At 34.9% G+C, this 144,179-nt stretch overlaps 8 protein-coding genes across 9 annotated transcripts; 6 read left to right on the top strand and 2 right to left on the bottom strand.

Moving 5' to 3' along the window:
• The first annotated feature begins 16,046 nt into the window (after positions 1–16,046).
• Positions 16,047–16,995, top strand: LOC132629270 (protein NDR1-like). The gene has a single exon (XM_060344974.1). The coding sequence runs from the start codon at positions 16,354–16,356 to the stop codon at positions 16,960–16,962; it is 609 nt and encodes a 202-aa protein (XP_060200957.1). The 5' UTR covers positions 16,047–16,353; the 3' UTR covers positions 16,963–16,995.
• Positions 16,996–52,698: 35,703 nt separating this feature from the next.
• Positions 52,699–53,617, top strand: LOC132629269 (protein NDR1-like). The gene has a single exon (XM_060344973.1). It carries the CDS (start codon positions 52,964–52,966, stop codon positions 53,582–53,584), a length of 621 nt encoding a protein of 206 aa, XP_060200956.1. The 5' UTR covers positions 52,699–52,963; the 3' UTR covers positions 53,585–53,617.
• Positions 53,618–55,320: 1,703 nt separating this feature from the next.
• LOC132629267 (uncharacterized) lies at positions 55,321–58,096 on the top strand. The gene is made up of 2 exons (XM_060344972.1): positions 55,321–57,572; positions 57,653–58,096. The coding sequence occupies exon 1, from the start codon at positions 55,331–55,333 to the stop codon at positions 56,576–56,578; it is 1,248 nt and encodes a 415-aa protein (XP_060200955.1). The 5' UTR covers positions 55,321–55,330; the 3' UTR covers positions 56,579–57,572; positions 57,653–58,096.
• A 10,003-nt stretch (positions 58,097–68,099) lies between these two features.
• Positions 68,100–68,948, top strand: LOC132629266 (protein NDR1-like). The gene has a single exon (XM_060344971.1). It carries the CDS (start codon positions 68,235–68,237, stop codon positions 68,850–68,852), a length of 618 nt encoding a protein of 205 aa, XP_060200954.1. The 5' UTR covers positions 68,100–68,234; the 3' UTR covers positions 68,853–68,948.
• A 4,053-nt stretch (positions 68,949–73,001) lies between these two features.
• Positions 73,002–79,313, top strand: LOC132626012 (probable plastid-lipid-associated protein 12, chloroplastic). Its single transcript, XM_060340714.1, has 11 exons — positions 73,002–73,336; positions 74,511–74,564; positions 74,788–74,862; positions 75,341–75,460; positions 76,435–76,626; positions 76,801–76,884; positions 76,981–77,073; positions 77,865–77,918; positions 78,233–78,312; positions 78,740–78,847; positions 78,961–79,313. Exons 1-11 carry the CDS (start codon positions 73,082–73,084, stop codon positions 79,046–79,048), a joined length of 1,203 nt encoding a protein of 400 aa, XP_060196697.1. The 5' UTR covers positions 73,002–73,081; the 3' UTR covers positions 79,049–79,313.
• A 1,922-nt stretch (positions 79,314–81,235) lies between these two features.
• Positions 81,236–85,597, top strand: LOC132626009 (DEAD-box ATP-dependent RNA helicase 41). 2 transcript variants are annotated; one of them, XM_060340711.1, is made up of 4 exons: positions 81,236–81,385; positions 81,500–81,589; positions 83,161–84,646; positions 85,263–85,597. In XM_060340711.1, exons 2-4 carry the CDS (start codon positions 81,547–81,549, stop codon positions 85,330–85,332), a joined length of 1,599 nt encoding a protein of 532 aa, XP_060196694.1. In that variant the 5' UTR covers positions 81,236–81,385; positions 81,500–81,546; the 3' UTR covers positions 85,333–85,597. The 2 variants fall into 2 exon arrangements, with proteins under 2 accessions (XP_060196694.1, XP_060196695.1); XM_060340712.1 differs by lacking the exons at positions 81,236–81,385; positions 81,500–81,589 and adding an exon at positions 81,785–82,844 and having other exon boundaries at positions 83,161–83,295; positions 83,390–84,646.
• Positions 85,598–87,580: 1,983 nt separating this feature from the next.
• Positions 87,581–90,582, bottom strand: LOC132626010 (uncharacterized). Its single transcript, XM_060340713.1, has 3 exons — positions 90,374–90,582; positions 90,161–90,263; positions 87,581–89,255 (listed from the first exon to the last, which is right to left on the bottom strand). Exons 2-3 carry the CDS (start codon positions 90,245–90,247, stop codon positions 87,975–87,977), a joined length of 1,368 nt encoding a protein of 455 aa, XP_060196696.1. The 5' UTR covers positions 90,248–90,263; positions 90,374–90,582; the 3' UTR covers positions 87,581–87,974.
• A 2,723-nt stretch (positions 90,583–93,305) lies between these two features.
• Positions 93,306–134,058, bottom strand: LOC132626008 (callose synthase 9). Its single transcript, XM_060340710.1, has 52 exons — positions 133,870–134,058; positions 132,887–133,082; positions 130,880–130,977; positions 130,311–130,474; positions 127,699–127,822; positions 123,494–123,601; positions 123,294–123,419; positions 121,953–122,042; positions 121,126–121,223; positions 120,825–120,942; positions 120,323–120,448; positions 118,175–118,251; positions 118,023–118,101; positions 116,283–116,405; positions 115,830–115,932; positions 115,614–115,737; positions 115,286–115,475; positions 115,125–115,177; positions 114,334–114,394; positions 114,171–114,252; positions 113,938–113,987; positions 110,986–111,072; positions 110,641–110,726; positions 110,514–110,538; positions 109,561–109,655; positions 109,380–109,461; positions 109,084–109,256; positions 108,850–108,970; positions 108,073–108,170; positions 107,902–107,992; positions 107,629–107,789; positions 107,444–107,553; positions 105,945–106,079; positions 104,276–104,344; positions 104,010–104,187; positions 103,731–103,845; positions 102,315–102,434; positions 100,486–100,601; positions 100,326–100,409; positions 100,138–100,250; positions 99,255–99,307; positions 99,010–99,186; positions 98,786–98,833; positions 98,202–98,360; positions 97,377–97,490; positions 97,209–97,297; positions 96,905–97,063; positions 96,724–96,826; positions 95,889–96,008; positions 95,192–95,242; positions 94,919–95,101; positions 93,306–93,850 (listed from the first exon to the last, which is right to left on the bottom strand). The coding sequence occupies exons 2-52, from the start codon at positions 133,077–133,079 to the stop codon at positions 93,614–93,616; spliced, it is 5,739 nt and encodes a 1,912-aa protein (XP_060196693.1). The 5' UTR covers positions 133,080–133,082; positions 133,870–134,058; the 3' UTR covers positions 93,306–93,613.
• Positions 134,059–144,179: the final 10,121 nt, after the last annotated feature.

The following is a 144,179-nucleotide window of genomic DNA, read 5'->3' as shown; positions in this document are numbered from 1 at the left end:
AAATGGACATTGTATAAGGACGGTGGTTATAGGTGAGGGGCTATGACGACAAATGTCTCTGAGTCTTACAACGGTTTATTGAAGAAAGCCCGTGGATTGCCTGTTACTGCCATGGTTCGCTTGACCTTTAAAAATCTTGTTGACCATTTTGTTAAAAGAAGCGCCTTTGCTGCTTTGCTAATGGTAAATAAGAAGACTTGTCCGCCCGGTGTTGATAAGAAGTTCCATGAATATTGGGATAGGGCCGCCATGCACACTGATATGATGAACTACAACATTGTGATTGGGTCTTCGAGATTCTGACATTTGCACACGAAGGTAAGGGTGGAAATGTCCATAAAGTGTCTGACAATGGCAAAAAATGTTCGTGTGGGAAATGAAAAAACTACCACATGGCATGTTCCCATGCAATTAAATTCTGTCGAATCCGTAAAATTCAGCCTAAGGACTATGTTAGCAAGTACTACAGTTGTAGGTATTATAAGCAAACATACAGTGGAAAGTTTTCTCCCTTGGGTGATGAGGCATATTGGCCTGCAAGTCCCTTCTGTTTAATTGCAAACACTGCATACGAGCGAACATCTGGAGCCCAGAGAACAACTAGAAGGAGGTATGAAATGGATATTGCTCCGGCTCGCATGGCTAGGAGGTGGGGAACTTGCAGGCAAACCGGTCATAACAAAAATCGTTGCCCCAATCGTACTCAGTAGTTGTTGTTGCTTGTTTACTGTTAAGTTTTTTCATGAGTTCTATGTTATTGTTATTTTATGTAATCTTTGTTATCTTATGTAATCTTCAATAATATGTTGTCGTCCTTCAATAATATGTTGTCGTCCTTACTTTAAAATATAAACGATTCGTATTGTAGAGTTTAATTTTGTCTTTAATTTAACAGTTATTGTTGGATAGAACTTACACAACACTTTATTAAATGAACATAAAATTACATTATAATTGAAAATTAAAACACATAACACATAGTTGGTATAAGGGCGTTCGTTAGGCATGTCATCATCCGACTTATAAAGTTCGTGTGCTAAAACACTTGCTCTTTCATGTTCTGTTAGCGTGTGATTTGTTGCTGCAGCTTGTTCTTCAGCGAGCTTATGGATATAGTACCTACAACGTCTCACCAACATCCTCTTATTCTCCTTTCGAATTTGTTTCACAGCTACCTCATATTCTACCATATCCCTGCGTTCCATCCACACAGAGACTCGACGTGGCTTGGGTGCCCCCAGTTGCTCAAGCTCATTCATGAGCATATTTGACTCATGGTACCTATGCTCCCATTCACGGCGTAATCCGCAGTAGTACTCACATGGATCTGATTTTTTCAGCATCCGAAAATCATCCTCTCGTTTGTCAAGCATGTGCGGGTTGTACATGTTCATCTCAAAATCATATGGATGCCATGTTCCCCAGTCGCTGTTGGGTGACTATGAACTTGAGCTATCATTTCTGTTTTTCGGGAATGCCCAAGCAAAAGGTGAGGAAGAGCTTCGAGGAGTGTTCTCTTTTTTGTTCGACATTTTTTGGATAGTAAATGGATTGTTAAGTCTCAGTCGAAGATTTTGGATAATTTGCGAAATGCAAAATAGAAAAAATGGCTCTTGCTTGTAAACGCTCACCCGAAGATAACAATGACCGGTTAGAGTTCTTTATAATGTAAATTTTGTTGCATTTCGTTGCATATGCACCGAAAATGTAAAATAAAAAATTGGAGTAATCCAAGTTTATAAATAACTTTTCGTCATGGACTTGTCAAATTTAAGTTTTTAATATTTTGTTGCTGACCTTGCGAAATGCAAGGATAAAAAATTGTCAATAGCTTCAATTTTTATTTTTTTTTACTTGGAAATGTATTCCTTTTCTTTTTACATGGACAAGTCAAATCCAATTTTTTTTAAGAATCCTGTCAGAAGCATTGTTGCAGTTATCTTTTCCAAGCTTTTATATTTCGTTGCATACTTTGCGAAATGCAAAGCTAAAAAATTGGACAAGTCAGAAGCTAAAAAAGAAGCTCGTCAGCTTTCAATTTTTTTTCACGTGGAAATGGATTCCTTTTCTTTTTACATGCATAAGTCAGAAGCTAAAAAGAATCTAATCAATAGCTTTCAATTTATTTTTAACTTGGAAACGAATTTCTTTGCTTTTTACATGGACAATTGATAAGCTAAAAAAGAAGCTAGTCAATAGCTTTCAATTTTCTTAAAGAATCTTGTTAGAAGCATTATTGCACTTATCTTCTCCAAGCATTGTTGCATACTTTAAGAACCTTGTCAGCGGATTCTTAAATTTTTTACATGGACAAGTCAGAAGCTAAAAAAGAAGCTAGTCAATAACTTTCAATTTTTTTTTTACTTGGAAACGGATTCCTTTTCTTTTTACATGGACAAGTCAGAAGCTAAAAAAGAAGCTAGTCGATAGCTTTCAATTTATTTTTGACTTGGAAACGAATTTCTTTGCTTTTTACATGGACAATTCATAAGCTAAAAAAGAAGCTAGTCAATAGCTTTCAATTTTTTTCACTTGGAAATGGATTCCTTTTCTTTTTACATGGACAAGTCAGAAGCTAAAAAGAAGCTAGTCAATAGCTTTCAATTTATTTTTGACTTGGAAACGGATTTCTTTGCTTTTTACATGAACAATTCATAAGCTAAAAAAGAATCTAGTCAATACCTTTCAATTTTTTTAAAGAATCTTGTCAGAAGCATTGTTGCACTTATCTTTTCCAAGCATTGTTGCATACGTTAAGAAGAAGTTAAAAAAAAAGAAGCTAGTCAATAGCTTTCAATTCATTTTAAGAATCTTGGCAGAAGCATTGTTGCACTTATCTTTTCCAAGCATTGTTGCATACTTTAAGAATCTTGTCAGCGGATTGTTAAACTTTTTACATGTACAAGTCAAAAGCTAAAAAAGAAGCTAGTCAATAGCTTTCAATTCATTTTAAGAATCTTGGCAGAAGCATTGTTGCACTTATCTTTTCCAAGCATTCCAAGCATTCCAAGCATTGTTGCATACGTTAAGAAGAAGCTAAAAAAGAAGCTAGTCAATAGCTTTCAATTCATTTTAAGAATCTTGGCAGAAGCATTGTTGCACTTATCTTTTCCAAGCTTTTATATTTCGTTGCATACTTTGCAAAATGCAGGGACAATTTTTTAGCATGAACAAGTCAAATCCCAATTTTTGTTTTACACGGATTCCTTGGTCTTGGCTGTTGAAAGAGCTAACATTTTCTTACAATTGCATTCATCCAATTTATAAATAATCGGACTACTTCAACCAAAAAAATATAAACTTTCAACCAATATTCATCGTATTCGATTATCTATATCTCAATCTAACTAACTTCATTAATGTCTAAAAAACTTTTTTTGAGCGGATGGTTTTAAAAAAAAAACATAAAGGAGAGGGGAGTTGGATTACGACGCTGTGAACTGTGGGGTTTGGACTACGACGCTCTCGGATGGGAGGGGGGAAATCGCTCACTCGATAATGAAGATGGACGAGATGGAGAGGAAGATGAATGCGATAGCATTTCGCATAAAATACAAATTGAAATAACATTGAAAAATGAAACAGGTACAAATACAATACTTAAATAGCCGACATAACAACAGAAAATGCTTATGGAAAATCATCTTCATCAGACATTTCGCAGTCTGAGTTCCAATCAGGGGTAACATATAACCCCAATTTGTCTCCCTCCAAACGCAACCATCGCAAACGCATCCTATTATTTTCTTCGCGAATGCGGTTCAATGCAACATTCAGTTCTTGGGGTGATGTGAGCGGCATGCCTATTGCACGGCGTTTTGGACGATGCAGGCCACGACTTCTTAAATCGGTCTCAATATTATGAGCTACATCCAGGCGGTAGTTCCATTCTCTCCTCATTTTGCAAATGTATTGTCTATTATAGCGCTCGCTCGGAATAAGCGAGTACTCAAATTCACGTTCCAAAACCCATTTCCTACCCATTGACTCAAAAATGTCACCTGGGTGATATGTCATTGGGCCGCGTTGCCAGAAGAATGGATTCCACGATGACATTTTAAAAGAGTTTGTTTTAGCGTGGAGAGATGAATAAGGTATTATGGAAGACTATTTATAGAAAAATACATGGTGCAGAAAGGTCTAAACCCCACATGCAATTTTCGTATTTATTAAAAAAATAATTCATATAAAAGTCTAATTAGTCATAAATACACCATAATTCATATTGACGGAATATATGTCGCTATAATAAGTCATATATAAGTCTAAATAGTCATAGATACACAATAGATTTTCAAAATAAGTTGTTAAAGCTCCTCATGCATCCCTACGTGTGCATCTTTTCCTCCCACCAGTGCCACATTGTGTTGGCCGGCGATCCCTACGAGATCTGCGCGGAGGAACCCCCTCATGCATCCCTTCCGCACCCTATAAATATCATACAAAATAAAAGTTACTTTTTAATGCGACACTTAAATTATATATATAAAAATGTAAATTCAAAACGAACCTGTGCCTCTAAGTCCTGAACATCTGGCGTAGGTGCATATGCATCATTAAAACTGAGCCTCCTTCCATCACAGGGAAAATTAGCTGGAGGTCGAGATGAGGTACTAGTCTGAGGAACCTGAAAAAGGAGGTTGTCCAAAGCCTGTTGGCTCCAAGGTTGTGAGGAAGGTCTAAATGGGGTGAAACCTTTTAATTTTGATGATGCTTGTGGAGTGACCATATTAGATGAGTTATATGGAGCCTCCGACCGAATCATAGATGGGCCAGATATATCCATGGTCGGATAGTGGGAGCTATGTATATCCAGAGATGAGTGACATGGAGCTTCTGGGGCAGTCATAGATGGGTCGGAAAATTCCATCGATGAATAATATGGGCAAGGTAAATTCGTATGTGGGTCATGTGGACTGGATGGGTGATATGGGGTGGGTAAATTCGTAGGTGAATGATAGGAAGCAGTCATAGATGGGAAGACATTATAACAGAATGAATGAGCCAGGTCTGGGTGTGGCTCTAGATCGTCAACTTGATCGTCATCAATAAGCTGGTGCTCCACCTGACCTCGACCCCGTGGGTTACCAGCACGACGTACATTTGCACGATCCCGACGACCAGTTGGAAACTTAGGCAGTGCCACATAAACTGCTGGTGGTATATAATCGGGATCAAATGTCAACTTCGTCCCCATTGCAGCAGCATTCAGAGACTCAGTCGACATGTTAATAAACCTTTGCATCAATGCATTCATACCCTGAGAATCTGAAGGCCACTCTGATGGATTTTCCTGAACACTGTAAGCCAAATGTCTAACTCCATGAATTCCACGAGCCTACAAAAAAATATATGACAAACAGTGACGTAAGAAAGCCACTGATTGGCAAAAAGAAATTAATGTGTATCATATACGATATAGTTATTAATATTACTATAATATTTAATACATATGATACACATGTATTTGCATGTAAATCGGTTCCAAATCCTTTATATGATGATTTAGTTAGAAAATATAATTAAATTACTTTCATAATCATGGTCAATTTATTATTATACAGTCTTTTTGCTAAATAACGAAAGAGATAAAGTATAAAAATCGAAGCACCTAGGTTAAGATTTTCATGGTAAATTTGCCTGAATACTGGCATTTGATGAGTGTAGTAAGTCAAATTCTTAGACTATTTTCAAGATATATTAATTAGTACTACCAGTAATTTTGTTTCTACTCAAATGTTAGAAAACTCTATAGTACATCATTAACTTTCTATTTAACTTGACATGCACCAAAAGTTACGTACCAGTGCTTCGTGCCTTCCTGCCAGGTGTTGGTATCCCCTATCCACGGTATGTTCTGGATTTCCTATCAAGGTGTGAGAGTACCTCCGGTACCATTTAAAATATTCAGAATCCAGTCTGGGAGCTACAGTAGTATATGGAGCTTCAACTATTAGTTCCCGACGGCGTTCCCACAAATATTCAGCTTCCTCAAATTTTTCCCCCATCTCCTGACTTATCTTAAATCGCTTGTCCAGTGAAAAATGAATGGTCTATATGGGGGGATTGGTCCCGGAACAGACTGCTCCTTACCAAATTGTCTGTTGACCCGACCCGCCATGTGCCACTCTCGGTAGATCCCACAAATGAGTGGCAACTGCACCATCCAAATGTCTTGACCATGTCAGCACCACTCTGGAAGTCCATCATTGATGGCCTCTGTATAAGGCTCCCACACAAACTATGATAGCAAAAATATTATACAGTCATTTATAATTTATAATACAAATTATAAATTTTCTCATTACAACAAACATCCATTATGCATTTTCAGTTAAGTAAAGGTTAGAACATTCAAGAAATTTCCTTTCTTCTAAATACACAAAATTTCATCATTTCCAAACCGTGCAAATGAAGAATAAAAAATACTCAATAGTAGAAAGCGTATCATGACCAAATCCTTGCAAGGAGCACTTTCTTTTTTATTTAGTTCCAAAGCATAACAAGAACAGGCTAACTTGAAAATTCTATAATGAATTTTGATGGAAATAAAAACAAAATAAAATACTTTAGTAACCTTCTAGCCATTAAAAAAAACCTAGACAAAATACTAATTATGCCAAAAGAAGAAATGGGATCTAAAAAATATCACAACCAGTAGCAAGTTGTAGCAAATTAGCTATAACAAATTAAAACAAAATCAACCCATTATCATAGTACGAGTTAGCAAAAAATGAACAAATCTATAAAAACTCTATTGTTGTTATATTTTTCACATTTCTTATCAAAAAAATTTAAAAGAAAAAATACCTGATCATCACTTAGGTTGTCTAAAACATCCCTACAAACTACTAGCACAGCTCGTGCCTCGCTTTCACGAACTCCACGATGAGTCCACTTCTGCGCAAATACAATATCTCGTTCGTTTACTCTTGGGGGACGAAGTAATGGCTGCATCGGGATTATTCACTCCCAAGCCCAAACCTGTATAAGTAAATTTAAATATATAAATATTTTTGGAATTAAATAAAATAACCCGAAAATACACATGAAAATTGTGTTCTTATGATTGGGTTCCGATAATGCGCTAATATTGTTGTGCAAGCTATTCGACAATATTATAATTTTTAATGATTTATTATACAAATTATAACACTAGGAAATCTAAAATATTATTTAAAAGATAGCAGAGAAGTTGACTATTTAAACGTGTATCAAGCAATACTTTTACATTGTTAGCGTGACAACTCAAGGAAATATGGTTAGCTGACATTTAGAATTATACACAAATATTAATAATCCAGATTGCATTATATATAGTGGTACATTTAGTGTTTATAATAAAGCTCAACTTTCGATTCCTAATTTCATTTTTCAAAATTTGGGTAATTGTGGTTATAAGAATGCTGCTTGATCTCTTATTTCTACTGAAGTAGAGCAATATATTATTGAAATTCACGTACTTGTAACAAAGCAATAAATCCACAAACATCACGGCTATTGGCCATCGAAGCACGGCATAAACAATTGTACAAGTATGATAATGCTGCTGCTCCCCAAGCTTTCCCGCCTATTGCATCAAGGTCTATTATGTCAAGCAAAAAGTGTAAACTAAGCTTTGAACCAGTATTATCAGGGAATATATTGCCACCAATCAACCAAAGCAGGTACAACCTGACCCTCTTTTGTACCTCAACCTCATCAGTGTGTTCTTCAATAATATCATTATTGACAATCAAGGTTTCCAAATGATTAGATAATTGTGTTATTACCAACAAGCTATTACCTATAATTGCTTCTTCTCCGGGCAACCAACCAGTAAGGTCGTACATCAATTCCTGCCACCTTGATTTAGTTATATTTTTAACATTTCTCTGCACCAATGGGTGGCCATCCACGGGAATGCCATATAACACCTCGACATCCTGCAGTGTGATGGTACATTCGCCAGTCCGCATATGAAATGTATGCGTCTCTGGACGCCATCTCTCAATAAGTGCAGTGATGATTCCTTCATCATACTGCACATTACCTACTGCTAAAACTCCCCCAAATCCACACCTCTCAAAGTAATTAAGGATGCGATTATGTAAAGGGTATTGCCTCACGTGATTCCAGAATTCATGATCCGCACGACGTATAGTTAAACAAGCGTTCTTTCCAGTCAATTTTCCATCCCACACAGCCTGGGATCGATGCTCATGCTGGAGTATTAATAAATCATAGTTTTCTAGACCTGGATGTACAGTGACTTTGGGGCGATCCATATCTATAACATTGCAACACCAAGCCACTGTTGTTAGAATAATGGACAACACATTACAGAATTGTTTACTATATATTCAATAGGAAAGTCAATAAAGGTCAAACTATAAGATATATTATCACGTGAGAAAATAAAAAAAAAATTAATAAGAGTACAGCTGTCAAAAAATAATTGCAGTTCCCTATGTGGTGAACGAAATGTAATTAAACTTTTGGTTAAGCTCATAATTAATTGCCATAATAATATTCATCTTACATATAACTACTTCTTTTCTATTTAAAACAAAGCATATGACTGGAGAGGGGATGCAAGGAAAATATATATATATATATATATATATATATATTTTTAACAGATCGGAATAGTATTTAGTCAGTTATCCAACGAAATATCCATTTTGGTATTAAAAAAAAAGGACAGGCTATTTTTTTCTATTAGCTTCAAAAACAACTCTAACTTCCTCACAGTTTCTTGATCTTATACTTTTAATTTGAAAATTAAAAATTCTTCATGCTTATTAACAGAAAATAATCTCCAACTACTAGTCACAATTTGAACATAGAAAATGACCCAACAAATGATACAAATATCTTTATGCTATATTTAACAATCTTACTTTCCTCACAATTTCTTCATCTTTTTTTTAACTGTTGTTCTATGAAAATGACTAACTAAAAGAACATTTTATAATGTAAATTTATACCTTTTTAATCAGTAGCTTCAACGATTTTTTTAGTATTTTAATTGTAGTTCGTTGACCAATAAACTCTACTAACATTTTTTAAAAGCTTTTTTTAATTGAAGCAATGACTGAAATTACCAACTATTGATTAATTAAACTTATAACTTTTGTTTTCTTTATTATAGTCTACTACACTAAGTATAAGATATAAATAAATCAAAAAAATAAATGTAAACTAATATATAATGACTAAATCAAAAAATATATGTAAAAACTTATAAAATTAATAAATAACCTCAATTTGAAGAAGATTATGGAGCAAAAATTGAGGAATCCTTCTGATAGGATTAGTAGAAAAAGAAGAAAAGAATGAAGAACGGAAGAAGAGAAAGAATGGAGGTAGAGGAAGAACGGAAAATGGAGAAGGGAGAAGGGAGAATGGAGAGGATAAGGTAAAATAATATAGGGTAAAAGTGGGGAGCAGAAAAAGGGTATATGAACGAAATAAAAAAAAAATCCTATTTCGTTGGAATATAAACGAAATGCAAAAAAAAAAAAAAAATCCTATTTCGTTTTTATATAAACGAAATACCAAAAAAAAATTATATTTTCCTATTTCGTTTTTATATAAATGAAATATAAAAAATAAAAAAAATTATCCTATTTCATTCATGTATCAACGAAATACAATATATATATATATATATATATATATATATATATATATATATATATATATATATATATATATATTCCAATTTCGTTTTTATATGAATGAAATAAAAAAATATTTTCATATTTCGTTTTTTAATAAACGAAATACAAAAATAATTACTATTTCGTTGATATACCAACGAAATGCAAAAAAAAATATATATATATATTTTCCAGTTTTGTTTTTATATGAACGAAATTAAAAAAAAATTATCCTATTTCGTTTTTTAGTACACTAAATGCAAAAATATATATATATATAATTTCCTATTTTGTTTTTTTTTATTCACGAAATACAAAAAAAAAAACAACCTATTTCGTGAATTAAATCATGAAATGCAAAAAAAAAAAAACCTATTTCGTGAATTAAATCATGAAATGCAAAAAAAAATCAGTTTCGTTAATATTCACGAAATACAAAAAAAAAAAAAAAACACCTATTTCGTTGATTAATTCACGAAATGCAAAAAAAAAAAAAAAAAAAAAAACAAATTAGTTTCATTAATATTCACGAAATAAAGAAAACTGTAATAATCGATCTATTTTTAAAGAAAACTGTAATAATGAATATATATAATAGACCAGGACGTAGAAAGAGTAAATTCCCTAAAAAGGTCACTCATGTATTGAGAATTTGTTTTCTAATATCACTTTTGTTTCTTATAGGATTAGAATATCACCTAATTATCACTATTTTCGTCAAAATATACTACAACAACAACAACAACAACCCAGTGAAATCCCACATCGTAGGGTCTGGGGAGGGTAGAGTGTACGCAGACCTGACTCCTACCAAGGTAGGACGGCTGTTTCCGAAAGACCCCCGGTTTCGTCAAAATATACTAAACACACAAAACCCTCATATCCTCCTAGTTAGCATGTCATGTCACATAAAATTCTATTTTCATAATAATAAATTTATTTAATTCGTCCAATCTATTTAACTTAACTCAACCTAAACTCATTTAACCAACCAATCCATATCTTATATGCATATAACCCAACTAGAAAATATCAAACAAGCGTAACATGGTCCCAATTGCTATATGATGTTAAGGGGTTAGCGGAAGCCAAAAACTTCATAGATGCCAGTTTTTCCTATAGTTCTCATTGTTGTCACAGACATAAAAAGATATGGTAGAAGAACTTAGATTTGAGTTGGGATCTGGGAAGCAGTTGATAAACAAGTGAACTAGCTAGCCCACAAGTACGTAGTACCCAATTCAAGCTCAATCCCTAAGGAATTAGAGGTGTTAAATTGACGGATTAGATAGATCTAAACGGATTAAAATGAGTTGACTTAATAAATAAACAGATTAGTAATTTATTCAAAAGTTACTTGGATTGAGATAAAATTGGTCAAAGATGAGCTAAACAATGGTCATAATCATCCAACCCCCCCACATCCCGCACAGTTTTGATTTCTTTGTTTGTTTTTTAATAAGTTATTTAATCAACTAATATTTTTTTTAATGGTTTCTAACAAGGTCAAATGGATATAAGACATTGGTTGGGTGGGTGGTTAAATGAGTTTGGATCGGGTTGAGTTAAATGGATTGGATGAAATAAATAATTTTATTATTAAAAAAATAGAATTTTATGTGTCATGGCCTGCCAACTAGGAGAGAACAAAGGTTGTGTGTTTAATATATTTTGAGCAAAATAGTGATAGTTGGGTGATATACTAGTCCTAAAAGAAACGAAAGTGATATTAGAAGGCAATTCTCAATACATGAGTGATCTTTTAAGAATTTACTTGGCGAAGCTACAGCCTTGGCCTATTAGGTATACAAGTTAGAATTATGCTATTAGCTTTTGTTTAGACTCTGTTTCCGTATTAGTAAATGTATCAAATATATATAAATATTTAATTACGAATACAGTAACTAAAATGAGCTATAAATTTGATAAAACATTCAAAACCTATCAGCTTTAGATTCTGACTCTGATTCTGAACAGTGCCGACTTTATAGCTAGGCCAGGAAAGGCTTTGCCTTAGGCCTCCATTTTTGGGGGGCCCCAATTTTTACCAGAATAGGTTAATAGGTTTAAAAAAATATTTGGATTTTCTAGTAAAAATAACAATTTTTTTGTAAAAATGAAAAGTGGGAATGGGAAAATTAACATGGGCCCTTATTTTTACAAAGAATAGGTTTTTGTTGATCGTGAATGTTGTTTATAATATCCTCAGACACTCTAGTATTGATGATTTAGACTTACTTTATGAATTAATACGGAAAATATAACAAGTCGAAAATAATATTCTAATTGATATACTTAGGCCCCGTTTGTCCATAGAAACTAAAAAAAAAAATCGTTTTTTTTTGGAATTTTGGAGTTGGAGTTGTGTTTGGCCATAGTTTTTGAAATTGTGGTTTTTGGTAAAATGTAGTTGTAAAAAAGTGAAAAAAGTGAAATTTTTTAAAAAATAAGTTTTTTGAGTTTTTGGTATTCCGGAATACAACTTCAAGTTGTATTCGGAATTCTTATGGCCAAACGCTGAAAAGTGAAAAAAGTGAAAAAAAATTCTGGAATAAAGTGAATAATTCTATGCCAAACGCCTACATAGTTGGATAAAAAGAATTGATTCTTTTTCAAGTGCATGTACTGCTTTTATACAAAATTATGTTAAAAGTTGCTTCAATGGAAAGAACTTTTTCAAAATTAAAATTTATAAAATATCACCTAAGATCAATAATGTCTCAAGAGATATTAAATAAATTAGCTATATTATCAATTGAAAAAATATTATTATAAGGAATCATTATAAAAAAGCTAGAAAGATAGAGTAAATTATATTTTTAAGTTTGGGCCTCTGACTAATTTTTGTCTTTGCCCTCCAACTATGTTGAGCCACCCTTGATTTTGAATATAGGTGCTATTTCTCAAGAAGCCAAAATGAAAAAATCAGATTAAGAAGAGATCCAACTAAAAGCGCGCGGGGGGGGGGGGGGGGGGGGGGGGAGTTACCGATTAAATGAGGTGGCCAAATTAGGGCGCCCCGTGATTTTTTTTACAAATCAATAGCTTGATCTAGTCTTGAACTGGAGCTTTGTTAGAACTGGGCTAGAGATGAACGTTATAAAGAATTGGACTCAACCCAATACTGGAATTATTCTTGGATGTTATTAAAGATAACCTCCAAATATTATATCAGTTCTTCAAATAACAAGAGCTGCGACACCTTAATTCGCTATGAATTTGAGACAATGTTGCTAGGTGCATGTATTTTTTGAGGAAGTGATGTAATCATGGTCCAACAAGTTGAGGTAGTTGGATGCGGGGAGAAGTAACTACAAGCGAATTTAGAATCTAGAGTATCGATGGATTCAGAATGCATAATAACTTGAATTCATAACTCATCCTTGATCAGTTTTTTTTTTTTTAAAAAAAAAAAAAATTAGTGTGAATGTATATCATAGACTAGGGCGAAGCTATAGTATTATTAGAATGATGCTATTAGCTTTTGCTTAGACTCTATATCTGTATTATTAAGTTTATTAAATATTTATAATATTTAGTTACAAATACCGTAACTGAAATGAGCTATAAATTTGATAACGATTTTCAAAATCTATAAATTTCATATTCTAGGTGGCCAAATTAGGGCGACCCATGAATTTTTTACAAATCAATAGCCTGATCTAGTCTCGAACTAGAGCTCTGTTAGAACTGGGCTAGAGATGAACATTATCAATAATTGGACTCAACCCAATACTTGAATTATTCTTGGATCTTATTAAAGATAACCTCCAAATATTATATCAGATCTTCAGATAACAAGAGCTGCGACGCCTTAATTCGCTATGAATTTGAGGCAATGTTACTAGGTGCATGTATTTTTGGAGGAAGTGATGTAATCATGGTCCAACAAGTTGAAATAGTTGGATGTGGGGAGAAGTAACTGCAAGCGAATTTAGAATCTAGAGTATCGATGGATTCAGAATGAACAATAACTTGAATTCATAACCCATCATTTATCTGTTTTTTCAAAAAAAAAAAAATGTAGTGTGAATGTATATCATAGACTAGGGCGAAGCTATAGTATAATTAGAATAATGTTATTAGTTTTTGCTTAGACTCTGTATCCGTATTAGTAAGCTTATTAAATATTTATAATATTTAGTTACAAATACAGTAACTGAAATGAGCTATAAATTTGATAACAATTTTCAAAATTTATATAAATTTCATATTCCGACTCCGATTCTAAATATAGATGCTACTGCTCATAATAGAAAACAGATTTAGAAGAGACCAAAATTAAACAACAGTGAAAGCGAGTAAACAAATATTAATTGTATTCTTGATAAGTGCATTAATTCTTAGGTTTATTATTTGATATTTTTAAAGACCAGGAGTCTCAAAAAGTATTGGTCAACTCGTCTTGTCCAATATACTTTCTTTAATTAAACAGCAAGTGCTATGCTAGGAGTGTGGGACTGATTTTCAAATTTCGTGGAACCATTCAATAATTTTGTTTTATTCTCTTTCTCACAACAACATTTTTGAAGAATAATAAGACGTTTACACCTGGTAAATGTATATATAGCATGGATTTTTATAAATATATTTGTTATTTAATTATAATTAGGTAATACATAAATTTATTTTAATATTTAATTATTAAATTGAATAATTTGATGTTAACAAATAAATGTTTACTATTTCTAGATCTCTTGCCTTTTCTCTTCAATTATTTCTTCGATTCATCTAATCTACTACTCATCTTTTAAGGTTATTGTACACATTTTATAAAATATAGGAATATTTAACAACATCAATCGTACTAATGTTTATTTGAATTATTATTTTATCTTTCGTTAAACGTCTCACTTAGCTCCTGTTTGACCATAGATTTTGGGAGCATATTTTGAAGATTTGTTTTCAATTTTTTGTTTGGCCATATAAATTTTAACAGATTTTGAAAACAAAATTTCAAATCTCAAATTCTGCTCAAACCTGTTTTTGGGCCAAGATCTATGCTTTGGCTTTTTTAAAAACTATCTCAAACTTTTGTATTCTATACAAAAGCACCATCTATTTATGACTCTAATAATTCTATCTACCATGTTCCTCCATTAAAGCCGTATTTATCATGTTTCCACAATTAACGCAATATCTTCTATAAAGTGAACGAGCTAAGTTGTGCTCAAACAGTAGAAGAATAAATCCTAGGAAAAATTGCTCTGCCAATTGTAGAAATCCGTTGCAAAAATAAAAATGAATCTTTGTATTGTAATTTGAATTGTAGTAATTAGTAAATGAGTTATTAGCAGTTGTTATTAAAATATCACGTTCTGCATAATTTGAAATTAGCAAGTATGTATGTTTTGTACAATTGAGTATTCTTGATAATTTTTAAAACTTATGGGTATAAGTAATGTATCATGCTTCCCAAAACAAAAAGTGAAATATGTTTTGAAAAACTATGACCAAACACATTTCAAATCTTTAGTTAGTAAATATGTTATTAGCAGTTGTTATTAAAGTATCATGTTCTGCATAATTTGAGATTAGCAGGTATGTATGTTTTGTACAATTGGGTATTCTTGATAATTTTTAAAACTTATGGGTATAAGTAATGTATCATGTTTCCCAAAACAAAAAGTGAAATATGTTTGAAAAATTATGGCCAAATACATTTTCAAAACTTAAAAAACTCCACCCAAATCAATTTTTTCTAAACTTTTTTGGGAATCTATGACCAAATGCTAGCTTAATTGATAGTCCACTCGTTGAAACAACAAATATAGATTTGAAAAAATGCAGTAAATGACTTTTTGATTTTCTATAACGCCAAATATTTCGAACTAAATTTAGTACTAAAATAATTGAGATATCTTTATTTAATTGAAGAAGTGTCAGATTTGATAACTGATACACATATTTTATTTATATTTCAATTATATGTCTTTAAAATATAAAAAATTAGAACCAGCTAAAGAAAGGATATCTAAAATCATTAGGTGCAAGTAATGAATTTTATTTTAGTTTCTCGAGAAGCCGTGTGTAAGCTTTTCTTTTTTATGAAAACTGACTTTTGGATTGTCCTTCTTTTTTTTTCCCCTTTGTTCCCATTTGTGTTACACTTTCATTTTAGTTAGTTTCAAATAAATGATGCATTTATAATTTAAAATAATTAATTTTCCATTTTATCTTTAAGAGAAGTTTTTATAATCATATAAATGTTATGACATATTTAAGATCATAAATTTCAAAATGTTTTATAACTATACAAATGATATGACATATGTTAGTCTATAAATTTCAAAACTATTTACTATTATTTTTTTAACCCCATGTTGTCTCAAACTATATATGTTACACAAATTGAAACGGAGACTCGGAGAGTAAGTTTTACTAGATTCTTGGAAACTACTCCAACATTGTTGAATTGTTCCATGAAATTTCACTGGCAAGAAGCAACCACTATCTAAGGGCAAGGAAGAAAATAGCAAACAAAATAGAAGAGTCATTGACCCAAGTCTTCTTTTAAAAGTTAAATAAGCAGAAAACACATGACTTGTTGAGAATCATGTCTTTAAAAACCACAGAAGTTATCTCAACAATGTGCTTCTCAAGAAAATTGTTCCACCACTCCTCTCTACTCTCATCTCAATTTCTTCTTCATCTGTTTTTCTCTCTTTGATAACATCTCAAATCTTGAACTTGTCTTCGACTTTTCAATATGCCTTATAACGGTTCTTCCTCCAAAAAGTCATGTGCTTGTCACAGCATAGTGAGTCTAGGCGTCACAGCTCTGATCCTCTGGCTAAGTCTACGTACCACGAAGCCTAAATGTTCCATCGGAGATGTTTATGTGCGAGGCCTTGACAAATCGGTAAACTCCAACAACAATGCAACGATGCGGGACAACAATCTGTCGTTTCAGCTCAATCTGAAGAACGAAATGAAGGACAAGGGGGTCCGCTACTTCGATATTAACCTCAAATTCTACTATGGTACAAACACTAGTTACCCTATTGGTAATCATACATTTGATGGATTTAAACAAGGCAAAGATAAAGAAGCTTTTAAAAGTGGCATGATTGAGACTCATAATATGCCATGGGATGATGCAATTAAGGCTGTTTCAAACGGATCTAAGGCAATTTTTAGAGTTGATGTGAGTAGTAGAATTAAGTACAAAATTACATTTTGGTATACTAAGAAACATCATTATTTTGTGGAGAATAAGGTTGAAGTTGATGATACTGGTAAATCTAGTGCACAACAACTTCATTGTTGTTTTGGGGTTTTTGGACTTACATTATTTGTTTTATCATTTTTACTTTAATATATTAGTTTTGGGGTTCATGAAGGAGAAGAATCTTTTGACTACTTAATTTAGAGTACTTTTTTGTCATTCTGTCTTTCCAGGTTGTAAAGGACTTGTTCCTGGAAATTGCATTGGTTAAGGTTCATATTTTCCTTTCTTTTTTAACAATTATTATTGTTGGGGATTAGGTTCTCCATGACCGGCAAATATGAGTCAGTCCGTGCTATATAACATCACTTGTAGTCTCCATCCAAAGCAATTCAAGCAATCCTTTTGAAATAACGTAGGAATTCCCTACACACATCTAGTAGCACCCTTTCCTGCATATCCAAATAGGACCCGAGTAGGCAGGTCGACATCCTATGAGTCTGTGTCCTTTGTATTCAGCTACCAATATATGGTTACTTGAGATTTTTTGAGTACTTAAGTACTTCAAATGATTGTCCTCTTAATTGAGGTCTCGTCCGATATGTTTCCGAGTTGCTTTCGCCTGATAATATTAGCTAACGCCAGAAAGCCGATGTAAAAGTAGTCTTTTAAATGAGGAAACACCAGATAGACGGACCTCTACTAAAATACACGATGGTACCAATTAAATGAGGCGACCAAAAATAGTACGCCCCGTGAAATTTTTACAAGTCAACTAGATTGATCTAGTAACTGGAGCTTTATTAGAATTCGGCTAGAGATAAACATTATCAAGAGTTGGACTCACCCAATTACTTGAATTATTCATGGCCTATCCAAAGCCCACTTACCACAAGAGTCAGATGCGTTTGGATTTTGGAGCAGATGAGTTAAGATTCTTCACTTTGGAAAGGAGAACATATTCCCCAATTTTATTTCGTTTTCTTTTGAAGAATTTAACTTATATATTGATACGTAAAGGATATTTACATTATGACTATGTTAATTTTCACATGGTGCAGGTAATCTAGCTTTATTTTTAGGTTACTAAATTCACTTTTTATGAACAATTATGTATTTATTTTTAGGCGATTTGATAATTTAAAAATTACTTTTAACATTATATAAGTGTAAATACAAAAGTTACAAATTTTTGTGCAACTCCAGTATATCACTCTTGTGAGATTCTTTGCCTTAATATGCGAGTGCGGAACCAAAATAGCTTATTTTTGCAGCCATTAGCCCAAAATGGACTGCCTTTTTTTTTTTATACCACAATGGGTATTTCGTTGGTTATCAAACGAAATACCCACACAACACTATTCATAGCCGGAAAATTTGGTTGCATTTCGCTACAAGTGTAGCGAAATGCAACAATTTTTTTTTCTTGCATTTCGTGAACTAATCAACGGAATAGGTAAAACCTAATTTTTTTTTTGTATTTCGTGAATTAATATGAACGAAACTGATTTTTTTTTTTTTTTTTGCATTTCGTTCATTAATTCACAAAATAGTTTTTTTTTTTTTTTTTGTTTTTGCATTTCGTGATTTAATTCACGAAATAGGTTTACTTTTTTTGCATTTCGTGAATAAAAAAACAAAATAGGATTTTTTTTTTTGCATTTAGTGTATTAAAAAACGAAATAGGATAAAAAAAAATTCGTTCATATAAAAACGAAATTGGAAAATATATATATATTTTTTGCATTTCGTTGGTATATCTACGAAATAGTAAAAAAAAAAAATTTGCATTTCGTTTATTAAAAAATGAAATATGAAAATAATTATTTTTTTATTTTTGTATTTCGTTTATATAAAAAAATAGGAAAATAATTTTATTTTCATTTCGTTTATATAAAAACGAAATAGGAATATATATATATATATATATATATATATATATATATATATATATATATATATATTTTATTTCATTTATATAAAAACGAAATAGGAAAATAATTTATTTTTATCGTTTTTCTGCTCTCCATATCGCTATGGTTTTAATTTTATTTTTTTGTTCATTTCTGTTGGTTCAATCAGTTTCAGACGAGCATTGAATAATTTTCAAAATAATATCTTTTACATTTCGTGACTTAATTTGCGAAATTTTTTACTTTTCTTCATTTATAAATATTGTCCTATCTTTACTTATGGTATATCCTTAGTCTTTCAATTTTCTTTTATCCATCTCATATCTTTCATCTATTGTTTTTCTCTTATCTGTTTCATATCCTTCAACTTTTATTTTTTCTCTCATATATATCTCATAAAAGATGACGGAAACTCATGTTAAAGTGTATTTATTTTGGGGTGGTGAAGTTGTGGATGAAGCAGGTTCGGTTAGATACAACTGTGGTCCTGAAATAGGGCAAAGGTTTCCAATTTCCCTAAAATATGATCGTCTGCAACGCGTCTTAAGGAGTAAAATGTTCGTAAATGATCCTGAACTATCGGTGGTTATAACCGAACGATGTCCAAGTTCATTTACAGTCGATGGTTCACCAATTTATGGTGAGATGCCAATTACGGACGATGAATCTTTATCGTCATTTCTTCGTTGTCCTGAGACTTTTAAAAATCACATATGCATAGCGGCGCTTGACATGTATGCTACAGTTCAACGCTCTACCCAGGTCGAAGTACCGACCGACAATGAGTTCAATTTTGGAGGTACTACCTATCTCCCAAGTTTGAATATTGGTTTTTCAAGGGGTGTAGTTCAACAACAAACAATTGTAGGATTTGGTAGTCAGTCAAATGATACAACTAATTATGGTACACGGTATGATGGTATGGCTTCAACACACGATCATAACTTCGATTGGAGTGGACAGAATCGTGAGGCGGGTGGACCAAATAATGCTACTACGCAGTTGCATAATTTGAATTGTAATGTACGACACCCTTCACATCCTGGTCCAAGTGAATTGGACAGTGATAGGTAAATGTAATCATATTTTATTCACTTTATTTATGGATTGTATAATTGTATTTGACTTGTAAATTCTATGAATTTTTCTTATTTATAGGCATAACGATTTTGAAGATAACCCCACGTTGACTCAGCTCACACAAATTGTGAGCAATAACGATTTAGCTAATGATATAATAAATGTGTCGGATAGCGATAGTCCATTAGATCATGAAGGGACGGACGATGATCAATCGTCTGTTGATGGTGACGATTCTGATGAAGATGTTGCGGCCCCCAGTAATGTTAGTGTTAATTATCATTCAAATGTGATCCCATATTTGGATAATACAGAAGAAGTAGAACCGGAAGATTTTGCATACATGACAGATAACGGGTCTGTTCGGGCTGCACTTTGGAATTCCAGTAATCCTAAAGTTATCAAATCAGGTTAGTTTGTTGCGACTAATTTTTTTAATAATATATTATTTTTGAATTTTGTGATTTTAATTGGTGTAATTAGGAGTTGATATTTTTCTTGTACATGCAAATAGGTATGTTATTTCACAGCAAGAAGTAAATGAAAAGTGTAGTGAGACTCTATAATATAGCCCACAAAAAAGAATATAAAACAGATCAAGCCAAAGGTACATTTTGGAAGGTTATTTGCAAGCGGCATGAGGAAGGTTGTAGTTGGATGATCCATTTTTCGTTGATCGGAAGTGGTATGTGGAAAGCAGGAAAAATGATTGAGCCACATAATTGTGATACGGATGATTATACAGAGGATCATTTCAATTTGAATAGCAACATGATTGCTACTTCGTTGATACCATATGTTATGATCAATGCACAAATCAGTATTAAGTTTGTTCAGGAAACTATAAAAGGCATCCATCACTATACTCCTAGTTATAGAAAAGCGTAAAAGGGGCGTAAGAAAGCTTTTGCGATGGTGTATGGTGATTTCGAAGGTTCTTTTAGGGCATTGCCTCGATACATGGCTGCCCTAGAACATTTCAATCCGGGCACTATTGTTGAGTGGACACACGAGTCAACTACAATGCAAGGCGAACACATCTTCAAGTATCTTTTCTGGGCCTTTAAACCAAGTATCGATGGATTCAAAAGTTGTAGGCCAGTCATCTCAATAGATGGCACCCATGTCTAGGGTAAGTATGAGATGAAATTGTTGATTGTTGTTGGCATTGATGCAAACGGAAATATTTTTCCACTTGCATATGCTATAGTTGCACGTGAGAGCTATGAGTCATGGACTTGGTTTCTCAGTTTATTATGGAGACATGTTGTTTGTGATAGAAAAGACATTGGACTAATTTCTGACCGTCACCAAGGGATCTTGCAATGTGTAATGACACATGAATGGTTACAGCCACCCACCACACATCATAGATTTTGTGTTCGACATTTAAAAAGCAACTTTAACAAAAAGTTTCTTTACTCTGATCTTGAGAAGCTAATGTGGTTGGCTGCTACAGAGCACCAGAAGAAGAAATACCAAATGAGGATGCAACAAATCAAAACTTTGTCACCTGCAGCGCATATGTGGTTAAGCGAGCTTCCGAAGGAAAAATGGACATTGGATAAGGACGGTGGTTATAGGTGGGGGGCTATGACGACAAATGTCTCTGAGTCTTACAACGGTTTATTGAAGAAAGCCCGTGGATTGCCTGTTGCTGTCATGGTTCGCTTGACCTTTAAAAATCTTGTTGACCATTTTGTTAAAAGAAATGTCTTTTCTGCTCTGCTAATAGTAAATAAGAAGACTTGGCCGCCCGGTGTTGATAAGAAGTTCCATGAATATTGCGATAGGGCCGCCATGCACACTGATATGATGAACTACAACATTGTGACTGGGGTCTTCGAGATTCTGACATTTGCACACGAAGGTAAGGGTGAAAATGTCCATAAAGTCTCTGACAATGGAAAAAAATGTTCGTGTGGGAAATGAAAAAACTACCACACGCCATGTTCCCATGCAATTAAATTCTATCGAATCCGTAAAATTCAGCCTAAGGACTATGTTAGCAAGTACTACAGTTGTAGGTATTATAAGCAAACATACAGTGGAAAGTTTTCTCCCTTGGGTGATGAGGCATATTGGCCTGCAAGTCCCTTCTGTTTAATTGCAAACACTGCATACGAGCGAACATCTGGAGCCCAGAGAACAACTAGAAGGAGGAATGAAATGGATATTGCTCCTGCTCGCATGGCTAGGAGGTGTGGAACTTGCAGGCAAACCAGTCATAACAAAAATTGTTGCTTGTTTACTGTTAAGTTTTTTCATGAGTTCTATGTTATTGTTATTGTTATTTTATGTAATCTTTGTTATCTTATGTAATCTTCAATAATATGTTGTCGTCCTTCAATAATATGTTGTCGTCCTTACTTTAAAATATAAACGGTTCGTATTGTAGAGTTTAATTTTATCTTTAATTTAACAGTTATTGTTGGATAGAACTTACACAACACTTTATTGAATGAACATAAAATTACATTATAATTGAAAATTAAAACACATAACACATAGTTGGTCTAAGGGCGCTCGTTAGGCATGTCATCATCCGATTTATAAAGTTCGTGTGCTAAAACACTTGCTCTTTCATGTTCTGTTAGCGTGCGATTTGTTGCTGCAACTTGTTCTTCAGCAAGCTTAAGGATATAGTACCTACAACGTCTCACCAACATCCTATTATTCTCCTTTCGAATTTGTTTCACAGCTACCTCATATTCTACCATATCCCTGCGTTCCATCCACACAGAGAATCGACGTGGCTTGGGTGCCCCCAGTTGCTCAAGCTCATTCATGAGCATATTTGACTCATGGTACCTATGCTCCCATTCACGGCGTAATCCGCAGTAGTACTCACATGGATCTGATTTTTTCAGCATCCGAAAATCATCCTCTTGTTCGTCAAGCATGTGGGGGTTGTACATATTCATCTCAAAATCATATGGATCCTATGTTCCCCAGTCGCTGTTGGGTGACTCTGAACTTGAGCTATCATTTCTGTTTTCCGGGAATGTCCAAGCAAAAGGTGAGGAAGAGCTTCCAGGAGTGTTCTTTTTTTGTTCGACATTTTTTGGATAGTAAATGGATTGTTAAGTCTCAGTCGAAGATTTTGGATAATTTGCGAAATGCAAAATAAAAAAAAATGGCTCTTGCTTGTAAACGCTCACCCGAAGATAACAATGACCGGTTAGAGTTCTTTATAAGGTAAATTTTGTTGCATTTTATTGCATATGCACCGAAAATGTAAAATACAAAATTGGAGTAATCCAAGTTTATAAATAACTTTTCGTCATGGACTTGTCAAATTTAAGTTTTTAATATTTTGTTGCTGACCTTGCGAAATGCAAGGATAAAAAATTGTCAGAAGCTTGTCAATAGCTTCAATTTTTTTTTTTTTACTTGGAAATGTATTCCTTTTCTTTTTACATGGATAAGTCAAATCCAATTTTTTTAAGAATCTTGTCAAAAGCATTGTTGCAGTTATCTTTTCCAAACTTTTATATTTCGTTGCATACTTTGCGAAATGCAAAGCTAAAAAATTGGACAAGTCAGAAGCTAAAAAAGAAGCTCGTCAGCTTTTAATTTTTTTTCACTTGGAAATGGATTCCTTTTCTTTTTACATGCATAAGTCAGAAGCTAAAAAGAAGCTAATCAATAGCTTTCAATTTATTTTTAACTTGGAAACGAATTTCTTTGCTTTTTACATGGACAATTGATAAGCTAAAAAAAACGCTAGTCAATGGCTTTCAATTTTTTTAAAGAATCTTGTCAGAAGCATTATTGCACTTATCTTTTCCAAGCATTGTTGCATACTTTAAGAACCTTGTCAGCGGATTCTTAAATTTTTTACATGGACAAGTCAGAAGCCAAAAAAGAAGTTAGTCAATAACTTTCAATTTTTTTTTACTTGGAAACGGATTCCTTTTCTTTTTACATAGACAAGTCAGAAGCTAAAAAAGAAGCTAGTCGATAGCTTTCAATTTATTTTTGACTTGGAAACGAATTTCTTTGCTTTTTACATGGACAATTCATAAGCTAAAAAAGAAGCTAGTCAATAGCTTTCAATTTTTTTCACTTGGAAATGGATTCCTTTTCTTTTTACATGGACAAGTCAGAAGCTAAAAAGAAGCTAGTCAATAGCTTTCAATTTATTTTTGACTTGGAAACGGATTTCTTTGCTTTTTACATGAACAATTCATAAGTTAAAAAAAAAGTTAGTCAATACCTTTCAATTTTTTTAAAGAATCTTGTCAGAAGCATTGTTGCACTTATCTTTTCCAAGCATTGTTGCATACGTTAAGAAGAAGCTAAAAAAGAAGCTAGTCAATAGCTTTCAATTCATTTTAAGAATCTTGGCAGAAGCATTGTTGCACTTATCTTTTCGAAGCATTGTTGCATACTTTAAGAATCTTGTCAGCGGATTGTTAAACTTTTTACACGTACAAGTCAAAAGCTAAAAAAGAAGCTAGTCAATAGCTTTCAATTCATTTTAAGAATCTTGGCAGAAGCATTGTTGCACTTATCTTTTCCAAGCATTCCAAGCATTGTTGCATACGTTAAGAAGAAGCTAAAAAAGAAGCTAGTCAATAGCTTTCAATTCATTTTAAGAATCTTGACAGAAGCATTGTTGCACTTATCTTTTCCAAGCTTTTATATTTCGTTGCATATTTTGCGAAATGCAGGGACAATTTTTTTAGCATGGACAAGTCAAATCCCAATTTTTTTTTACACGGATTCCTTGGTCTTGGCTGTTGAAAGAGCTAACATTTTCTTACAATTGCATTAATCCAATTTATAAATAATCAGACTACTTCAACCAAAACAATATAAACTTTCAACCAATATTCATCGTATTCGATTATCTATATCTCAATCTAATTAACTTCATTAATGTCTAAAAAACCTTTTTTGAGCGGATGGTTTTAAAAAAAAAACATAAAGGAGAGGGGAGTTGGATTACGGCGCTGTGAACTGTGGGGCTTGGACTACGACGCTCTCGGATGGGGGGGGGGGGGGGGAACTCGCTCACTCGATAATGAAGATGGACGATATGGAGAGGAAGATGAAGATGAAGATGAATACGATAGCATTTCGCATAAAATACAAATTGAAATAACATTGAAAAATGAAAGAGGTACAAGTACAATACTTAAATAGCCGACATAACAACAGAAACTGCTTATGGAAAATCATCTTCATCAGACATTTCGCAGTCTGAGTTCCAATCAGGAGTAACATATAACCCCAATCTGTGTCCCTCCAAACGCAACCATCGCAAACGCATCCTATTATTTTCTTCGCGAATGCGGTTCAATGCAACATTCAGTTCTTGGGGTGATGTGAGCGGCATGCCTATTGCACGGCGTTTTGGACGATGCAGGCCACGACTTCTTAAATCGGTCACAATATTATGAGCTTCATCCAGGCGGTAGTTCCATTCTCTCCTCATTTTGCAAATGTATTGTCTATTGTAGCGCTCGCTCGGAATAAGCGAGTACTCTAATTCACGTTCCAAAACCCATTTCCTACCCATTGACTTAAAAATGTCACCTGGGCGATATGTCATTGGGCCGCGTTGCCAGAAGAATGGATTCCACGATGACATTTTGAAAGAGTTTGTTTTTGCGTGGTGAGATGAATAAGGTATTATGGAAGACTATTTATAGAAAAATACATGGTGCAGAAAGGTCTAAACCCCACATGCAATTTTCGTATTTATTAAAAAAATAATTCATATAGAAGTCTAATTAGTCATAAATACACCATAATTCATATTGACGGAATATATGTCGCTATAATAAGTCATATATAAGTCTAAATAGTCATAGATACACAATAAATTTTCAAAATAATTTGTTAAAGCTCCTCATGCATCCCTACGTGTGCATCTTTTCCTCCCACCAGTGCCACATTGTGTTGGCCGGCGATCCCTACGAGATCTGCGCGGAGGAACCCCCTCATGCATCCCTTCCGCACCCTATAAATATCATACAAAATAAAAGTTACTTTTTAATGCGACACTTAAATTATATATATAAAAATGTAAATTCAAAACGAACCTGTGCCTCTAAGTCCTGAACATCTGGCGTAGGTGCATATGTATCATTAAAACTGAGCCTCCTTCCATCACAGGGAAAATTAGCTGGAGGTCGAGATGAGGTACTAGTCTGAGGAACCTGGAAAAGGAGGTTGTCCAAAGCCTGTTGGCTCCAAGGTTGTGAGGAAGGTCTAAATGGGGTGAAACCTTTTAATTTTGATGATGCTTGTGGAGTGACCATATTAGATGAGTTATATGGAGCCTCCGACCGAATCATAGATGGGCCAGATATATACATGGTCGGATAGTGGGAGCTATGTATATATAGAGATGAGTGACATGGAGCTTCTGGGGCAGTCATAGATGGGTCGAAAAATTCCATCAACGAATAATATGGGCTAGGTAAATTCGTGTGTGGGTCATGTGGACTGGATGGGTGATATGGGGTGGGTAAATTCGTAGGTGGATGATAGGAAGCAGTCATAGATGGGCCGACATTACAACAGAATGAATGAGTCGGGTCTGGGTGTGGCTTTAGATCGTCAACTTGCGCCACCTGACTTCGACCCCGTGGGTTACCAGCACGACGTACATTTGCACGATCCCGACAACCAGTTGGCAACTTAGGCAGTGCCACATAAACTGCTGGTGGTATATAATCGGGATCAAATGTCAACCTCGTCCCCATTGCAGCAGCATTCAGAGACTCAGTCGACATGTAAATAAACCTTTGCATCAATGCATTCATACCCTGAGAATCTGAAGGCCACTCTGACGGACTTTTCTGAACACTGTAAGCCAAATGTCTAACTCCATGAATTTCACGAGCCTACAAAAAAATATATAACAAACAGTGACGTAAGAAAGCCACTGATTGACAAAAAGAAATTAATGTGTATCATATACGATATAGTTATTAATATTACTATAATATTTAATACATATGATACACATGTATTTGCATGTAAATCGGTTCCAAATCCTTTATATGATGATTTAGTTAGAAAATATAATTAAATTACTTTCATAATCATGGTCAATTTATTATTACACAGTCTTTTTGCTAAATAACGAAAGAGATAAAGTATAAAAATCGAAGCACCTAGGTTAAGATTTTCATGGTAAAATTGCCTGAATACTGGCATTTGATGAGTGTAGTAAGTCAAATTCTTAGACTATTTTCAAGATATATTAATTAGTACTAGCAGTAATTTTGTTTCTACTCAAATGTTAGAAAACTATATAGTACATCATTAACTGTCTATTTAACTAGACATGCACCAAAAGTTACGTACCAGTGCTTCGTGCCTTCCTGCCAGGTGTTGGTATCCCCTATCCACGATACGTTCTGGATTTCCTATCAAGGTGTAGGAGTACCTTCGGTACCATTTAAAATATTCAGAATCCGGTCCGGGAGCTACAGTAGTATATGGAGCCTCAACTATTAGTTCCCGACGGCGTTCCCACAAATATTCAGCTTCCTCAAATTTTTCCCCCATCTCCTGACTTATTTTAAATCGCTTGTCCAGTGAAAAATGAAATGGTCTATGTGGGGGGATTGGTCCCAAAACATACTGCTCCTTACCAAATTGTTTGTTGACCCGACCCGCCATGTCCCACTCTCGGTAGATCCCACAAATGAGTGGCAACTGCACCATCCAAATGTCTTGACCACTTCGGCACCACTCCGGAAGTCCATCATTGATGGCCTCTGTATAAGGCTCCCACACAAACTATGTGTTACACCCCATTTTAACCGGATTGAAGCGGAGTACAACATATTGGTGATTCCTGTATTGTTTATTTAAGGAGTCGCCACCTAATTGATTTTAAGGTGAATTAGGGCACCTAATTATTAACTAAGGTAAAGCTAACTAAACCTCCGCTAATAGTCTGCTTAATCAGTATGATTCTAGGTAAGGGTTCTATATTATCCTAAAGGGAAGGGATTAGGCATCCTCTAGAATCCGTTAACTACGGTTGTCCGACCAAACTTAGGTTAACTAATTAAAGTAAAAAATGCAAATATAGTGCTTGAACTTTAAGAAAAACGGCTTGTAAATGCTGTTGGGGTTTTAAAAGAAAATATACTAATACTTTGAAATAAGACTTATAAATGTTATTGAGCTTTAAATGAAAATATAATAATGCTATTTAGAAAATATAATGATTTACATAAGAGGAAATTTTAAATGCCATTTAAAATAGAACTTATAAAAAGTTGATAAGGCTTTAAATAAAAATGCTATTTAGAATGAGATTTATAGAAAACATAATAATTTGCATAAAAGGAAAACTTCAAATGCATGTAAAATAAACTTATAAATGTTGCAAAGATTTTAATGCTATTTAAAATAAGATTTGCACAAAATATATATAAATAGAAGAAAATGCGGATTTGTGCAGTGTTTTAATAAATATTTGAAACAACTCGAATGGTGAAATATTAATTGATTCTTTTGCAGTTCGCAAGTGTAAAAAAACGAAATAGCTAATGTGGATTTTCGTATCCTTTTGTTATTTCAACTAATCATGATTCAAATTTGAAGAGTTATTTATAAAATATACTTGAATTCATATTTGCGTATTAATGACGTGTTGAAATGTATATGATAGTAAGAATAAAATATTACTCCCTTTATTTAAAATATAAATAGTCATGCCGTCAATTGTCCCAAATAAAATAAATATTAGGCGTTATAAATAACTTTAACATGAAAAAGAAGAGAATAAGCTTATGGAATTAATTGTTAGTTTTCCTTAAACTAACTACCCATTACTAAAGCTAAACCTACTAATTCATTAGGATTGATCTAAACTGAGAAAACAAACAAGCAAAAGTTAGCTGCATAATACAAATTAAATGCACAAAATAAATAGAGGAGTAGATCATTCTAAATGGGCTCAGCCCATTTTTAAAAGAGCTGCTGCAATCGGGCTGCTGTTGGGCTTTGGCCCAATAATAATTTTACATGCCACTGCGGACTGTTGCTGCTGTTATGGGCCTTGGCCCAGAATTTTTGTACAGCTGATGGGGCTGACTCGGTAAGAATGTTTCGTTGGGCTTTAGCCCAACATTGAATGCGGAAGGAGACGAATCCCTCGGACTCGCACGCGGTGGTCATACATAAAAATAAAAGGAAAAAGGAAAAAGGATTAGTATCTAATCGATAAATATATGAAAATACACATTCAACAGGTCGGTGGGTTATGTATATTCCATGTATATTTTAGATATATCTCATATATACACACTTATTATATTTTAGATATATCTCATTATAAGCAGTAAAACGTCTACTGCTTATAATGCCACATGCTGGTTACATTCTTACTCCTCCTATTCATTCTAACAATTAAAAAAATAAAGAAGGTAGAATATATGAATACAGAACAAAGAAGAAAACAAACGCTTACATAGAGCAGGCCAAACCAAGCCATACGTATTCAAGTCAGGGGAATACAATTCAACATTAGAAAATAGGCAAACTTGCACCACCATATTTACTAGCATCAAAACAGATTAACAAGTCTTTGCTAACCACAAACCAGAATAGTCAAAACCAGATAAAGTGATGACCAAAATGCGTATTGAATTTTCTTCAGGTAAATTGCCAAACAACTAATTTAGCTTCTTACTAATAAAGAAAGGGCCATACTAATAGAGAAAAAGAGCCATGATCTATTTTCAAATTATGAATTGCTCTTGGCCAAACTTCAGCAAATGGGTTCATTTTCCAATTGAAAAATCAGTAAAGAAATAGCACAGATCACAGAATATTTTTTGTCTGAGAAGGTCTACATATTAGATCACTGAACATTCTTAGCAGAATTGATTGAACAAATGTTACAACAAAACGTTACTCCTCATGAATGGGTATTGATAGACAAGTTGACTTAATGTGAAACATTCTTGACGTGAGCTAAACGGGCATTATGCGCACTTGAAAACCCGGAAAGGAAACATAAGAAGATATCTTTTAATATATTGCAAACTGAAGAAAAGTGATTCTTTAGAGACTTCCTCGCATTTTACTGCTTTGGTCCGTATTTTATTAGCCTTGCATTTAACTTTCCAAGTTCCATTTTTTACAGCCAAACACACAGCTTTCCCTTTATGTTTACCAGGGCTAAGCAGACACTTCAGCTTCCAAAACTCCTGAATTGTTAAGAACAATGACGTCCCCCTCAGACAAACAGGTCAATACTCAACCATGAACCATTTTAACCAATCTTTTATCATAAACAAATCAGCAATGTGTCACTATCAGAGATACTCATCTGATGTAAGCTTTATGCCCTTTTAATCTGGTTAACTAGTTATAGTTCAACCATGTGGTTATTCATCCGACAGTCTCCAAAAAACAGATTCGCGATTCTATTTTTGTAAGATAAGGAGACTGTCAAACACTTTGAACACTTACTGACAGTAAAGCTATATTTTTTCCATGTTGAAGTAAATTTCAGGAAATCAAAGTTATATGTTCCCCACAGTTGACTGAAACAGACTGAATGCTAACGCGTTTAAACCTTTTATGCCTTTACTAATTTAAACAAGATGTGGTTTGGAAACAACAAGGTCTAGATAATTTAATCATACTTCCAAGCATGTATGTATGGACCAGTATCCTAACCTTAAAACATATCACACCATTCTCAAATTGAACAAACAAGTTAGGCCACCTTGAGTGTATTTTATACTAATTACAATTCTAGGCAGAACAACCTCAATGACTAAACATGGCTTCATGCCCACTACAACACTAGGCGAATAAACTGACTGGCTAAACACAGTTCCCTATCAACTGCCACACAAAGCGAAGCAAACTAAACAACTAAACACAGTTCATACTAACTACCATACTAGGCAAACACAAACTAAATAACTAAACACATAACAAATTGCTCATGATTGCATAAAAACTAACAATAAATAAGAGGATGGACCAGATCTGGTCAACTTTAGCGAACTTAAGGGATGATATGCATGCGGATATATATTAGGATGACAACAGACTTATTCGAAATATAAAGGACAATTTGGATTAAGAGCACATTGAACCATAATAAACATCAACCTCTAAACTTCATCAGACCAAACGGATGCTTGATCTTGCTAGACATGCTTTCAAGTGCGCACAACAATTAACAGAGCACATTATAACGTATAAATAACTACTAACGCATTAAGAACCTAAACCAGCGTGGAAACAAGGAAGGTAATGGTCACACACAGCCTTAAAAAAATACTAACCACATGCTGGTATTGTTCAAACGACATAACGAGGACCAAATTATCCACTAAAGAGTAAAACATACTAAACTTAAACTAAACAAGAACTGAACCAAATCAATCTAAGCAGAACGGGAATTACATCTATCAGCATTATCGCACTGCCTAACTAACAAGCGTGTAAAGCATATAAAAAACACATAATACAAAGCAGAGAGTACTCAATTCATGGATAAATAAATAAAAGGGTGTTAACTGACCTTCTTCGGGCGCAGCGAAGTGGGGCAGGCGTCTCCGATTCACGCTCGAACACTTCAAATCTCCGAGTTTGCGGAGACTCGGATGCGAAACAATAACAAGGCAAAAATGCGAAAATAAAAATGACTCGACACTTTGAATATTAAGAAAACAGTGGGTCAATATTTTAGGGGGAAAACAAAGGCGGTGGGCAAACTCAATATTTTCAGGGGATTTCCACCACCGAAAAAAATGTTATTTTCCGGCGACTTCGAGTGTTCAAGATTGGTTTTGTAAGGGGATTCTTTTTTATTCCAGCTTTGATTCTTAGGGGGGTTTCTGCGATTCCAAAAAAGGCTTTCTCTCCTATGGTTCCTCCGTTCTGATGATCCCCCTCTGATGAAATTTGAAACCAATATTTATAGGAAATAAACTAGGGTTTGCTAAAGAGAAAGGGTGTGAGGAGAGAGAGGAGCGGGAGAGAGAGACAAGTGGGGGACAGGGGTGAATGGGGAGCGGAGAAGAAGGAGGGAAAGAGGGTGAGTGGGAGCGGCGTGAGAGGCGGGAAAGAGGGATAGCGGCTAGGGTTTGAGAGGAGGAAAGAGATGGAGAGAAAAGGAAGGAGAAGAGGCGGAAGCGGAAGAAAAAAAAATGAGGGGAACCCTTTTTAGGGTTTCCCTTATTTTGATGAAAATATCGGACCCGGTCCATTTGTGGACCGGGTCAATTTTAGACTGGGTTCTAAAAGGATGGACTAGTGAATTAAAACATGTACTGGTCTAAAAATTGAGATAAAAAACATGGTCTAGTCCAAAATATTAGGAGTTAATCGGACTTTGATTTGGGGTCCGGTAAGTCAAAAAATATGGACTGAGTGCAAGAAATAGTTTGGTTTCTAAATTTGAATAAAAGTCCTATTTTGATTAACGATGTACCAAGGGTGCCAGAATATCACCTGGTACGAAAAAATGTGTCATTGTAAAAGACCCGGATAATAAAGTTATATGATGTTGCAATGACCGTGCAATAATGTTTTAAACAATAAATAAATTTATCATTTTAAATGTGCGAAACAAATGCGATGTGTACGCGAAAGTTGATAAAATGCCGGGAAATGCAAGTTTCAATAATACTAAATAATAGCAGTAAATAAATAGCGGTAGTAATACTGCTAATAATGATAACAATAATGATAATGGTGAAAATAATAATAGATATAATAATAATAGTAGATAACAAATATTGATAATTAATAACAAGATAACAATAGGAATAATGACAATAATTAATAATAAAAATACTAACAATAATAATAATAATAATAATAACAATGACGATAATGATAATAAATAACAATTGTTGATAAAAGCAATGATAATAATTAATAATAAAATAACGATGGTAATGATGAATAATAATTAATAACAAAAAAATAACGCTGATAATAGTGATTAGTAATTAACAATAATAATAATAATAATGATAATGGAAATAACAAGAATAATAATAATTAATGACAAATTAGTAATAATAATAATAATAATAATAGTTATTATTATTAATAATAATAATAATAATGATAATAATAATAATAATAGTTGTAACAGAATAATGAAACGCCGTTATTGATAGGGACTAATAACTATAGTAAGCATAATATATATATTATTATTATTATTTATTTATTTATTGATTTATTTATTTATTTTAAATATTAGAAGCGCAAATATGTATTTCGGAGGAGAGGCGGGACAAAATTGGGTGTCAACACTATGATAGCAAAAATATTATACAGTCATTTATAATTTATAATACAAATTATAAATTTTCTCATTACAACAAACATCCATTATGCATTTTCAATTAAGTAAAGGTTAGAACATCCAAGCAATTTCCTTTCTTCTAAATACACAAAATTTCATCATTTCCAAACCGTGCAAATGAAGAATCAAAAATACTCAATAGTAGAAAGCGTATCATGACCAAATCCTTGCAAGGAGCACTTTCGTTTTTATTCAGTTCCAAAGCATAACAAGAACATGCTAACTTGAAAATTCCATAATGAATTTTGATGGTAATAAAAACAAAATAAAATACTTTAGTAACCTTCTAGCCATTAAAACAAACCTAGACAAAATACAAATTATGCCAAAAGAAGAAATGGGATCTAAAAAATATCACAACCAGTAGCAAGTTGTAGCAAATTAGCTATAACAAATTAAAACAAAATCAACCCATTATCATAGTACGAGTTAGCAAAAAAAGAACAAATCTATAAAAACTCTATTGTTGTTATATTTTTCACATTTCTTATCAAAAAAATTTAAAAGGAAAAATACCCGATCATCAGTTAGGTTGTCTAAAACATCCCTACAAACTACTAGCACAGCTCGTGCCTTGCTTTCACGAACTCCACGACGAGTCCACTTCTGCGCAAATACAATATCTCGTTCGTTTACTCTTGGGGGACGAAGTAATGGCTGCATCGGGATTATTCGCTCCCAAGCCCAAACCTGTATAAGTAAATTTAAATATATAAATATTTTTTGAATTAAATAAAATAACCCGAAAATACACATGAAAATTGTGTTCTTATGATTGGGTTCCGATATTGCGCTAATATTGTTGTGCAAGCTATTCGACAATATTATAATTTTTAATGATTTATTATACAAATTATAACACTAGGAAATCTAAAATATTATTTAAAAGATAGAAGAGAAGTTGACTATTTAAACGTGTATCAAGCAATACTTTTACATTGTTAGCGTGACAACTCAAGGAAATATGGTTAGCTGACATTTAGAATTATAAATAAATATTAATAATCCAGATTTCATTATATATAGTGGTACATTTATAATAAAGCTTAACTTTCGATTCCTAATTTTGTTTTTCAAAATTTGGGTAATTGTGGTTATAAGAATGCTGCTTGATCTCTTATTTCTACTGAAGTAGAGCAATATATTAGTGAAATTCACGTACCTGTAACAAAGCAATAAATCCACAAACATCACGGCTATTGGCCATCGAAGCACGGCATAAACAATTGTACAAGTATGATAATGCTGCTGCTCCCCAAGCTTTCCCGTCTATTGCATCAAGGTCTATTATGTCAAGCAAAAAGTGTAAACTAAGCTTTGAACCAGTATTATCAGGGAATATATTGCCACCAATCAACCAAAGCAGGTACAACTTGACCCTCTTTTGTACCTCAGCCTCATCAGTGTGTTCATCAATAATATCATTATTGGCAATCAAGGTTTCCTAATGATTAGATATCTATCCAAATGATTACTGAATACTGGATATTAGCTAGGTTGGTATGACTTCTGATTTTGTGGGCTTGTCTCCATTACTTTATGTACTGAATATTTAATTATCAAATTGCATAATTTGATGTAAACAAATAAATGTTTACTATTTCTAGATCTCTTGTCTTTTCTCTTCAATTATTTCTTCGGTTCATCTAATATACTACTCATCTTTTAAGGTTATTGTACACATTTTATAAAATATAGGAATATTTAACAACATCAATCGTACTAATGTTTATTTGAATTGTTATTTATCTCTCGTTAAACGTCTCACTTAGCTCCCATTTGGCCATAGATTTTGGGAGCATATTTTGAAGATCTTTTTTTGAAATCTTTGTTTGGCCATATAAATTTTAACAGATTTTGAAAACAAAATTTCAAATCCCAAATTCTGGCTCAAATCTGTTTTTGGGAGAAGATTTTGTAACGACCCGTTTAGTCGTTATAGTGATTTGACCCGTTGACTTTTCCACAAGTCCCGTTAGTATGATCTATGACTTAATGAAATCATTGGGTTGGTCTCTGCAAGGTTCGAGTGTAATTGAGTCATTGATGGAGAAACTAGTTAAGTTGACGAGTTAGCGTTGACCACGGTCAATTCCGGGTTAGGATGACCCCGTGTCAATGATTTGGAAGTTCCAACATGTTATTATGATGATTTTGAACTTGTCCACAAGTTTTGGTGAGGTTCCGAAGAGTTTTAGATGGGTTTGGGTTTTGTCGCGCTCGTATTCGGTGTTTCCGCCGGAGGTCTGTGGATAGAAACGGCTACAGATTGATCATCTGAATTTTATTTTGAGTGACGTCTGAACCATTAGATCCGTATCGAAATTACGAAGCTATCGGAAAAAGATCGACGCATTTGGCCTCCGGATGAGGGAGTTATGTCCGTTTTTGTTCGGGTTGTTCTAGCTGGCCGCTGGCAGCGACCAGAGGACCGCTATAGAGGCCTGGTGGCCACCACAACGGCCTGGTGAGCGCCACAGCAGCCCAACTGGGCAGTAGGCTCGTTTTTAATTGCTTTTTTTTTCAAGTCTTTCCCCTCATAAACCCGAAAACACATCCTTAGAATGTGAGAGGCTATTTTCCTAGGGTTAGGGTGAAGTTCTTCCTTGAAGGAAAGTGCAAACCCTTATGTGATTCCTTATCATTCCTTCTTCAAATCCCATGCCAAGTTTAAGCTCCATTAATGGTGGGTGCAAGATTAGAACCTAAGAATTTATGAAACCTTCAATAGTTGAAGGGTTGGGAGATAACAATGGAAAATCGTTCACAAGCACTTTGGGGTAAGATTCTAACCTAGTATTCATTATTTATGGGTCGATTATCATCATCTCATAGTCATTCCTATGCATTAATTGTGAAGAACTAATGGGTTAAGAACCCTAGGGCTAAAAATAGAAAAGATGAATTGGAATATCTTGTGATGAATAGATTTTCATGAAATTAAGATTGAAGGTTAACTAGATGATGGGTAACATAATTATGCACTAAATTTCCCGTTTTACCCTCATGAACCCGGATTCACATTGTAGGGGTATTTTGGGTATTTTTCTAAAAGTATAGCAATATGGATATCGTTGGACTCGTTTAGACTCGTAGAGTACTGTTTTGACTATATTGTATCTGAATTTTTAATAAAATTACAGTTTTTCCCTTGTGGCTCGGGTTTGGCTATTTTGGATCCATTTTTGAGTTTTGGGTAAAACTATGGCAATATGGGTACCCTTAGATTCATATTCTGACGTAGAATTCATATTTGATAGACGCTAATCATTTTGAGGTTCTCCAAAAGAGGAAGGCAAGGCTAAGGCTTGGAGATTCGAGATTGTTACTCGGCATTCTACGTAGGTTATGACTTACTTTAGTTAGACTTTGATTAGAAAAATGTATGTATTGTGTAGAATTGATGGGAGAAAGCATGATTAGGTCTTCGTACATGGTGTTTGGGTTGGATATTAGCTAGGTTGGTATGACTTTTGATTTTGTGGGCTTGTCGCCATTACTTTATGTACTGAATATGAGGTGTAGTTGTATTCATACTGTGGCGATTCGGGATGGATTTCTATTAGGTTGATTTATTGTTGATAGTGGCTCGTGGCCTCATTATTGTGATTAGACTTATTACCTGAATTTTCGTGTTGTACTCAATTCTCTCTTATTGTGACATATATCATCGAAGAAAGGAAGGAATACTGAGTTTAGACCTGAATTGTGATTATATATATATATGATAATACGTAGATGACTAGTTGATGTATGATTTACTGTTGATGATAATATATAGAAAAGTGGAGCTTCTTAGTGATGCAAGACTTAGCTGTGAGGCGTACTTGCTACATGTGGAAGTAAAGAGGGACATAGACTATTATGTTGGTTGAGACGATTGTATGATTCATTTCATGGCTGAGTTGATCCAAGACTTGATATGACTTATGGCTTTGTGACATGTACCTCCACTGTTTCTTTCTTGGCAAGCATTGATTTACCACGCTTACACTCATTTCTGCATTCATACACTCATGCATGATGGAAATGGTTTGGAAGACTGCTGGCATGATGCCTTGTGTTTGACATTGATATTGCTAATTGTTCATAGTCCATACATACTAATGAACTGGAATACGTTGAGACATACATTGTGATGTGAAATTTGTGAAGAAGTTAATATAATCTTCTTGTTGAACTTGTGATACTATTTGATACATGGTACTTGATGATTTGAGCATGGATAATAAGAGGATAGGAAATACCGTTACGTACAGATATATGGAAAGGCAAATATGTGACCTAGATTATGGCTCATGGTCCGAGGTTTGTTTCGGAAACGAGGGATACATTGATGTGGCCCGTGTCCGAGGTTCGTTCCGGAGCGGAGGTTTATACTCGGGTCCGAGGAGTGAATCTGGAACGAGTGGTACATGGACACCGTAGGTCCCCTATGACATCACTTAGCATGTGTGTATAGTTTGAGTGATTGGCCAGTGCATTGCATTGCATTGCACATTATCATATTTTGCATTGCATATCATTACATTTTATTCTGCATTATTATATATCTCGTTTAGTTCTGCTTTTGGTGTGTTTGCTGAAACGGTTGTTGTGGTATTGATATGATCATTGACTGAGTTAAATTGTGGATTAGTGACTCTACCTAGGGAAGGAACTTGGACTTGTGATTATCAAGTGAGATTATTGAAACTTGATAGACTGGTGGGTTAGAAGCTTCATCTTAGGTTGTGACTCTGTTATGGGATATTCTGTGACTTGGATTTGCGTATTAAGTGTCTATGTGTTTATCTTGTTGATTTTATACCTATATGCGTGAACTAATCTTAGTCGGCTTATGATGCTTACCAGTACATAGTGTTTGTACTGATATTATCTTGCTGCACCCTTTTGAGTGCAGATTGTGTTCCAGGGATTTCATCCAGACTACATGTCACGACCCAGCTAGGGCCATGACGGGTACCCGGGGCTAACCACCGAGCACCACTTGATCTATTACTTATTCTGCGTACAATCGTATTTCTTACGCTCATAATCGTAGGAAAACCATTTTTCATTTGAAACATAATTTCTTTTATATACAAAAGCCCTTCGGCTATCAAAATAATATACATACAATGAGGTCATCGTGAGACCATGCTACCCACACATACGTATCTACGAGCCTCTACTAGAGTACTAGACATATGGACGGGACAGGATCCCGTTGTGCCCAAAACATATATGTACATAAAATAGTAAATCAATGGCACCTCCAGAATAATGGAGTGCTCTCGAAAATCTGCTTATCGGCTTCTATAAATCAGGGTCGCTTCCCTATCTACCTGTGGGCATGAACACAGCGTCCAAAGAAAACGGACGTCAGTACGAATATTGTACTGAGTATGTAAGGCATGAATGAAATGAACATAATAGAGAATCATAATACATAAGACGAAGATATGACCTGCGTAACTCTTAAGGGTGGATACCTTTCATGCCTATATCATATATAATCGTAGTACATGTATCATCATAGCGCATACATCATCGTATCATATATATAGTACCGTATCTGCTCATACACATTAAACATTATCCGTATTCGGCCACATAGTGGCTCGACAATATCACATACATGTCTTCCGGGCTTTTCATACATTTGAATACATAGTAGTATCATACCCGACCATATAGGTTCGGTGTCTTACGTACCCAGCTATAATAAAGCTTGGTGTTATGCGTACCTGGCCCTACCAAGGCTCAGTATTGTCCGTACCTGGCCCTACCAAGGCTCAGTGGTATCCGTACCTGGCCCTACCAAGGCTCAGGGTTGTTCGTACCCAACTGCAGTGGTGCGCGCGCATTATATATATATATATATATATATATATATATATATATATATATATATTTTACCCGGCCATATAAGCTCGGGGTTTCATAATAGCCATACATAGACACATATACATAAAAGCCCATAAACATCTTTAGTGTCATCACTATTATCATCGTCATCATTATCATCATCACTATTAACATCGTCATCGTTATCATTATCACTATGGAAATCTTTTATCATCACACACATCTCATAAGCTTGTCATAACTTTTCATAGAGCATGCATTTGAATTTAAAGACAATCTATGAAAATCATATCATATTCGTAGCATGAACTTCATAAAAATATCGTATGATAGGCTTTATAATTTCTAAACTTAAGCTCATCATTACCTTTATCGTATCTAAGGCATATCTCTTACCTTTATCTCATATGAAATCCTCTATGAACATAGACTCGTAATTTTTCGGGACATTGGTCATAGGACAAGCATTAGAGGTTATAGACAATCTATAACAATGTCGGGGTGACATAAGGTCGAGAACCCCCGATTACATTATGGAATAATCATAATCATTATATCTCACCTTGAAGGAACTAACATTTTAAGGTGAGTGTACACCATAAACAATATTAAGGGATCGTAAATAAGATCATTAACTTCATAGACATCATATCTTACTTCAGAATCTCTAGGCTTAAACTTATCATCATTTTTAACGTATTCATGATATATTTCTCATCTTTATCTCATAAGAAGCTCTCTATCAACGTTGACTCATCGTTCCCGGAATGTAAGAAGGTCATGGAAAGGTAGGGAAAATAATATCATAGGAATCATATAAGGATCATTAGCTTCGTAGGAATGTCATATCATGAGCTTTAGGACTTCTAGACTTAGATTCATCATCAGTATTGTCATGCCCGTAACGTATCTCTTTTCTTTATCATGTATGAAGCTCTTTATAATCGTAGACTCATAATTTACGATATGTAGGAAAATCATGGAAAGATAGAAGGATTCATGCCGTAGAAGTCATGCCTTAGAAAGAAGGGACTAGCCTTACGTACCTCTTTCGTTTAACAATTCCATCGCTAGATTGTTCTCCTTCAATGCTCACGTGTCTGCCTTCAAGAGAATTCGCATTAACATTAGCTAATCGATTATATGAATGTGCTTACTAAAGCGAGAGAAAATTGGGTGGCATTTCCTTTGTTTCTACTACTTTCTCCATGTCATATATCAACTCCCAAACGTCAATAATAACATTCATAATATCATCATCAATAACTTTCATCAAGTTCATCATTATCCAATCTCAAGGTCATCCCTAATCATGATTATAATACAACATTACACTCATTATCATCTAACGTTTCTCTCATGCTCTTAACATCATTCATAACATAATTACAATCACAACATATCAAGAATCATGATTCACATTAACCTACTACTCAAAAGTGTCACTCTTCTCATATTTGTAACCCATTTTCTATATCCCTCCACAATCCAAGTGTTTCAACTTCTCAATACCTTAAACAACATAGAAATACCATAAAACTTATCTTAGATGGTGTAGGAATAAGCCTTGGGTGGGAATACTTATTTTGAGCCAAAACCCTAGTTCTACTTCCAATGAGATTTCTTGTCTTGGATGAACCCTAGTAAGTTTCTTACACTTGATTCTCTGGGATATATGCTATGAACCTTTGATTTGTCTTGAATTTGTGTTGATGAAATATTTAGAACCCTCTAGAACTCTTGAGAGAGATGAAGAAGTGGAAAGAATGAGAAAATAAAAGTGGGAACCTGTATTTCAACTTGCAACTTAATCAGTCCGTCGGGCATTATACGGACCACTTATACGGTCTGTATAACATTGTACGGTCCGTATAAGTGTCTGTGGTTCATTGCCATGGAAAACATTCTTTCTGTTGGGTTATACGGACCCTTATACGGTTCGTACAAAATTCTAGGGTCCGTGTAACGTGGTCGTGTAACTCATAGCTTTTCCGAAGTTGTCCTCATCGCTTCGTTTGATCTCCAATCCTTATACAATCTTCTTAACACTTGTTTAATACTTCATTAACAATCTAAGGGACATTATAACTCTTCTCCAAAATATCATTAAGCCATCATTAATTTGATACTCGTAAATCTTTCCAAAACACAACATATGCTTTGTCTTCCTTAACATCTTCCGTCTCCTACCTCACATGTCTTTTAAATCTCATAGAATCATCAAATGTTATTTCTTACTCATCAAAACATCGTATACGTCGTGCCCTTCGTCAGTCTATTCACTGTGCATGAACGGAAATTTTTTCGAGGTGTAACACTACATCTCTAGCTTGAAGCTAGTTTGCTCGATCAGATCCGAGGGTAAGCTTCTACCCATGCCATGCCACCTGAAGATCTCTCTTTCCAGATGTCTACTTTCATTCTAGACATTAATTGTTAGTATAATTGAGATATACTTCATTCTTTAAACGTTGTTAGTTAGAGTCCTTGTACGATGACTTTCAGATCTTGGGGGTGTAATATTAGACTTCCGCACTTATATTATCTATTAATTATAAATTGTTTAGTTATTTATTTATTCACGTGATCATTGATTGTTTAAGTATAAATGATTACAGAAGTTAAAATTGGCTAATGATTAATGGGTTAACGGGTAAGGGTTCGCCTACTAGTGATAATAAGGTCGGTGCCCGCACGATCAGTAATTAGGGTCGTGACAGATTTATGTTTTAGCTTTTTCAAAAGTTTTAAATACTAATTGTAAACACCTAATTTTTGACCAAACATAAATTTTTACATCATTTTTAGCGTTTAAATACTTCTTGTAGGTCTAGATCAAATATTTTAATTTTTATGTCATTTTTAGTAAGTCTTACTTTTAAAATTTGAAAACTACAAAAAATAGTCACATTTTAGGATAAGTTTCGTCATTTATTTTTCAGGAAAAAAAGATAATTTACAAAAATATTTTTTTTAAATAAGCTAGTGATTTTTAGTAGTTTTCTTAGTTTAGATTTCATTTTGGACTGCCTATTAAATTTTTCTACATTGTATTAATCTAAAAATAGTTCATTAGTAGTTTTTATCTTACGTTATATTTTAAAGCACAAAAGGAACTAAATAAAAAATAAGGTGAAATAACAAAACTAGCCTAAAACTACCTTGCCACTAAAATCAAGACCCCTATAATACCATACCTCTTACGTCTATCCCTACAAAAACTAACCAAGAATTCTGCAACAAAAATATATCCCTGCACTCACAGCCGCCTAAACTGCCCCAACCAAACCCAATCCTAATCCCTATCCCTTAAACCCCTCAACCATAACTAATTCCCCCTTATCCCAACTCCCTATCCCTCACGTTCCTTTTAATTAGGCAGCAAATATACACGACACTACTTCCATTCACCTATATAAATTAACCATACACACAGGGAGAAAAGGAGAACACACAACAAAAACACAGAGGAAAACGTAAAACACAGAAACAAACACAGGATATAGAGAGGAAAAGAATTTCAGGAAAAGAAAAAAAAAAGAGTGGTTTTAGCAAAAGAGTTTTGCAAGTTTGCGAGCTTGAGTTGTGGTTCCTGTCGAGTTCCGGTAACAACGTTCTTGCTGCTATTTTCAGTTAACCTACTACACAGGTTCTTACTCACTGTATTTATTTTTAGCAACTTTATTATGAATAAAAACTTGCAGCATATAAGTTTGGATTATTTATGTTGGATCTTCAGTTGAATTTGTGTGTTCAATATCATGGTTAAATGATACATATCGTGTTTTAATTGTCGCTCCCCGTTTATTAAGCCCGAAGGTTTGAAACTCATATTATGGTTTATTTTCGCCTCGTTCTCGTTTAATCAGTCTGAGAGATTGCCCATATTTTAATTCATTGTTTAACGTTTGTTATTTTTCATATTCGACATTTTCTTGCATATGGCTTATCAAAAATGAAATCTGAATATGGCTTTCCGATCATTAAAATTAGGTTGTATTAACGTCATTTGTTGATAGTTTTGATGTATTAGTTTATAAAGTCAAAGGTTAAATAAAGAGATGTTCTTCAAACTCGTGATGATTTTAAATGTTTAAAAAAGGGATTAATGGTGCAAGCTTAGTTGTGTTTGCTTAATTATGGTGACTTAGCGAGAGTTTAGCTTTAATTGTCAAAAATCTTGGAATAACCTTTTAACCTTGCTTTATGATTGAATATAGGTGATGGATTGATTCCAGTTAACTAATAGTTGTTTACGTTGAGATTAGAGGTTTCAAATAGTATTTTGGGGTGTAAAGTTATTTGCCAAAATTGACGTAAAAGGAAATTTATTTTAATATTTTATGTCATGATTAATTGTACTTATTCTGTTATCTGTTTATTTCTTTCAAATAATGAGTGAATCTGGCCTAAACTAATGTGGAATTGAAAGCATTAATTAAGTTCTAATGTTTTTTATCCTTTTCCGTCAAAGAGAGCTATGGTTTGGATCAATTAAAAAATGAAAGCATGTATAGTGTGCACTATGTATATTCTGTTTGAAATTCCCCCCCCCCCCCCCCCCCTACATGTAATTTGCTCCATGAAATAAACTGAAGTATTTTACGTAAGTGGGTAGTTTGTTTTGTTATTAGACTTAATAGATTGTTTTCTCAAGAGATCGAAAAATTATAATGGTTTTAACGAGAAGTTTCATGTCATTTAACAATACTTCAAATAGCTAGTTTAATTTAATTGTCTTGACTTCTTCGAATATATTATTTCATCTCTCCGTTGATTTGGTCAGGAATATATATTTTAAGTAAGACAATCACGTTTTCTTCAAGATTAATTTAAGCTGAATATTAGTCAATAAAGCGACCGTGCTAGAATCACGGGACTCGAGGGGTGCCTCACACCTTCCCCTCGGTCAACAGAATTCCTTATCCGGAATTTTGTTTTCGTAGACCAATAAAGATAGAGTCATTTCCTTTTGATTAGGGATTCATAAGGTGACTTGGAACACCAAAAACTCAATTCCAAGTGGCGACTCTGAATAAATTAAATAATCCCTTCTCAAAACGTCACTTTAATTGGAAAAACCCTTTTAAAGTGACAGATGGCGACTCTGCTGGGGATAACCAGAATTCGAGCTTTGTGTATTGACTTATGTTTGGCTTGTGTTATTTTTTTTTTCTTGGATATTTTGTATATATGGGACTAATATACTTTATGCCTACTTATTTACTACTTTGGTATTTTTGAACTGCAATATAATTGTCTTCTCTCACGCACCCCCTCTGAGTCTTCAATAATACACTTTGCTACAAAAACGGGAATTGCGAATACGCACCCCGTTTTTGTTGAGATAAAGCCAGTGGGCCCTTGGTCCCTGGTGAATGATTTATAATCACACATGTTTAGGATGGGGAGGACCCATAACAAAGCTGGAAAGCGCTGCTACCGGTATGTTTTCCCTCGCCCGACTCGAGTTGTCTGCTCGTTTTACAGCCAGTCTAGATACCTTTCTCCATCGAGATGTTAAACTTAGTAGAACAAGTCACTTGTAATGATTATCCTTAGTAGGTTACGCTTTGTTTACATCATGTTCATTTGACTTAGCGGGGCTCGGCATAGGGGTCGAGTCCGTCTTTAGACAGGTACCCGTTTCTTTTGACCAACATGTGCATCATATGTGCTATTTGCAATATTATTCGGAATGACTTGTTCATTGTTGACCAATCTTTAGGGTAATTAGTAAAACAAAAGAAAGAGATTTATTAAATACCCATTTTCATTTTTTCACAATAATTTCCCGAAACAAACGAGTCTTTTTTTTAAAAAAAAATTCCCTGCTTGTAGTAGTTTACAAGAACTACGGAAACCTGATTCTCATCCCGGTGAGATATGTAGGCAGCCTTTCTTGGGTTCGGTATTCCTATTAAAAAAAACAATATGAAAAAAAAAAAGAGTTGTTATTCTTTCACAAAAAGAAACAAAAAAGAGCTTTTATTTCATTATCCCAAAATTTAATAAAAATGTTTGTATACTTTTTTTCCTGAACTACGTCTGACCTAATTCTTGTTTCGACAAGATACGTAGGCAACCCTTCTTTGGGGTTCGGTCCACCTAAAAAAAAAAGGAATAAGAAAATCTCTTGACTTGGTTGGTACTACCATATTTAGGAGTGTGCATGGGAAAGAAGCAAGTGTTAAAAGAATGAGGATGATAGGGAGGACCAACTTTGTTGTGAACCATAGATTCTTTTGCTACCTCTTGATTATACCTAAATGACACTTGAGAAATTCTTTTGCTAAAATTTATGGTCAAAATTAATCCGACCTCATCGTTTCATGTGCATTGTGTGGTGAGCTTTAGATTGAAAATATAATGACATTGCTTTGTTGATCTAGAACTTGGCCCGAATGTTTGTTGAGGCGAAATATTGAGCAACACTTGGTTTGAGAAAGGATTGTAGGCTTTCTTTGACCCGATTGTATCTTTCAAGCCTACCAAATGACATATGATCCCTAGTGTTACCCTTTTGAGTCTAAAAAAAAGAAGCAGCAAAGCAAATAAAGATCGAGTGCGAACATCAAAAAAATATATAGAATTATAGTGTTATGCTCAAGGAGGGAATAGTCACTTTATCACAAATATATATCCTACCCATCTGTAAGCCTACGTTACAAGCCAATAACAAGTCCTACTTGATCCCATTCTGAGTTTCCTCACATTAGTGGATACTTACATGAAGGTCAAGCATATGGTATCCCAATTGCACGCATTGAACATCCTTCTGAGTGTGAGTTTACTTCTTGAACGTCCTAAGATCTAAATGCTTAAATTGAGTGTGAATTAGGACTTTACTTGTGGTAAGGGCACTTGAAACATGAGGATAGGAATAATTCAAAACCTCTAATTGATGCAAAATGAATAGATCATGTCAATACTTAGGTATGTTTGACGTACCATTTGAAACTATAGGAGTCACTTCTAATTTGACCTCCGGTTCGTCCGAGAGTCATTGATGGTAATTTTCGATGCATAATACTAATAGTTGGTGCCAACTAAAGTCAAGATATACTAAACCAATGAATTGATTTCTTTGTCTTCATCCTCTGATTCTCCTTATAAGAGACACCCTTTTGAAAAGAAAAAAAACTTAGTTTTTTATGAACTACGTTTGACCTGATTCTTGTTACGGCAGGATACGTAGGCAGTCCTACACTGGGGCTCGGTCTCACTCAATAATAAGTCTCATATCCCCAAAAGATCAAAACTGGGACATTTTTTTTTTTTTTGAAAAAAAAATCATTTCAAAAAAAAAAAAAAACAAACACAAAAAGAAAATATAAAAAACAAAAAAAAAATCAAAGTTCCTCAGTTTCAAAACTGGGACAATGTAATTAGAAATTTCAATTAAGAAAAAAAAAAGAGTTCCAAAGTTCCTCAGTTTCAAAAACTTGAGCGTTTAAAAAATAAAAAAAAAACTGTTTTATTCATGCTTCACAGGGTACGACATTCCCTGGTTGCATTTTAGGGAACAAAAATCCCTGCTTTTCTCATATTTTCATAGGTTGACTACCTCAGAATAAAGTCACATTTTCATAGGTTGACTACCTCCGAATAAAGTCATGTTTTTAAATTTCAGGTTGACTGCCTCAGAATAAAGTCACATTTTTCCTAGGTTGACTAGCTCAGAATAAAGTCATGTTTTTAAATTTCAGGTTGACTGCCTCCAAATAAAGTCATATTTTTAGGTGGACTACCTCATAATAAAGTCACATTTTCATTGGTTGACTACCTCAGAATAAAGTCATGTTTTTAAATTTCAGGTTGACTGCCTCCGAATAAAATCATATTTTTAAATTTCAAGTTGACTGCCTCCGAATAAAGTCATATTTTTAAATTTCAGGTTGACTACCTCAGAATACAGTCGCGTATTTAAATTTCAGGTTGACTACCTCAGAACACAGTCACGTATTTAAATTTCAGGTTGACTACCTCAGAATACAGTCACGTATTTAAATTTCAGGTTGACTACCTCAAAATACAGTCACGTTTTTAAATTTCAGGTTGACTACCTCAGAATGCAGTCACTTTTTTAAATTTTAGGTTGACTACCTCCAAATAAAGTCATATTTTTAGGTTAACTACCTCCAAATAAAGTCATATTTTCAGGTTGACTACCTCAGAATACAGTCATATTTTTAAATTTCAGGTTGACTACCTCAGAATACAGTCGCGTATTTAAATTTCAGGTTGACTACCTCAGAATACAGTCACGTATTTAAATTTCAGGTTGACTAATTCAGAATACAGTCACGTTTTTAAATTTCAGGTTGACTACCTCAGAATACAGTCACGTATTTAAATTTCAGGTTGACTACCTCAGAATACAGTCACGTATTTAAATTTCTGGTTGACTACCTCAGAATACAGTCACGTATTTAAATTTCAGGTTGACTACCTCAGAACACCGTCACGTATTTAAATTTCAGGTTGACTACCTCAGAATACACTCACGTATTCAAATTTCAGGTTGACTACCTCAGAATACAGTCACGTTTTTAAATTTCAGGTTGACTACCTCAGAATGCAGTCACATTTTTAAATTTTAGGTTGACTACCTCCAAATAAAGTCATATTTTTAGGTTAACTACCTCCAAATAAAGTCATATTTTCAGGTTGACTACCTCAGAATACAGTCATATTTTTAAATTTCAGGTTGACTACCTCAGAATACAGTCGCGTATTTAAATTTCAGGTTGACTATCTCAGAATACAGTCACGTTTTTAAATTTCAGGTTGACTACCTCAGAATACAGTCACGTATTTAAATTTCAGGTTGACTACCTCAGAATACACTCGCGTATTTAAATTTTTGGTTGACTACCTCAGAATACAGTCACGTATTTAAATTTCAGGTTGACTGCCTCAGAATATAGTCACGTATTTAAATTTCAGGTTGACTACCTCATAACACAGTCACGTATTTAAATTTCAGGTGGACTACCTCAGAATATAGTCACGTATTTAAATTTCAGGTTGACTACCTGAGAATACAGTCACGTTTTTAAATTTCAGGTTGACTACCTTAGAATGCAGTCACGTTTTTAAATTTCAGGTTGACTACCTCAAAATACAGTCATATTTTCAGGTTGACTACCTCATAATACAGTCACGTTTTTAAATTTCAGGTTGACTACCTCAGAATACAGTCACGTATTTAAATTTCAAGTTGACTACCTCCGAATAAAGTCATATTTTCATAGGTTGACTACCTTAGAATAAAGTCGTGTTTTTAAATTTCAGGGTGACTACCTCCAAATAAAGTCATATTTTTAGGCTGACTCCCTCACAATAAAGTCATATTTTTAAATTTCAGGTTGACTACCTCCAAACATAGTCATGTTTTAAATTTCAGGTTGACTACCTCCAAATACAGTCATATTTTTAAATTTTATGATGGCTGCTTCCAAATACGCTCATATTTTTAAATTTTAGGTTGACTACCCTCAGAATATAGTTATGCTTTCAGGTCGACTACCTCCAAAGAAAGTCATGTTTTTAAACTTCGGGTTGACTACCTCCGGATATAGTCCCAAGTGGTTTATGATTTTGTTAACACTCACAAAATTTTCCTTGTACAAACTAGGGCAGAAAAAATTTGTTCATTTTTGTTTGTCTTTGATGGCATGCAGGTTCGCCCGCAAGCACAAAATTGATATTCAAGAATGAAGTTCCATCATTGGTCAGAGAAAAGAATAATGTTCAATCTCGAAGACAGTTAGAGTCAGCTTTGACACATAAGGCGGCCCAGCATCTCAAGATACATCTTCTCAGCTTTTAATCAAGAAACAAGCATCCAAGAATATTCTACGGACTGTCATTCGGAATAGCATCAACAACTCATTCCAAGTTACCAGTTCAAGCCCCAAATTCTAACTTCGAGATCATACTTTGAGATCAAGGTACCCACCGAAAGAAGGTGGAGTGATAACTGAAGATCCAAGTGAAGGTTTAAAGGAAGACTGAAGAAAAGTAGAATAGATAGGATCTTGTATTTCCTTTCCTCGTTTGTTGTATTTTTCATTTTTTTTTATTTTGTAATAACAGGAGCCACGGACCGAAACCTCGAAGGAACCTCACTCGATTCTCCAACTCATCATTCCATCCTTTTACCCACTTGAACTACACGTGACCTGATTCCCTTATAACCCGGGATATGTAGGATGCCCAAAACCAGGACTCGGTCACATCCTTTTCTTTTATATCTTTTCGCCTTTCAAATAATGGTCAGGTCAAAAATTAGTCACAGTGTTCACTTCTTTGCTTGAAAACTCTTCATGTTTCCAAGCAAAGAGGGACATTCTGTAAACACCTAATTTTTGACCAAACAAAAATTTTTACATCATTTTTAGCGTTTAAATACTTCTTGTAGGTCTAGATCAAATATTTTAATTTTTATGTCATTTTTAGTAAGTCTTACTTTTAAAATTTTGAAAACTACAAAAAATTGTCACATTTTAGGATAAAGTTTCGTCATTTATTTTTCAGGAAAAAAAGATAATTTACAAAAATATTTTTTTTAAAATAAGCTAGTGATTTTTAGTAGTTTTCTTAGTTTAGATTTCATTTTGGACTGCCTATTAAATTTTTCTACATTGTATTAATCTAAAAATAGTTCATTAGTAGTTTTTATCTTACGTTATATTTTAAAGCACAAAAGGAACTAAATAAAAAATAAGGTGAAATAACAAAACTAGCCTAAAACTACCTTGCCACTAAAATCAAGACCCCTATAATACCATACCTCTTACGTCTATCCCTACAAAAACTAACCAAGAATTCTGCAACAAAAATATATCCCTGCACTCACAGCCGCCTAAACTGCCCCAACCAAACCCAATCCTAATCCCTATCCCTTAAACCCCTCAACCATAACTAATTCCCCCTTATCCCAACTCCCTATCCCTCACGTTCCTTTTAATTAGGCAGCAAATATACACGACACTACTTCCATTCACCTATATAAATTAACCATACACACAGGGAGAAAAGGAGAACACACAACAAAAACACAGAGGAAAACGTAAAACACAGAAACAAACACAGGATATAGAGAGGAAAAGAATTTCAGGAAAAGAAAAAAAAAAGAGTGGTTTTAGCAAAAGAGTTTTGCAAGTTTGCGAGCTTGAGTTGTGGTTCCTGTCGAGTTCCGGTAACAACGTTCTTGCTGCTATTTTCAGTTAACCTACTACACAGGTTCTTACTCACTGTATTTATTTTTAGCAACTTTATTATGAATAAAAACTTGCAGCATATAAGTTTGGATTATTTATGTTGGATCTTCAGTTGAATTTGTGTGTTCAATATCATGGTTAAATGATACATATCGTGTTTTAATTGTCGCTCCCCGTTTATTAAGCCCGAAGGTTTGAAACTCATATTATGGTTTATTTTCGCCTCGTTCTCGTTTAATCAGTCTGAGAGATTGCCCATATTTTAATTCATTGTTTAACGTTTGTTATTTTTCATATTCGACATTTTCTTGCATATGGCTTATCAAAAATGAAATCTGAATATGGCTTTCCGATCATTAAAATTAGGTTGTATTAACGTCATTTGTTGATAGTTTTGATGTATTAGTTTATAAAGTCAAAGGTTAAATAAAGAGATGTTCTTCAAACTCGTGATGATTTTAAATGTTTAAAAAAGGGATTAATGGTGCAAGCTTAGTTGTGTTTGCTTAATTATGGTGACTTAGCGAGAGTTTAGCTTTAATTGTCAAAAATCTTGGAATAACCTTTTAACCTTGCTTTATGATTGAATATAGGTGATGGATTGATTCCAGTTAACTAATAGTTGTTTACGTTGAGATTAGAGGTTTCAAATAGTATTTTGGGGTGTAAAGTTATTTGCCAAAATTGACGTAAAAGGAAATTTATTTTAATATTTTATGTCATGATTAATTGTACTTATTCTGTTATCTGTTTATTTCTTTCAAATAATGAGTGAATCTGGCCTAAACTAATGTGGAATTGAAAGCATTAATTAAGTTCTAATGTTTTTTATCCTTTTCCGTCAAAGAGAGCTATGGTTTGGATCAATTAAAAAATGAAAGCATGTATAGTGTGCACTATGTATATTCTGTTTGAAATCCCCCCCCCCCCCCCCCCTACATGTAATTTGCTCCATGAAATAAACTGAAGTATTTTACGTAAGTGGGTAGTTTGTTTTGTTATTAGACTTAATAGATTGTTTTCTCAAGAGATCGAAAAATTATAATGGTTTTAACGAGAAGTTTCATGTCATTTAACAATACTTCAAATAGCTAGTTTAATTTAATTGTCTTGACTTCTTCGAATATATTATTTCATCTCTCCGTTGATTTGGTCAAGAATATGTATTTTAAGTAAGACAAACACGTTTTCTTCAAGATTAATATAAGCTGAATATTAGTCAATAAAGCGACCGTGCTAGAATCACGAGACTCGAGGGGTGTCACCTTCCCCTCGGTCAACAGAATTCCTTATCCGGACTTTTGTTTTCGCAGACCAATAAAGATAGAGTCATTTCCTTTTGATTAGGGATTCATAAGGTGACTTGGAACACCAAAACTCAATTCCAAGTGGCGACTCTGAATAAATTAAATAATCCCTTCTCAAAACGTCACTTTAATTGGAAAAACCCTTTTAATCTAAAAACAAATCAAATTTATTTTTATTTATGGAAAAAAAAGGGGGTGTGACACTAATCCAAACTTTTGTATTTTATATAAAAGCATCATCTACTTATGACTCAATTAATTCTATCTATCATGTTACTCTATTAAAGTCATGTTTTCACAATTAAAGCAGTATCTTCTATAAAGTGAACGAGTTAAGTTGTGCGCAATCATTAGAAGAATAGATTCTAGGGAAAATTGCTCTGGCAATTGTAGAAATTCGTTGCAAATATAGATTTGAAAAAATGTAGTAAATGACTTTTAGATTTTCAATAACGCCAAATATTTCGAACTAAATTTAGTACTAAAACAATTGAGATATCTTAAATTGAAGAAGTGTCAGATTTGATAACTGAAACACATATTTTATTTATAATTCAAAATTGGCATATCCATTCTCTCTCCACAATGGTAAGCTCCTGGTTCACACCTAGATCTGGCCGGAGAATAGCAAAAGAAAGATCATTATATGTCTTTAAGAATATAAAAAATTAGAACCAGCTAAAGAAAGGATATCTAAAATCATTAGGTGCAAATAATGAATTTTATTTTAGTTTCTCGAGAAGACGTGTGTAAGCTTTTCTTTTTTATGAAAACTGACTTTTAGATTGTCCTTTTTGTTTCTTTTAAAATATTTCCTTTGTTCCCAGTGTGACACTTCATTTTAGTTAGTTTCAAATAATGATGCATTTATAATTTGAAATAATTAGTTTTATATTTTATCTTTAAGAGAAGTTTCTATAATCACATAAATGTTATGACATATTTAAGATCATAAATTTCAAAATGTTTTATAACTATACAAATGATATGACATGTTTTAGTCTATTCAAAACTATTTATTATTTTTTTAAACCCATGTTGTTTCAAACTATATATGTTACATAAATTGAGAGGGAGAGTAAGTTTTACTAGATTCTTGGAAACTACTCCATTGTTGAATTGTTCCATGAAATTTCACTGCAATTAGCAACCACTATCTAAGGGCAAGGAAGAAAATAGCAAACAAAATAGAAGAGTCATTGACACAAGTCTTCTTTTAAAAATTAAATAAGCAGAAAACCACATGACTTGTTGAGAATCATGTCTTTAAAAACCACAGAAGTTAATCTCAACAATGTACTTCTCAAGAAAATTGTTCCACCACTCCTCTCTACTCTCATCTCAATTTCTTCTTCATCTATTTTTCTATCTTTGGTAACATTAATTCACCGGAAAATAGTGCATTCAGTTGAATGTGTTAAGTCAAATCTTTGTCTTTAACTTTTCAATATGTCTTATTACGATTCTTCCTCCAAAAACTCATCATGTGCTTGTCACTGCTTCAAATTAATAGTGAGTTTAGGCGTCACAGCTCTGATCCTCTGGCTAAGTCTACGTACCACGAAGCCTAAATGTTTCATCGGAGATGTTTATGTGCGAGGCCTTGACAAATCGGTAAACTCCAACAACAATGCAACGATGCGGGACAACAATTTGTCGTTTCAGCTCAATCTGAAGAACGAAATGAAGGACAAGGGGGTCCGCTACTTCGATATTAACCTCAAATTCTACTATGGTACAAACACTAGTTACCCTATTGGTAATCATACATTTGATGGATTTAAACAAGGCAAAGATAAAGAAGCTTTTAAAAGTGGCATGATTGAGACTCATAATATGCCATGGGATGATGCAATTAAGGCTGTTTCAAACGGATCTAAGGCAATTTTTAGAGTTGATGTGAGTAGTAGAATTAAGTACAAAATTACATTTTGGTATACTAAGAAACATCATTATTTTGTGGAGAATAAGGTTGAAGTTGATGATACTGGTAAATCTAGTGCACAACAACTTCATTGTTGTTTTGGGGTTTTTGGACTTACATTATTTGTTTTATCATTTTTACTTTAATATATTAGTTTTGGGGTTCATGAAGGAGAAGAATCTTTTGACTACTTAATTTAGAGTACTTTTTTGTCATTCTGTCTGTCCAGGTTGTAAAGGACTTGTTCCTGGAAATTGCATTGGTTAATGTTCATATTTTCCTTTCTTTTTTAACAATTATTATTGGTTGGTTCTTTTTTGTTTAACCATTGAGCATTTGAATTATTAGTAGCACAATTAGTTCTAATTCGTGCCGCGTACGTAGGACCTACGAAAAAGTTTAATAGTGGCATTTGAATTCGCCTCATTTAAGATTCACTAATGTTAGTGACAAATCAAGAAATTTCATTAAGAGTATTCAAATAATTAACCTATATATCACTACTAAAAAAACTGGTTTTCCCGACCTCAAAAAATTGACCTCAGTTGAGGTCGGAAAAAAATCGACCTCATGAGTCTTAATTTTTTTAAAAATAAACCGACCTCATGAGGTCGGTAATATTGTACCAAAATTTAAAAAAATAATATACCGACCTCACTAGGTCGGGAATTTATTTCATGATAAATATTATAACTTGATTTTAAATAAAAAATAAACTTATTAAATATACCGACCTCATGAGGTCGGTATTATTTTAATCACTCAACTAAAATACACGAAGACCCAATTTGTTCCCATTTCTCTGCCTCTCTCCTCTCACTGTTCTCTCCCCCCCCCCCCCCCCCCCCCTCTCTCTCTAACCCTAGTATAACTCCGGCGACGTTACCATGTCTCACGCCCTTCTCTTCTTCCATTGCTCTCCACCTTCATTTTCCATCTTCTAGGTAAGCCCTAATTTCTCCTTTGATTCACTAATTTCCTTTCTCATTTTAATTCCCAAAGTTACTTCCCCTTTTTTTGTTAACTCTTACTAAAATGTTAAAGCCTTGGCTGGAATTGACCCAGTCTTTCCCTTATTTTAGTTGCCATTTCAGCTAAAGTTGTTTGTGCTTGATTTAGGAGATCATTGTGCTACTACCTCTATTGACAGCTTTGACGCTTAGTAGACAGCCTCCTTAATCTTTCTGGTGTGTATTTTCCTATCTCAAAATGTGATTTCTCTATTTTAATTGTTGAATTGATGCTTAATGTAATTTGGAATTAGAAACACTGTAATTGTTATCTTGCTGTCTTTCGTCACGTAACTTGGAATTAGAAACACCGTAATTGTTATGTTGCTGTCTTTTATCATGTAATTTGGAAAATTAGAAACACCGTAATTGTTATCTTGCTGTCTTTTGTCTTCCATTGTTTTATACAACTTTATTTGGGGCATGATGGCATCATTAACTAGCCAAAACAGCAGACCATTTTGTCATATTAGTAAAGTTCGTGTAGGACTTTGACAAAAAAAAGAAATATAAAAAGAAAATAATTAATGAAGGATATTAAAGTTGTTGAATTGTAAAGCAAAGAATGGAGTACCGAAGTAGTCTACGGGCTATGATTCTTTTCTTTATGAAAATTCAAGAATAAGTCCAGAATCATGACGTTCTTTACTATTCCAAAAAGATTAGTCGGTAAAGGATGGAAAAGGTAAATAAATGATAATTAATTTTGAAGTTTTCTTAGATTAAATTGTCCTAGTTAGTTTTTCCTAGTCTGAAGCTTTAATTTGCTAATTAGGCAACTGGTGATTTGGGTTTTGAACATTGAATTAAATTAAACATTGAATTTGTTCCCTAACAATTTCAAATTTGGTGTTATTTGTGTAGATGGAATCTCGTAATTGGATGTATAATAGGACAAACGAAAACCGAGAGGGGATGAGGCAAGAATTTGTAGACGGTGTCGATGCTTTTGTTGGCTATGCAATGACACTTGAAACTTTTCTAATTGATGGCTTGGTTAGGTACCACCCTTGTGTGAAATGTCAATGTAGGAATTACGAGAATCCAGAGATTGTTAGGCTTCATCTCTATAAAGACGACTTTCAAAAAGATTATACAGTGTGGACTAGTCATGGAGAAATGAATAGTAGTTTTGGTAGATTTCAAGACTTTGTTGTTGGTGAAAGTAGTAGGGCGGTGGAACCTAATGTCCAAAATTCTAGAATGCACGACATGGTTCAAGATGCTTATGGGATGCATTCCGATTTTGAATCTGGTAACCATGGTGAAGAAGCTCCAAATGAAGAAGCTAGTCGTTTTTTTGAACAGTTGAAAAAGGCTAGTCAGCCTTTATATGACGGGAGTCCCCACTCTCAATTGTCTATTGTTGTTAGATTATTAAGCATCAAAGCAGATTTGAATGTTCCTCAAGGTGCAATGGATGCTGTGATTGGCCTTATACATGAATTAGTTGACCCGAATTTAGAGATACCTGAAAATTACTATAAGGAAAAGAGACTAGTGTCTAAGTTAGGACTCTCGTCGATGAGAATTGATTGTTGTGAAAATGGATGCATGTTATACTATAAGGATGACGAAGGTCTAGAATCTTGTAAGTTTTGTGGAAGAGCTCGTTTTAAGCGGACTCGTAGCGGGAAGAGGGTTGTCGTTAAGGCGATGCATTACTTACCTTTTACACCAAGGTTAAAGAGGTTGTACGCATCAAATAGCTTCGCTCCTCATATGAGATGGAACAGTGAAAATAGAAGGTCGCCTGGTGTTATGTGTCATCCATCAGACGGAGAGGCTTGGAAATATTTTGACACAACATATCCAGACTTTGCGGCTGAACCACGAAACATTAGGTTGGGTTTATGTTCCGATGGATTCACTCCACATTCTGTTTCTGCTGCACCACATTCTTGCTGGCCTGTTTTTTTAACACCATATAATCTTCCGCCTGAGTTGTGTATGACTAGTCCATATATATTCCTTACTTGCATCATTCCTGGCCCACGTAATCCAAAAGTTTTAATTGATGTATACTTGCAACCTTTGATTGATGAGTTGAAAATGTTGTGGGTTGAAGGGGTTGAGACGTTTGACGTTTCTCTTAAGCAGAATTTTAATTTGCGGGCCACTTTAATGTGAACTATTAATGATTTTCCTGCCTACGGGATGTTGTCTGGGTGGATGACTGTTGGAAAGTTAGCTTGTCCTTACTGCATGGAGAATACTAAATCGTTCACTTTAAAGCATGGCAAAAAAAAAATTCATGGTTTGATTGTCACCGTCAGTTCTTGCCAATGGATCATGAGTTTAGGAGTATGAAAAATGCATTTAGGAAGAACAAAATTGAACGAAACTATCCACCTCCAAGACTCTCAGGAGAGGAAATTTGGGAGAGGGTTGAGAACTTTCCAAAAGTTACTGAAGAACCACCGTACAAGTTCGATGGGTATGGGCTTGCACATAACTGGACCAAACAGAGCATATTTTGGGAGTTACCATATTGGAAGGATAATCTTCTCCGGCATAATCTTGATGTTATGCAAATTGAAAAAAATTACTTTGATAATTTATTCAATACAGTAATGGATGTCAAGGGCAAGACAAAAGATAATCCAAAGGCAAGATTGGACTTACAGGAATATTGTATGCGTAAAGAGTTATGGTTGCAGGACAAAGGGAACAGGGTCTTCAAGCCTAAGGCTAGTTATTCATTCACAATGGATCGTAAGCGAAAGATTTGTGAATGGGTTAAGAACTTGAAGATGCCTGATGGGTATGCATCAAATTTGGAAAAACGTGTTGATATGGCGCAAGGAAAGTTACATGGGATGAAAAGCCATGATTGTCATGTTTTCATGGAAACTTTACTCCCCATTGCATTTAGTAGGTTGCCTGCACGAATCTAGAAGCCTATGATAGAAATTAGTTTGTTCTTCAAAGACTTGTGTTCCAGTACGTTGAGGGTAGACAACCTGGATCGAATGCATCAGAATATTCCTGTAATAACAAGTAAGTTGGAGAAAATTCTTCCACCGGGGTTCTTCGATGTGATGGAACATCTTCCGATTCACCTTGCGGAGGAAGCTCGACTCGGAGGCCCAGTTCATTGTCGTTGGATGTATCCCTTCGAGAGGTAATAGGTTTAAATTTTTATTTATTTCTCTTTACTAATTTATTTTTAAAAAAAATCATGCTTAAAATAATATTATGCAGAACTATTGGCAAGTCTAAACGGGGTATCAAGCAGAAACATAGAGTTGAAGGATCAATTTGCGAAGCCTACCTTGCTAAGGAAACAACTCATTTCTGTTCTTACTACTTTGGGAATGATGTGTCATGCTTGCGAAACAGACCCAATCGGCATTATGAAGGAGGTGAGAATGATGCTTTAGCGAAGCCAATATCAATCTTCAATCAACCGGGTTCAGGTTCAAAAAAACGTACAAGACAATTTAATTATATGGAGTCTAAATCTGCATCGATACATGTCTTGCTAAATTGCCCGGAAGTTCAACGATATTATGAGTAAGTTATTATTATTTTGCACTAAATATCCAAGTACAAAGCATAACAACTAACTCAAACTCCATTTTGTCGGACAACTACTTTGTGCATCTAAATGGCATTGAAAAAGTGTACGACCAGTTTGAGAAGTGGTTTAACAATTATGTAAGTGTTAAAGCCTTTTCACAAAGCTAATATAATTTAAAAAGTGCGCATTATATTATTGCTAACTTACTATTTCTTAACTACTAATAGGTTTACAGTACAAAGTATGGTTACCATGACTAACTTTTAAAGGACATATCTTGGGGACCCGGTATGGTCTATTCTATGGACAAATATGTGGTAAATGGTTTATTGAATGCGAGATTTAAGTTGGTTGCTAATGTTACCTTTTTATTTCAGAATCAAGTTCAACAGTCAAAGGCAGAGTTTCTTCGTACTCAGCCACCCAACACACAGCTGACACAAGAACAAATGGAGGAAAGGTGGCTTGAGAGTTTTGGTGGTCCCACTAGGTTTGGCACAGCTTACAAAATGCCACATCGTGCATTTTGTCAATACCGGTCGCCCCTGGAAGGCCTACATTCTTCCAATACCGAGTCGTTCGATAGAGTGAGTACTATGGCCATGGAGCAAAAGATTGCTGAGCTATCTAGCCAGCTACAGGCCTTAGAGGAAATGGAGAGGCGGAGGGACGTGCAGTTTGACGATATGAGGGCCCAATTAGACACATTACTTGCTTCGAGGGGGATTCCCTCGTGTCCTGATGATGCTCGTAACCCCCATACTCAATCTAGTGGTGCGGATGATGATGGGACTCACGTGTCAAACACACAAAGGCATGTTTGAATGTTAATGTTATGGTGGATTTGTGGATTTGCGAGGGGTAAAGTAGTCTAATGTTGTAGACTAACTTAGTGTAGACTAGTTTAATGCTTTGTGGATGTTTACCAATGTTGAAGTAGTTTAATGTTGTTTTGATGTTTGCGAAGGTTGAAGTAGCTTAATTAATGTCTCTTGTGAATGTTTGATTGACGTTTTTATTCAACTTTGAAGTAGTTTCGAATTGAATTTGATGTTTTGGTGGTTGTAATATATGTGTTGTAATAGTAGCTTATTGTTTTATGTATTTATAGTAGTTTGGTGTATTGTTGGCAGCTATTTGGGCTCGTTTTAGTTGAAAGTAAAATTATTTTCATCTTGACAGGGAGGCAGCTGGAATAACAGGTAGGTGCTACAATTTTGTTTTGCAGAATACCGACCTCATGAGGTCGGTAATAGGCAAAATTTACCCAGAAACTGCTAATTACCGACCTCATGAGGTCGGTTTTCTGCAAAATTATTCAACATATGGCTAATTACCGACCTCATAAGGTCAGTTTTCTGCAAAATATTTCCAGAAATTGAAAATTACCGACCTCATGAGGTCGGTTTTGTGCAAAATATATCATATATTCATATAAATTACCGACCTTAGGAGGTCGGTAAACTCATATGATTATATAATTAATATAATTTACCGACCTAATGAGGTCGGTATTTTATTTAATTAATACCCGGCTAAAAAACTTTACCGACCCACTATTTTCCGACCTGATTTTGAGGTCGGTTTTTGGCCAAAACCGACCTCATGAGGTCGGAAATAGCCATTTTTTGAGGTCGGTAAAACATGTTTTTTTAGTAGTGTATGTAGTATAATTTTCGGCAAAAAGTGTCGAACTAATCACCCTTCGACATAAATAGCTACGCCTCTGACTAAAGAAGAAACACTCCCTAGTAGGTAATTTTTTTTCATAATTCGAAGTCGAGATCTCTGTCAATAGGAATTGAAAAATTTCATCAATTTTATTATTTGATGCTTTTTTTGGCTTTTGTTTAGCCATCCAGCATTTGAAATCCTACTAGTTCGATTAAATTTTATTACACAGTGAAAACCTCCAAACACAAATGTGCATTCATACATATATTGTCAACCCTCCAGGTGTAGATGTTTGATTCACTTGATAGAAATATAGTATTTTTAATAATCATTCATTGAGGTCGCTTTTAAAAATTCATTGAGGTTATAATGAAGTCTTTATTTAAAATTTCATTGAGTTGGCTTATAAAAATTGAGATCTACTTCCAGGTCATATAATTAATCTATTTCTCGGGGTCGTCTTTGTTATTATCATTATTATTATTAATGATAATAATAAAAAAAATTGCTCATGTTGTCAAGTTATAGTAAAGTAGGTAAGAAAAATTACTATCTACTGCTCCTTCGTCCTTCGTCTAGTCAAGCCTCTCATCGATTTACTAAAAACCATAATACATAAAGAGTGACACATGTATAATTTTTTGCAAGAAGTATCTATATTGTTTTTTAAAAATAAACAAGTTATAACCATATGGAAATGAAAAGTTGAGAAGAGTAACACTAGCAAATTCAGTCACACAAACTTTGCAAATTATAGGAAAAGAGGAGTAACTTTTTGTTTAAAACAATTATGATATAAATCTGTTTTAGTACTAAGATATATAATTGCTTTGCATAATTCTTTCTACTTATTTATCACTTTAGTTAATGTACAACAAATTTTGGTGCATTGATCTAAAGGAAGTACTATTCTACTCCCTTCGGTTCCAATAAGTGTCCATTTACCTTTTTTATTTTGATCCAAAATAAGTATCTCACGTACTTACATAAGCAAGAAGGACTCAATTATTTTCTTCCAAAGTTACCCTTATATAGATAACCATGTTTTTATGTAATCAAAAAACTATAATACTTAGTAAGTAATATTCAATGAAGGGTAGTTTAGTCAAAATACTCATCTAGAAGTTAGTATTTTCTTAAGGCTAAGTGGAGACTAATTTTGAAACGAAGAAAGCATTATTCAGATGCTATTAATCGGGTTTGAACCTTCCGACCCTGGCAGGTAGGAAGCTCACCAAATGAGCTAGCTTTCGATCTCTTCAATGATCTTACTTAAGTGTCAAGTATCAAAAGTATTGATATTTTTTTTCTTTTCAAAAAAATTACTCCCTTCATCCCAATTTATCTGATACATTTCGGTTTCGAGAATCAAATTTTTTTATTCGTGAATTCGGATATACAATGTTTAAGTTTTTGAAAAAATAATTAATATATTTAAAACTAAAAAAATATTATAAATCATTAATAATTTAAAATATTTAAAGAGCATATGAATAAATTGCGATAAAAAATTTTACTCTTGAAAAATGTCACATAGTAGGCGTTTGGCCATCAATTTTCAAACCATGGTTTCAAACCAACGTTTAGTTATCAATTTTCAGTCATGGTTTGAAACCTGCTTTGGGCGTATCTAAAATTTTTATTAAGCATATTCAAATATTTGACCTATATATGCACTACAATTTTTCGGCAAAATATGTCACACTTCGGTATACGTAGCTACGCCTCTACCTAAAAGAAGAAATACTCCCTACTAGGTGTTTCTCTATTTTCACAAATTCGATCGAGATATCTAATTTGGGATGAAAAGATTACACCAGTTCTATTATTGAATTTATTTTGTTTAATCATCTAGTATTTGAAGTCATACTAGTTTGATTAATCTCAATCTTTGTCGGCGTACAAAAAGACACACTAAAGTGTCGTCCACTGATTCGATTAATCTGGATTCTCGCCGCGTAATATTGACGAAAAGACATTGATGAAGTCAAGGATCTTGCTAAAAATGTTCACCACCATTCCACATATGTAGTTATGTCCCTGAAGAAGAAAAAGCGCTCTCTATTAGATGTTTTTATTTTATATGTTGTTTTCACCATTCGAAATTAAAATCTCTATTTAAGGATGATAGGATTTTGTCAATTCTATTGTGCCGGTTTCAATCTCATGAGAAAATTTATCTTTTATATCTCCTCCATTATTTACGAATATATTCCTAATAATAAATTATCTTTATGGATCTTATTAAAGCTGTCAGTTTTAAATTTTTCACGTTATTACTACATAGTGAAACCTTAAAACAAATGTGCATTCATACATCCATAGTCAAACCTCCAGATCTATGAATATATTCCTAATAATAAATTATCTTTATGGATCTTATTAAAGCTGTCAGTTTTAAATTTTTCACGTTATTACTACATAGTCAAACCTTAAAACAAATGTGCATTCATACATCCATAGTCAAACCTCCAGATCTATGATTATATTCCTAATAATAAATTATCTTTATGGATCTTATTAAAGCTGTCAGTTTTAAATTTTTCACGTTATTACTACATAGTCAAACCTTAAAATAAATGTGCATTCATACATCCATAGTCAAACCTCCAGATCTATGTTTAGTACACTTGATAGAAATATAGTATTTTTAATACTCATTCAATAGGTCGCTTTTAAAAATTCATTGAGGTTATAATGGAATCTTTATTTAGAAATTCATCGAGTTGACTTGTAATAGTTAAGATCTACTTCCAGTTCATACAATTAATTAATGCTACAAGTTTTAATTTGTGGGTGCATGTGGGTATAGTTCACTTTTAACGAGGTGTGTTTTGCAAATTAATTGATGATAATTCAGGTAGGAAATCCTTACGCCTGATAGTTCAGGTAAAAAACTCAAAAAAAAGGTAGTACTTGAGGTGTGTTTCTTATCCTTAATCATAAGTTTTTTTTTTTTTTTTGACATGATGATGACACGAGTTGAGCTTAAATGACTCTGCACAACACGATTGAAAATTAATCAGGTAACGAATTTTGAATATCAAATTATTGTACTAAAAACTACATAATCAACCCTCCAAATAAAGAAGTCCATGCATTAGATGGAACGTAGTCGTTTTCAAAAATTCACTGTGGTCTACTTTGTTAGCGATTGCCTTGAATTTCCTATCATATTTGGATTCTACACTATAATTGTGTTTTGCTACAAAAATGTTAACTTAGTAGAAAAGGACTCTTTCATGTCTATCTTTTTTCTAGGATGAGAAGTTTCAAACATCTATAAATAGGAGATCCTTCTTCTCATAAACAACATAATAACATCCACAATGTAGTCATTTAAAGAGCTTTGTTTAGGAGGAGATTATTCTCTCTAGAATTTTTTATATTTCCTTTTTATGTTAGTTTTTCAATATGTAGGTCACTTGACCAAATCATATTATAATATTATGTCTTTTGAGTATATTTTCTTTGTTGTCTGATTTATGGTCAATCAAGACTTGCAATTGTTTGCTTCCGCATGACACCATGTTATTTCGATCCCAACATACTTAATATAGTCGTCTTTTAAAAATTAATTGAGTTTTCTTATAAAAATAAATTGAGGTCTACATCTAGTTCGCTCAATAAGTTTAAATTATTAATTATTATTATTATTATTACTATATACTACTACTACTATTACTATTATACTTCAGTCTTGTTAGCACTACATGAGAGCCTTTTAAATAATGACTAAGAAAACACTCTTCAGTCAGCTCAGACCCTTCGCTATTTTGCTTTATATAGTTGTTTTTAAAAACTCATTGAGGTGGCTTATAAAATATAATAAATTTTAATTATTATTATTATTATACTTCAGTCGGAAACAGCCGTCCTACCTTGGTAGGAGTAAGGTCTGCGTACACTCTATCCTTCTCAGACCCCACGTTGTGGGATTTCACTGGGTTGTTATTGTTGTTGTTGTATTATTATTATACTTCAGCAATGTTAGCTCCACATGAGAGCTTTTTAAATAAACACTAAAATGACACTCTTGAGTCAGCTGAGCCCCTTCCCTATTTTGCTTTACCATCTATTAAGAGAATAGGTTCCATACAAACGATCATCTATATCATGCTATACAAGAACCAAGAAAAGATTCCAACGCCCCTCTCTAGATAAGAAGCAATATGCACCACTACCTACAACCGCTTCCTCTGTAGGAGACTTCCACGAAATGAAAGTGGACGGTATCATCGTATGCTCCACTTTTGTTGCCCTTGTTTATAACTTTATATCCCTAAGTACTTCTATCGCTGATTTATCAGCCGACCTGTTTCTACTATCCAAAGGCTTGGTGTCGTTCTGTCGATCGGACAATTGTTGAAAGATCTCTTATTCCGTCGACATGTTGGGAGAAGAGGAAAATTTAAAATCTACAATCAATGAGCTTAAAATATAGGGAATTAATTTAGTTGACTCGCACAATTCATCCTCAATCCGACCTTTTTGAAAGAAGTGGTGGTAAATCATAAATTCTAAAATAGGAAAACATGAGGGGATGAGATCAAAGTGAAACATACAGGATAATTCGAGGTGAGATGGAACTATTAAACAATTTGTTTTCTCCTTTTCTCACAATAAGAGTTAATTTCTAGGTTACCTGTCTTTTTCTCTATAATTAATTTCTTCATCCTTAATTAAAGGTCTTGTGTTCGACCTTCGAGTATGAAATTATCTTTATTAGGGAGCATTTTGATCCCTAATATGGGATTTTTCAGTGCAAATTTGAATTTAATTGGCTTCCGGGAATTGATTATCGTGTGGGAAACAAAACAAAACAAAACAATGTTTCTTTTTCAGCTTTGGTACAGATTTAACTGTAACGCACACAACCAACTTGAACATTTTTTGTCATTTACTCAAATTATATACTACCTTCGGTTCATATTATGTCTTTTTTTTTTCTTTTTCTTATAAGAAAGTCTAAATAACAAGAGTATTGTATAAACTATAACGTGTCTCTCTTTAATGTCGCTTAATTAACACTTCATTTGATTAAAACGATAACGAAAAAGCAAAATAAAAATGATTTCTTACTATGAAAACATACCTTTGGATTTAAGGTTTTTGTTTGTTTTTAGATAATTTAATTTTTCTAAAACTACTTCGTTGTTAAATTGTTCAACCACTATCTACACCTTGTTTGGATGGTTGTTACATGCTGTATAGTTACTTTAAATGCAATATTTGGTTTAATTTTTACTTAAATTTTATTGTATCATATTGTTAAATTCGTTGTACGTAGTGGTGAAAAATTTAATTTTATGTAACGATCTATTTGGTGTAATCACGGTGTTACCGTTTCTTTTTTCTTTTTTCTGATCTCGCTCTTATTTATTATCAAACAAAATCTCGGATTTTACCCTACCTTACCTTTTTATTAATAACTCTCTGCATACCGTATTTTTTCTTTTGTACTATTATAAGTTTATTATTTAAATTGCTAGTGTGTGACATTATGAAACGGGGAAAAATAATACAATATAATGCGAAACATTATGAAACGATAGGTAACGAGCATCAAAACAAACTATGACTCGTCTTATTAAGGAAAAGGAAGAAACTAACTTACAAAATGAGGTCCAAAATAGTCATTGTGCCAAAGTCTCGTTTAAGTAAACAGAAAACCCCATGACTTGTTGAGACGTAATGTCTATAGAAAACTAACAAGTTTAAAGACCCTTAATCGGAAACTTGTCTCACATTGGTGGTGGAAATGGAGATTTGTGTACTTATATATGGAAGCACATTTTTTAGCTCATAAAGAGTTGAGAAGAGAGTCTCTCCTCAGGCAGTTGTCATCGATCAACTCCACTTTTGATTTGATCAAATGATCTAATTGATTGAACATAGATTTATTAATAGAACACAAACTTCTCAAAAAAAAAAAAAAATGGTTCCACCCTCCTATCAAGTCCCGTTTCTAACTCTTTTTTTTTTCCCAAGTCTAATTAAAACTCACAAAGTTTAAATACGGAATCTCTACAATATGTAACCCGACTATCCGAGGTTGTCGACTAATGAAAATTCCCCACAATATTACATAGACCTCCAGTTGTGTTTCTTCAAATTTTACGTCGGTATCATTTCCTTGGTAGTTCGAGTTATCTGGTGAAGTATAAAGTACCCCGGAACCCAAATGTTGCTTAGAAGGATTTTACGTTCCAGGCCTCGATAATAGCCAATAACACTAATTTTAACATTGAAAAACTCTTGGTGTAATGAAACTTTTTATGAGTAAGTCCCGAATGCATATATGAGTCCTACAACTTCAGATATGTACGTCTAAAGTTATAGTTGTCTAAAGTTGACATATATTACGAAAGTTCATGTATATATGTCACATCCCTTTTTCGCGCCCAAAGGACACGAGTTTTATTTATTAAAGGGGTTTTCCAATTGAAGTGACAATTTTGAAAAGGGATTATTTATTTACAGAGTCGTCACTTGGAATTGAGTTTTGGTGTTCCAAGTCACCTTATGAATCTCTAATCAAAAGGAAATGACTCTTTTATTATTGGTCTATGAAAACAAAAGACCGAATAAAGAATTCTGTTGACCAGGGAGAAGGTGTTAGGCATTTCCCAAATCCCGTGGTTTTAGCACGATAGCTTTTATTGTTGATTAATATCCAGCTTAACTAAATTTTTGGAAAAATGCGTATGAGCCTTGAAATTCTTATGGCTTGCCTTTTATTCGCTTTTGAATTTATTTAATTTTATTAATGTGTGGCGTACTGGCACCAGCGCTTTCCAGCCTTACCACAAATTTTGATTTGTTTCTCGCGCCTTTGAGGCATTTATGGAAGTTCCTACTTCCCGTGCCTAAATAAGCATCTAGTGTACTTAAAGGCTGCCCACCCCAGTTAATACGGCTTCGAATATTGGTAAGTAAATTTTATTAGAAATGATCCGTCGGTAGCTGCGCTTTCCGACTTCATCATCAATTATCACTTCAAATTAATTAATTAATTTCTAAATTCTTTTGATTCGGGTCGTAACCCAACAAACACTCTTTCGAGAATCTCTTTTGATAACGGGTCTTGAAGTCATTCGCAACTTATCTCGCTCCCTTACGAATGTTTTTACCACTCTTTTCTTTTAATTTCACAATGGAATTTGAAATAAATTCGCATCCCCCTCACTCGAACTCACAATTAATTAATTGGACCCTTAAACATTGGTCTAGGACCAAAGTTAACTCTGTTTTCTAACTCGTGCTAAAGGCTAAATAACTAAACCCAAGCAGTATTACGAATGTAAACTTACATACATATACGTTAGAAAAAAAAAAGAACAATCATTTGTGTCTTTAATCCAATAAGACTAACGAAACTTCAAATGAAAATAGCAGCTCAAAGCATGATGCAAGCTTCTTTCAGGTGAAAATTTTAAAGCTTAAGGCTCCAAAATTGTTTAACTCCAAACAATTAAAATTACATGAAAAGCTTAAATCAACTTCAAGTCACTTAATTTTTGCATGTTTAAATCATCCAAGAAGGTGACTTTAGAGCCTAAGTGAAAGTTCTAAATTTGGACAGTGGATAACCTTAGAAAGGACAAAAACCAGTAACTAAAATGCTAATCCCTTGGACTTTGAGGGTGTTTCTCTACTAAAATTAATAAAAAAGACAACAAATTTCAAATCATAGTTCATGTTTTTACTTTGCAAATCATTACGTGAGCCCCTTATTCTTCATTCACGTAAGAAGGGAAAGAAAATATGAGCAGTAAATGTAGAATTTTAACGTGATAGAAACACCAAACAAAACAAACACTAAATGAGATTAACGAATGAACCTTTAGCCATTAACACAAACTAGAATAGGCGCATGAACACAGATATAAACTATCCATGAAAATAACTGAAAGAGATGACTAAAGCATGAACTGAAAAGTGAGAATGGACCTTAAAAGAGGCAACACCTTTCTTCAAAAATGATAAGAAAAGCATCCAACTACGGCTTAAAATCACATAAATGTTATGACATATTTAAAGCCATAAATTTCAAAAAAATTTAGAACTATACAAATGGTATGACATGTTTTAGCTTATAAATTTCAAAACTATTTATGTTTTTTTTAAACCCCGTGTTGTTTCAAACTATAGATGTTACACAAATTGACACGGAGAGTAAGTTTTACTAGATTCTTGGAAACACTAGATTCTTGGAAACTACTCCGACATTGTTGAATTGTTCCATGAAATTTCACTGGCAAGTAGCAACCACTATCTAAGGGCAAGCAAGAAAATAGCAAAACAAAATGAGGTCCAAAATAGAAGAGTCATTGATCCAAGTCTTCTTTTAAAAATTAAATAAGCAGAAAACCACATGACTTGTTGAGAATCAAGTCTTTAAATACCACAGAAGTTAATCTCAACAATGTACTTCTCAAGAAAATTGTTCCACCACTCCTCTCTACTCTCATCTCAATTTCTTCTTCATCTGTTTTTCTATCTTTGATAACATTAATTCACCGAAAAATAGTGCATTCAGTTGAATGTGTTAAGGTCAAATCTTGAACTTGTCTTTGACTTTTCAATATGTCTAATTACGATCCTTCCTCCAGAAACTCATGTGTTTGTCACTGCATCAAAATAATAGTGAGCTTAGGCATCATAGCTCTGATCCTCTGGCTAAGTCTACGTACCACCAAGCCTAAATGTTCCATCCGAGATGTTTATGTGCGAGGCCTCGACAAATCGGTCAACTCCAACAACAATGCTACAATGCGGGACAACAATCTATCGTTTCAGCTCAATCTGAAGAACGAAATGAAGGACAAGGGCGTCCGCTACGACGATATTAACCTCAAATTCTACTATGGTACAAACACCAGTCACCCTATTGGTAATTTCACAATTGATGGATTTAAACAAGGCAAAGATAAAGAAGCTTTTAAAAGTGGCATGATTGAGACTCATAATATGCCATGGGATGATGCAATTAAGACTGTTTCAAATGGATCTAAGGCAATTTTTAGAGTTGATGTGAGTAGTAGAATTAAGTACAAAATTACATTTTGGTATACTAAGAAACAAAATTATTTTGTGGAGAATAAGGTTGAAGTTGATGATACTGGTAAATCTAGTGCACAAAAACTTCATTGTTGTTTTGGGGTTTTTGGACTTACATTATTTGTTCTGTCATTTTTACTTTAATTGGTTTAGATTTCATAAAGGAGAAGCGTCTTTTGACTAATTAATTATTTAGAGTACTTTTTTGTTATTCTCTCTTTCCATGTTGTAAAGGACTTGTTCCTAGAAATTGCATTGGTTAATGTTCATATTTTCCTTTCTTTTTTAACAATTATTATTGGTTGGTTCTTTTTTGTTTAACCATTGAGCATTTGAATTATTAGTAGCACAATTAGTTCTAATTCGTGCCGCGTACGTAGGACCTACGAAAAAGTTTAATAGTGGCATTTGAATTCGCCTCATTTAAGATTCACTAATGTTAGTGACAAATCAAGAAATTTCGTTAAAGGTATTCAAATAATTAACCTATATATGTAGTATAATTTTCGGCAAAAAGTGTCAAACTAATCACCCTTCGACATAAATAGCTACGCCTCTGACTAAAGAAGAAACACTCCCTAGTAGGTAATTTTTTTTTTCATAATTCGAAGTCGAGATCTCTGTCAATAGGAATTCAAAGATTTCATCAATTTTATTATTTGATGCTTCTTTTTGGTTTTTGTTTAGCCATCCAGCATTTGAAATCCTACTAGTTCGATTAAGTTAAATTTTATTACACAGTGAAAACCTCCAAACACAAATGTGCATTCATACATATATTGTCAACCCTCCAGGTGTAGATGTTTGATTCACTTGATAGAAATATAGTATTTTTAATAATCATTCATTGAGGTCGCTTTTAAAAATTCATTGAGGTTATAATGAAGTCTTTATTTAAAATTTCATTGAGTTGGCTTATAAAAATTGAGATCTACTTCCAGGTCATATAATTAATCTATTTCTCGGGGTCGTCTTTGTTATTATCATTATTATTATTAATGATAATAATAAAAAAAAATTGCTCATGTTGTCAAGTTATAGTAAAGTAGGTAAGAAAAATTACTATCTACTGCTCCTTCGTCCTTCGTCTAGTCAAGCCTCTCATCGATTTACTAAAAACCATAATACATAAAGAGTGACACATGTATAATTTTTTGCAAGAAGTATCTATATTTTTTAAAAAAAATAAACAAGTTATAACCATATGGAAATGAAAAGTTGAGAAGAGTAACACTAGCAAATTCAGTCACACAAACTTTGCAAATTATAGGAAAAGAGGAGTAACTTTTTGTTTTAAAAAATTATGATATAAATCTGTTTTAGTACTAAGATATATAATTGCTTTGCATAATTCTTTCTACTTATTTATCACTTTAGTTAATGTACAACAAATTTTGGTGCATTGATCTAAAGGAAATACTATTCTACTCCCTCCGGTTCCAATAATTGTCCATTTACCTTTTTTATTTTGGTCCAAAATAAATATCTCATGTACTTACATAAGCAAGAAGGACTCAATTATTTTCTTTTAAAGTTACCCCTATATAGATAACCATGTCTTTATGTAATCAAGAAACTATAATACTTAGTAAGTAATATTCAATGAAGGGTAGTTTAGTCAAAATACCCATCCAGAAGTTAGTATTTTCTTAAGGCTAAGCGGAGACTTATTTTGAAACGAAGAAAGAATTATTCAGATGCTATTAATCGAGTTTGAACCTTCCGACCCTGGCAGGTAGGAAGCTCACCAAATGAGCTAGCTTTCAATCTCTTCAATGATCTTACTTAAGTGTCATGTATCAAAAGTATTAATATTTTTTTTTCTTTTCAAAAAAATTACTCCCTTCATCCCAATTTATCTGATACATTTCGGTTTCGAGAATCAAATTTTTTTATTCGTGAATTCGGATATACAATGTTTAAGTTTTTGAAAAAATAATTAATATATTTAAAACTTATAAAATACTACAAATCATTAATAATTTAAAGTATTTAAAGAGCATATGAATAAATTGCGATAAAAAATTTTACTCTTGAAAAATGTCACATAGTAGGCGTTTAGCCATCAATTTTCAAACCAGCGTTTGGTCATCAATTTTCAGTCATGGTTTGAAACTATGGTTTGAACTCAAATCATCCAAAAAGCATGGTTTCAACTTTTTAAAATACAAAATTTAACCCATAAGTTAATATTTTGTAAAAAAAGACTCATAAGTTGGTAAATATTTTTAACAATTACCTCATCAATCATTTACTAATCTCATTAACTTCCATCAACCTTTATTTATGTCTATCAACCTTTAATTTATGTGGGAAGATTATATTAAATAGTAGTTACATTACTATTCATGTTAAATTTTCGATTTTATTGAAGTAAAGTTTAATTAATTGATGTTGCATTTTTTAGAAGGGAAAATACATAAATACCCCCCAACGTGTACTCGGATTAATTATGACGCACTCAACCTTTGCAGGCGACCTATTGCCCCCCTGACCTTATTTTTTCTATATTTTTGTACCCTTTTTTGGCTGACGTGACAAAAAAAAATTTGATGCCCAGTTGCACAATGGAGAGTGTTACACACTCTCCGTCACGTCGACGCCACGTTACTGCCACATTGGTGCCACCTAAATTTTATTAAACTAAGTATTAAAATTTTAAACAATGCCATCTTCTCCATTGTCACAACCTGGAGAGCTCTCTCCATAGCTTGCATGATTATCAAATAATGCAAATCTGAATTGTAATTCAACTTTAGCACAAACAAACAACTTCAAAGAATTTTCACTAGTGTTTTTAAGCTCCAAATAGTAATACCCAGATGATTAAACAATAGTTAATCACAACATTCATTTTTTTTTCTACTGCAATTTTCAATCTCAAGAACCCAACAATACAGATCTGAGATTTTCACTTTTCAACTTGTTTCAAATCAGCATACAACTTCGAACGCCACCGTCATGGTCAACTCCGCCATGGTCATCGTCGTGCACTTGGCGGTCTCCGGTGACCCTACACCAATCCGCCTCTTTTTCTTCTTTATAAATCCGCCTCTCAATCACATTATTCTCTTCGAATTCACAACTAATCGCAACGCCATGAAATAAACAGCCCAATTTCAACTTCCCAATATCAAGACAAGCTTTAATTACTGTTGATAAAGTAAACCCATTTGGCTCAAACCATAAATCAATCATTTCCCCTTACAATTTCAGAGGAAAAAGAACGGAGCAAGTAACAATGGAGTTCACCGGAGTAAGTAACAATGGAGGTCACAGCAGCTTTCCCATCAGATTTTACTTGCAAACCAATTTTGACTAACAAATCACCAACATACAAAAATTTCAGATTCAAAATTAGTAACCCAACAGCATTTTCGACTACCCATTTCTGATTTAAGAATTCGACTACTCCATTTCATATTCAAAAAATTCAGATTCACAATTGGTAACCCAACAACATTTTCCTCTAATTTTTTCTATCATTGGAGGAAAATGTAGGATTGAATCGACAAAAATGGAGTTCCGGAAGTGAAGAAAAAGAATGAGAGTGAAGAAGAGTTGCACAAAGAAAAAGAAAGTAAAAAATTGTGAAAGAATAAATAAAAGCAACATTAGCAAAAATGAAGAAGAATGGGGGTGGCGGTGGGGTTAGGGGTGGGTGGGGAAAATGAGGGGTGGGATGGAATGAAGAAGAAGAAGAAGAAGAAGAAGGGGGGTTTAGTGACGTGGCGCTAACGTGACGCTGATGTGGCGCCGGTGTGGCTGAGAGTGTGCAACACTCTTCACTGTGCAACTAGGCATCAAAAAAATTTTTGCCACGTCAGCCAAAAAAAGGTACAAAATACAGAAAAAATAAGGCCAGGGGTAAATAGGTCGCCTGCAAAGGTTGAGTGCGTTATAATTAATCAGAGTATATGTTGGGGGTATTTATGTATTTAAAGCCTTCTAGTAGTGTACTAATTTTGTTATAAACTATGATTTGCTCATTTGGTAAGATTATATAAGAATTGAGAATGTTTTGATAGTTTTTACAATTTGTGGAGTTTTTATGTTTACATGAGAAAATATAACTTAAAATATCCAAATTGTATGTTCAAACATGATTTGAAATCATGTCCAAACGGGGCGATAGATTGAGACAAAAGAGCATTTTATTAGCTAAATATTACGTATGGCAATTGATTCTATAGATATTCAAATGGCCCACATGTGCCACGTGTATAGTCATAAACTATCCACGTGGACAAGAAAATCTCATTATAACAAATCAAATTTGCCAAACAAAAACAATCTTGAAAAGTTGGTTGAGGTTGTCCTTAACGGTTTATTATCATACACACAAAATCCCTCCCTCCAAAAATTTCCCAACAATGGCTACAGTTGAAATTGGGAACTTGGGTCTTGGATTTAGGCCACAAATTGCAATAAATCCAACTAGAAAATGGCCATGCAAGAAATTTTTTGGTCAGAAAAAGCAAAACAAGAAGAGAATATTGCTTGTATGTTCTGTTGCTGATAAAAAAGAAGCTAAAGTTAGTTCATTTAGTAAAGAAGAAAATGATTTAATTGAAGCTCTTATTGGTATTCAAGGTCGTGGTCGCTCTGCTTCTCCTCAACAACTTCAAGTTAGTTCACCCTTTAATCACAATCTTTATATATATACATTTTTTTTCTGAATTTTGTTCTAATTTGTGGTATGTTATGGTTGGTGTTGTGATAATATTATATGTGTGTGTGTTGTATTTCATTGGTTATTAAGTGGGATTGAATAGTTTGAAGCTATGTTGTTCAGATTCTCTAAAAATGTTGCAGCGCCTGTGTCGGATTCTTCAAACATGCACTACTTTTGGAGAATCTGCCACACCACATTGATATTTTTGAGGAGTCCAACCAACATAGGTTTGAAGTAGTTAGTGTTAGATAAGGTGAATTATGACTTTGTTTTTTATTTCCTCGTAATGAACCAATGACGGGCAGAGGTAATCTAGAATTTGAAGTTTATGAGTTAGTACAATGACTTCAAGTTATTTTGTCTGTTTTTGTTCTAGTTGTGCTCTGTTGTGGTTGGTGTTGTGATAAGGCTGATTTACACAAATGTCCATTTTTTGACCACCATTTAGATTTTGTCCCTATATTTAGAAGTTGTGCAAATATATACCTTGGAAATTATCCTTTCGGACAATATTAGACTAGGGTATAGTGTTTGCTCATATATTGCTTAACCTTAGACAAAGCATTAGATTGTCGGCTAATGTTTGTAATATTACATACAAAATTTTAGACAATGGTCTAACGATTTCCCATAAGATTTTCAGTTTGCTTAAAAGGAATTATTAGACCATGGTATAAAAGGTCCATAAGTTGCAAGTAAAAGAAAAAGAGGGACCATCTACAAAACGGCTGTCCAATGAGGGACAACCTCCTTAACCAGAGGTCTCGGGTTAAAGCCCTGGGTATGGAAAAATCCTTAGTAAGGAGCGCTTCCCCGAATGGTCCCTATGCGGCGCGAATCCGGACATAGTCGGGCTCCAATGCAGGTACCGAACACCAGGTGAGAAACCAAAAACAAAAGTGATATTGTAATGCCGAGATCTAAAATGCATGGTCTATGAAGTGGATTGAATATTTTGAAGCATTTACTGTTACAGTGAATTCTGAATTTTTTTCTGAGATTGACATCTTTTAGGGTCATTTTGTGCAGTGAAAATATAATACGGTGATAAATCATTTTTTAGAAGTAAATGTACATAAATTACTAATTAGGATTGGGTAATTGAAAGTAAATGTATGGTTATGCAGGAGGTTGAACGTGCTGTTAAAATTCTTGAAGGATCAGAAGGTGTTTCTGAACCAGTGAGTATTGTGTTAAGTATTTTCGCGTTCATTGCATTCCTCTTGTACCCGTTTCTTAGTGTTGATTACGATAATTGTGGCTAAATATGTGAGAGAAAAATATATTAAGAACAGTAATTATGCTGTAATTTTACGATGTCGTGATGTAATCAACAAAAAGGGATTTCAAAGTTTGCAACTTTACAATCATCCGTGATATATTCACATGGGTTAATATCTATAGACGAGTTCAAGTTTGATTGAGGGTCGGTGGCAGCTGATGTTCACAACAAGGCCAGGATCAGCATCTCCTATTCAGGTTAGATGCTATACTTTTTGTGAAAAGATGTAGATTTCGATTTTTTTTTTTTTTCGGAATATTGTAAGGCGTTCCATAAATTAACTGTGAGAAAACTTTCAGTTTACTGTCATTGAATAGTTGGTAAGGAAGCAAAATTTTCTTAAAGTTACTGGAAATTGTTTTCTTATAATTCTTTTATTTTGTTCTGTGTAAGTGTCCCTATAGATACGTCTTTGTAGTTTAACAAGAATGAAGAATGGATGTCTAACAAGAAAGACGATATTCCTACATTAGCAGATAATCAAATTTGAGACTTTGTCTAAAATTGTCCCTATATTGAAGATGAAGATTAGGTTCTATATTGTAACAAAATGAATATTTTTCCAAAATTTTTAAGCTGTCCTTATTCGTTCACCTTGGGAATTAATCATAACATCAGAAAATATCTTCTCTTCCTCGGGGCCAAAATGTAGTAATGTTAAAAACCACTTTGCAGAGAACTTTTGTTGGGGTTGACTCATTCAGCGTATTTCAAGAAGTGTTCCTTAGAACGAACGACCAACGTGTATCCAACATTGTAAAGTTTTCTGAGGCAATAGGTGAGCTGAAAGTAGAGGTATGTATCTTTTATCGTTTTTCCTGAATATTGTAAAGTTTTTTCTAAAGCACTCAATGCCTGTCTTATCAAATTTGTCAATTTCTGCTTCATACATGTATAGTCTGTCCTTTATTTCTTCCTGAATTCTTGGTTGGATAAAAACTATGTCCAATGATCTTGGCAAGGGTAAAATATTGCATCGTCAGTTAAAGTGAGATGAATGATTTTGGCAATGCTAAAATATTGCCACATTAGCGAAGTGGCGAGATTTATCACCTGAGTGTACTGAGGGACTTCGAGTGTGAAATGACGAAAAAAGAATCACTTTTCTGTTACAAAAGAAAAAGAAGTGACTTTCTTGCACAATTTCTATTATTTGGGTGACCTTCCTAGTAATCAACTCATCTGGCCGTCGTCTGAAAAGTTGAAACAATAGGTTATCACAATGCTTACATTCATATTCCAACTGGCTTTCTAGTTGAACCAACGTTGTCGTCATTTATCACTTAAATTGTACAAATTTATCACATGGGCAAACACATAGTTTATCCTAAAGCAAAAAAGGAATCTTTACACAAATAGCCGGTTGGATTCACTGCTTACTTTTCCTTGCCAGTATACCTCGATTATGCACAACTACACACATATTATACATGAATTATATATGTATAATATATCCGCCGGCTATTTTTAGTTTAAGTGTGGGCTGGGTGGCTATCTAGGTTCATTCTTCGAGAGAAACGAGATGATTCTGCATGAGGTTATCAGTACAAGCTTTCTTTGCATTACCGCAGTTTCTAAAAGTGAACGAACAGTTCTGACAAAATCACTAACAAGACAAGCTTTATTTTTATTTTTTCTCCAATATGATCCGTTCATACTGAAATTCATCCTTCTGTGGGGTAGGGAAAAAAAGTTGGAAGTTGTCTCCTATTTTAAACAGTAATTTGGCTCTTCAATATCTTACTGAATACAGATATTTTGTTCTTCAGGCACTTGCAACGATCAAAGATGGAAAACGAATTCTTTTCCAATTTGATCGAGCAGCTTTTTCGTTCAAATTTCTACCATTCAAGGTTCCGTACCCTGTACCTTTTAGACTTCTGGGAGATGAAGCTAAGGGCTGGTTAGACACTACATATTTATCCCCATCCGGGAATCTCCGTATATCAAGAGGAAACAAGGTAGGAGAACATCATTAGCTCCTCATTGTTTTTTTTTTTTTCCTCTTTTCCTCACTGTTATATCATACATGGCATACTTCCTGCACATATCCAGTAAACTGTATCTCAAATTTTCTTGTTAATCGGTAATCAGCTAAGGAATTAAGGGCCACATGCTATACTGCTATAGTGCAGGGAACTACATTTGTGCTGCAAAAGGAAGCCGGACCAAGGCAGAAAGTGCTCTCATCCATTTCAACGGGTACAAGAGTTGAAGAGGTATATATATGACTAGCTTCCTATTAAATCCTGTTGTAACTTGTCTAGGTTCAATATAATTGAATAGTAATTGGTGTTTCTTTAATAAAACAACAGGCGATTGATGAGTTTCTCTCCCTCAACCAAAACGTTGCAAATACTGAACTGGAACTTCTTGAAGGGGAGTGGCAAATGATATGGAGTTCACAGGTATTTGTTCAAGTCAAACTATTTCTTTCCCTTTAGAACGCCACAACTTTATCAAAATTGAAAAAAAAAACTATTTCTGGACTTGCTTATCACTCGGACATACTTTTAGGTGAAAATAGCTTTATGCCACCCATTCTTTATTTATTTCAAACGTCACATTGTTAGCACAATTGAACAGCATATCATTTCCTACTTGCTTATTACTAGGACCAATAGTCATAATGTGAAAGATAACCTCAATACGCATTCTTTTCTACTATGGCACATGGACGTAGTAGTGTATGATAAGATGCAGTCCAAAAGAGCACAAGAAATGAGGATTAACACAAGCAATTGAAAGGTTGTGGCAGGGGCAGAGGGTGGAAGGGCCAAGGGGGTTCATCCGAACCCCCTTGGTGGAAAATTGCACTGTTTATACATGGTAAAAGAAAATTGCATTGTTTATACATGGTAAAACTACTTTTGATGTATATATAGTAGTCGTTGAATCCCCTTTGGCTTCTTCGTGTGTTTATTTTTTTCATATTTTGAACTCCCTTAGTGAAAATCCTGGCTCTGCCACTGGGTCGTGGTAGATATTGAGATTGTCCTCCGCAGAGATAAGTTACTCTCAACCTCTAAACAAAACCTGAAATTTGATAATGAAAAGAAAAAGATTTAGACATTGCTTTTCTTCTGCATTGAGCTTTCACTATCAGTGCCCGAGTTGTTCTCGTGAAAGGAAAATACCACTATGTAATCACTTCTTTTGTTCATTTATTGCTGCTAAAGTTTGGCCGCCTTCTTGTCAGGTTGAAACAGATAGTTGGATAGAGAATGCTGGGAATGGACTCATGGGCGAGCAGGTTCATAGGACTCTTCATGCCTTGTGCTTTATTTTTATTTTTTCCAATCTACTTACTGTGTATGAAGGGAAGCCTTGGCGTAACTGGTAAAGTTGTTGCCATGTGACCAGGAGGTCACGGCTTCAAGCCGTGGAACAGCCTCTTGCAGAAATGCAAGGTAAGACTGCGTACAATAGACCCTTGTGGTCCGGCCCTTCCCCGGACCCCGCGCATAGCGGGAGCTTAGTGCACCGGGCTGCCCTAATCTACTTACTGTGTATCCTTGGCTATTTACTAAGTTTACGTTCTGAATTCTGTGATATTCTTCTTCTTAGATTGTCAAAGCAAATGGACAATTGAAGTTCCTGGTCGACATATTGTTCGGGGTTAGGTTCTCCATGTCAGGCAAATATGAGTAAGTCCCTGCAACATTTCATCCAGTAATGTTGTTTCTCTAGCCAAAGTAATAAAGCAATCTGGTGGATTCTTTTAGTTAAATCAGTAAATTTTTCATCTGTACTTAAGATTTTTTAGCTACTTGAGTACTGTTATTATTATCACCAAAACCTCTAATTTTAGAGACAAATGAAGTGGATCTCTGTAAACCATGGCCTCTTTCCCAATATGTTACAAAACTATCATGCTGAAACATAGTGCACTGCTAAACCTTGAGTTGTATTCTTTCCTCATCATATATCTCTCGACACTCTAGGATTAAAATGATTATGGTAAAGCAAGAAAGAGTCAAGAAAACAAGAATAAATAGGTGTTCAATGGAGTTGGAAAAACTGTAAAAGATTTATGTTTTATGGTTAAGCTCAATTGCTTGTCTCCTAATACAGGAAATCCGGTAGTAACACGTACGATGTCATAATGGATGATGGAGCCATCCTAGCTGGAATGTATGGAATTCCGGTTGAAATGGAAAGCAAGTTCACCATAGAAATACTGTAAGATATCGATCTATTGCAAACATAACATTGCCTTTCTAACTATTTTAGCTTAACTTTGCCATCATTCGTTATGCTAAGTAAATCCTATTGTTTTCATTTGTATAATGTAGATATACTGATGACAAGCTCAGAATTTCACGGGGCTACAACAAAATTCTCTTCGTCTATGTACGCGTAGATGGATCCAACAAGAAGTGATCATCAAGATTTGCAAAGTTACATTAAGCCAATTTGCTATGTTAAAACTGCCAACCATAGTCAAATCTTTGTCAAAGTGTAACTTTATATTCAACTTGTCAAGCACCTTACTCCAGTTCATATAGTGCAATTATACAAATGTTTGTAGGGTGAAATCCCATTGGTAACTCACCATACTATTAGAACTTCCTCAATGTTGGTTTTATTCTGCTCCTAATTTTAAAAAATAGATGCCAAAATGCAGTGTTTTGACCTCTTTCGGTTAGTGTTTATTGTTGAGTGATTGCTCGAATATTTGGAAAGATGACTCGGAAGCTGTCTCTTTCTCGGGAAGTAAGACGAGATTACCACTTCCTTTGTTGATAAACTTACTTGTATTCTTTCTTTACCTTAGTCATTCTTTGTTAAATGATATATTGAGGTAAAAATAAACATTGATTAGTCATTGGTAATATAATAGATATATCGGACCAAGAAAAAATGATAAAATTACAGTCAAACCTCTCTATAACGACACCCACATATAACAGCATCTCTATATAACAACTAAGAGCCCGTTTGGATTGACTTATAAGTTGCTTATAAGCTGTTTTCAGCTTTTTTGAGTATTTGGCTGACCAGCTTAAAGTCATTTTGTGCTTAAAATAAGCTCAAAAAAATAATTGAGCCCATTTGAATTAGCTTATCTAAAGCAGCTTATAAGCTGAAAACAGCTTATAAGCCAAAAAAAAAAAAAAGTTAGACTACCCCAACTTAATTTTTTTAGCTTATAAGCTGTTTACAGCTTATAGGCATAAGCCCATCCAAACAGGCTCTAAGTTTTTCCGGAACCGATTTTTTATGTTATATTTTACTTCTCTATAACAACATTTCACCTATAATAGCAACAACCAACTTTATAACAGTACTCTCTCTGTAAAATTATCTCCCATATAGCAACTATCTTCTTGTTTTGATAATATAATAACTAACCATCTTTATAAAAATAGAATATCTATGATTACCAATAATAAGTGTAGAGATTTTGACCAAATATTTGATCATTTAATGCAATATTTATGACAAAAAATATCATATGAATATATATGTTTCATCATTAAACGATTTTCTTTCGTTATACAAAGTGTGCTTAAGCTTAGAATTTGACAATTAAAAATGAAAATTAGATTTTATGCATCTTTTTTGCCTATAACAACTAAATATTATTTAAATGTCAATGCTATTAAAGGTGTATAACAATTTTTTATTTTTTATTTTTTTTATTTTGACCCCTCCCCCCAGGAGCTCTCTCCTTTGCTCCCTTGGTGACTCGAACTCGCAACTTTCGGGTTGAAAGTGGATGGTGCTTACCATCTGAGCAACCCTCTCTTATCAAAGGTGTATAACAGTCATTCTATATAACAGTTGAAAAATTTCGGACCCAACGATGTTGTCATAGAGTGGTTTGACTGTATATGCAAAAGACACATGTTATGTATTCATTAATTTGATGCAATTTTCTATTTCTTATGGACTTACCAGTGTGTATGAAGGTGAAACTGTGAGGTCATATACCCACTTGGCTTAATATATACTCCACATATTTGACCGCGAACCCAATTATTGTTGTTTCTTGAGGTTGCCGTTAGAACTAATAAACTTCAAATTCTGAATCCGTCTTTGAACACAAGAGCATTTTTCGTCAAGGCGCGTTGTGTGTAAAGTTTGATTATTACGTAGAAAATGACATAAATAGTCCCTTATATTTGAGGATAAGTTCAAAATAGTCTCGTAAATAAACCTATGAGCATTTTATCCCAAACTTAAAGGACTAAAATTGCCCAGTAGTATATTTTAAGGATAACTTTGAACCTACCTCAGACATAAGGGACCATTTTTGTTATTTTTACTTAAAATTAATTGAAAGTATCACTCCTTCCGTCCCAGTTTATGTGTCACCATCTAACTAGGCACACGATTAAGAAAGAAAATGAGGACTTTTGAAATTTGTGGTTCAAAACAAGCCTAAGATATTTCTGTAGCCGTAAATTATTTCATAAGGTTAAATTATTTCTAAAAAACGTGATATTCTTTTTTGGACAGACTAAAAAAAAATGTGCCACATAAATTGGGTCAGGAGAGTATTTTATATTGATATTAAAGCTTAGGTTATATTTTTTGCATTTTATCCAAAACAATGGGATATATAATGATAATTCCTAAACTTAGCTCCATTTTCAACCCGAAAGCCCAAACCAAGATCCGACAACCCGATAACTTTTATATATATATATATATATATATTCACACACATTATAAAATCAAGAAATTTGATAAAATTGAATCTTTGAAGGAAAAGTACGTTCTGGGTCTTTTAGATTTTTATTATTTTTATTCTTATTCATAAATTTGATTTTTTTTCTTCTGTTTATTGAGTTGGTTAATAATTTTTTATTTTTTTTAATTTTATAGGTTTCTGAGATCTTTGAGGATTTTTGTACTTTGAAGTGTTTGTACAAATGGAAAGTTCTGTAGTTGCAGAAAATGACACTAATGCCCCAGGTAAATTTCCTTAACAAAGCTAAAGTTTTTTTTTTTGCAAAATTATTTGAGTGGGTCGGGTTAGATTAGCTATTATAGCTGAATGAGATGATTTTTTCCCATCAATCATAGTCCTAGTGGACTGAGTTAACCGGTACCTGTGCTGGTGGGAGGTAGTAGTTACCTGTGAAATTAGTCGAGTTGCACGCAAGCTAACATTACGGATACTAAAAAAAAGAAAGTTTAGGTCTCAGGTTCAAATCTTAGCCGAGGCAAAAAATTTAGGTGATTTTTCCCATCTATTAAAGCCTCGGTGGACTGAGTTACTTGATATCTGTGCCGGTGGGGCTAGCAGGTAATTATTCGAGTTGCACGTAAGCTGAGACGGACATAGCAGTTGTCAAAAAGAAAGTTTAGGTCTCAGGTTCAATCTCAGCCGAGGCTAAAAAAAATAATGTGATTTTTTTCATCTATCAAAGCCTTGGTGGACTGGGTTACCGTGTTACCTGTGCTGATGGGAGGTAACAAGTACCCGTGAAATTAGTTGAGTTGCGCGTAAGCTGGCCAAGACGCCACGGTTATTAAAAAAAAAAAAAAACGTTTAGGTCTTAGGTTCAAATCACAACAGAGGCAAAAAATCACTAGGTGATTTTTTTTCCATCTATCAAGGCCTTGGGGGACAGAGATACCAGGTACCCTGTGCAGGTAGGAGTAGCAGGTACCCTTTGGAATTAGTCGAGATGAGCGCAAGCTGGCTCAGACATCGTGATTATCAAAAAGAAAAAGTTTAGTTGATTTTGCTCCTCGACTGTGTATTTATAGGCTTACTTCTTGAAAGCAATTTCCTGTAAAGAGTCTTAAGCTGAAGCATTGTGCGAAAGCACTATGGCTAATATTAGTCGAAACGGAAAGCGTGTAATGTAGTGCTGTGTAAAGGTTTGCTTTTTAAGAGAAGGCTGCAGAATAAGCTGAAATGGTTGATAGAGTTTGAGATACATGTTGGAATGTGAACATTGTAGCAATACTGCAATAGTTCATATTCGTTGAAAATTTAAATGGCATGGCGTGCTGGCTAGTTGACCACGTCCTTTCCAGCTTGCTGTTTAAGTTTCTCGATTTTTGGATTGTGGCCATGGGTGGTGAGGATAGTTGGCAGTTTGCTTTCAATTCACTTTCGTGCATTTGATTTGGATAAATCATTGTCCCTTAATATATAGAAAGTGGTTCAATTTGATCTTTTGGCTGAAGAAGTTCTCCTGGACTTTGGTTAGATGTGGTAAATTTTCTATGGCGATTTTCTTATGTACTATAGCTCTTAAGATTTAGCCTGTTCTAGTGTGTTTATATCCATGCTTATCTGGCTCACTCTTACTATTTAAGCTTCAGTTATTATCGTGAAGATCCAAAAACGTTTATCTCGTTGATAACTACTTTCTGTTGAGGTCAAATATCACTTACAAAACATGGGTTAAAAAGTTAACCATCAAAGTCAATTTGGGTTTCGTGCTTCGTTTACCCTTTTATTCTTATCAAGATGTTACTAACACATGGTTTAAATGCTTATTGAATTGTTGCTTTGTTGTCTGTTTCAGAGGATGATGTGAAGGAGAGGTGTTGGGACCAAAGAGAAGCACTACCGGACGAGCCTCGATGTGTTATATGTGGCCGCTATGGGGAGTACATTTGTGATGAGACTGATGATGATATTTGCAGCTTGGAATGCAAAGGTATATTGTTGTCTCGACTTGCAAAATCGAGGCAACCAACTGGTCGTCCATGTCCTGTGAAGTTACCAGCAACTGATGAGTGCTATTATGTTAGGGATAATGATAATAAATCTGAAGTGAAACCACTAACAACTGATCAGACTGAACTCATGAGAAGGAAACTTGATATTCTTGTGAAGGGAGACAAAACTACACCGCCTCCGATCTTGTCATTTGCTTCTTGCAAGCTACCTCAGAAGCTTCTAGATAATATCGAAGTTGCCGGTTATGAAATGCCAACTCCTGTCCAAATGCAAGCAATCCCTGCTGCTTTAGCACGGCAAAGCTTGCTTGTTTCAGCGGAGACTGGTTCTGGTAAAACCGGCTCTTTTCTAATTCCTATAGTTTCTCAATGTGCAAAAGTTAATGAAGAGCATTTCCCCAACCAGCAGATGCCATTAGCTATGGTCCTCACACCTACTAGAGAACTCTGCATACAGGTAGAGGATCAAGCGAAGGTGCTCGGGAAGGGTTTGCCCTTCAAAACAGCTTTGGTTGTAGGTGGTGACGCCATGGCAGGACAGCTCCACCGCATCCAACAGGGAGTATCTTTAATTGTGGGAACTCCTGGAAGGCTCATTGACCTTTTAACGAAGCACGAGATTGAACTGGATACTATTTCAATTCTTGTTCTTGATGAAGTAGATTGCATGCTCCAAAGAGGTTTCCGTGAGCAGGTGATGCAAATATTTACGGCTTTGTCTCAACCTCAAGTATTAATGTTTTCCGCAACAATTCCTAAAGAAGTAGAGAAGATGGCAAGCACAATGGCCAAAAAGGTCACTGTCATCTCTGTTGGGAAGCCAAATAAACCTAATCAGGCTGTCAAGCAGTTAGCTATTTGGGTAGACTCGAAGCGGAAGAAGCAAAAGCTTTTCGATATTTTGATGAGCAAGCAGCACTACAAGCCACCAGTTATTGTATTTGTGGGTTCTAGGCTCGGAGCAGATCTCCTTTCTGAAGCAATAACAGTAAGTACTGGGCTAAAAGCATTATCAATTCACGGTGAGAAATCCATGAAGGATAGGAGAGAAATCGTAAGGTCATTTCTAGTTGGAGAAATTCCAGTTGTTGTGGCCACAGGGGTATTGGGTCGAGGAATCGATCTGTTGACTGTGAGACAGGTAATTGTGTTTGATATGCCAAATTCAATCAAGGAGTATGTGCACCAGGTTGGAAGGGCATCTAGAATGGGGGAGGAAGGTACGGCAATTGTCTTTGTGAATGAAGAGAACAAGAAATTGTTCCCCGAGTTGGTTGAAGCTCTTAAAACATCTGGTGCTGCGATTCCCCGAGAGCTTGCTAATTCAAGGTATTCTGTTAGCTCTTTCTCTGCTGGCAAAGGTCAGAAAAAACGAAAACATGGTTTCTGAAGATGTTGGTCTCCCTTCCCCCTCTGTCGCATAAAGCTCCCCGTGCTAAGAATTAAGAATACTTATTAGACCTGGTGGTCAAAACTGTCTTGCTTGAACATTAGCCTCCTTTTATGTTCACAAATTCTCTCAGGCAACTGGATTCTGCCAGAGACACAATATCTAGGTCCATAAGTATTTATACATGTATATACTGTGTAGCGTGCATATTTTACACGTGATGATTTTTCTCGTGCTAAAAGAAGATGTTTCTGATTTGGAACTGGAGAACTGAAAACCTGCTGGGGCATTTTGATTATTGAATTGATGGGCACAAAGGGTGTGCTTCTCAAAGCTGAAGCACCCGCTGTTGCTTACTCATCCTTGTGTTGCTTTCGTCAATCTTAAAAGCCAATAAGGACATAGAGTTTTGGCAATGCTTGGTTGTATCTGCGGCTGGACTGGTAAACATTGTCATTAACTGCTTACTGAAAGTTTGCTTGTCTAGCATAGCATACATAACAGTTTTTGAGAGAAATAATATTCACCAATGTTCTCGTGTTTTTCCTTAATCAGTATATCCTGTGCTATCCAAGACTTTGAACGGTTGGCATCAGAGAGTATAGACGCTTTTGCCGAATCCTGATAGGACAAGACTGCTGCAGGTTTAATAGTGCGGGTGAATCAGGAGATTGCAAATGTCGACGGGCAGCTATCTACTTGTCGGTTAGGAGCAAGCGGGGGAAAAGGAGGAGATTTGGAGGCAACAGTTACTAGTTGAAAACTCTTGATTTTGAGATGCTAATACCAGTTGTCAACTGTGCACAAATGTTTAAAACACTCAATTTTCCCTGGTTAATAGGTAGATCTTCAGGCGGATAAATGAGCACGTTACCAATTGCTTTGATGCTTGGAAGAGGCTTTTGATTTGATTCTTTATAAGAGGAAGCATAGAAGAACATGCCTCAACATTTAATTAAGTCCAAAGATAGAGAAAATGGAGGGGAACTTCAACAAATTCTATCACATCTCGGTTGTACTGGATTTGAAATTTAACTAAACCTCTTATAGCTTCTGTATAAATTATTGCAAGCTTGTGGTTTAATGGGGTTAATATCAAGCTAGATGCCAGATCTTCCACAAAGCATAAGTAATAGATTCGTTTGAACATTATCAAAAAAAAAAGATTCGTTTGAACATTAGCACATCTATTGCCTATGATTTGTGGAAGAAATGCATGAAATTTGGCATCTGGCTTGAGACTAATGATCTTTAATGTTTTGCAAGGTATCAAGCCCATTTAGCCTGGAGCTTGCAGAAATTTATTCAGGAGCTGTAAGAGATTTAGGTAAATCGCAAATCTATTATAACGAGATGTGAAAGGATTTATTGGATCATTTTCTCTTGAGGATTTGTCGGAGTTATTAAGTGATGTGGCATGTTCATTGATGCTTCCACTTATTTTAAATCATAAAGGATCAAATAAAGCCTCTTCCGATCATCAAACCACTCAGTAACTTTGCTCATTTATCCGTCTGAGAGATCTGTATGTTGACAAAGGAAAATTGAGCCGTATGCGCTTATGAGGTGCAAAATGTTAGAGTGCAGAGTCCTCGAGTTGCAAGAATGGTATCGTGTTGTTTTAGATATTCCAGAAAGAAGATAGATGAACCATCAGAAACAAATCAAAAGATTCTGTTTGACTCCCCCTTTCCTAGTTCTACTTTTTTCTTTCATTGCTTTCCCATGTTGCCGTTCTTCCAAACACAAAAACAAGAATGCTTTTTCGTATGGTAGGTTGGATTGGAACATAGGCTGGAACAGTACTTTATAAAGCAAGTAACCCAACTATGTACATATGAAATCACAGATTAGTTCACATCAAAGAGGCCATTCTTGAGTAAAGAGGGTTTCAATTTCTCCACAATTATTCACTTAGTAAAGTGATATATTTCATGTGCAGAGAGGAGTCCATGATAAGAACATTTGACACAACAGCAACCTTTTATCTCTTCAGAGGATCAGACGAGTAACCATCTTAAGCACTCGTTTGTCCACATCAAAGAGGCCATTCTTGTTATAAAAGCATACACCCGAGACAAAGAATGCAAATGAACTAGCAAGGAATAACGCAAGAATGGTAAAGAAACTGCAGACAAATAATTAGACACCCGGTAAGGCCTCTTTCTACAGCTCATGCTAATTACAGATCCAAGATTGTATTTAAGACTAAAGACCTCGTTCACTTCAAAGTAAAATAAGTTGGACTTGGTTCCAATTTTTAATATGGATATCTTGACAATCATAAAATTTTCATCAGGCCTTCACTGGAGCAAACTCAGAGAGATGAAGTACATTGAATTATGTCACCTACTTTTAACCATCGGCGTAACCCGAGGAAGTTAATTACTTTAGTTTCTGGTAGAGGGAACAACTCATCTGAAACAAGAACCCAGACATAGTTGCACAGAAACTTGTAATTTTCCTGGGCTACTGTTAATTGATCTTACTCCTCCAACTTTAATCATTGACTTCTGGCTACTCAACAAGAACTTCATGGTAGTCAGTCAGAGATTTAGACTAAAGCAAATTAGTCTAGTGTGCCCTTCAACACTAATTACTAATACAAACAGAAGTTACTTCTTTTTCTATTTATCGAAAACTACATGAAGTTTAAGACACCCAACAAATTCAGTTTAGCAAAAAGACCATTTATTCTCCAGTGAAGAGAAGCTGCCAACCATCTCAAGAGTGCCTCGAGTAAAGAAGCAGAGACCTGCTAAACTGACATGAAACAATGCAAAAAAACTGTTTCACAAATTCATCAGTTGCACAGATGAGATTACTTGCTAGAGCGAAAGATATGCAACGATTAAACAGCATATAAAGACAGCTTCTATGAAAAAAAATCCAAATTTCATTCCAACGTCACAGATTATTACAGTCTGATATGCTTCCTGAGGAAGACACAAAACTAGTTTCCTTCATACAAACAGCTCCAAAAACATAATTTTCGACAAAAGAAAAAAAAAATACAGAGGCCATATTACAGTCTGCAAAAGTGCTACATCCTATGCACTTGTGGAAGGTCTACAATCACAGCATACAGAACACTATTTCCTTCTTTTGTCTATAAAAGAAAGGTCAAGGTTTATGTACTCCAAAACAATGTACCTGACACGAGATAAAATGTCAGCCAAATTGCAAGAAAGAACTTCACAAAAAAGAGATTTACTTTACTGAGGTAAACCTAGACAAGTCACCATGGTAAATGTTCTTCTTCTCTGATCATTCATTTTCCTGGTTCTTGTCAACTGTATTTGCCTGGACTACTAGTTCAACATCAGGTCGAGAAGCCTTATCAATAGTTTCATCTCCAACACATGCATTATCTGATGAGTTATTCTTTCTATTATCTTCATTTTCTTGAGTAGGATTAAATTCTTCATTTCCTTTCTCCACTTTCTGCTTCTCCTGTACAGATTCAATATCCCCATCATTCACTTTCTCTTCCTTCGCGTTCACATCTCCATCTACTTCTTCTTCCATGTGTTGTTCAATGAATTCCACATTATTTTCATCAGCAAAATGGGACTCTCCACGGCTTCCACTTTCCTCAGAATAATTCTCCACTACCTCCTCATTAATATCCTCATATCCACAACCCTGCCTCTCAAGATTTTGCAATCTCCTCTTCAAGTCACCAAACTCTCTCTCCATCAAGAACAACCTCTCCTTCAAAATCAAATTCTCTTCCTCCAACTGAGCAATGTGCGAATCCTGATCATCTACACGGTTCTCCAAAACATTGCTATTATTCGGGTAAATCATCTCGAACCTGCTCAAATCATGATCCAATCGCCTTTCCACCTCCACATGTTCTTCCACATCGCTCTCACTTGATCCTCCTCCCTCCTCATCCTCCTCTTCCTCATGTACTTCCATATCATGTCCTGATGATCTCAATCTAATCAAACCATTCATCGATCCATACCCATCAACCCCCCATTCCTCCTTTGCCATATCCACCAGTACCTCCCTCGAGGGAGAAAATTCTGGGGTCGGCAACACTGCCGGAGTCACGGGACAAGGAGATACCAACGAGGCAATTCCACCACTCTTCTTTGCCCTAATAATATAGGATGACGTGTTCCGGGGAGCAAAAGGAGCACCCTTGTTACTACTATTATTATGATAAAATTTCTTCTTAGGGAAAAATCTCTTAGCTTTTAATCTATTCTGATATTGCAACTCATTAAGCGTTGGTGGGTTATATCCACCAAATCCTCCAACATTTCCAATATTTCCAGCACCAGTCATATATCCAGTAGTAGCCATCAAAGACTTCTCTTTTCTCCTACCACTATCCACCGTCCTCCTGTCATTCTTATTGACCTTTTTACCCTTCCAATTACTCCTAGGTCCTAAGTTTTTCGACTGTTCTCCTCTGGCAACAAATCCCGGACCTTTCATTACATTAGGATTTTGAAAGTTCATCTGTTCAGCTCCCATTGCCGGCGGCCACATCCCATAGCTCCGATTCATCATTGGTGGTGGTTGTTGTTGCATCTGTGAATGAAACTGAGGTTTATCAGAGTAATGCTATACATTTGGCCATGAAAAGAAAAAAAAAAAAAAGAGTAGTTTTTGTTTTCAAAATGAAAAATGAGTTATTTGGAAATTGGAGTTGTTTTTTGGATTTTTGTGAGTGATTTTGAATGAAAAGTAAAAATAACTTGTTGGTGTTCTTCAAATTCCAGAATTCAACTCCGGAAAAAAGTACTCCCTCTATCTCAGTTTATGTGGCACATTTTCCTTTTTAGTCTGTCCGAAAAATAATATAACTTTTCCATAATTAGAAACAACTTTAACTTTAAAATTCCCCTTTTACTCCTAATGAAATAATTTATAGCCAGCACAAATGTATAAAGCTTTGTTTTAGACCACAAATTTCAAAAATCTCCCTATCTTTGTTAAACTTATGGCTTACTCAAACGATGCCACATAAATTGGGACAGAGCAAGTAAAAAAATGGGAAATTTTCAAAAATATACAATATCATACAACATTATACCTTGGGAAATCATTATATATAATGTATCAACCTTGTATAAATGGTGTTTATACACAAAAACTTACTGCCTCCGTCCAATTTATGTGGCACCATTTGACTTGACACGAAATTTAAAAAAGAAAAGAAATAGCGTAAAGTTAAATTGTTTCTAAATATAGAAATGTAGCATTATTTTTGTTTTTGTTTTTGGGACAGACTAAAAAGAAAATAGTATCACATAAATTGGGCCAGAGAGAAGGAGTACTAAACATGGTAACAAACTCACAATAGGGGCTAAAGCGTGTAAATTTCATGGCCAAACGGCCACTTAATAAAATTCTTCATTATAGACCTAAACGATGTCGTATTAACACACTATAAATATTATTTTTAAATTATCAAAATTAATTTAACAAATTACCTGATGTTGTTGAATATGTGGATTCATATTCATCATCATTTGTTGTTGTTGTTGTTGTTGATTCAACATTGGTAATTGATCCTTCATAATCAAAACCCTAACCCTACAAAATTCAAATTATTAAAAAAAAAAATTAATACCAAAAACCTCACAGATCCACAAAAATTTCAAATTGAAATTAAAAAAAAAATGAAAAAAAATCTAAATCTGTACCTTTCAGAATTATTGATTAATTACCAAAAAAAAATATATATATATAGACAGATTCAAATGTTTTTTTTTTCTAATCGAATTGTTGATTTAACCGAACAAATTAAGAATTCTTCAAGCGAATTTTGAGGATTAATATTTTGCAATTATTCTTTGATTAAAGAACTTTTTTTGTTTGCAGAATTTTAATGATAAAGTGAAGAGATGGATTTGTTGTAGGGTGAGAGGGTTATATATAGGAAGCGAAGGAGGTAATGGACGGTTAAGATTGTTTTGGTGATAGAGGAAGAGCTGGATGGATGACACGTGGTGATAGAAATAGAAACCGACACTGTTTTGTTTGTTGAATTACAGAATTGCCATTGTGAGTTTTTTTTTTTTTTAATTGCAGGAGGAGTCCATCTAGATATACATATGACAAATGAGTTCAAGGAAGTTTCACAAATTGCTTTATATACCTTCATTATGGTAAACTTCTTTTATTACAAAGGGAGTCCATATATATGTGTGTGTGTGTGTGAGAGAGAGAGAGAGAGAGAGATAAATGACTTAATAAGTTTCACAATTTGCTTAATGTACCTTCATTATGTTATTGTTTTTGGTTTCACGTGTTGTCTGGTATCAGCTTTGAGATCTGACTAATCCGAACTTGCGCCGCAAAATCTCATTTTTAATAAAGTGCTCTCTATCAAAAGTAATTTCATATTCAAGTTATAAACTCGAGATATCATATTAGGATGAATATAGGATGAAAGAATATTCATCACTTTATCACAGCTTTTTTTGACAGTTTCTTTATGGTAATTATCTCTCTCTAGCCAAAATTATTGTTACTTTTACTATTTTGGGTGTCGAACAAACTTACAAAGTGATCTTTGACTAGTATTTTGATAAAGTTTATTGTCATTTACGAGAGAAATTGTCATTAGCGTACCTTTTGCTTAAATTCTACATATCTAATGTTGATCTATTGAGACAGGTGAACTAATCTACTTAATTATCCACTCTACGTCCACAATTTTTTTTTTTTGGCCTTGCTCCTATTAGATTATTGATGGTTCACCATTTTAACCTTTTTTCATTACACTAACTTACAGCTGAAGATACCAACTAAATTAGGATAAAAACAGTGCCAAAAGTTTTTTCTTGTACCAAAAGGCCAAGTTCAATAAGGTCCATTTAATAGTTGAAATTTGTAAAGGAATAATTACGGCCAATATCCATAAGTGATCTAGTTTATCAAAATTAGCCCAACAATCCACTTTTTACCCTAAATATTTCTTCACCAATCTAGTTTGCAGCCAGACCACCACTTCATACCTTTCTCTCTCATAGCTCGCCTCTCTTCTCTCTTCCTTCTCTTCATGCTACACCATTCAGCCACACAAAATCACCATAAACAGAAGAACCACCAAATCGAAACTCATATTGTTCTTTGAAATCCAGTTGTTTCAATCAATTAGAATTGACCAAAAATGTTAGAATTTGAACCATATACGCTAGACAATTTTTTTAGGTTTTCAGATCAGAAGTTGAAAAATGCAATTGGGTTCTAATTTTGCTTCATTTTTGTCTTTCATTTAATATTTGAAGTTTCTAGCATAACTAGGTGAAAATATGTTGGTGTCAAAGTGGATTTTGTTAGTCCTCGAGGGAGATGCATATATCTTGTATAAAAATATATAAAAGGTGTATATATGCACCATTATACACTGTTATACATTATATATATATCTTTTATACAATGCTTATACAACTTTCTAGAATACAAGGTAGCATAAATACACTGTGTAACAATATATAAGAAGTGTATATGCACCTTTATACGATATTATATTCATACACTATATATATGTATATTTATACATTGTATATAGATGTGGCTTGGTGATGGATTTATAATTGGTTCTTTATCTCCTCTTCTCTATTTGGATTTTTCTTTTTCCCCTTGTTATTCGAAATTTTTCACATTAATTATTGTAAGTCGTGAAGGTGAATTATGGTGTTTTCTGGTGATTGTTGGGTAGACCTTTCCTTTTCTTTTTATTGCAGATTGGGGTTATTGCTTCGGTGGTGTTGTCCTGCTGGAGATGCTTGGCTAAGGTGGTGGTAAACTAGATGCCTGACATGTACATCTCTGTTATTTCCCCATTTGTAGACTTTATCAACATAGTCAATTACTGTTTGCGCGAATATCCTTTTATTCCTCAAATATATGATAAAGTTCTCTATCTAACCATTACACGTTCTTAATCCCAACTATTTTGCATGAATTGTGTATCTCCTGTTCTCATCGATTCAGACAAATATCTTTGCTAATATTAAAAGATTATTCTAAACCCAACGGCTGTGTGCTAGAGAGTACATAGCAAATCCAGATTGGAATTTTTAGTCAAAAATGATCATAGCCACCAACATCGGATGGATTTCAAAATAGTAGAACTCGTAACAATTACTCAAATTATTTCCCGTAGAAAAGAACATATGTACCTTGTTTTCTGGCACAAACCATTTCTCACAAGAGGGAAAATCATTAGAATATTTCTCAATTAGGAAAAGATCAGACAGAATGCAAACAATCCACATAAAACTTCCAGCAGTCCTGTCAGCAGGTTGTGTCAACAACAACCCAGTGTAATCCCAGGTCTGAAGAGGGTAGTGTACACAGACTTACCCCTACCATGGGAGGTAGAGTGGAGGTTTCCGGTAGAACCTCCGGTTGCGTCAATGATTCAAATAGATATATTAGATATATATACAAACAATAAATCCAATTTCATTTTTTACGAGAAGGAAAACAGAAGATTCTTGTAAAGTTTTTTTTTTCCCAATCAACTGATTGACAAAATCTAGTGGCAAAGTTGACACATCTCTTCCATTGAGTGTAACAGTAGATTGAACACATTTGGCAGAAAAAGTCAGCTACTCATGTAAGTGCAAATAATCAGTGGCAGCTCAAAATATAAGTGCAATTATAGTGAGGGAGCATATACAGTGCCTAGTCAAAATTATAATGAATAGACTACACCTAAAATAGCCATTATCGAATACTCATTCATCTGGTATAGCTCAACATATCCGAAAACTATACATTGACAGATTTACAACATAGATAAACGAGGAAAAGACTCGGCTCAATAATTACTAATAACAGAAAGTTCTCTACCAAAAACTCCTAAAAAAGATACAACAATATGAACTGAACTACTTTTCTCTGTACAAGATCAGAGGAAGGTAAAGAGATTATAAACCAGTGTTCGGATTGTTTCCAGCAAGGATGAGAGATATCTCCAGCCCTCGACTGAATGCTTGGTTGAACATAAGCCGGGTTTGAAATGTTGAAATGAAGGGGAACCAAGAAAATAGTGCGATTGGGATGAAAATGAGCATCCCCATACCCGCATCATACAAACGAGCAACTGAACGGAAAGACTTCCAAACACCTATTTTCTTGACTAGGGGCTTCCATGCTGCAGCAATCTGTCGAACGACGAAACATGCACTTACAGGAAATTAATACAGCACGGAAGGGATAAAGAAAGATGTGCAAAATCAAAGACAAGATCTGTAATCAAGGTATAATGTCGTAGTTTCGTTGAACATTGGTATATTGTTCACAACTTGGCAGGGGAACTCGAATTTATCCTACTTTTAACTTTTATCCTTCGCGAGAGTACAGGATGGTCATACTGCAATCCGTAGTGATGTCAAAGCTACAAAAAAACCATATTCCACAAAAGCCTAGACTTTTCTAGTCTACTTCAAAACATTTCCACCAAGAAAGAAGAAAATAATATACTATGCTCTACGCTTTGACAAAATACACAGGCTTTAGATTTTGCACTTTGTTTGATTATTTGTATTTAGAGAAATTCTAAATACAGAAAAGGGCCAAAATTACCCCTGAACTTTGGGAAATAGTTCATCCATACCCTTCGTTATACTTTAGGGCCAATTATACCCTTACCGTTATACTATGGGGTCAATTATACCCTTATGTCTAACAGCTGCCACGTGGCATCATCTCAGCCCTTAAAAATTATTTTCCCCTCAAATAATTTTTTACCCACTAAAATAACCCAATCCGACCCGATTTTTTTTTTCCAGCCAAAGTGATACAGAACCAACCCATTACCCCTTGGCTGGAAAAAAAAAATCGGGTCGGGTTGGGTTATTTTAGTGGGTAAAAAGTTATTTGAGGGGAAAATAATTTTGAAGGGCTGGGATGATGCCACGTGGCAGCTGTTAGACATAAGGGTATAATTGACCCCATAGTATAACGATAAGGGTATAATTGGCCCTAAAGTATAACAAAGGGTATGGATGAACTATATCCCATTAATTTTGGCCCTTTTCCGTTCTAAATATCAGGGAACTTTTCTATCTTTTTATAATAAGTATATTGCGCAAAATGTTATCAATGTAATTATGGTACCAACCGTACCATAAGACATGTAATATATGCAAGAAGCAAAAAAAAAAAAAAAAAAAAAAAAAAAAAATGCAAGAAGCAAGAGAAGACTGGATTTTGGGGAAAAGAGGACTTACTGAGAGAATTCCCCAGCCAGTGGGTATGAATGCTAAGATGCATGCAAAAACATCCGTCACAGTAAGTTCCGTCAATACAATAGCAGCAGCTAAACCAGCAAGGGCAAGCAAAAACGATAGGCCTTGGACAAAACGCAACACCAACTGGAAATTAACTGATATTTTTTGGCTGAAAGTGAACACCTGTGGCATCCCAAAATAATGGTTCTCGTTTTAACATCGTCAGACACAATTTGATAAAACTAAAAACATGTAACAAAACTTGGTTCAAACCTTGAAGAGAAGTAAAATGACAGCAAATGCAACCCATGAAAAACCATACACCTGACAACAATAAAGCCACAAGGACCAGCAGTCAGCAATCAGTCAATAGACAGTTACTGATAGTCATATCAAAATTGATTGTACATGAAGACGGCAATGAGAGCAAACGTGGCACAGAGTAACATCAAGAACCAGGTTTTCTCCGGCTCGGCCTCTCATTACTATGACTTCTAATGAAACGTATGTGGTTCACAGTTGAATCTATATACTTTATATAGATACATATCTTGTGCTTAATTAGATTGTAAGAGCTAATAACGAACTTCGTTCCCTCATCAATGATTGAGTGGTAGTGAAACTTACTTCCACACAACATCAACTTCATTTTATTTTTTGAGAAAGACAACATCAAACTTTATGAGCAGAAACTTTGGGTAACAATGATTTGGGTTCTTCAGACACGTGGTAGATGAAAATTCTACCTGTGTATACTGAACATTTTACAATTTGATGACAACTAGGCCTTTCAAAAATAGATAATGGTTAGAATAAGCTGGATCCATCAGTAAAGCAGGTATGCTTCAAAAGATGGTCCCCAAAAACACTTACCTAGTCTTGTAATTCCAAATTAAGGCAAGACAGGAAGGTATTAAGGAATTTTTTTAACAAAGACGAATATAAATTAGGAAAAGAGTAACAGTAATACCGTCAAAGATGTATTTGTTCCCTGAGCATCTAACTTGTAGACAATGCCATATTGGAATATAAAAAATCGTAAGCTAAGAATGGTCTCCATCACCCTCCCTCCAAAGGTTCGAATATGAGCCTGTCAAACAACACAAAGGTGACATCAAATTCCTTTAGAAAAATATGAGTGATATCAGGAATTGCCAATAGACCAAAGCAGCTACACATCAACAGGTAAGGAAAGAAGCATTAATGTACTCATCACGCAATGAAGAAATTATAAAGAAGAATTCAAAGAATCACATGTCTCAAGCACATGTACCTATATTTCTTAAGCATTGTCAGTATTCCCACATCTAATTTTGATAATTTATATGCAGGGTCAAAAGCAAGAAAGACGGACATAAATATAATCACAAAGGGGGCAAATCAATCCAGTGTAATTAAGTTTGCCTATAAGTAGGAAAAGCAAAAAATAGAAAATGAAAAACAAGAGTAACGACACAAGTCCACCCCCTTTTGGACTTCTTACAATCAGTTGTTTACCTTCATACTTTCACCAACTCATAAAAAACCAATATAAATTCTAGAAATATGCTTTAGAAGCATTTGGGATGAATTAATGAAGGCATTATGACAGCTAAATCGGTCATCAGTTGAATTTCAGACACCCACAGGGACATGACATAGGTGGCAAAGACCTATTTAAAGCATCTACATCAGCAGTTTAGTATAAAACTAAACTATCTATTAGGCTCAGAGAATTGATTACCCCAATTTTATTATTCATTAGAAAATTGACGGAGAACAATAGTGAAGGTCAATAACTATTCATATCAAAGTATAGTTCATACCAGTTCTTCATCCCACCAGGCTTCCCAACTTTCTTCCCCTTTAACACCAATTCCACCTCTATAAAGGAGCCAGTTGGTCCAGTCACGGAAGTCCTCTACCGTCCTATAGAGTAAGACAACAATGATGACAAGAAACAAGCAACAATATATGGAACTCCAAACATAATAAAGCATTACTTACTTCTGCCATTCAAATCCTGCTGGGTTAAACAAATATGGAGCAAAAAGCCAAGAAACAGCCAAGAACCAGCTGCTAACAGTGAGAAGTATGTAGGATAAAGCACCACCCTCGTTGTATCCGTAAGCAGCATATACCACCAATAGAAGTACAATTTCCATGCTGAAGGACAAAGATTCGTAAAACTAATTGATATTCCATAAGGACAGAAAAGAGCTACGACAAAAGATGACCACATAGAAGTGTGCAGATGTGCGCATATGCACTCATACCAACACACATACAGAAGAGAGAGGGAGAGAGATACCCCTTAACGAAATGACTGCGGGAGTAGAGCCTATAATTCTCCGTAAACTTGATGTGTTTAACGACAAATCCCCTACCGGTTGCATGATACTGTTATAAAATAAAGTTCACTGATTAGTTTTACACCAAGAAATAAGAATATTTGAGGAGGGAGGAGGAGGGGACCTACTTTCGCACCACCATGGAGGATAGTCCGACCAAAGTAATGTGTCCTGGTGCCCAGGGAGAACGTGAAAAAAACAGTGCAGAGTTGAAACTGCATAGTGACAAAACCGACAACAGCCTACAGCGACAAGAATGATCCCAGTCAGAGCAGAGAATGGACAGGCAGTTAGAGGCCATGAAGAGAAACATAGAATACTAGATTTGAAATGTAAAAGACCAAAACTAAAAAGTAGCACTGAATTCTCCATAGATATCAGTGGTGTTCTCCATGATTTTATATTGAACTATTGCAAAACCTTTTAGCAAAAGACCTGTTTGTTTAGCTCTTCAAGAAGTTTTTCTTTTTAATTTTAAAACTCTTATGTGAAGAAGTGGTTTTGAGGGTGTTTTTCAAGAGAAGTTCTTTCCACTCACAAAACACTTAGAGATCTTCAAAAGCACTACAGCTACCAAAACACATTTTCTTTTTAAATAAACCATTTTTAGAAAAGAAAAAAATTGAAGTTGTCAAAACAATATATCTTTGAGAGAATATCGCTGGATCGATTTGTGGGGATAAGATAAAAGCAGAAGGAAACTAGGAAGGTAAAGTAGGTGCAGCAAAAAAGGAGATTATTTCAAAACGCAAGATAAGAAGCTAAAAAGGCAAAAAGATAAGCATCAATTCTTCCAGGATATAAGGAAAATACTCAATGATTACTGAAACAAATCTTTTAGCATTTCAAGAAATTGCCCAATTATTAGTCCATCATGAACTCATTTGGTAAAGTAATGGAGCTTCTTTAGGCATAACAGATCCAACTATGGCACAAGGACTTAAGAAACATACCCTTAGGAAACCTTGTTCCAGAATGAAACCCAGAATCATAGGAACCGCTGCAAAGATACCAATCTGAAAAAGGAATTGTGCATTGAGAGCAGCGCTAAGAGCATCATTCTGTAATATATCAGCTCTATCCTGAATACTTGCACCAACACCAGATAATGCCTGAAAAAGAAAATGGCAGATTCAGAAAGAAACAGGCCACAAATATTAAATACAGATAGTTCTTGAGTAGACTAACAAAAGGTTCAAACGAATAGCACGTAAAGAAAAAGATCAACAAGTCAAAAAGGCGTGAATGGAAGATCCACCCAGTGAAACTGAAGTGTGACCCCCCCCCCCCCCCCCCCTTCTCTCAAACCCCCCAAGAATCCACAATTTTGAAGAACAAGTTTATTTGCTCCAGAATTATCAAATGCTAACTGCACCATGAGAATAAACACTAGTGCAAATAAATAAGTCGACTAAATGAATAAATCTTGACTTACCTTGAAAGATAAAACTGTGTAACCCTATCTATAATAGCTTAAACATCTGGAGTTATAACGTGTACCATAAGTACCTAAAAGTTAAAACTTGTCGGTACTTACCAGATATGCCTTGCCATAGAGAAAAGCGTAAAGACTAAGCACTGTCAACTGCACAAAAGTTAAAAGGATCTGTCAGAATTATCATCATATACCTGGAGGTGATAGCTGCAACAAGCATATATATATATATATAAAAGTGCAACCCAGAATGAACCTCATGCAATAAACTCCAAGAGATCATAAGTAACAACAGCGACTTATAGCATTAGAATGTGAAGTGGTACCATTGTGCAGAAGTAGTATCCGACAGTTGTAAAGTAGAATGATAACATTCTGAAGAAATCAAACAGCTGCCCAAGCCTGTAAACATCTCTACTTAGAACTTGTTCACCATTACCACCAGCAACTTTGCCTTCAAACAGTGCAATCTGATTGAGTCCGACATCTCGCCCCTTGCCGACCTGCATGGTCTTAGTTTAGGCACTGCAATCATATGTATTCAAAGACAGAACCGCTGGAAAAAAGTTACCTGGATGTACTCATGGTGAGTAATATTTCCCTGCCGTAGAGTTGAATTAAACCCTGCATTTATACTTGAAAACTGAGTATTTAAAGAATTTAAGTTCATTTACTGTTTGGCTGCTAATTTTGAGATGTGCTTTTTGGCCAATCTTTCCAAATAGTATCTGAAAAATTTATTATGAGGGACTTTAATCAAGTTCTTCAAATTAAACAAATAGAGAAAGCAGGTTTATGCGCCTTTGGTCGTAGATGGATTATCGACAATGCATAAGGTTATTTTTGTTTGTACTATGGCATAATTTTCTAAGAGTAAATTTTTGGTAAAAAACTCATTTGTTCTGGAAATTTTTAAAGCAGCTTATGATCATGCTTTCAAGGAAAAGCTACACTTCAGTTTCTTCCACACAACAGAAATCAATCTACTGCTACTCGAAAGATATCATTTTTTCAGAAACTTGTCCAGACATCTTAACTCGTCAAAGTAAATATCTTTTCTTATAAAAGAAATAAAAGCACTTCTAGTTTCACAAAATCTTAGTTAAACAGACTATTACTCAATAGTCATGATACAATAAAAGCTAAGCTCATAACGAGGACATTGCATAACTTTTTATACACGCAGCAGATTATTAGGTCACTGACTTTTTCATGTCAGTAGCAGGTTGTAGATTTTAGAGAAATGAACTAGAAGTACAGGATGCAGTCTAAATTGAAGAAGACACCAGGGGATATGCTAGCAGCAGAGAAAAATCATTTGAACCTATAGTCTATAGTAATGTATATTAATCTAGGGGATATCCTCTTATATGAGAAAGCTTCTAACCAAGTGGATGTAAAATGGAGACGCGAAGCACGCATGCTGGTGCAGTGCTAGGGAGCAAACTGGTTACCTGCATAGATGTCTTCGCTGATATTAATCACACGTGAGGCTTTGCTGATACCACCTCGAGTAAGATGGAAAACTCTGTCAAAGACGTCTGGATGTCCATAGTGCATACGAACTCTGAAGAATTTCATAATCTGTCACAAAATGAATCCATTTGCAATAAAAATATCATAGTAAAATATGTGCACTCACTTCAAAGGATTTGCCAGAACGCGCTGGCCCATTGTCACAAAGCTACCTTCTTGGTTAGACATGAAGGATGCCAACGAAGAAACACTGAAACACAGAAACCCATATGAGACGACTGTTTAAGAAATACAGACATAAGAATATTCATTGGGTCCAAAATTACCTGCCAGTGAACACATGCTCCCTAACACCAAGAATTGTCGGAGGATGAATGCCATAATCACGGAAAAACTCCTCAAGAAGATTTCTCACCTTCAGAGCCTCTTCAAAATAATTATCCTGTGGTGGATCAAGACAAAGTGATAGGTTGAGGTAAGATGGAGTATATCAACAGAAATGGAGTCACACATATTCTGTTATTGGGGATATGAATACGTAATTCGCCTCTGACAATCAATGATGAAAGGTTTGTTTGTTTATCCGTGATTCATAAAACCTATAAAGGCTAAGAGCAGCAACTCAAAAAACATAATGAATAAGAAAAAGAATGAAGAGAAAAGAAGGATCGCTTGCAAGTATGCAACATCTCAGTATCGATGTGCAATCAAGTTGCAAAAGAAAATAAAATAAAACAAAACTATAACACTAACAAAATAGTACGAATGAAAAAATTAAGCGAGAATATCATAAGGACAAATAACAAGATAGAGGGACTATATGGAGGTGATACTAAAAGCTGATCCCATAAATACATGCATAAAATAAAGATGTTATTATAACAATGAATTATTCAAATAGTCAACAGAAAAGATAAATTTTCTTATTGGAGCTGTAAAGAGTAATTAGAAGCGACTGAACTCAAGTAAATACAAAACACCTGGATGAAGATAGTTGGGATCAGCTAGAATCCTCATTAATAAATAAAAGGATAAAAAAATAACTGGTCCAAGGTGCTGAAGTAGGAGAATATGGATTGGGTAAAGGGGAAGGAGGACCGATTGGGGGCACACTAGATGACCAAAAATGGGATATGGAGAGGTGAGCAGACGGAAGATCAGAGACCCCTCAGAGAGAGAAGCTTAAACACTCAGATTGTGTCCAAGATGCTTATACCCCTCCTTGCCTTTGGAAGGGCATAGGAAATGTGTTAGATTCCTACATCGGTAGTGAATTGGGGACTTGCTATCATTATTATATGAGAGAGATGCTTCGCCGTCCTGCAATTTTTCCTGCTAGTCTGTCACTATCCAACAAGTTCGTCAATGAGTAGTATGCACAAACCAGTATCACTGGGAAACACCTCTCAATTATGCAAACCAGCCTAATCAAGCCCACTACCGGAAAGTGCTTCACGCGCCTCAGGCGCTGCCACCAGCACCTACCTTCCAGCATCATGAGCCGACGCGTGTGGTCTTTTTTGGCCACTCTCTTCACACAGTTCGGTCGCCTCATTCAAAAATCACACATCCAGGCAGTCACCTTTTCCGGCGAGGTTTCCCAGTTCCCAGCAAGTGTTCTGATTGATTTTCGTTGTGTTGTTGGGACTCGGTATCAGAGCCATACCCAGCCCGATACTTGGTTTACCCGATGTTGGGCCCCATATTATACTGTTCACTCTCAAGTTGGAAAGCCTAGGCGTGCGGGGATGTTGGATACCCACATCGATATGGGATGCGAAACTTGGTCTCCCTATAAGGTCTCGGGCAATCCTCACCTCATGAGCTAGCTTTTGGGGTGGAGTTAGGTCCAAGGCTTATTTCTTATCAATATGTATATAATGAAGAAAAATAAGGTTAGATAATTAAATGGTTCCCAGATGTTGACAAAGGGCTGAACCATTTACTTCAAAGAGTTGCTAACAGGATAATTCTATAGATCTGTTAAAAGAATTCTACACTTCATTTCACCACCATTCTTCACTATGGTGTTTTTCTCATCACCTATTTATTGCATGCCAAAGGAGCTCAAAAAAGGGCCATTTGCATGTTGTTCTATTCATTAGATATATAGTACAGACTAACACAGCCAACAGAACACTAGATTCTTGGCTACCTGATTCATGTCAATTGTTTGCACTGCATTTCCACGAGTAAAAATAATTGCATGATTTTGATTTTCAGGTTTTCCTTCACCAAGTTTAGGATCTCCAGGCAATTTAATTGAGTAGATTTCCTGCACTCATGTAGAAGAAAAAAAAAAGCAAGTACAAGTGTTACAATTTTGAATGCACAAGGCAAAAAGCCGACCACTGAAAATGATATCTTCTCAAATAATAATTCAGTATCTTATTACTCTACATAAAATTCCTGCAAATGGCTGAGGAAAGAACCAATCAGAAGATAGCATCTCTCATCTTTTGATGGTTTTATTATCAGAATAAAAAAGACTACAGTCGTAGCAAATTCTTACTATTGTACTTCATATTCTTATGCTATTGTTTGTTAATCAATCATTACTCTATGTCCATATATCATAATCAACATTGCGATTGTCTGATCCAGTTTTTAAAAAAAAACTTATAAAATAAAACACAAAGCTAGCCCTAGAACACTTGGTCCAAAAAGACATTGACTTTTATGCTTAAGTGCTAATGACCCTGCAATCAATTCATTTTGCTTCCCTTCTCCTACTAACATCAAATTTGTTTGGTTTAGAATCCAAAAATCACCTTCAAAGGAGGAATATCCCCGTGGACCGTGGTACGTCCAATAGGTGATGAAGGACTCTAGAGGTAAAGCTTATACGGTGTCCAAGGCAACTTCCATTTAATTATTTGCAAATGTAGCACATTTTTCATTTTTGGATCAAGTAAATGTTGCACGTAACCCATGATATTTCATTTTAGCCCACTTTTGTTGCCCACTTGAGTCCGGCTTGTACATTTCCTCAACTCTTTTTACTGTTTGGAATAACATGAGTCGAATAGGTCCAAGGCAATACTTAAAAGAACCATTTTTTTTTTCATTAGACAACTTAAAGAACTGGACAGATACAGGCTGGGATATACTCCATCTAGGGGTGTTGAAAGTTGCAATAACCGAAAAAAGGACCTCTAGGACTAATTAACTCCAGGTCCCAACTTATAAAACCATTTACGTCCTTTTCCCATGTAAGTAGGAATTTTTTGGTTTGAGCTACAACACAGCCTCATTCCCCCACGTTGATGTTTTAGAACCTCAACACAAGCTAAGGTAATTGGAAATATAGCAAAATCCTAACAGGAAAAGAACTCACTAAACAACACTACTAGAGTAGGCCCAGCTCCATTCAGACTATGCTTCAAATTCTAAAGAGCTGATGCAATTTTTTACTAACTTCCTGAACTCAAAAGCACAAATAGTTGCATAGTTTTGCACTGTTTTTACGCATATTACTTGCTAAAACAAATAGAACGAATTTTTAAGTAACGACTAAAAAGAAGAAGCATAATGGAAATGACATGGACGCCTTAAGCAGAAAGGATGGCACCTTATCTTTGCCGTTGATGTCAGCTTTTACAAGCTTTGAGATATATTCTTTATTCACCTTCCCGTCTTTAAGAGTTTCAACCTCAGCAATGAAAGCAACACGAAGAGCCTCATTTCTACAACGGAAGTCGATCCCAAATTCAGCTAAGAGGCTCTGACGTCAGCTCTAAAACAGAATATCCTATTCTTCTTCTTCTTTTTTTTTTTTTTTTTTTTTTGGATAAAGGGAAAAACAAAATCTATCCTTACATTCATTAAAATCTAAATGAAAAAGTATCACCTTTGCATTAGCAATGCAATATCTGCAGCCTCAGGTTTTTGCTCTTCTTTCTGTTTTCCGTATATCTGGCAAGTGACAACATAAGTAAATTTCAGATCTGCCTGTGCTCTTGATTCAGGAGACAAGTCAAATCCTTGAGTATCCGTAGTTTCACTTGGTGTAATTCCTGCTTCAGTATCTAACAAAGTACAGAAGATGAGAACTGGTGAAGGAAAAGCTAATCAACTAAATCATTTGTTTTTTTGGGGGTTTTCAGAAAAGCAAACCTCCAGTTATCATCCCTTCCAAATATGATTGAAGCATTAGTGCTTTCCTGTAGTACATCATTCCACGAACTGCAAAACTCCAGAAGGGTTGTGTAAAGGAAAGAAATTTATAAGGAAAACAAGCAGGTATGCAACTTTATCCAGGAAAGGAAAGCATGAGAACCTACCTAGCACAAGCATGCAAAAGGGATATTACTTAGTAAGTGCCTATATACATTTTTAATAATCGTTTACCATCGATTACCAGTTTTAGGGCATTTGATCTTTTCTAATACACGTTTCAGTACCTAGCATCCTGAACTTCCACTCCTAAAAGTCTGCCTCAGCAGCCCATCCGTAAACTTTTCCATCACAAGACACAGAAAGTTTAACTTTGAACTTCTTCAAAAAAAAAAAAAAAAAAAAAAAGAGTCCTCTCCCTTTTCATACTTTATCAGAAATTTAAGTCTTCCGTTTTTCGATGTAAATATATGTTCAAGATTTCACTTGTACTAATCATGTCAAGTCATACATCCCTCAAGCAAGATCACTCTTTTTTTTACCAGATAAAACCAAACAGGATCATCTTAAACTCACACTTCGTGAAACACCTACAGTTTATCCTTTCTGTTGAACAATTTGTTCCAATCATCTTGAATGTCTAGTATAATTCACATAGCTTGTATTTTGACTCTGTCATCCATGCCTTTGCAGAAAGATTTTGGTAAAAAGACTTACATCTAAAATCAACTGCAAGTTGATACACTCCGCATGTTTGTTAATATCTTTTGTTTCGAGTACCACAATAAAACAAAGTATAGGTTAAACATTCCCTCCTTCCATTATCCTGCACTCATTTTTTTTATTTTTATTTTTTTTGCTCAGAATAGCAAATAAGAGAAGAACAGGCAATGGCAACCCTACTTTCTTCCCATTTCTGGTTGTGGCTCCGAAGAACTTTCCATCAACAAAACTGATAGATGTAATCATTTTTTGGCCAAAGTATCGATTTAAATGATAGCGCCCTAACACTAGAAAGGAGAATCAGCAGTTTCAGGCTGAAACGGGGTTTGGAAAATGTAGGGTTTAATATTAATCCTGAAAATCTTTCATGAATTTGAATTCTGGAGATTTGTGCGAGTAATATAGGATACTAGTTTTTTATCGTATGTATCAAACTACAAGTGAGCTTGGGATTTGTAACTCCGCCTATGTGAGCTTGCTTACATTGTCGGACTTAAACCCGGATAAAGAAGGAGGGTTGCAGTGGAGGGAATCCCCTGGAAGTTCCCCCACCCCTTGAGTGGTGCCAAATAAATGACTAAACGAGCCCGGGTTTTGAGTATAAAGATTCCATTGACCAGTGAATAGTGGGTCCAGCCAACGTAAAACTTGTCATTCCGTGTTGAATCCACATGATACACTAGTTTGGGATTGATGCGGAGTTGTCGTAGCAGTAGCATCAAAATAGAAGTCTCACAAAGAGTAAGACAGGCAAGTAGACAGCTTGACCCTTACAATTTTAGTCCAAAGGAAACATACATGATCCATCCCAAACCTAAAACAAGTAAGGAATCAATTTGATGTAAAGCCTAGACGTCATTCCTCAAGTCAGAAGTGTAGGTATTAAACATTGAAGGATATAGCATATACTGAAAATTATAGAAGAGAACAGAGAAATAAGAAGTACCAGTTCTGGCTAACGTTTGCCCACGGTATGAAGCCCAGAACCTAAGTTCAAGAATGTCATTTGGATTATCATTAAGTTCGTTCTCTGAGATGTTCTCATCACGACCAATTCGAGCAAGAAAGTTTTTCCATTCATCTGCATTCAACAATTTCTTTTTCCTCTCAGTGAAATGACAACAAAGAGGAGACTTACCTTCAAATGTAGTTTCTCAAGACAATGAGATGACTAATCAAGAAACAGTCAGAACTGCAACAAAAAACTAGTGTTCAAACAAAGACAACACGTACAAAGAAAAACTACCTATGGTTTTACACACTAAAAAGCCTCCTGAAGACGACGACAACAACAACAACATAGACAGTGTGATCCCACAAGTGGGGTATGGGGAGGGTGAGATGTACGCAGACCTTACCCCTCCCTGCCTGTGTGAGGCAGAGATGCTGTTTCTAAATACTTGTCACCAACTAATCAGATGTAGACCTACAATTAGCTATAGATGATTAATTGAAGACGTTTGATTACAACATTCTAAATACACGTCACCAACAAGCAGTTTTTGTCTTCTTCTCTGTTTCCAAAGATAATAACACGGGATACTATAGTTTCCAAGATCTAAGAACCAAATGAGCATGTTTCAGGAAGGACATAGGCAAACACCAAATAAGCAAATACGAGTGTTCAAGAGTCAGCATCTCACACAGCATCCCCGCCAGAAACCCAGATCCTCAGTGGAAAGAGGATAGAATCAATAAGACATATTTTGGTTATTAGGTTGAATGTCAATTTCCATCATTTAAGACACTATCTACACTGACAAATCAGAAAAAAAGAAAAGGAGAGCCATCAATAAAATGCATATCCTACACAGCAAAGGACACAGAGACCAGAGTCATGTACCATGTGTTTCACCCAAAAAATTCAAAGAAAAAATTTCTTGGACAAAGACCATTAGATCATGCTTTTATCCTTCTATATAATTTCTTATATGGCCTAAAATATACCACCAAAAGTGTTGATCCCGACAAACAAAAGCTATCAAGATTACCAACTAATATAGCTTCAATCTAACTCAACATTGCAGGACATAAAAGACCGTAGATACGCATTTACCTAGGAAAGGATGCAAGTCAATTAAATCTTAACATTTTGGAGCTTGATACAATTCACATTTTATCTCAGAATTAGCAATCTTAAAGTTGACCTTAAAATACTATAGGAAGATGTGTGTGTTGAACACTAAGAACCACAAAAAAAATTAGGACACTAAGAACAAAATTGTAAAAGCCAATCAGTTAAGCAGTGCCAATTAATTAGAAGGGGGGAAAAGAGCAACATCAGTTTTGTCATCAAAAGTAATGAGTTATATTAACAGTTTAAAAGCTCAGCATAAAATTGTATTCAGTCAGTTAAATGAACAGCAGAGAAATAAGATCAATTGATGCGAATGGAAAATACCCTCTATTTCTGTTTACTGCTTTGCACAAAGAAACAGAGATTACCTGGATAAATCTTCTGGAGATAAAACAGAAGAGAAATTCCATCTTCATTTTTCTTAAGGAGTTCTGACATGCTGTAAAGAACAGTTTCTGAATAATATGGGGTGAACACACTGCAAGAGTAGAAATTTATCATACAACGGGTCTGAAGATGGTAAAATAAACAATAGCAATGTGAAAGAACATACCTGAAGGATAACATCTCACGGACAGGTCTTGCTAAAGGCATCTCCATGAAAAGTGAATTGGTAAAAAACTCTAACCGACGCCTAGCCTCAAGATTCTTGGGTATGTTGGCAGAAGATTCTTTAGAAGTTATGAGAGAATAAAGTCTTTTAATCAGTTCCTTCTGCATAATTTTTGTGCATTTTTAGGAACCTTAGTGAACTCAAAGAAAAAGGAGCAGAGAGGTGGCAGAAAAAAACTAACAGAATGGAAAAGGAAACCAGATGCAAGCCTACCAACTCAGCATCTCTTGGCCACTTTAACTTTGAGAACAACCGGCCTTCATTCCTTGCTTTTGACAAAATGTTCCATGTGTCAAGGTGTTCTCTAAAATGACATCATAATAATTATGCACCCGACTCAAAGAGTATAATAATCCCAGAAATATGATAAGTTATCCAAAGTACCTCATGTTGAAGCGAAGGACATCAAGTCGCAGAACATCATACAGATCTTGAATAGCTTTTACAGCCCCAGTTTCAAGCTCTGGTGTGTGCTCCTTTTTCTACGTGAAAGTATTTCAACAGTTCATAAGCAGAAACGCAGAAAGATAAATATCCACTCAGTCCTTTTAAAAACTGACAATGAAAGAGGAACCTCTCAACTGAAATAAGAGGTCACCTAACAATGGACCCAAAGAAAACAATATGGAAACATATTGCATGTTTGCAGTTTCCTGATATGGAATAAAAGAAATATGCATCACCTATTGAAAGGCCTTCATGCATGCCCCGTAAACCAAGTATGACAAAACATACCATGAACATGTGGATATGGGAGTGTTGAAACTCATTAATTTCATCTTAACTACAATGAAGAAATAGGGTGCCCACACGGGGATGAGGGGACTGGCGTGTAGAGGTAGGACTTGGTGAGAGCAGCAGAGACTCGGAAGGTCACAGACCATGCGCAAGGGGAGACCCTTTGATTTGAGTCTTTGGACCATTTCTAAGGGAACATATTTGCTAAATCTGTCAGGAAAAGTAACAAGAGCTTCGCACGCCTCTTAGATAGCACTAAAGCAGATCACTGAATTTCAAACTTAGTCCTAGCGAAAGTTCAATACGATCTACTCCCCAGTGTTGGTGATGGCAAAGACACCGGGTAATAGGAAATCCCAAAGGAACACAGCAGACCTTATGTATCATCAGTATAATAGTTATAAAACTTGAAAGACCATTTACCAGTATTCCCATTAGTGCAGTTACTTTCTGAATCACCAGTGGCAGCTTATTCAGTTCAACGTCCACATTAATACTCCTTTTAGTTATGCTCCCACGAATGTCCTCATCTATTCGTTCAACCCTAACATAGTAAACAAAGCAAAGAATATCAACTGACTATGCATAACTCTAACTAACAGTTACTTGCGTGAGTTCTTTATAAACAGAGTGACTCTGAATAGTTTGAAATCTTACCACTTCTTTCCTTCATCATTTCCTTCATCATCTAATATGGATGTAAGAACAAACTTGATGGCGTAATAGCACTCTTCAACCGCATATTTCATGTAATCGTCCCTTGAAATCCTATCGTATAACTCATCTTGTGAGTCTTTACTCTCCACAGCTATATCTTTAGCAAGAAATATCTGCACATTCAGCATAAATGTAAAGATATACAGCCTTCGACATGACAGTTACCAGCATAGATCACAGTTTATATTAGGAAAAAAAAACCAAAGGAACTGTCAGCACTGTAACAACTGGTCAACCTTGCTAGCTAATAGGAAAAGAGGCCACTGAACTAAGGGCAGACTCCCAGAATTCCTAGGCATCAAAAGCTGTTCCATCTCCCTGAAATATGATAATCCATCCATCAAAATGTAAGAGGTTGAAGGATATCAATTTACTAAGTAGCAAATAGAAGTGAAATAACAAACGACAGCCACTCACAAATTAGTAATGTAGTCTTCTTCCCTCAAGTTCTTGACAATTTCATTCCAGAAAGGTGCAAATCGAGCAGCATCAGCTTTGTTTCTTTCCAAAACCTGCTTTTTACAACAATATATAATTAAAAAACAAAATACAAACCTTTGAATAAACTAGCACGGAAGATAGTTTACAAGAAAAGCTCCAAGGGAACTTTTTCCAAAATAACCCAGAAAATCCTTTTCAAGTTGGCTAGCCCAACCCCAATTGTGCTCGCTAGTGTTAAACTCGGGGGAGTATGGACCCGCCCCCTCTGCCCTCTACTCCCACTTAAATATCAGGCTTCACTCAATGACAACACTCAAGCTCGTTATGTGCACCTAAGCCGCACTTCACGCGCTGCTTCCTTACCACTTAACCACACTGGGGGCGAACTCCATAATACATATTTCTAAGCATACGATGAAGTAAAATGTAAAATCATAATACCCTTGCTTTGGCTAACCATAAAATATAAGACAAAGAATAATCCAGAAAGAGACACTTTGTCAACGTATTTTGCACAATATCAGAAAACTCCGTTTAAGTAATTTTATACATCAAAAGCAAAAAAGAAGCTTCAGTATGTGACATAAAGACAAACATTAAGTTGCACTATTTAATTGATTAGAAGGCAAAGCAGCTTTGGCAAATGTCAAATATTTGGTGAGATTTCGTCGGTATATTTTCGAACCATCCCTGTAACCCTTGATCAAAACCTCCAAGAGAGATTGAGGGGAGTATAACTTAACCTTAAAAAAGTATACAGTAAAAGTACCACTAAAAAGGTCAGCAAAGCTAACAGGATACTAATTGCAACTGTTGCAAATTCAGCGCACGAGCAGTTGTCCACTTATAAAACAGTAACTTAACCAAGTGCCACATCAGACATCAGTAAAGACAAATATCAATGCGAAATGGAAAATCAATAAACTCACCCGACCAGAAGACAGGAGTGAAGCCCTACAAAACAGATAGGCATTTAGACCCAATGAGAAAAAGATATGTGAATCAATTAACTTGGTCATTCATAAATGATTAATTGCGGAAAATAAATGAAGACACCTGTTTCTAAGAGGCACGTGAAGACTATCCATAAAAGCCTCAGGAAATCTCTCAAAAAGTTTATGCATAGCATCCAGTGATCTTATCTAAATATCATTGTCAAAATATTGTTAGAGGCTGGCATCTGGAGCGATCCACATATGGTCTTACAATAAACCAGAGATTTGAATTGTCCCATTCATTACAAATACAACAACAACCCAGTGAAATCCCACAACGTGGGGTCTGGGGAGGGTAGAGTGTACGCAGACCTTACTCCTACCAAGGTAGGACGGCTGTTTCCGAAAGACCTTACTCCTACAAATGCGAACTATAAACACAATATATAAATAAAAAACTGCTTACCTCCCCAAGGCGATCTCGTGCTCCTAGAAGAACGCCCCATACAGCCGATATAACAGTGTAAAATAGATGAGTATCGAACAGGTAGATCTGCATTAAATAATACAACAATGAGATGATGATATAAAAGCTATTCAACAAGAACCTTTGCACCCACAACATTATCTGATTGATTACCAATTGGCAATAAGCAGTGACCGATCATAAGTGCAAAGAAGTCATATGACCAACTCAGGCCATTTATGTCACAAAAGCTCAAAAATTCAAAAAGCAAGATATGTCCATGAATCACAAGGCGGAAAGTGATGTAAAAGGAACAACATAGAGTGCACTAGTCCGAGTATTCATCTTTGTTAGACATAGTTTGAGAGGAGGAAGATTAAATTTTGGCAGTACATTTAGTCATCTAATTTAGTTGCATGTACATCCCCCTTCACAAGAATTCTCTGCAATTAGAATGGTACATCCAAAAACATCAAATTCATCTGAGAATACAAATTCCAATAATCAACCAAAGAAAGTCTAGTGTTTCTTATTGGCGCTCAACCCCAACATACCACATGCAACTTCACCCAGCATTGGCAGGATGCAATTTTAGCCTCCTAAAAAGTCCACAATCAAAAGAACTACCTATACCATGCCATTATTGAAGGCATGGGGTGCAAGTGTGCAATACAAGGGGAAAAAACACCTGAGGATTGACAATCAAGCCGAAAGATTAGCACCTTATGCTTCTTCTTCTTTTTGAAACTGGTAACTGTATGTAGATTCCATAATGAGCAAAACAGTACATAGGTTTTACTGAAACCATATTTACAAGAGCACTCCAAAAATCTACTGTCATGATTAGCACCTCATGCTTTATTCACCAAAGATGGACAAATATTTCCAATTACTGGCATACTTACCTGTTCTCATGCCTAGGGCTGTTCACGGTTTTGGTTAAAACCAAAACCAAACCGAATAAAAAAACCGACATTTGGTTTGGTTTGGTTTGGTTTGATTTGGTTTTAAATTTTAAAAACCGATAATATTTGGTTTGGTTATGGTTCTATTAAAAAATAACCGAATAAATAACCAAACCAAACCGATAAATTATATACCTAAATTTTATAATTATTTATATGTATAATATTAGTTTTTCATAAATAATTATAAATATTTTATACCTTTTAATCATTAATTTCATTTTTGGTCTACTTATTTCACATGATTTTTTAAGGCCTATATTTTTAAGAATATGTCCAAGGCCATGTCTTTAAGTCATTTAACTCTTTAAGTGTTAAGTATAAACCTAAGTCATTTAACCCTTTAAGTGTTAAGTATAAACCTACTAATAGAAGCTCACGTTAGAGTCTAATGTCTTTGACTTAAATTGTTAGCCTTTCTTTGTCAGCCATTTGATTTTAGGTTGTTTCTTCTTTTCTTTTTTCGAATTTATACCTTTCTTTTTTCTTGTCTGAACGGGTCCTAAACTTCTAATATTTTTCATATGAAAAGGACAGATGTTGTAGATTTGGAGGTTCCTATAGAAGATACTTCAGTAACATTAGTATTTGCTGCAACTCAAGCACATGGTAACGCCCTAATACTTCTTTTATGGGTAATTCTCCTAAAAAGCAGAAAAGACAACTCCTTGTAGTCGAGACCCTAGCCTTGGGGATAATGGTAGAAAAACATCTGAAGTTTGGATCATTACACAAAGTTTGTTTAATAAAATGGGAGAATTGAGGGCAAAATGCAAGTATAGCCCCAAAGTTTGGGATCAGTACACAGTTTTTTCATTTCATAGATTTTCATTTTAATTTTAGATAGTCTTTATGTTTAATTAATATGTATGTTTGTAAAAACAACTAAAAGCTCTTATGCTCTACTTTATTTCCAGGTATGTGTATTAAGATGACAAAATGGTGCAGCTACTATTAAGTTAGTTTTTAGCTCTGTATGTAATAGTTTAGCAACTTTGGGTAACTTGAGTAGTATCACTAATAGTGAAAATGTTTCTATGATGTATGTTCCACCTTAAACTATAAATAAAAGTTATCGTTTGAACGAAAAAAAGACACGTCTTTTTCAACTTTTTAATGTTTTACTGATAAGTCTCATGGCTGCTAGTCATAAACCGAAAATCGAACCAAACCGACAATAACCAAACCGGTGGTTATTATTTTCTTTGGTTTGGTTATGATTTTAGACATTTAAAAACCGACTAAATTGGTTTGGTTATGGTTTTAATCAATAACCGACCCAAACCGAACCATGAACACCCCTACTCATGCCAAACGAATATACCACCTTTCCTATTGGTGGACAAAACCAATGAGCCACTGAGGAACCCAAACAAATGTCGAAACTACAGTATAAACTAGCATTGCTTACCCATTTCTAACAAGTATATGAGAAAGCATACTTGTGGAATTTCTCATTATCTAAAAATCTCAAGGCTAATTTGGTTAGCCGATTCAGATTGTGGCTATTGGCCCTCATATGATTTTCCATTAACATCCTCTTAACAAGAAGATACTACCTTCCCTATAGGTGTCCAAAACCAAAGCAGTCAGACAACCAACTATGGCGGACATGAATACTATGTGCATTGCAACTGAAAATAAAAATCATGAGCAACAACTACAAACCTGCGCGCTCAAATGTATCATCTGAAACAAACAAGCTTACATCCAACCTCCCCCTTTTTTTAACTTTAATAAGTTACCAACTTCTTTTTTGCAAGTTCAATGAGAAGAAACACATTAAGCAATATTGAAAGAAGCAAAGAGTTAACAAGATAATTGCAGTTTTAGATATGAGGATTCCACTGCTCGGTGCAGAAATATCTAATCTACTGCCTAAGAAAAATATACAGTTAAAAGTGTACCAGATGTTATTACACCAACAATGTGAGAGCACAAAAGGTATCTGATCTGCCTTTAAACAACAGAAGAGATTAAAACTTACAAGAAAAACTGGTGTCCATAAGCTTGCAACTGTCAGTGCATTATGGTTATCTGTCAAAAGAGTAACTTACATTTAATGGAAATGGAGATCCAGATATGATACTCTCAATAAACCTTGACCATAGCACAGTGATGGCAAAGGATATTAGTATATACATAAATACTGAAATCAACAAAGATTGTAGAAAGAATTTCAATTCAACCATAAACTCATGCAACAACAGCGAGACCTACTTTTAGAAACAAAATCGTGCCAAGAATACTGCACAATATCCATATCCACTATCTGTCTTGTCGGCTCCACCAACGGCCTAATCTGCAACATGGAACCAAAGCTAAATCAATAAATCACCAAGAAAAGCTATTGATCAATGTCAAAATACAAACTGACACATACCAGTAGAAAATATGCAAAAGCAAATTTTGCTCCCAGGATAACAAGCCAAAAAATCATATACCTGCACCAATGAAATTTCTCAGATGAGATTTCAGCACTGGCTGATTAACTGGATAAATCAGCTAAATAGTTATCATCAACCAAACAACATGGAGAATAATAGCTAGACCACAGCATTCTGACTAACAACCAAGAGTCACATCACGAAGGAGTCTAGTTGCATAAATGAGAGGCCGCCTGATCGTAACAAATGCATAAAATGGAAAGGCATATAATTATACAAGCAAAAGTTCTCTGAAACTGGATAACAAAAATAGAACTCTCAACCAGGGGATTGGAGTGGAAAACACTGAAGTGATAGGAAGGTCATGCGTTAATTCTCATGCAATCACAAGAGTAAAAGGAACTAATGGACTGCCAAGCTACATACAAAATTAGCTCATATAACAAAGAAACAAATGATCCCTAGTCAGATTCATGAACGTCAAGGGCCAAAATTAGCTAGAAGTGAAACATTGAGATAACTTTATAATTCACAACCCTACATAAAAGCAGAAGTGTTGGTACCATTCAGATTGCTACCCTGATTCAGAAAGATTAAGTTTGTCTTGCTTAAGGTAAAAGTACATTCAGCATAAAAAATGGAAGTAACCAATGACAGATCCTTTGTTCTTCATTTCTCTCTCTCTAAAGATTTTGTTGTTGTGGGAAAATGAGAACTCCACATCATTAGAAAGAACATAAACACAACATAGGATTTATACAGAAGGCAGCAAAGATAAAAAGATTACTTGATGAAGTCAGTGGTTCTCTCATACATGCCCCGACCAACGTAATAGTGTTCCTTCAGACAAAAAACGGATAGAAAATTACTGATTGAACATCTCACACAAAGGGCACCAAAGAGTGATCATTCTTCAAGAAAATCTGATTAAAAAAAAAAAAGTGAAACCTGGTGCATCCACTTGATGAAACGGACCACAGACCAACTATCACATCGATTTGTCAAACGATGACAAGCTGGAAACCGCAGCAGAAAGCTGACAAAAAAATGAATTCCAGCATAGATTGCAAGAACAACAACATAAAGTCTGAAGACAGTTGAGTTGGAATTTTGGTTGCTATTGTCTTCAAGCGCCTTCCTGTCACCGAAAACATGACCACACATTATTCCTGAATACAAAGGGGTGGATTGCCACAAAAGAAGAAAAAGAACGAAAAAGGAGAAGAATCAAAGTAAGATACTTTGTGCAGCCCATAAAGAAAAAGAAGCAACATACACGTAAAGGAAACATATGAACACAGAAGCTACGCTGAACCAAACAAAACGAAGGAAAATCCGACTGACAGCTACGTGTCTTGATGTAGAGTATGCACCATACATCATGATAACATCCAGAACACCTACAATAGGTAAACGCGTCAGCAACAGTTAAGAGTTCAATACTCGTAAATAAGGAGCACCCTTGGAGAAAAGAGAAGCCAGAGAAACATACTCTCAATAAACTTCATCACAACATACGTAGGTCCAAGACTCAAAACTTCCCTCAGTGTTTTAGAACTGAATCGCCCATTATTGAAAGCAAGGATGGTCAGTCCCTGTGGATATGGGAAAAGAGCGGCAAACAAAATGAGTTAGGAGGAAATAGGCACTTAAGATAATCTCTTGAAAGAAAATAAATGCCAAGAAACAACACCCCATATCAAGCAATCAAACTGAAGTAGAGCAAACTTAAATTCCTTGCTCTCATAAACAAAGCAAAGTGAGTAAGATAACTGCTCACAACATAACAAAGATCCACAAGAAAAAGCAAAGGAAGAAGTTGATAAAATGCATTCTTAATCCTAAAACAAATAAAGGATGGGACGAAGTAACCTAAAAAATCACAAGAAACCGACGATTAAGAGAAAAGAGGACATATCATCGGTATCAGTGACGAGTAGCAGACCTGAAAAAACATGAAAAGAAACATCCAAAGGCGATGAAAACTGTGATAAAGATGGAGAAAAGTCCGGTGCTCAACAAAAGAAGTTTTTCCCCTGCGCTTGCCACCTCCAGTTTTAAGAATGTTCTGTAACAGATAGAAAAAGGTAATCAGAAAAAGGTAATCACAAGCTAAAAAATTTGAACCCAAGAAAACTATAAAACAGAAATTAGCAAGATACAAGAGAACTATGTTTCGAACTATATTAATATTAAAAATATGTTTCACACTAGAGACGGGAAATACGTATGAAAAACAGTAGTGGACACATGCTTTATGTCTACTGATACTAAGGAGGCGTTTAGCCATAGGATTTGGGACCCCAATATCAAATTTTGATTTGAAATCGGCATTTTTTTATGAAATCTACACAAAACTTCAACTTCAATTTCAAATCATGATTTCAAATATCCAATCCCCAATTCTCCAAAAAGTAGGATTTCAAATTCCAATTTGTGATTTCAATTTTTTTTTAAATGTAAAACTTGACCACCAAGTTTATATTTTGTAAAAAAAAACCATTATTATAAATTTGCAAAAATTGACTCATGCTCGACGTGAAGAAATTGTTCATACCATGTGGAAGGTTTATATTAAACAATAGCTAATTACTACTATTTTTTGTTTTTTGGACCAGTGGATCTTTGTAAAATTATGTGTATCTGGAAGTTTGTAATAGCATGTCATTGCAAGCATTTATTTATAAAAGGAACATGGACATATGCTATTTATTAATGTGACGTCTTAGGATATTCTGATACCTTGTTTATGAACTATGGTTTGCTCATATGGTAAGATTGTATAAGAGTAGCGGAAGTTTTAATAGTTTTCGCAAATTGTGGGGTTTTAATGTTATGAGAAAAAAATACAACATAAGAAATCCAAATTGCATGTCCAAACAAAATTTCGACTTCAAATCATGATTCGAAATCATGTCCAAACGGACCCTAATCCCTGGCCACCTAGATCTAAGATCAACTATTGTTGGGCACCTATAAATCTAAAAGGATACTGAAAAATTATGCAAATACCCACTCATTTGAAGATTACGATAAAAGATACTACACATGGAAACAGAAAAACTGCCTTTCAGAAAGAATAAACGGGCTATCCAAACAAACATCAAACATATGGAATCTCCCTCTTAAAGAAGGGGTTTATGTTCAAATCCCAACAGAGGCAAAATCACTAGGTGATTTCTTCTCATTTGTCCAAGCCTTGGTAGATACAGTTACCTGGTACCTGTTTTGACGGAAGGTAGCAGGTACCCAGTGGAATTAATCAAGTCGCGTGCAAGTTGGCCCGGACACTACGGTTCCCCACAAAAAAGGAAGGTTTGGGGGGGGGGGGGGGGGGGGGGGGGGGGTGTTCGTTTGGGTTTTAAGAATATTCCTTTTCAGTGAAAGGTTACATAAGCTCTGATAATAGGCAATTTAACCAACCACATTGTGGGGCTTAGTAATGAATCTACCATCCTTAGTACAAATACCCTTCTGGAGCAGTATTTCCACTTACTTCCTTTCAAGAAATACAACCTATATTTCTTTGCAGCAGAATGTATACTACAATTACAAATAGTGGACAGGAAGCTCTTTATTTTCATGTTATAACCTCAAAATTATACAAGCATACCTACAGCAATATCTAATAAAAACACATATCACTGTTTAACATGCATAATGCTACCAAGAGAAAATCTCAAACCTTTGATCTGCGTGTTGGCTTCAGAAAGAAAGAAGAATTTGTCCGCCATGGCCAGCTAAGCTTGAAGCAATGACGGGACCTGCAGAGCAGTAGCAGGGTCGATGAGAAAGTTGAAGCAATGGGAGTCCTACACCCTTGGGAATAAAGCTTACCAGAAATACTCATTAAAATCATCATAGTTTCTCCAAGCAGAATGAGGTGCTCGGCCATTCTCATTGTTTCCAGCCTCCTGTAAGCTAACAAATTAATAAGCATCCCAAAGCCCATGGATTTTGCATATCACTATCAGCCCTTCCACACCTCCAACGCCCACAATTCCAGCAGGGAAAGAAAGGAAAACAAGACTTAGATCATGAATATTGAAGGTTAATATTTAGCTGGTTCTAGATGTTAATCTACAGGAGGGAATATTTAAGTCTCTTAAGCATTCCATAGTAATATGAAGCTCACAAACATGACATGTCAGCACTATAGATCTGTTATTCCTGAAAATGCTTATTGATTAGACTCTTCAACATACAGATGGAAAGAGTAAAAAGCAACTTAACTTGGTGAAAGATCAAATCTGAAGACTTATAGTGTGTTCCAACAATATCCTCTAATAGCGAAAAAGGAAAAGGAAAAATAAACTAGTGGAAACGGAAAGAACTGCGCTTGTTGTAGTAAAGGTAGGTGATGGTTTTAACCAATTCACAAAGATGGGTAAAAGTAAGTAGGGATGACAAAACGTCACAGCCAGTCATGTATATAAGGAAAAGCTGATGAAGGTAATAATCTGACAAAACACGTTGCACCACAAATCTACGAGGCTCTTGGTAAGTGTAACCCGACAAAACACGTAGTACCACAAATCAACCATTAGCATGTCAACTGAGATTTAACAAGAGCAATATATATGTCGAAAAGAATCTGGAAGGCCTTTATATGTATACCGATCAGTGTTTTAAAAGGCAGTTTCAAGGCTCGGCCCGGGGCTCGCCTTGGGGTGAGGCAATGGCAAAACGCCTCGGGGCTCACGTGCGGGGCTTAGTTCCTGTTAGGCTTACACCCAAAATGCCCGATTTTACGCCCTAAACACGCCTAACACCCAACGCTCGGGGCTCGCCTAACACTTTTTACACAAATTATATGTTAAATTCCTTAATTAAAATAGTTGACCCTCATAATTCTTTAACAGATGAAAGATACTTAACCGTTTTCATCTATAGAAATAAGAAGATTGGGTTTAACTCAAATATCAAGTCGTAATATTGCATATTTAGTATTTGAGAACATCGTGAGGTTGAGTATCACTTAATATTTCTTTTAAAAATACATAGTTGAATGATACATTTTCACTTGTCATTGGTCTTTTGTCCTATGTATATCAAAATTATCATATTTTATTATTTCGCTATTTGAAAGTAATTTTATTTTTATTCATGAAGGAGTTGCATTTTAATTATAATACTGATAAAGTTTATTGATTAGTTTCTTATAGGGAGATAAAATGAATAATATGATAGTAATATTGTTTTAAGAAATTGTGTTTTTTTGATTAAGCACCGGGTGTCCGGGTCTCTTTGAGCCCCGACTAATCCCGGGGGTGCACAGGCCCTCGGCAAGGAGTTTCCCGCAAGTGCACCACGGGTAATTCAGGGTTTTACCCCAGTCCGATGGCCCTCAGAAATTGTTTGCACCCAGTGGGTTTCGAACTTGAGACCTTGAAAGGGAGCACCCCAAGGCTCAAGCCAATTACCACCAGGCCAACCCCTGAGGGTTAGAAATTGTGTTTTTTTCATTGTTTGAAAGTTAAGATGTTTGAGTTGATTTGCATTTCATAATAGCTTTTATTTCATTGTATTGTTTATATTTTGTAAAATTATGTTATACATATTTACAAGTTGCAAGTGGCGTATAATGGACTGCTTTGATTAATTTCTTGTGAGGATCAAGCACACATACATATAGGGAGAGAGAGATTTCATTTATTTATAAATTTTTTAATGTAATTTTACCTATTTAAAAATATTTATTACAATTATATTATTTTATAAAATATTAAAAATTAAATACCCTTGGGGCTTACGCATCACCGAGGCATACATAAAACGTCCCGCCTTTTAAAACACTGATACCGATGATTATGTCACCACATATTATAATAGTAATTATCAAAATCAAAAACAGGTTTGACAAGTTCGAGTATACAGATGTATGCAGATACATATTTAGGAAAAGTTTACATGTATGAGTGTCTGTCAATTACATTTTAGAGACAGAAAAGTAGGCTACAATAGGGGAAGAAACAAAAAACATACCGCCGCAATGGCATCATAAACAGGACATATAACTTGATCAAGAAATGACACGCCATTATCAGACATGCAGCTCTTAGCTGGCGCTGCAACCTGTTGTCGTAGTATCTCCTCCAGCTCCCTTCCCATCTGTCATGAAATTGATTGTTCCCAACAAAGCAAAAGTAAGAATAAAAAACTTGGGATGACGTAATCACAATAATTGCTTCTCTTTCCGCCTTTGTCCTTTTTCATTTTTAAAAATCTATAGCTCACCCTCTTAGCACATAGTCCCGCATACCCTCCCACCAAAGAGAACACCCTCGAGATGAAGGGGAAATCTTAGAACATATTGACAGGCCAACCCGGGAGTACTTCCATTATCACAAGAAAAAAACACAGGAAATGGAGATCATAAAATCGAAAGGATGTATACTCTATGGAATTTCAAAGTACATGAGTCAATAACTTAGCAGCAAGACTTCACAAATGGTCAAGAGACAAAAGGCACACCAAATTGACCTACATGATGAAATATGTAGCACAAGCATTCCGGAATGAATCGGATGTTAGCAGCTTCACCCCAGATTAAGAAATACAAAGAAATGAATAACAACTTCTTCTCCTTGCTAACTACATCCAAACTGCAAAACCAGAAGCAAAGAATCAGACACTCAAAGCAGAAAACCAACAGTGTCAATGATAGTTATCGACTATGTTAAGATGAAAGGATTTGTGCAAGTAGAAAAATTCTAGCAATTCTCACTGCATTAAGAAGAAATAATTTTACATCGCAAGCTCAAAACACACTGGACGTAAAACCTTACTTGCTCCAAACAGGTGGGATGTCCAAATAGTTGCACCACTTGATATAGTTATCAAGGGACTTCAAGAAGACATTCTGTACAGCAGCCTCATCCAATATCTAGAAGTTAAAGATACAAATCTGGACTTAGAAATGAATTCATGAAGGTAATCGATAATGCGCCACCTCTACATCAACTAGATAAATAGAACAGTTGAAATACTATCTCAATTCACATACCCAGTTGTACCAAACGTCGCTAAAAGACGAAGAAATAATTGACAAGATTTCCACACATCGCCAGTTCAAGGCAATATAACATCAGCAATTGCCAATATTATCTTGGTTATTAAAATTTAATCCAGATATTGTGGTTTGTTAGAGTGCCAACATTTGGTAACAGCAGCTGAACCAAGACAGTGAAACTACCACGTCTCACAGTATCTATTTTCCTAGTTCTGTAACTAAGATAAAAGTGGATAAGCAGGGACAAGTAGGCCTAAACTGAATGTAAGCAAACTAATGAAAAAAATTTACAACTCTCATCGGGATCATCAAGGAAACAACTTCGAGAGACGAATGGCTTGCACCTCATTGATGTTATATGATATGCAGAAAGTAGACGATAAAATGTTCTCGAGCAACATTACAACCAAACAACACCAAATCACAGCCTACAAAGCACCTTTATGTACGAGCTTACCATTTAATTAGACAAATGATTTTCTTCGATAGAGGGAGATTAAAACTGCATAGTGATATAAGGTTCAACAACAAGAGAAAGCAAAAACACTAGCTGCATGTCCAAATGTAACATCTACTAAAGGTATAACACACTATAGAACCTACCGGTTCAGGTTCTTCAGGAATGCGAAGCCGGGTCTGCTCATTTGCGAGGAGGTGGACAATATGTTCTCGCTGATTGGAAACATTGTCTTGCTGCCAAATCAACAGAAATGTGATCACCAAAGCCATAATAGAAACTGGTGAAGACGAAACAAGCAACGGATGGAAATTGCAGCATAAAAGAAACAAGATAGGACAAAAGTAAAACAAAGATAAACATGTTTGTATTTTGAAATTGTAAAAAAAATAACAAAGAGAAAGAAGAAGCAAGCAAGTCCTGCACCACAAAATCAAGCGCACACACCATGAGCTCAAGAATTTATTTTGTGTGATTAAAAAATAAGTATATTTTCTCCAATATGAAGATTACTTGTCAAATAAATTAGTGGAGAGAAACTAAGACAACTACTTAAATGTGAGGCAAGAATTAAGAAGACGAAAACTTGCTAAAATCATATAGTTCCTTTTTTTCTTCGACAAGCATTAAAATGATATAGTTAGCTTAGCCATTGCAATCCAATTTACAATCCCCCGACAATATAATACTTTGTAGGCCTACATCTAATTCCGCAGTAGTATAATTCCATAATAATCCGATCCAGTCTAGATATTGGAACTGGCATTAATGAATAACCCTTTGACTTTAACCATCCCCATTGAAGCAACTTCAATCTAGATATTGAAAAATCTAAATACTCATTTTCTATGCCAGTATGATTTCAAATTATAAAGAACGTTTTTATTGATGAGGAAGGATTTGAAAAAAAAAAAAGATAGAATCCATCATGGTTCGAAACCCGGGGGGTAACTGATCCGTCCCTTCTACCATTTCCACTTAAATACCAGGCTTTTGTCTGCAGTAAGGTTTGAACTCGTGAAGCGTGTATAACCCAAAATCACAAGTTGCACTCTTACCCCTAGACCAAAGCCCTGAAGGTTAAACCACGCCAATTAGTAGGAATTATGTTTTAGCCATGTTAGTAAGTTTGCTTCAAGTCCTATGTTTCCTGGGAACCTTTTAATCTTGTGCGGTTTTCTATGCCAAAAGAAAATATGTAGAATATCTAGTACTTTTATTTTTACTTCCATTTTGTATAATATTGGTCTTATCGTCTTGAGATGAGGTTAATACAGCATGATCGTGAGGATACCACATAGCCGAACCCAACTTATTTGAGATTGACACGCAATTGTTCTTGTCATTGTATATAGTTAAGAACAGCAATTAAAAGAGCCAGCAGGATGAATTTCACTCGTCGATCAGAAAGGGCTGTGGATTATGGAGCATACAGAAAGACACTTCGAAACAAAAACAGAACTTTAAAAAGCAGTCAGCATACCAACCTGAAATCCAAAAGTATAATGCAGTAAATCAAACAAATCAATGCTCCTTGTTGATGGCAAAGAAAAATCTTCAGGTAATTTTGGTAGGCCTCTAAAGTACTTCAGAGCTGATACTGCTGCGCGTACCTGACATTTAGCTGAATCACATCAGCACAAATAAGCCAGAGTTTTTAAAAAGTGATAGGGAAAGGATTATCAACCTCATTGAAAGACACAATTTTGTTTGTAGTCGAAGTGGTATCAAGGGGAATAATATTGTAAGCAATGTCCTCAGTCATAGCAGCATCTGATTCCATCATTCGTTTTAGCTGCATGCAAAGACACAGCACCAAAATGAGCATTTCAGATGCATGTGGAACAACAAGAATATAAAAAGATGAATGACTGCACACGCATCAGGAGCAAGACCAAGTATTGAAACTATTTGAACGCCCATGCATGTGGAACTGCACCAGCATGTAGAAACATATCATGCAATCGCCCAGAGACATTTCACAAGAAGTTTCGGCATGTGCTCTAGTCTTTACCACGTCAATTTTCAGGTACATCAGGAATCTTAAAAAACGATGAACACTGACCAATAATTCCAAATAAGCTGCTTCGACCTCTTTTCTTTTCTTTTTTTTTTTTTTTTTTTTGAAGAAGAAGAAGAAGAAGAATGGTAGCAGTTTTTTTATTTATTTTACACCACCTTATAGAATGAGGTCCGTTAGCAACTTGCTACTATGAATAGGAAGAAAAAGTCAAATGTCATGCACAACTGATGAAGGGCTTGGAACGTAGTACAGCTTGTGTTAATGTGGGTAATGTGGAGAGAGAGAAATAGGAGAGCCTTTGAAGGAGTAGCCTCGAGTTTCTCTCAGTTGAGGAGTACCCTCCGCTCTCTTATTTTCATATGGTGTCAACGGAATTTTTTTTATTTTTTGATAAGGTAAAAAGTTTTATTAATCCCTCCGGATCAAAAAGAGTGTCCACTTAGCCATTTGCACACCCCTTAAGAAAATACTAACTCCTAGACAAAAATAGGTAATTTGACTAAACTCTCCCTAATTAAATAGGTATTGCAATTTGATCACACAACGCTTAATAGGGGTAAATCTGAAAAATAAGGTAAATTCTTTCTTGATTTGATAAGTGGACACTCTTTTTGACTCAAGAAAAAAAATGCTAAGTGGACACTCTTGTTGATCCAGAGGGAGTAATAAAAAGTACGAAGAAGTTACATAAAATTACAGGAAAAAATATCGCTACAATAAGATCAAGTTATATACTGATCCATATTATCTAGCAGATTTTTGTCACACCAGAAAAACAGATTTTGAAGACATAAGTTCTTGACTCTAGAAATATCGTGCTTCTTGTTCTCAAAGCAAGCACTATTTCTCTCATTCCAGATGGTCCAGAGAATACACAAAGCGATAGTCCTCCAAAACTGTTTGCGTATACTTGAAATCTTCTGCCCATTCCAACTTTCCAGTAGACTTCTAGCATCTGAAGGCATTACCCAGACTACACGACACAGATTTAGGAAGAGCTCCCAGCATTACTTAGCCGTCTTGCAATGAATAAAGAGGTGACTAACTGATTCCAGATTCTCTTCACAAAGACAACATCTATTACTTAACATGAAAACTTTCTTCTGCAAATTATCTTGGGTTAAGCAAGCTTCCCTAATGACGGAAAGTTTCTTGTTGTATAGAGGATTATTCTTGATCTTTTGGTATACCCTTTGTAGACGGCCGTTTTGGCAATGTTTATGAAATGAACACTTCTACTTGATCCAAAAAAAAAAAAGGAACACAATTGAATGCAGAACCTATCCAGCTTTCCAGCTCACAGGCATTAGAAACCTGCTAATGGTATGAGAACATCAAATTCATAAAATTGATTTGCCATATCAAAAAACAAATATAATCTTTACTAAATCAAGAAAATAAGTATTACCGCACAATCATGGAGTGACTAATCTATCTATGCTATTACAAAAGTGGGAATCCCTAAACTAAAAATTTGAAAGATCAAAATACCCTTTTAGTATTTTATATTTAACTATAACAACAATCAAATAAAATCTGTATGTATATGTATATATACACATATATAATTCTTTTTTTTTATGACAAAACACATAAATATATTACTATTATCAAAGTAGGAAGCCCTAAATTAAAAGCTGAAAGACCAAAATATCCTTTTTATAGTATATAATATATTCAACAACAACAACAACAACAACAACAACAACCCAGTGAAATCCCACAACGTGGGGTCTGGGGAGGGTAGAGTGTACGCAGACCTTACTCCTACCAAGGTAGGATGGCTGTTTCCGAGAGACCCTCGACTCAATAAAAACATAACAAGAGGTCAGATACGGCTAAGAGATTCAAAGCGATATGGAAATGAAGTAACGCAAGCGACACAGATAACATAGAATAATCAAAGCACAGGAAATAACAGATAATAGCATAATAGCATAAATTAGAGCACAAGAAATTATACTACGATAATGCGACTATTAATAAGGCAGGGTAATGAGACTATCTACTAGCCTTCTACCCTAATATGGGTCCTCCAAACCCTCCTATCTAAGGTCATGTCCTCGGTAAGCTGTAACTGCGCCATGTCGTGTCTAATTACCTCTCCCCAATACTTCTTTGGCCTACCCCTACCTCGTCTGAAACCATCAATGGCCAACCTCTCACACCTCCGCACTGGGGCATCCGTGTCTCTCCTCTTCACATGCCCAAACCATCTCAATCTCGCTTCTCGCATCTTGTCTTCCACCGAGGCCACTCCCACCTTGTCCCGAATATCCTCATTCCTAATCCTGTCACTCCTGGTGTGGCCACACATCCATCTCAACATTCTCATCTCAGCAACTTTCATCTTTTGAACGTGAGAAACCTTAACTGGCCAACACTCCGCCCCATACAACATAGTCGGTCTAACCACCACTTTGTAGAACTTTCCCTTAAGTTGTGGTGGCACCTTCTTGTCACATAGCACTCCGGAAGCAAGCCTCCATTTCATCCACCCTGCCCCAATACGATGTGTGACATCATCGTCAATCTCCCCGCTGCCTTGCATAATAGACCCAAGATACTTGAAACTACTTTTCTTCTGGATGACTTGGGTACCAAGCCTCACTTCCAAGCCGGCCTCCTGAGGTGCTTCACTAAACTTACACTCTAAGTACTCTGTCTTGGTCCTACTCAGCTTAAACCCTTTAGACTCCAGAGTTTGTCTCCAATCCTCCAGCTTAGCGTTAACTCCGCTACGAGTCTCATCGATCAGGACTATGTCATCCGCGAAAAGCATACACCATGGCACATATAATATATTCAACAATAATAATTAAATAAAATAGCAGCATTTGAGCACTTGTACGAAGAACTGGAAGAGTGAAACCTGAATCTAACTGAAGAAACTTAAAATTTGAAGTTCTATTAATGCTTTTTTTTTATTAGCGCCGGGTGTCCGAGTCTCTTTGAGCCCCGACTAATCCCGGGGGTGCACAGGCCCTCGGCAAGGAGTTCCCGCAAGTGCACCACGGGTAATTCAGGGTTTCCCCAGTCCGATGGCCCTCAGAAATTGTTTGCACCCAGCGGGTTTCGAACTTGAGACCTTGAAAGGGAGCACCCCAAGGCTCAAGTCAATTGCCACCAGGCCAACCCCTGAGGGTTAGTTCTATTAATGCTTTTCATGACTCTCTCTCTCTCTCTCTCTCTCTCTCTCTCTCTATATATATATATATAGGAGAGTGTGTGTGGGTGTAAAAATTGTAATTATTAGCAAGTGGTACAGCGCATGTAACGAGTTGATAGTGTTTTCTTAAAAGAGGGAATTAATTGGGTTTAGGGGTGCTGACTATGGATTAGTGCGCACCCGAAGAGTAGCGGCTGAGGGTTCCCATGTCATCAAAAAAAAAAGGGGGTGCTGACTATGGATTATATAAAGTAGATGTCTTTGTTCTTTTTACCTTTTGTTTCTTGTTACCAAAACATGTTAAGAAAAGGTGGGAGAGTAGTTGTCTAGGACAAGAGTCGGATGAGTGTCCTTTTCTAACTGTAATAGCAACACATAAGAATAACAGATGCACCCCCGATGTCAAATTTTGCAACATAACAGAAGTACCTCCATCGATTGAGTGATTTACCCTCAATGGGTACTGCTAAGGCTATTCATAGCAATTGCACGCTGCAAAATGTGAATTCTATTTTAAGGAAAGTTCTCTCACGAAACTTTAAAGTTGGAAGACCTTTTAAGTAAAAGGATCATAATGATAAATCAACACGCAAAAGAAGAGGACTCCAACAGCCGTTTAGACATACAAAGAATGCTACGAACATCAAAAGCAAAGCATTTGCACACTTAAATAAGAAGTACTAGTAATAAGAGACCAAACCTCCTCGGGTATTAAGCGATCCGCTTCTTCGGGGGAAACCTCCTTGGTCAACTGTTCGAGGACATGTCCCAAAACCTTGAGAGTCGCTAAAACCTTTTTCCTTTGGACAGTCTTACGCTCCAATCTATTTTAAGAATAAATAGAAACATAGCATGTCAACCAACTAAAATAAAATCTCAGCAAAAGGACAAATTGATAATCTTTTATACGGTAAGTGATCTTATTAATAATAGAAAAATCTGCCGTGCACCAGCAGTTACAAATGGACAATTTTTTTCTAAGATCTACTAAAAAACTAGTCAAATGGGTCCAAACACAAGTAAGTTGCACTCAGTATTATCAAAAGCGAAAAGCGCAAAAAAGCTCTAAGGCAGCTGGGCTTTAAGCGCTTTAGTGTGGGCTTTAATGAAAAAAGGCGAAACGGTGCAAAAATACAATTATATTTATGTTTAGTCCAAGAATAATAATAAGCACGAATAACAAATATATGGACAAAAAAATTGTAAAAACATTATGATAAAGTGAAATATCAATCATCTAGTGTCACCTCTTCAAGAGAGGAGGCTCATTGGCAAGGAAAAGTATGTCTTAGAGCCTTGATTATGACGACACTGAAGGCACATAAAGTGAGGCAAAGCGCTCAACATGTTTTGAGCCTCGCTTCCGGGCTTAAGCGCGCCTTTGACAACACTGATTGCACTCTTGGCCCCAGTCCCCCCACCTCCGTATCTAAAACGAGTTTGAATCAGTCCATATTCTTGGCAATTACTTCTACCTGAAAAGTCCATTCAAGGAGGACTATGACCTCCCATGAAACACTTATTATGGGAAGGGGTCATTCGGGCCTACCTAAATAGATACTATGTTACATATGGATCCCTACATCGTTACATTCCATTTAGGATTAGGAATATGCGTAACCGGACCTGCTTCCCCCGAGGGAACTGGACATGATAATTTTTAATCATCCAGCCCGAGCAAGAATAAAAAGAACCAAATGAATCCATATATCCATATAAAATATATATACATATATGGTACCTGTATTTACACATACACATATATGATACAGGAATGGTTCAATGTAAGAAAAACTTGACTGCATTCTTTTTTACGGAGTTGCAACTAAGAATTCTATTCTTACAAGTAAATACGCAAGACCCAAGTAGGCTTACAAATCAGATCATGATATGATCAAGTGATTTCCACACTGGTTGAGGGAATGGTTTGTTGAGCTAACTTTCAGGGCAAGTTAGGTCTCGCGTCCATTTCCTTAACATGGTAGTCAAACCCATCCTCATTCCTGTCAAGCTCCAAATATTCAGCCGGGGGCTGTGAGGGGGTGTTTAGTTTCTCACATTGGTTGAGGGAATGGATTGTTCTTTTTTATTGTCTAGGGTAATCCTCACCTCATGAACTAGCTTTTGAGGTTGAGTGAAACCCGGTGTTCATTTTCCCAACACAATCCACACTCAGTATCCTCTCAAATAGAACATGAGAAAAGATTGGAAGCGTGCACTTTGCAATTTTTCTTCAGAGAATTGAAGAGTAATAGCTCACGCTAAGAGAACTAATAAGAACAGTGCTTACTCATGGAAAAAATTCCAAAAAAGTCAACAGATGAGAGATGAACAGTTACTAAGAGATCGGCAATCAAAAATTTAATAAAGTCAAGTAGCTCCCTATTACGACTCAGAAATGAAACAGAGATCAGAAATCTCATAACACACATTACTTAGTAGACCATTCAGGCTTTATGGTAATGGTACCTAGACTAATCAGCCTTGTATATGTCCAACATGTATGTGTCATTACCATTGTATGAGGATTCTGTTCCTTTATAGGGGCAGAGTAAAGACCATGTACTATCTTTCAATAATCCAGGTCATTGACAAAGTAACCAAGACAGAGATACACAATAATGATGCACAAAAAAAGGCTTCGACGACAATTAACAGAGATAAATGTAGTTAATTGATTTCATATTCTATGCTGACTAACTCTAATTCACACTTGCAAATGCATTAATGATGGATTCAAATACAGAGCCCTAGAAAAAGAAGTCTGACTCTGACATAACAAATATTCTACTAACTTAAAGCATTAGAGATGGGATAAACAAAGCCGCCCACGATCAGCCCAAAACATCAGAAAAAGAAAGTTTGACACTGACATAACAAATTAAGGCACACTTTAAGCATTAGATGAGGGCCACCTAAGAAGGAAAATTATAAATAGGGGGAAGGTGAAACAGAGATCCTTTTGGTTTGACCAGACAGGAGAAAGAGAGATCCGTGTACTTCTATCACGCCTTCTTTATTCTTCATTGAGTATGGACAGACTACAGAAGGTGAAGGGAAACTATCACGTCTCGCAAGCTAAAATATGTTCCATTGTTTTCCAACCTAGAGCATCAAATACTATTTATGGAAAACAGAAATTTCATTTCCAAAGCAAGAAGAGATGCAATTCTAAGCAGATATGATGTCATAGCAAACAATAAAGTTAAAAATGTAATTCTGACCGCCATGCAAGAAGTAAAACACAATCACGGAGGTCTTCTAGAGATAACAACAGCTAAATAAAAGAAAGCTGTGAGTAACTTCACTTACTCTCCCAGATTACCACTGAAGACACCAGATTCCCTCAATTTCAGTTCTTCCTCTCGTAACTTATCCACGTTATGCCTTTCTCTGTATTGTTTGTAGAATTCTTGTAAGACAGTAATGTCCTGGCTTCTATCAATCGTCCCATCCTCCCGTTTCGCTAGCTTTTGCTATAAGATCAGGCAAGAGAAGGGAAGGAAATCAGAACTGCACCACTATCCAAATAACTGTAAACACACCATAAAACATGTAAAAATTCAACTGTCGGAACTAATTTACAATGCATCAGCTAAGTGGAGTTCCTGCACGTCTCTAGGATTAGAAGTCCTGACACCAAAAATTATACAATATATAAAATGAAAGAAATAGAGAATTGTCCAAAACTCCAAAGTTACCTGATACTCACCAAAATCAGTGAAATCTATCCAAATAGTGATAATGCCACTCAGAAGGACCAAACATTTCATATATCCAACACAAGAAATATTTGAATACTTCGTGAAAATCCCCTTTTTCCTATTCCTATAACAAAGTTATCCATATCATGAGTACACTAAAGAAAGTCACACACATACCTTGATTACAGACATCAAACCAGTCTTGAACTGCAAAACACCCCTCCCCTCACTGTTAGGATCCAAATTTTGAGCCAAAGAATAGGCATGCTCACATACTGCAGCAAATTCAGCAAAGTGCCAACAGAGAGGCAAGTTCATTAGTCCAAGCAGCAGAAGACTGAATATCAGCTTTCTAAATCAATCAATCAATCAACTATGTCTAAATCCAAATTTAGATAAGGTCAATTATATTAACCCTTTAAACCATTCCACCCTATTCATGTTTCAAAAATCCGAGAATTCGTCATATTTAGACAATTCTTACATTGGTTGACGGCCAAGCAACCACAAACCTCTTTTATCTGTGTTTGGGACCCTCCTATGCTTTGTGAAGCTCACATAGACTGAGTTTGCATATAGCTTTTCAAGAAAACGAAAAAAGGATCTAAAGAAGTAAAACCAGGACAAATCTAACGTCAAAAATCTAGGCACAAACACCACCATAGAATCAAGAGGAAGAATTCTCCAAAAGATTTGTGGATACCCTTCGAATGATGGGTATGAACATATGCAAAGTGGGAGCAGATGATCACTGTTGTGCAACCAGATGAACCAGCAAAATATACAAGTGGAGCAAAAGAGATAAAAACAAAATAAAATGCATATGGTACTTAAAAGTCTAAGACAGAATGGGATAAAACTCTAGTGGGCTACAGGAAACAGATTATGGATGTAAACAAATTATACTTGGAATAGAGACGCCAGAAGGTCGGCAAAGTATGAATCAAAGAAATTGTAGTGTGTTATTTATGATAGGAGATAATGCGGGTAAAATAGGTGCAGAGAGCGACTGCTTATTTCCTGATAATTGTTTGTTAGTCTATGTTTGATTGGTCGTGCACAAGTTCACAACTCTTTACATTTTAGAAATAAAATAATCTCCTTATTTTTATAAGAAATAGCTTTTGACCAAGATACTCGAAGAAAAAAGTATCCACAAAATATAGTCGTAAATTTTTTGGATTCAGTTCCAATAAAGGGCATATGATCAAACTAAAGAAGAATCCAATGCTTTCTTACAAGAAAAGGAGAAATTGATAGATGAGGTAGATCAATATACAAAAACAAATACAGAGGAAAGTCACATCAATCAAAGCAAAGCCCTTCAGTCTCTTTGATTCAACTTGAAATATCATGAAATAGGTGTTCTTTTTAACACCGAAAAAGAGGAATAAAAAGGCCACTCAATCCCAAACGCCAGAATGGAGTTAGGAGTGCCATGAAAACGCCCTTTATTCACATACACCATAGGAAACACATCATTTTTTTTTATGACATGGGAACCCGCAGCCGCTACCCTTCGGGTGCGCACAGGGTAAACCCAGCTCCTGTACAATAGCTCGCAAACCACACAGGAGAGGTAACCCGCACTAGGCAAGCCCGGTGTGACGAGCTCGACCCAGAAGGCAAATCCCCTGCTGTCGTAGGCAGGAGGTTTCGAACCTGAGACCTCCATTATGGAAGCCCCATGCTCAACCAACTAAGCCACCCTTGCGGGTCACCATAGGAAACACATTGAATGACCTAAAATTTTACAATTCCTTCAGCAACCAAAACCCAAATGGTTTCTTCGTTTTCTAAAATGAGGAACTGAGACCCCAAAGTTACCATCAAACATATATACAATGTGATGGCAGAAACATTTAGTCCTAATTACTTTGAAGCTTCTCATGCCACATTTCGCTATATCTTTAATGCATGCCAAGATAACTGACAAAACTATAACTATAAATTACAAATTCTACTGAAAAAGACAGTTCAAGCTGTCATAATTCAATGCCATTACAAAAGAGAGAATCTCGATCATGTCCCCCACCCCAAAAAAAAAAAAAACTTAGATATTATAAATTAAAAGTTCCGGATATTTCTATTTTATTTTAACAGAGCAACTTAGAAATGAGCTCAGCACATATTTGTGTGCCAAGCATGAAAAGTCAATAAGGCTCGTGAGAAGAGATCACTTACAAACTCTGGACACATTAGGGGCCTCATCTTGAATCTCATCCGCAGCTCTTAGAATGTCATCTATATCCCTGTTATTCGCAAGCGAAGACGGGACATTCGCAGAAATCCCTCCTGTCGGTCTCCCAGCAGCAGCCCTGTGTCCACGTAGTGCTGCTCGCACCAACCGTTCCCACAAATCTTCCACTTGAGACATCTCCTACAAAAGATCAAAAGATAATCAACTAGGAAACCATTGGTACCAGTGGAAATCACAGCTGGAAAAATACAAAGAACAAATTCTAGCATACCACAGTGCAAAAAGAAAAGGAACTGAGTAAAAACTCCAACATCTAATATTTCAAATATTAAATTCAGTAGCAATTTAACACCCAAAATAATGAAAAACAATGAACTCCATCATCGAAATGTTTGTTACTGGAAATCAATTTGCCTTGTCCAGCAACTAGAGAATGAAAAGCTCAAATAAAATACTACTGCTTTCGTTTCAATTTGTTTGTCTTACTTTCCTTTTTAGTTTGTTTCAAAAAGAATGCCTCTTTTCTTTTTTGGAAACTCTTTAATGGCCAAATTGAGCATTAAAATGAAATTAAATTCAAAAATTAACTCTAACGAAGTAAAATATTACTAACATTTTACGAACAAATTGCAAAAATCCATGAAATTAAACGGTAAAAAGCAACTGGAAGAAGTAAAAATTGCGCACTAAAATGAAATTAAATTCAAAAATTTACTCTAGCGAAGTAAAATATTAACATTTTACAAACAAATTGCAAAAATTAAACAACGTAAAAGCTCTATAGCTCTAAATCACATTAGAACAAACAAATGACCAAATTGCGCATTTAAAATGAAATTAAATTCAAAAATCTACTCTAACGAAGTAAAATATAAACAAATTGCAAAAAGTACGTATGATACACGAACGTAAATCGGTGAAATTAAACAACGTAAAAACGGTGAAATCGTACAAAATGAAGGCTTACCGAATAGGAGATCTCGGCGTGAAAGTTGACGGAGATTAATTTGGAGGTGAAAAGGAAATGAAAGATAATTTGAAGGGTTAATTGTGTAAAGAGAGAGAGATTTGTGGGGTTGAATTTGAAATGGAATTGAAACTGAGAAGAAATTGCATTACAGGGAATATAGGAGGAGATTGAAAAGAAGAAGAAAGGAGATTGACCGGTTAATTACCGGGTATAGCCGGTGGGTTTTACCGAGTCTCGAAACGTTTTCTTTATTTGGAAATAAACGTATTTTGGGATACTTTTTGGGACCTTAGTGATTAAGGAGCTGCTTTTATTCTTTTTTGTCATAAATCATTGTTTTTGTTTTTAATCAAAATATAAGGTAGTACATAGGTGTATACACACCTCTTATACATTTTTATACATTCATATACATAATGTATCTGTCTTGTATGAAAGTGTAATATTATATAATAGTAATACATAGGTGTATACACATCTCTTATACATTTTGATACACCGATATACATAATGTATCCGTCTTGTGTGAAAGTGCAATTCTTATTCAAAATCAGTCCAGATTTATGTTAATACCCACTTATACAATATTGTATAATTGTGTATAAATATGTATAAGTGCGTATTTTCATATATAATATTGTATAATTATATCTTTTAGTGTATATACGTACATATTATACACCTTCCAACACCTATATACATAATGTACCTGACTTTTGTATTTATGTGTATAACACTCTATGATTAAAATTAAAATGCAAGAGAACATATATATGAAAGAGATTTGAAGATTGATATGATTTCTTTCACTTCTGTCTATCTTTCATAGGACATGAGTGGTTCTATTTATAGGAAAACTAATTTAGTAATACATTTGGTGATCACCAACTAAAAGATAACTTACATTTGGTGATCACCAACTAAAAGATAACTTACTTTGGTGATCACTAACTAAAAAATAACTTACTTTGGTGATCACTAAAGTACTTGAATTATACATGGAATTTCATTATTAAATATTATTTACAACACTCCCCCTTGAATGTCCATTAATAGATAATGTGCCTCGTTAAAACCTTATTAGGAAAAAACCTGTGGGAAAAAATCCTAGTGAAGGAAAAAGAGTACACATATCTAGTAATACGCTTTGATAGCTGCCTCATTAAAAATCTTACCAGGAAAACCCAATTGGGACAAAACCTTGGTTAAGGGAAAAAGAGTGCAGAGCGTATTTTACTCCTCCTGACAAAGACCAGAATTAAGATGTCGGAGTCTTCACATTCTAATCTTGAATAACATCTTCTCAAGAGTTGAAGTTGGCAAAGATGTGGTGAACTAATCTGCAAGATTATCAATATCACATTCTTCTGGAAATCATGTACTTCAATCTTGTATACAAACGTATCCTATGTCGATGTTGGTAGTGTCTTTTTTATCAGATATGTCAAATGATCATTTGACGAACTGGTTGATGATCTGCATCTTCATTCCTTAGATAGAGTTGCATCATCGCCATATAGTATTGTTGTAGTCACACTAAGTACATTCTTGACTTACTTTTATAAATTATTTGATGTTATCATTCTATGGTTTGACTGTCATGTATAATAACATGGTTTGACAGTAATCCTTCATGAAAAGCGATAACATATATGGATCGAACTCTTATGTCGATCAGATGAATGCCCTGTATATCAAAAACACTTGACAATATTTGTTAGGATTAACACTTTCATGTCATACTTTCATTAGTAGTATGCAATTGATCTTATTTCAATATCTCTATATAGGAGTAAATTATATCATGCTCGTAATTATAGCAAGATATATAAGTACATCAATTGCATAAAGATATGGTAATTCAGGACCAATTCATTTTTCTTATTTCAACTTCTTTCAGTAGATAATGTACTGATTTTGTAAACTCTTCAAGAGCTCCAATAATATTCATATGAAAGGTTCTGACTATCATAAAGAGACAAGGGTAAACATAGTATATTTGTACCATTCGTCAATGAATATACATTAAGGTCATTTCAGTACATCAACCTAGATTCATTTAATCCATTTAAGGATTATAAACAAGTTTCCCAAGAATTTGTATATGCTTCAGGCATTTTGAATCCTTCAGAAATTTTCATATAAATTTTGTCAAGTAAGCCATATAGGTTATGACAACTTCTATCAGTATAAATTGTGACATCTTCTGATATTTGGACTACAGGTCCAATCGCTTACCGAGATGCATCATTTCACTTGCTAATTATTTCTACGTCAGCATGCTTTAAGAGACGTAAAATTCAGATCCTCACTATCTTATACAATATGGCGCGCCATATCGTATCAAAGATATCGTCGATGAGATATCATCGCGTATCGGTTCGCAATTCAACATAACTTACTGAGATCTTATCACTTCATTATTTTCAAGTACCTGAGCCTCTCATAAGGTTTATGAAGTGTTATGTCATAGCTCTTCAAGAGCACATTGCCTTCTTATTATGATCATTTGCTCCTCCCCTTTTCAAGGATTATTATATTTGGAACCGATTGGTTTACCATGCTCCATGCATGTTGTAGACTCTGTCCTTCAGGGACATTAGAAGCATTTTGCAGATGAAATATTAAATAGTTGGGTCAGCAAATGCTTCCAGCATTTGACTTGAATTATCTAAGGATCATACTGATAATAATTAACATCATATTTCTTAGTTGCTTATTCTCTCCCCCTTATTTTAGTGACATATGTCCACATTTTTTTTTTGGGAAAATCCATTTGTGCGCATCATGGTATATCCATTAATCATATGTCACACATCAAACACTGTCAGATGGAAATATCTAGTTCCTGACCCTAAACCAAATATGAGGGGAGAAGTTATCAAAATTTATTGATCTGAAGCATACAACTGCTGTTGTATACAATATATCATATTTCAGACCAACATCTGAAGCTCTGTTCTCATAAGCAATGGTTTAGCTGTATTATGGAGGCATCTAATGCCAAACCAGCATTATCAAGATGAATTGTCTTGATTACATGTTCTGAAAATTGTGCTTCTAACTCAATTATTTGAGCAAGCAACTTCATAAATGTCAAACTGCAGGTTGACAATAAATGTACATGTGACCATCTCATAGATGTATCTATTTAGGACATCACATTGCAGGTGAAGGGCCCACATTCACCTTTTATATTTTTCAAAATTTCGGGGACGCAGTCCAACATTAGCTGGTGTAATCAACTTATCATGAGAACAAGCAACACAAACAAATTCTCGAAGAATCTTCTAGTTCTTCAATATGTTTTTAATATTCAATTAGCACATCAGATTTAAATCAGGACGATCAAAATGGTTTTGTTAGCTGATAAAATTATCTGTACCCGTAAACTTCAAGTTTACCATGACGAGTGCTATTTATTTTAATAAACTTCTGGTTTACTATTGCATGAGATTGTATATCAATAAACTTCTGGTTTATCGTGGCATGTGATCTCATCATGCTCGGGTAACATTTTACATGTGTATTTCTTACCCGTAGTAACTTGAAGATATTTAATATTCCGATCATTTGTAGTCTCAATATGATAACCATTTTTATTATTAGTAAACTTTAGGTCTACTACAGTGTTCCGATCGTACCAATTACGATCTACGATGAATGGTATTATCATATATAACTTCTTCAAGAGACTTTAATTTATTTATCATAATCAGATATTATTTGGAGACTGCTAGTGTCATGATACTTGTAAATAAATAATTAGCTCTTCTGGAGCCTTTGTCATTAATTTCTATTACCAAATATTTCTTAAATACTTCTGGTACCGTGAAAGCACATCTAGACACTACTGGTGTCACGAAATAAACATTGAATTCTAAACTTCAATATTTCAAACTTCTCCTTCAGGGAGATTCATCATTAACTGAATATTTTGTATCTAAGCGTTGTAGAAACGTGATTTTTGACCCTCTCCGGGATGTTTCACCTTCTAGTATCTAAATTTTCCTTTTAATATAGTTTGGACATTTTATTTGGTTTAGTAGGTCTTATTTGAATATTCGAAAATCACAAAAATAAAGTCACCTTTTTAGGATATATGTTTAGTTTCCTTTTTTTTTTTTACTTAGTACAAAAAGCCACAAATATGTTATCTATTTTTGGTTTAATTTCCAAGTTAAAAGTTTTAATAAATAAATATAGAGTAAGTACATATTTTATCTTGCTATTCTAATTTAGTAGTAGTATATTTTATATTCTCACTTGTTAATTGTATGTCATTTCACCACTCAATTTTAATACCGCATCCACACACACACATATATCACATGCACCCTTTTATGTATTTTTTCTTAAAATAACAGCAAAACAATAAAAAAACAAAAATGCCTTTTTTCATTTAAAAAGGGAAGAAGAGAAAACCCTTTTCAAGGTCATTACCCAAAGCCTCTTTCATGTACCTATGCACAACATATATAAAGACTATGACCTAAATCATAGCAACGACACCCTACACCACCAAGACCTAAAACCTACACAATCACACATATCGCTGCACCCTACTTTTGGACTCCATTTTTCAGCTCCTCAACGAGCACAGCTGCAATATTGTTTTCGTGAATCATCATCCTCCAAAGTCCAAACGTACCAGCTCTGCCAAAAAAAAAAAAAAAACCAGTGGCTTCATCACCCTTAAACTCCCACGAGAACCAGCTAAAAACAGCCATGTGAACGTCACTTTCACTGTTCCCTTTCTTCATTTTTGTTCACCATGTAAACCACCCAAAAACAACACCGTAGGCACCATGAAGCTCATTAATAAACCATCGTAGGCTCATTCTCAAAGCTTCGGTTGTTGTCGAGTTTGTAACGGTCCAGTCGAGTATCATCGAGTTAACTCCATAGCTGTTTTCGGTCCATGCGTTTTGCCAATTTTCATTTCTGCTGACCGAAGGTCATTGTTGCTGTATCAAGTCTGGTTTGGAGATAGATTATACATTGAATAAGTTCAATCAAAGGTCCATTTTTATCTCATTTTCATTGCTTTAAAATTTGAATAAGTGTTTGTTCATATATTGTGCTTTTATTCTATCGTTATTTCCTTGCTTTTGTTTGGCTTAATGGTGTGATTAGCTTGCTATATATGTGAGCTTATACACTTCTCTTTACAAGAAATAGATTTTATTTTTTTGTTAGATTTAGACCAAAAGTTTTGGGAATGTTTTTTTAGTTTTCATGGATGTTGGGTCTTGTTCGTGTTTAAAAGTTTGGAATTGCTCCTTATTCAACTTGTGTTCGATTAATTGAAGGTATATATTTGTCTACAAAGATCCATTTCTTGCCTCTAATTTAATTTATTAGCTCACTGTTAATCAGAGTTAGAGGGAAATAGTCAATGTTCAGATTCATGTTTTTCAATTTAGATGTTGTTTGAATTTAATTGAAGCCACCCAATATTTAAGGCTCATTAATTTAATTATTAAATGTGAGATGAGCGAGATGGGTTCCGAATTTATTCAAAACCCGTTGTCAAAGAGTGTAAAAAAAGAATGATTAAAAAAATGATAAAAGAAAAGCGTCTCAAATTTAAGAGACAAATAATTGCTTCTAACGGTAGACTCTTTAGGCGCGTCTAATAATAACTGCATTGATCATGTGGACAGACCCGTTCCTTGGTTAAATGCATATAATCAAAGAAAAAGTCATGTGGACCATCCCGTTCCTTGACACTCTAAATAATAACTGTGTTGACCATGTGGACAGACCCGTTTCTTGGTTAAATGCATAGAATCAAAGAAAAGTCATGTAGACCATCCCGTTCCTTGACACTCTAATAATAATTGTGTTGACCATATGGACGTTCCCGTTTCTTGGTTAAATGCATATAATCAAAGAAATGTCATGTGGTCATCCTGTTTCTTGACACTCTAATAATAATTGTGTTGACCATGTGGACAGACATGTTTCCTTGGTTAAATGCATATAAATTAAAGAAAAGTCATATGTGTCACCCCGCTCCTTGACACTCTAATATAATGAAGGACTTTGCGTGCATACACGCTCCTAAGTTTAAACAATTAAAACACGTTTTATCCAAGAATTAATTGTAACCAAGTATAAGCCGATAAAAGCGACCGTGCTAGAACCACGGGACTCGGGGAATGCCTAACACCTTCTCCCCGGTCAACAGAATTCCTTACCCGGTCTTTTGTTTTCGCAGATCAAAAATAAAGAGTCATTTCCTTTTGATTAGGGATTCAATAAGGTGACTTGGAACACCATAACTCAATTCCAAGTGACGACTCTGTAAATAAATAATCCCTATTCAAAACCGTCACTTCAAATGGAAAAACCCTTAAATCAATAAAAATCTCGTGCGCATTCTACGCGCGGGGCCCGAAAAAAGGGTGTGACAAGCGTCAACCACATAATAATCACATCCTTCATAAAGAGATACATTAATTGTTATTTCCTTCAAGGAAATCAATAACAACTAGCCATAATGTATCAATGTGGTTATAGTAGAAAGCATTTTACTCTGCTTCCTTTTTCTTTACAATGATACGTTAATAAAATTATTCAAGATGTTTCTACGTACGACAGGTACATGTTGCTATGTCTTAATTTCATACCACAAAAATAACATGTACATTCCTTGTATTTTATCTCTCCAGGAGATAAGTTGTGGTATTTGTTCATTCACTTCAAGGAACGAAACCTGATTATTTAAATGTGCTTGAAATACGACGCTCATCAATAGCTCGTTACTGCTCAAACACAAGAAGACATTACTTCAGAGCATTTCTCAGATATTTCGCTAATTCTTTCTGCTTCAGGAGTAAAGTTTCAGAGTTTTACTGCTTCAAGAGTAAAGTTTCAAGTTTTACCACTTCGGGAATAAAGCTTAAAGTTTTACTACTTCGGGAGTAAAGTTTAAAGGTTTACTACTTCGAGAGTAAATTTCAGAATTCTACTACTTTGGGAGTAGATTTCAGAGTTGTACTACTTCGAGAGTATAATTCAAAGCCTTACTACTTCAGGAGTAAAATTCATAGTCTTACTACTTCTGGAGTAGAATTCAGAGTCTTACTATTTTGTGTGTAGAGCTCAAAGTTCTACTACTTCGGAAGTAGAGTTCAAATTTTGCTACTCGAGGAGCAAATCTATGAGTTTAGTACTTCAGGAGTAAAACATATAATATTCAGAATATTTCTTCTCAATTATTCTACCTCTTTTGGAGACGAATCATGATATTTTCACAATCAAATGCACTTTTATATTTATAGGCTTTACTACATATTATCACATTCACTTCAGGGAATGGATCTATATTTATAACTTATATCAAAAGTTCCCATTCTTCAGAAATAGAACACAATCATCTGAACGTGCAGGCCTTAAGCATATAAAGTTGTGATAGCTTAGAATTTCTTTTAAGATTTTGCTACTTCAGGAGCAAAATCGAGACATACATATAATTTAGAGATTTTTTTTTTCCAACATATCTTTGAGAATATATGCTACAAAGCAATTTCTACTTTAGGAGCTAATATAAAGCACCGTGAGGTTGAACCACTTCTGGTGCTATAAGCATAATTTTAAAAATTATCATATGAACACATGAATTAGATCAGTTAAATCTTCACTTGCAAAATTACCTTCGTGTTGCAGAATATTAGTATAAAGCTTTCTGCCGCTTTGGTACCAAGGAAATGAAATTGAAGGTGTTCAATGATCATATTTAAATTGGGTTACCTATGACCAGTGATTCTAGTTCACTGGAACCTTACCTTTATGGAGATCATGTATGCTCTAGCCGAACACTTCCAAGCAATAATATAAAGCAAACAAGCGTGTTATTCATTACTATATTTAGATGGTTGTCTGATAGAAAATCTCCACAAACGTAGGCATCACTTTGGTTCCTTATCACCAAAGACGACTGTGAGGATTTCTCCAGTAAAGCACCCTTGTAATAGTGTAACTCCAAGAATTACACCTAAAATAGATAATCAAACTCGAAATGGTAGAGTCTCGTGCTGATAACATGTTATAAAATAATAAAATTAAAATGCAAGAGAACATATATATGAAAGAGATTTGAAGATTGATATGATTTCTTGTACTTTTTTCTTTTCTAGCTTATTTTTTCTCAAAAGTGTTTACTTTTTCCAATATGTGTTTATTTTACAATGGTGAGGTGTTTGGCCAAGCTTTTGAAGAAAAATTCCTTTGAAAAAAAACACTTTTCAAAATAAGCTGATTTTACAAGTTTGGCCAAACAGGCTATAAACTTGATATGATTAAAATTCCTTGCACAGGTTTTATTCAAAAAGAAAATAATGGAGGTGCCTTTTAATACAAGTAGATGCATGAAATTAATTTTGAAGAGAAAATTCAAGTGATTAAGGAATCAAATTACTTGCAGAAAGGTGGATTCAATAATAGCAAGGTACGGCTTGTCCAAAGTGCGTAACATAGACTTTTCAATATGAAAAAATAAGCTATGAGAGACCATCACTTTTATGTACAATATACTTCATCTTTTCGACAAATATTATTAACAAATGTAGAATAATCAATTTCATAACTCACAAGTCACAACAATAATAAATAAAGCAAAGGAAAAAAGGAATGATAATTTATAATTATGAGCATGAGGATATACAAATTTTAATACAAACTAATAAAAATTATTAGGTCATGAACGAATTTTTTACCTATAACAGTATCATAAAGAATCTCAAGTGTTCAACTATCATTATATCAATCTTCAATGCAGAGCAATAGCTCGGACAATATCTTCAGGCATAGCGACTTATGAAATTTGAGGTGGAGCGTCGATGCATAATTTGTCAAGCTCGATCTTCTTGCAATAAGTAGATGAACTAAAATAACTTAAGAATACAAAAAATACATACATGTTGATGAGAGAAAACCTAGAAATTGTGATGAGAGAGAACTGAATAATCTGTTTTACTTGTTTTGACATTAAAGGCATCACAAAGGCCGTGTTTATTTAGAACTCTAATCTATTTATGGTTAGGAATTATTTTGATATCAAAAAGTTCAATCAACATTTCTAAGGCTCTTCGTGATTTTAATATAATATAGATTAGGAATATAGTCATTACTTATTAGGGAATCTATGTATTATTTAATGGAAGATTTAGTTATGGAATAATTATGCATGTTAACTAGGGCAACAATGCTACCAAAATTGACCGGCCTTTTAAAATCATACAAAAATTTACCTACTCCCTCCTCCTCCTCCCCCTCTCTCTATGCACCCACTTCCTCCTCCTCTCTCTCTTCTTCACCCAACGCCGCCGCCGCAGCCACAGTCAGTGGTCGGCATTACCGGAAAGGTCAGAGAGAAAGAGTTCGTCGGCCGGTCTGGTGGTGGTGTGGCTGGTCGGCACCGTCTAAAATTTCTCTCTCTCGTTCTCTCTCTCAGATCTGGTGGTGGTGTGGCTGGTAGTTTTCACTGGAAATTTCTCTCTCTTGCTCTCTCTCTCAGATATTGTGGTGGTGTTGGAGTTCGCTGGAGAAGGAAACTTCAGCGATGGCTGGTTGCTGCTGTTGGTGTTAGTTTTTGTATAATAGTATATAATATTGTATAATAGTAGTACATAGGTGTATACACACCTCTTATACATTTTTATACATTCATATATGTAACACCTCGTACCTTTAAACTAGGATATGATTCATGATTTGGGACTTAGAATATCAGACGGGAAGTGTGGAATTTCATTTGCTGCAGTTCAGTAAAATTCCATTTTGATCACGACCATCTATACGGACCGTATGTTATTATACGACCCGTACTTTCAGACTGTGTTTAGTAGGTGGAAAAATCCCAGTTTCTACCATGTTTTTGAAATGATTAGATGCGAACCGTATAATTATATATGGACCGTATAATGTTATACGGACTATATTTTGAGTCTGTGAAACTCATTTGGGAAGTCCCAGTTTCTGGAATTTTATTTACTGTTAAATACGGTCAGTTTATACGGACCGTATAATTTTTCGACTCAGTTAAGTATAAATACATCATGTTCAGTTCTTTTCCCACTTTTCACATTCTCCAAGCCCTAGAACAAAGGTTTTCTTCTCCCATCAATCCAAAACACCAAGGTAAGCCTATTCCAATTATTCCAAGTCAATTCTAACCAGTGGCGGAGCCACATGTAGTTGAGGGGTGTTAACCGACACCCCTTCATCGGAAAATTACACTGTGTAGCTAGGTAAATGTTTTGCTTTTATGTATAAATATTACATATTAACACTCCTTGGCT

The sequence above is a fragment of the Lycium barbarum genome, chromosome 2 (genome assembly GCF_019175385.1).
Source record: "Lycium barbarum isolate Lr01 chromosome 2, ASM1917538v2, whole genome shotgun sequence".
NCBI classification, from domain to species: domain Eukaryota; kingdom Viridiplantae; phylum Streptophyta; class Magnoliopsida; order Solanales; family Solanaceae; genus Lycium; species Lycium barbarum.
Note: the sequence above shows the minus strand (reverse complement) of the source record. Positions and strands in the feature narration are given on the sequence as shown.

Coding starts and splice junctions, on each gene's coding strand:
- LOC132626008 (XM_060340710.1), bottom strand. CDS start 133,079: ATGTCTCAAGTGGAAGATTTGTGGGAACGGTTGGTGCGAGCAGCACTA. Junction 109,257..109,379: donor TTTTCCTATTAGCTAGCAAG/GTTGACCAGTTG, acceptor CTGAATGTGCAG/ATATTTCTTGCTAAAGATAT. Junction 107,554..107,628: donor CGTGAGATGTTATCCTTCAG/GTATGTTCTTTC, acceptor CTACTCTTGCAG/TGTGTTCACCCCATATTATT.
- LOC132626009 (XM_060340711.1), top strand. CDS start 81,547: ATGGAAAGTTCTGTAGTTGCAGAAAATGACACTAATGCCCCAG. Junction 81,590..83,160: donor AAATGACACTAATGCCCCAG/GTAAATTTCCTT, acceptor TGTCTGTTTCAG/AGGATGATGTGAAGGAGAGG. Junction 84,647..85,262: donor CGAGAGCTTGCTAATTCAAG/GTATTCTGTTAG, acceptor TTCCTTAATCAG/TATATCCTGTGCTATCCAAG.
- LOC132626010 (XM_060340713.1), bottom strand. CDS start 90,247: ATGAAGGATCAATTACCAATGTTGAATCAACAACAACAACAACAACAA. Junction 89,256..90,160: donor CACATATTCAACAACATCAG/GTAATTTGTTAA, acceptor TTTCATTCACAG/ATGCAACAACAACCACCACC.
- LOC132629270 (XM_060344974.1), top strand. CDS start 16,354: ATGCCTTATAACGGTTCTTCCTCCAAAAAGTCATGTGCTTGTCACAGC.
- LOC132629269 (XM_060344973.1), top strand. CDS start 52,964: ATGTCTTATTACGATTCTTCCTCCAAAAACTCATCATGTGCTTGTCAC.
- LOC132626012 (XM_060340714.1), top strand. CDS start 73,082: ATGGCTACAGTTGAAATTGGGAACTTGGGTCTTGGATTTAGGCCACAA. Junction 76,885..76,980: donor CGGGTACAAGAGTTGAAGAG/GTATATATATGA, acceptor ATAAAACAACAG/GCGATTGATGAGTTTCTCTC. Junction 77,919..78,232: donor ATGGACTCATGGGCGAGCAG/GTTCATAGGACT, acceptor TCTTCTTCTTAG/ATTGTCAAAGCAAATGGACA.
- LOC132629266 (XM_060344971.1), top strand. CDS start 68,235: ATGTCTAATTACGATCCTTCCTCCAGAAACTCATGTGTTTGTCACTGC.
- LOC132629267 (XM_060344972.1), top strand. CDS start 55,331: ATGTATAATAGGACAAACGAAAACCGAGAGGGGATGAGGCAAGAATTT.